Here is a 144,179-nt window from a genome sequence, read left to right as displayed (position 1 = left end):
TATACCTTTACTGCCTGAATTGAGTTTCGATATCTGTTTCGATATTTTATAAATTGGAGTACATAAATATTACATTTTGTCCAATTAGCGTTTATTTTATTAAATTTTATAAAAACACTCACTTTAATTTTAGTAAATAGTTCCTAAGAAATCATTTTGTTAGCTGTATTAATAAAATTCCAGTTAATACCACACACCTATCCGTTTTGACTAACTTGGCGTTAGCTTTTGTTTTGCAAATATTCTAACTAATCCCTTAAACTGTCCGTTACAATCCCTTAAAAGGACCGACCAAAAAATACGCCGTTAGGTCAAGTAAAGTTCTGCCTCTCCCGACTAACCAGAAAAGACCAACTAACTGTAACTTGGTCTATTTGAAAATTATTCTATAAAAAAGCACATCTTCACAATTCTATTATATTTTCTGTTGTGCAGACTTAATCAACGTATCAAAATGTAAGCTACGTGCTACGTGGTATTGAGGAACAATAGATAGTAACAATACAAATTACGTATGTAATAACGTACTGGTGATAGTACGCAACCGTGTCGAACTCCTTTTCCGACTGTGAAGCTGCCAAACAGTTCATTTTCGAACAGGACTTTTGCTTTGTGTTGGAGATATAAGTTTGAAATTAGTGTTATATTCTTACCAGCGAGTCCTGACGGTTTTAGGATAACAATTAGCTTCCCATATGGTACTTTGTCAAATGCCTTCTCGAAATCGATGAAACATGCATACACATTAAAGTTGATATTAGAACTTGCAAACCCTGACTTTCTGTATTAGAACTTGCAAACTGAAAAGTGCATCCCTCGTTCCGAGTCCTGCTCTAAACCCAAATTAAACTTCTCTTAGGTTTTCTTCTATAGTTTGTTGTATATGCGCGATTAAATGATAGTAAGTAGTACTGTAAGTACATGTAATGGCTCATCAAACCAATTATGTATGTTCTTCACAATTTCTATCGTTCACTTCTTTGAGAAGTGGAATGAATATTGATAGTAGCCAGTGTTTTGGTTAGTAACCACTGTGACCAGTCTCATATAATATGTTGATTAGCTTCGTAAGGACTGGGATTTGCTGTACGGCTGAAAGCTTTAAAATTTCACCACCCAATTTATCAGGACCTAATGATCTTCCATCTTTAAGACAGTTAGAGGCTATGGCTACTTCTTCGTTTTGTTATTTCTGGGCCGTAGGGATTGTCTATTTCAATCGGTCTTCTTACTGTATTTAGAATATTTCTTGCATGTATTCTTTTCATCTTAATTTATCGTCATTTGTAGTCAAATTCTGGCCTTCTATCTCTACAACTATGCCTGTATTGTTCTGTACCTCGTTAATCTTTTTGTACAAATGGAAATGCGTTGAAGTGTTTCAATTTCCGTACATTTCTCCATCAGCAATGCTTCGTTTACTCTCTTTATTTTCGGTAGTATATTCATTCGTATGTAATTTTTTGTTTTCATTGACACTTCTTTCTTTGCGTTTGCTTCGATCTTCCATCATCTCCAGTATTTTACGTTTAATCCATTCTTGCTTCTTTTCTTTTTCCGATTTAAGATTTTCTTGCGAAAGTATGGTAATAGATGTCTTCAATTTTATTCCACTTTATTGTCTTGAACTACTAGTTTCGTAAAATTCTTATTAAGCTCTGTTTTTACTTTTTTTCTGGGAGTTGTTTTCTCTCAGTAGTTTTGAAGCGAATTTATACTGACGTTGTATTACTTTTTCTTTATAGTAAAATGCTGAGGCGATCGTCAGAGAAGTAGTGCCACGAAATAGCGGTTCATGGTTCGCAGTCACAGTAAACAGTCGGACGAGGCTATTTACGCGATGAGGGGAGTCCGTTAAATAACTCCAACATCTAAAAATAGCTTACGGCGGTATTATATCCTAGCGACAGGTAGAGGGGATCGGGGAACATTTATAAAAACACAGCTTTAATTATGAAACATTTTAATACATATTTTAACAATATATAACAGTCAGCTCCCCGAAAACAGTGTTATTTCTCTCTCACTTTCTCTCGATCTCACTTTCCTTCTCCGGTACCACCAAATCCACGGAATAGAAATAGTAACAAGAACAACAGCCAGTGATACAAAAACCACTGTTTTTATATTACTTGTTAAATACTGACTAGAAGGGGATAGATCATTTGGAATACAATAAAGATCATTTATGTTACTGGTTTCAACATGCTTAGCATTATAAACAGTTATATTAGAACTCTTAAAGATATTTAACATTCGCATGAGATTGTTGCACAGAAAATTATTATCATCCAGACTGATATATTTGAGTCCTATGCTTTGAAAGCTTGGTACATTAAGATAATCTAAGGAATTGTTTTGTAGATATAAACTGTCTAAATTAAACAAGTTTTGATACATAAGCGGCTTAAAAACTTTTATCTCGTTATTTGATAGATCTAGAGTCTTCAGATATAATTGATTATCAAACAATTGATAAGGAACAATTTTAATATGATTAGAGGATACATTGAGGTACTGAATCTTATTCAAATTGCTAAATAAATCAGAAGAGAGGGATATCAGTTGATTTCCTTGTAGGAACAACGACTGTAGGTTTAAAAGATGCGTAAAATGTATTCTCTTTAGACTTGAAAAATTGTTAAAACTCAAATCTAAAATCTCAAGACTCATACATCCAGAATCGATACATTTACACTCTTGTAAATTTTCTAAATTATTTCTTGCAACTATCAACGTTTTTGTGCTGTTTGGCAAAGTTTCCAAGTCGAAGACAAGCAACTTGTTATGGGACAGATCTAAAGTGTTTAAAGTTGTCAGTTGTTTGATGTTGCAGTTGAAATCACTTAAACTATTGCCAGAAATGTTTAGTGACGATATTTTGGTGCCAGTAAAAGCTTCGCTTGCGATGTAAGTGATTGAATTATAAGATATGTCAAGAGTTTGAAGTTTACGTAAATTTTGTACTACCTTTTTTTCTATAGTAGTTAGATTATTGTGATCCAAGTAAAGATGTTCTAAATTGCTAATGTCTGCAAAAGACCCTGGTGATATTTCTCTAACATGTATGTTGCTGAGTGTGAAGGTGGTAAATGCTCCAAATCTGGTAAACAGGGTGGCATCTATGGTTGATAAAGTTGAATTGAATATTATCAGATGGTTGCAGTTATTGGCTTCAGTCGGAGGAAATAGCTTTGAGATAGAATTGCAGTAATAGGTTTCTGAACTAGGTCTACAGCCAATTTTGAAGCTGCTTACTTGTTGTACTAGATAAAAGAACAAGCTGAAAGAAATATAATATAAATATATAAAAAGTCTTTAATTAAGTGCTTTAAATTTAGTGCTCGAGTGCTTTAAAACGAGGAGAAAACTAAGATGATGGCATCAACACCCAACAATAGAGCCAGAAACATCGGTCACCAATTCACTGTTGATAACTCTACCTTTGAAGTGGTGGACAAATTCACATAGTTAGGCTCCCTGATCATCAATGAGAACGTCATGACGGAAGAAATCAAGCGAAGGATAATCCTAGCGAACAAACGCTATTTTGGACTGAGTAGACATATGAGAAGCAGAAACTTAAGGCTATGGGTACATAATTCGCAAATATTTTACGTGTATCCCTACTTTTTCTGTCTTTACACGGCAAATTACGTGTAGTAAAATTCACACTGGTATGGATATGTAAACATTACTAGAATGTCATTCTACTTGAAAATGTCATCATTAATTTAAAGAGATGGGTTTTGAATGTTCTTGGATAACTGTTATTTTTATAATTGCAAATTATTAATTCAGTTAATAAATGTGATAATTTTTTCACTAACTATGTATTCAGTGATTATAATAATTTATTTGTACAACAAAGACTAATACTCAATCGAGAAAAGAGGAAAAGTGTTAAAGTGATTTTTTAATAATATATTGTTATGGAACGCTTACAATTTTGAACATCTTTAACAACAAAATACTTGGATCACAGAATATATTATCCTGATGTATTCTCTGCTTGGATTTTCCACAAATAATACACAATAAATAACTTTTTATTAAGTTCACATCTTAAATCAAAATTGGAAAGAAATCCTTTGTAAAAGGTATAAATTTTTTTTTTATTAAAAATCCCTTAAAAGGGCTACATCACAACAAAACGTTTTCGATTTTTATAAAAAATCATCATCAGTGTTCGATAAACTGGATGCTAGCTGAGCCACAAAAGAAAATATCTGGGTAAAAACCCTTTACATAAAATATAGATGCCTTAAAAGTGCATACTTCAATAAAAAGGCCTGTGATGGTCACATGGCAAACAGGATAATGCCCTAAGGTAAAGTATACAGGTATAAGGTATACAGGCCCAACACGTGGGATCCAAATTGAGTTGATCACATTTCAATGACTTAATGGCAACAGATCAACTCAATTTGGATCCCACGTGTTGGGAAACCTGTATACTTTACCTTAGGGCATTATCCTGTTTGCCATGTGACCATCACAGGCCTTTTTATTGAAGTATGCACTTTTAAGGCATCTATATTTTATGTAAAGGGTTTTTACCCAGATATTTTCTTTTGTGGCTCAGCTAGCATCCAGTTTATCGAACACTGATGATGATTTTTTATAAAAATCGAAAACGTTTTGTTGTGATGTAGCCCTTTTAAGGGATTTTTTAATAAAAAATTTTTATATCTTTTACAAAGGATTTCTTTCCAATTTTGTGATTGATGGTATACAGCCAACTACAGGAAAACTTTTCTTTTCCTTGTGGATCTTAAATCAATTATTTATCAAATACACTATATATCAATAATATTTAATTAATAACTCAACATATTCCCGATGCAATGTCAAATATTTAAAATTGTCACCGATTGTCAGTGTCTGACTGACAATATATGCTGAGAATATTATATTCGGCTGAGTGCGTTGTAAGACAAAGATAGATTTGGAAAATAGTACCACGGCATTGTGTTCATTTTTTTCGAATCCTGAAAAAACCAATAAATATTTTTGAAAAATTTAAACGCAGAATGAAAGACTAAATTATTACCGAGGGCCGAAAGTCCCTTAGAATAAATAAAAAGTTTATTTTGAATGATATATTTGAAATTAAAAATCACACTAAATTTTCTCTTAGTTTTTCACCCCTGTAACTTATTAAAATAAACATTATAGAAGTTCTCAGGGACTTTCGGTCCTCGCTAATAACGTAATCTTTCATTCTGCGTTTAAATTTTTCAAAAATACAATAAATAAATTTTCAATAAATAGTTTTTTCAGGATTCGAAAAAAAATGAATCCCCATTTGAATAGCATTGCAGCCGAAAATACGTACCGATCCTCTTAAGCCAAAAAACAAAAATAACCATATACAAAACCCTTATACAACCAGTGTTGACATATGGATCGGAGACATGGACCATCTCCAAGGCAGATAAAAACCTTCTGCTTATATTTGAAAGGATCCTGAGAGGAATATTCGATGGCATCAGTGAAAATGGTATTTGGAGAAAGAAGTACAACTACGAGGTATACCACAGATATAAACATATATTTGGTGGTAAAGGCGTAGTTCTCTTATATGAATAGGAAGACTAAGATGGGCAGGACATCTACCAAGATCACAGCATAACAACCCTCCTAGAAGAATCCTTATGTCACAACCTGTGGGAAGTAGAAATAGGGGTAGGCCAAAACTTAGATGGAAGGATGGAAAATAGGCGCAGCAAACTGGCAACGGTTGGCAATGGATAGGACTGACTGACGTAATAGACTTGGGAAGGTCGAGGCTCTTTCATAGGGCTGTAGCACCATCGATGATGATGAAATTTAGTGCCTGTTAGGACTGTTAGTGCCATTTCTTGTGGGAGGAGGCTACAATATGATAAACGCACTTACTGGATATCTGAGGATATCCAGTCCGAAATGCAGACAAAATATCAATAGTAATCCGGATCCACCGGCCACCGGCCACCGGCCACCGGATCCAACTTCAGACTTGGTCGATTTTTGTGTCGCTAAGGGAATTCCTCCCAAACTTCGAATAGTAAAATCTTGTTTTGAATTGTCATCCGACATCTCTTCTATTATGGTTATGAAATCCATAGAAATTCTTGAGAAAGAACATCCACTGGTCATTGGTAATAAATTCACGAATTGGAAAATATTTCTTGATAAAAATTGGTTACAAAAGGAACTCTGAAAAGTAACAGCGATGTAGACGAAGCTGTTAAACAATTTACTAAAATAATACAAGAGGCAGCTTGGCCTACAACACCAAGAAGACCATTAGAAACCAAACAACAACACCTGTCCAATGAAATCAAATAAAACTGAATTGAACCAAGCTATCGACCAATTAAAAATGATTATAAGTAATGGAAATCACCTAGAACACACTTTGGAAAGCAACATGGAAATGAAATCGACCTGAATTAACCAACCCTCCTATTCCAATAGGTATCAACAGATCAAAGAAAGGTTTGCCAGTCAACTGGTGAATGTTTTCCAGCCAAACCCTTCAGACAACAGCCTCGATATAATACATGAGACCCAACAGTTTTAAAATTCCCTCATTAACTTGAACTACCATTGGAAAAATGAACTACCAAGCAAATTCACCAGAATACCAGAATATTCCAAACAAACTTGAACGCTAAAAGGGAACGCAGGAAATTCTACAAAATATATTAAATATATAGACCTATTAGCCTACTGCCTAGTTTTTGAAAAACTACTGTTGGATAGGTTATAACCAAAATTTATTTAATCTTTGGAATGAAAAAAATAAGAAGAAGTGCAAATAAAAAACACATGTGTTATATAATGAAGGAAATAAGACTGCCTGTTAGAATCAACTATCTCAATCAGCGATGCCTTGTCCAGAACCTTGATTTTATTTTACCTATCTACGGTTCACTCTGCCGAGTTTCTTCTTCTTCTTTACTCAACCTGCCCAAACTAAAGTAAAGAAAAAAGGAAGAGTAAGAAAAGATGGGAAGATCTCATAACCATAACTAGCAGAATAAATTAGAAAAAAAGTTAGAAAGTAACAATCAAAAAAACTTTTGAGAGGCTTATATTTAGTAAGAGGGGATGTAAGATGCTGAAAAATGATCATGAAACTCAAAATGGACAACGCTTGCAACTTTTTTATTTATCAATTTTGAGTAGTAGCCTAGATAGGCTTTACAAAATGTATTAATACAACAAAACTTACATGCAGATTCTGTGAATTATGTGTAGATCCATAATAAAGAAACGATGTCATTGACTTTCCAAAATTCTATATTTACTTCTATTTGTTAATTATTAAGGTGGGCTCCTTCATGGATGTATGTTCTGAAAATTATACTTTAACCCGTCTTTATTATATGTCTCAGATTAAATAATATATTTGGTTGATCCCTTGAAACAATACCTATAAAAATACTAATCCTTTTATTACGTCCACAGGTTAATTTTTAAATGTTTAATATTGTTTGTTATTTTGTAGTGAATATGGTATCCATGCGGTATAAAAGGATTACTACAAGCAAAGATACTAACTGTATTCCGAAAGATAAAAATTGATAATATTTTACACCTAATAGGGGAGTGCATATAGATTTTCACTTCGGAAAAAAATCAAATAAGATAGAAGTTTTTGTAGTTTTATTAAGAAATGTTTAATAAACAACATATCAAAAAGTTCTATTCGAGAAGTGGGTGCTTCAGTTTTTATTAAACAAATGAACTACGAAATTAGATGATTTTTTAAATAACTCCGAAAATTTAAATTTTAGAAAAAACTGACTTGACCATTAAAAAATTCAGAAAATTTTACAAACAAAACCTTATATAAAGAATTTTCTAAAATTAAATCTGTACCTTCTATAATTTTTTATTTATAACGCTAAAGTCACCCTTCTCACAAATATTGGCGCACTGTAAACTAACGTACGGCGAAGTGCACGGTTGAGTTATTTTAATGTAATTCTTTAACTAATCGATCAAATGAAATTTTACAAATTGAATAATAAAAAAAGTTATAATAAAAAGAAATAAAATGTATGGGCATAAGTACGGTGTGGGCGGAAAGTGAGCCTTACATGAATTTTGTTTAAATATGATTTAAAAATGTTTAACTAATACAATTTTTCTTATAAAACTCTCAATTTTGCACAACTTAACTTTCAAGTATCTTACTAAAATGATGTTTTATTCAAAAAAAATCTCAAAAATTTAATTCAAATGATATGAAGTCTCACAAAATGTAATTTTTGAAATCTTCGTAGTTTTATAGAATTACCACCACTTTAAGACGGTATTACTCAAGTTTGAACAAATCTATTAGAGATTTATAAGTTCTTTATTAAAGCTTAGGATGTAATCTTTAAAATACACTGAATTATTTTACTTTAGAAATGAAATAAACTATTTCTTTTTGAGAAAATTAAGAAAGATAACAAAAATGTAATACAAAAACCGAAAATTGCCAGCTAAAAAAATGTTTATACAAAGTGATCAAAACTTTTTTCCGTAAAACTTACCTCAAATACATTTAATAATAAGCTTCAACAATAATAAATGTTCAGCAAAAAAATTTTTTTGTAGCTCTTATACAGTATGTCTGCGTAAATTGGAACCTATTGATAACTTTTTTATTATCAAAAAACAATAAATCCTGTATAAAAGGTATATTAAAAAAATGATGATGACTGGTAAACCAATCGAAAACTAGTTATGTGAATTGATGTGGCCCTTTTGATGGTTTTTTAAATATACCTTTTATACAGGATTTATTGTTTTTTGTATCACATGGTATACAGCCAACTACAGGAAAACTTTTTCCTTGTGGTTTTTTTATTATCAGTTTTACAAAAAAAAGTTATTCTTTATAAAATACTCTGCATTGTATATACTCTAAGATGAAATCATCAAATATCAAATTTAATTTATTTTATACGAGGTATGTCATCAAATATGAATTTCACTAAGAGTAAAGTACATTTACATTTCACAATATCGAAAATTGTTATTAAGGAAAGTTGTTTGGAATTAAAAATATTGTTTTACTGTTCAATTGCATCCTTCTAATTAAAATATTGTGAATAATAAAGGCACTTAACACTTAAGAAAAATTCATATTTTTTACCTACCTCGTATAAAATTAAAAAAGTTTGATATCTGATGGATATATCTTAGATTTTAGACCAGGAAAAGCATTTTATGAAGAGTAACTTTTTTTCGTAAAAGTGATAATAAAATAGTTATCATAATTGTAATAAAATGATGAGAATAATTCGTAATCTGAGAAAAAACTAAAAATAAAATTTTTCGATTAGAATGATGTAATTGTATATTTAAACATAGTTTTTAATTTTAAACAACTTTTCATAATAGCATTTTTTAATATTCTGGAATATAAAGGCACTTTACCTATCTTTAACGAAATTCATATTTTTGACATAACTCGTATAAAATTGATAAAATTTGATATCTGATGATTGAGTTTTAGATTTTTGACTATCCAGAGCATTTTATGAGGAATAACTTTTTTTCGTAAAATTGATAATAAAAAAGTTTTCCATGTGGTTCCTAGCTATATGCATACATACTGTATAAGAGCTTCTGTATAAGAGTTTTCAAATTACAATGCCATATTCGGATTCATTATAATCAAAAACAAAATAGAAACATATTTGAACAAAAATGATGAATATAATGATATTTTTAAAATAATTTATACAAAACAATTGTTACTGTTTAAACAATTAATAAACGATTAGCGGCCAAATCTGCGAGTAGAACTTTTTACTTTAACATGTATATAAAGTAATAAAAAAAGTTTTAGAAAAATATAAGCTTGTGTGAATTTTTCCGAAACAATGAATGTTTTCGTTCTAATTGCACTCCCCTATAAATATAATACTCGCCTATCGTCTCATTTAGGTGTATTCGCGGTGTGCAAGTACTTGGAAGGGATACGCGAAACGATCGTTCGCGAATAGTGGAGAAATATTGCAACTTTCTTAAATAGTTTATGTCAATTGAAATTGTCAAATTGACGTACATTTCATAACTACTGTCATTGAAGGACAAAAATTATATATTGCTCCACAATATTGATATGATATGCAATTAATTATAGAATAGAATAGAAATATGCTTTATTGTCATGAAAAATTTAACAATTTTATAGACAAACCTTACAAGAATCATAAATAAAAACAATAACAAATACAATTTACTAAAATTATACAAATCGTCAATATAAATAAAACATAATAAAGTCAAATAAAAATCAGTAACAATCTATTGCAAAATTTAAAAAAAAAATTGCAAATTGCGTAATCTACCTTAAGAAATTTAATAAGTGATTTAATAAGTTAAATAAATTCATAAAGGTAAATTTAATTAATTGTATTTTGCTTGCAGTACTGCATATTAATAACTACAATTTAATTTACTTTAATTTACTACATACAATTGTTTACGTTTTAATAACATAACCTAAATCATATTTTTTTTTCTTATTATTTTTTTTGGACTACGGTCTTGACAATTATCCAGTAACCAGGACCATATGTTTGGCCAATATAATTAAAAGTGCGAATAAAAGTGCAGAGCGTAGAAACCAGGTGTCGCTTTTCCGAACTTGCACGGTCCCAATACAAACTACAAACCCATAACATTTAAAGTTGAAGCGTGTTTTTACCAATGAACTGTCAATACGGATGGAATAGGCACAAAGACAATAATTAATGCAGCCACGATACAAGAGAGAGGTCCTAGAGAGAGACAGACAAGGTGGTGGAAACTTTGACAGGCCGTGTAATTTGAGTTGCCTATTGGGACCGTGCAAGTTCGGCAAAGCGACCTCTATTTCTACGCTCTGTACTTTTATTCGCACTTTTAATTATATTGGCCAATTATATTAGTCCTGGTTGCTGGATAATTGTCAAGGCCATAGTCCAAAAAAATAATAAGAAGAAAAAATAAGATGCAGGTTATGCTATGCAAACGTAAACAATTATATGTAGTAAATAAAATTAGTTATTAAAATGCAGTACTGCAAGCAAAATACAATTAATTAAATTTACCTTTATATAATAATTGCATATCATATCAATATTGTGGAGCAATATATAATTTTTCTGCTTCAATGACAGAAGGTATGAAATATACGTCAATTTGACAATTTCAATTGACAATATGAATTATTTAAGATAGTTGAAATATTCTCCGCGACTCGCGCACGGTCGTTTCTCGTTTTCCTTCCAAGTACTTGCACACCGCAAATATCAACTTAAATCGGGGAAATGGACCTCATATTTTTTTAACTGGGCTGATGGGGCAGTATTTCCAAATTTAAATACTTTTTTGTATTTAAATACGTCAGAACTCTCTTCTTCATTTAAAGAAGTGCTGGTTTTAATCTGTCTTTTTGTCATTGTCATTAAGTGACACACAATAAAATGACATATATATCATGGCGCAGTTCTAAAACCTACAAAATAGAATATGCCAAAAGTGAAGACTAAAACCAGTACTTCTTTTAATGAAAAAGAGAGTTCTGACGTATTTAAATACAAATGAAGGGATTTAATGCGGTCAGAATGAGAGCAATAGCCAGGGAAAGAGGAAGGATAATCGCCACCTTTCGTAAACAAACAAATTCATAGTGGTAGACGGTAGTTGAAGGTTGTAGTATTAAATATTTTACATCAAAAGACATGAGAGACTATTTGTAGAGGATTGAAATCTATATTAAAAACAGCTGTTAAAATTGTTCTACAAACATATTCCAAAATTTTGTAAAAAATGTTATTCAGTTTTTAAATTAACATGCCACAGTTAAGTTAGGCCACACACATTGCAACAACGCTTTTTTCGAATTTAATTCTTTATTATAAAGCTTTTTTAAAGAAGTGGCACACGAAAGTTAAAAATATTGAACACAGAGAAATGGAAAAAGAAAAAGCAGTTGTGTATTACGACAAACATGCTAAAAAGTTCGAGTTAATTAAAATAGGTAGGTACTATAAAGTAACGATTCAAGATAAGAGAAATAAACTATTGAATAGAATAGGTGAAATAGGAGACAACAAAAAATAAGTACATTATAAAAACGCGAAGCTATAGACTTTTAAGAACCAGAAGATTTATTAAAAAGTGTTTCTAATAATAAAACACTAAAGGAGGAGGTATAGGAATATAGTTATAGACGGTTATATATGCCTACTTGGATTTATACTATGTACCTAAGTTAGACTATTTTGTTGACTTGTCATTGTCAAGAGATTTTTAGTTGTATTGTTGGTTTTATTATATCTGTTTAAAATGGTTAAATCTTGTAGTGCAGTGAATTGTTCTAATAGCTACAAGAAAAATGAGAAAATAAAGTTACACAGGTTTTCTCATTTTTCACAAGAAAAATGAGAAAATTATTGAAAAAAAAGTAACAATAACATAATCAAGGACTTCTTCACTTTATATAAAACACTAATTTAGCATTTAAACAGTTTTAAAACTATTTAACTCCCAAATACTTTAGGAAAGTAGGTATTTGTTTTGATAAATACAAATAACAATTCTGAAAGTATTTAAACACGAAGTATGGCACTGTGTACTCTATTTATCCCCTAAATACAAAAAAGTGGTTAAATTTTGAAATATGTACTGCCAATCAGCATTAGGCCTTAGCCAAGTTAAAATATACCTAAGTTAAAATATTCAACGAACTGTAAATACTGATTCAATCGGGTCCATTTATATAGGCAACTCAAATTACACGGCCTGTCAAATTCTCCAACACCTTGTCTGTTTCTCTCTAGGACCTCTCTCTTGTATGTTGGTGTCAATCTTGCTTCATTATAGGGCTTTTCATTCACAGTCATTTGTTTCGAGCTTCTGTCATATTTCGTATAATCCGTGTATATGAATATTATACACGGATTATACAACATTTGACACAAGCTCGAAACAAATGACAATCGATGAAAAGCCCTATTTGAATGGGACATGGCCATTCCATCCGTATTGACAGTTCATTGGTTTTTACAGAAAAAAAAACAATAAACAAAATGTTGTTAAAACAGAATATTTAATTTGGACAGTTGTGTTCGAGAGTTGGATCTGTGCACTATATCTGCTTGAGTTTTCAATGAAGAGGTGCGTTCTTACAAAAAATTAGTAATATAACGTCAGAACAAGCAGCCCAAATTGTAGGTTTAATTGGAGACGGTCGATCGCAGCAATATGTTGCTGATGTTATGGGAGTCCAACCATCCAGCATTTCAAGAGCTTTAAGAAGGTATGGAGAAAGTAGAGGAGACAAGAAGACCAGTTCCAGGACGCCCAGGTGCATGAACCCCCCCAGATGAACGTAATTTAGGCCTGCAGATTTTGCGTACAAATCATGTTATACATAGACAACCGCGAAATGATTTTTCCACAGCCCGTGATGTTCGAATAAGTGTCAAATTGTTTAGAAACAGATTAAGGGAATTTGGAATCAGAGCCAGAATGTCCGCTACTGCTCCACTGTTAACGAGGCATATCTTATGGCACGTTTAAGTTTTGCACCAGGAGATGTCGATTGGGATATTAACGACTGGGCTAATACTTTTTTTATTGATGAGTCAAGATTTTCAATTGTAGATCCGACAGGCAAAATATCTGATTCCCATAACCCATAACATCATCAAGATATTGATGCGATCGTTCATCTTAAATTAAAGCTACAATCTGCTTGTTCTGATGTTCTATTACTCATTTTTTGTAAGAACGTGCCTCATTATTGAAAGCTCAAGCAGACATAGTGCACAGACCAAATTCTCCAACACAACTCTCCAAAATAAATATTCTGTTTTAACAAAATTGTGTTTACTGTTTTATATTGTTTTTTTTTTCTGTAAAACACGCTTCAACTTTAAATTTTATGGGTTTGTATACACCTAAAGAAGACGATAGGCGAGTATTATAACATTCTGCTAAAAATTAAAAATGATTTTGATTATTTCATTCATAGGAGATTCTGACCAATAGAAAGCTACAGAAATAAAAATTAAACTGTTTATTTTTTAATGATTTTAACTTCAAATCGTATACGCTCTGAGCTTCGGTGGTGGCGCTCCTAGCGGATTACTAATTCAACTTTCACCGGTAATTTTTAAATTTATTATTTAATTGTTATCGCTTAATATTTACAACGCTAAAAAGTAATTAAATTGTAATCGATTTTTTTTTTAATTTTGCTAATCATTTTGACGTTCTATTGATAAAATATAAATTTCTTACTTCGGATACTTTCACAATTATCGTGTAGATGGCGCTAATATTATTATATTAATTTATAATTACATATTACGGAACATTAAAAAAACTTAATTTCAGTATTTAAAATGTAAGTATATTTAAGGTAAAAATATATACCACAACTTTGACCAACTAATATTTTTTATAATTAATGTTTTTAATTTTAATTTTAAATTAATCACTTTGACATTTATGTCAAATTTCCAGTAAATGTTTACAGACTTGCCACTACTGGCGCTCGCGAATTTGTAAATATCCCCTCTACGTACGAGCTCACAGCGTATATTAAGATATTTGATCACGTGTTTAATTCTGTTCAATCAGATTAAAACTATACTGAGAATTATCTACTGTAGAAAATTACCGATAGAATTTTTTTAAGTAGATTGTTTCTGTTTAATGGCAACCAGTTCCTAGTTTTGACAACTGTCACATTTAAGAAAATATCCATATTATATGTATTAAAAAATAATCTTACGAATATCACACGACAGTAAGAATAAATAAGAAAATAATGCTTCATTTTTACTCAAATTTATTGTCATTGGGCAATAGCCACTCGAGCACTGCGGGCTCTCGTGTCTATTGCCAGATAACAAATTTTCGAAAAACTGTATCATTATTTTCAATTTATTCTCACTCTCTTGTAATATTATACCCAATTCATAGGAGATTCTTACCAATAGAAAGCTACAGAAATCTGAATTAAATCGATAATTTTTGATAATCTCCCGTCGTTAAGTATATTACGTCAGATGCCCTTCGTTGCTACGAAAAAATACATTCAGTGACATTAATGACAATTAATGTTTTAAAAATTATAAAAGTGATGACTTTCAATCGTCAAATATTTATAAAAACTGTGTGTTTAATGGTACTTACATAAATAAATTACAATAAAATTTTGGTTTTGAACAGTTTTATTCATAAAATAATCGCAACAAATTGCACTCGACCTCTGAAATTAACTAATTACTACTGATAATTTTTGATAATATCCCGTCGTCAAGTGTATTACGTTAGATGCCCATCATTGCTATGAAAAAATACATTCAGTGACATTAATGACAATTAATATTTTAAAAATTATAAAAGTGATGACTTTAAACCGTCAAATATTTATAATAGAGGAAATAAAAAATGTAGTATGTAAGTGTGTAAATCATTTATTTCTTTAGCTGAGCGCTTTCGACATAAATGTCATCATCGGAGCTAATGGTCAATTGTTAAAAAAGTACCGCTACAAAATTGAGGTGTTAACATTTGCATCTTGTGAAAATAAATTTTGGTTGGATATGCTATGTCCTCCGTACAACCCCAAACAGTAAAAACAGAAAAACGGCCACATTACACGTTACACAAACACAAAAAAACTTTTTTCATGGTATAGGTATCAGCCATCCATTGTTGGCCTAGTAGAAAAAAAGTTTTTCCACCTACCTCTACCGAAAGTATACATTTCCGGACCTGATTGTAGGGAGCAAAGTTGTACTTTTCCTCCCTAGGGAGGAAAATATTTTTCCTCCCTAGGGAGGAAAAGTAAAAGTGACGTCATGGTATTTCATTCATGAAATATAACTTATTGACGCTCTCTGTACAATATCTATTTTATATTACGTAAGTATCTATACATTTTAACGTTTATTTAAAAACACTCTGTATTTTGCAGAATGGTAAAAAACAGTAAATTGTTATTCGGATTTAACATTGTTTACATTAATAATTTGACTTATATTTGACAGTTGACAGTTATATTGTACCTACTTGTTAGTTTTAGTTCTAATAAATTTTGTTGGTTAGTTACATAATAGTGTAGGAAACAAAGGTTGAACCTTGCAAAATGGACACAAGTCCGGTTTTATTTTTTTTCTGGTATATCAAGGGGTGCCTATTATAAGACTAACTTTTTCTGAAAAAATTTCGCCCCGGAACCTCCCTTTTCACCCCTTTAAAGGGGACAATTTGTGGTTTTTGTGGAACGTAGCCCTTCCTGTAACTTTTACAAAAAATTTCTTTTATAGAAATATGAAGAGGACTATATTTTCTACGATTTATTTCCAACACTATCTCTCTATCATCTACCGTTTAGCGGGGGTGGTGCCCTAAAGTTGACAAGTTTTTAAAAAAGATGTTTTTAAAAAATATATATTTTTCCCTAACTGTAACGGAAATTAAGAAGAAATCCTACGGCAATTATTCACAAATAATTGACTGATTTTTTGGTATAGGTTTTACTTAAGGGTAATTGCCCTTTTTTTAATTACAGGGTGTTACATTTTAAAAAAACCTCTTTTTATACCATCTGAACCGTTTATGCTAGAGTAAAAAGACTTTCAGAGATTACCCATGTACTGGTGCTATTTACAAATTTGTATAATGCACCCCCATTTTTCCCCGGAACCACCCCAAAATAAAGAAGAATTAATAAATAAATTGATTTTCTTGGAATCCTTCACACACAATGCCCTTTATTAATATGCTTCATACATCATTTTGTGGACGTTATTATTACCCATGCATGGACACCAAAAGCAATTTCCTAGTGCAACCCCTGAAGCAAAAAAAAATAAATAAAATGGGGGGTTGAAATTTTTTTTTGTTTTTTGCTTTTTGATCCATATGGGCATATGCTTCATCAATAGTGCTTTTCAAAAATATATATGGTTATTGCAACATCTCTGCGAAAACCACCCCTATCCTTGAAAATATACTGCAGAAACTACCCCTATCCCTTGGCGAGCATGTTTTTACGATTTTCTCATTACCTATGTATTCTTTTTAAACAAAACTTATACAAGGTTAAAGACCACTATTTACTCTAAAAATTATGTCGTATTCATTTTTTCGTATAAGCAACCGTTACGGCACAGTGGCGCCGTAAACCTCATATATGCTTTGGCGGGCTCCAGTTTTTATTTTTTTTTCGTCATCTGTTCGTTTTATTGATAAAGTACTTATGCAAAATAAAACAACACAGTGTAACCTACAAATTATGACTTATGCACATTTTACATTCTTTGCTCCCCAAAGCCACAGTGGTGGCCCAAAATAAATTTTTGCATATTTTCGCCACCTACATGCATTTTATTGCATTAATGCTACCTTAACAGCACAATATTTACCCTTAGGTGGTCGCTACGCAGTGGCGGATCCAGGGAGGGGTGATGAGGGTGATCACCTCCCCCCCTCTCAAACCAAGTGATATTATATTCAAAGATTATAAAAATATTCATTTATTTTTATAAAAATTTAACCAATTGGCACCCCCCTCTTAACGATGTTGGATCCGCCACTGTCGCTAAAGCGTAAAAAGTCATTCTTATAAAAATAATATTAATATAATATAAGTATTTCTATAAAAATAAATGAATATTTTTATAATCTGCAAATATAATATCACTTGGTTTGAGAGGGGTGGGAGTGATCGCCCCCATCACCCCTCCCTGGATCCGCCACTGCTTAGCGACCACTTAGGGGTAAATATTGTGCTATTAAGGTAGCATTAACGCAATAAAATGCGTGTAGGTGGCGAAAATATGAAAAAATTTATTTTGGGCCACCACTGTAGCGTTGGGGAGCAAAGAATGTAAAATGTGCATAAGTCATGATTTGTAGGTTACACTGTGTTGTTTTATTTTACATAAGTACTTTATCAATAAAACAAACAGATGACGAAAAAATAAACAAAAACTGGAGCCCGTCAAAGCATATATGAGGTTTACGGCGCCACTGTGCCGTAACGGTTGCTTAAACGAAAAAAATGAATAGGACCTAATTTTTAGAGTAAATAGTGATCTTTAACCTTGTATAAGTTTTGTTTAAAAAGAAATGAATAGGTAATGAGAAAATCGTAAAAACATGCTGGATAAGGTATAGGGGTAGTTTCTGCACTATATTTTCAAGTATAGGGGTAGTTTGCGCAGGGATGTTGCAATAACCATATATATTTTTGAAAAGCACTATTAATGAAGCATATGCCCATATGGATCAAAAAGCAAAAAACAAAAAAAATTTTCAACCCCCCATTTTATTTATTGTTTTTGGCTACAGGGGTTGCACTAGGAAATCGCTTTTAGTGTCCATGCATGGGCAATAATAACTTGCATAAAATGATATATGAAGCATATTAATGAAGGGCATTGTGTGTGAAGGATTTCAAGAAAATCACTTTATTTATTAATTCTTCTTTTTTTGGGGGGGTTCCGGGGAAAAAGTGGGGGTGCATTATACAAATTTGTAAATAACACCAGTACATGGGTAATCGCTGAAAGTCTTTTTACTCTAGCATAAACGGTTCAGATGGTATAAAAAGGGGTTTTTTAAAATGTAACACCCTGTAATTAAAAAAAGGGCAATTACCCTTAAGTAAAACCTATACCAAAAAATCAATCATCTATTTGTCAATAATCTCCGCAGCATTTCTTTTTAATTTCCGTTACAGTTAGGGAAAAATATATATTTTTTAAAAACATCTTTTTTAAAAACTTGTCAACTTTGGGGCGCCACCCTTGCTAAACGGTGGATGATAGAGAGATGCTGTTGGAAACAAATCGTAGAAAATATAGTTCTCTTCATGTTTCTATAAAAGAAATTTTTTGTAAAAGGTACAGGAAGGGCTACGTTCTGCAAAAACCATAAATTACCCCCTTTAAAGGGGTGAAAAGGGGGGTTCCGGGGCGAAATTTTTTCAGAAAAAGTTAGTCTTATAATAAGCACCCCTTGATATGCCAGAAAAAAAATAAAACCGGACTTGTGTCCATTTTGCAAGGTTCAACCTCTGTTTCCTACACTATAAATAAATTAAGTAAAAATGAAAAAATGATTTGTTATTTGAGGAAGGTGGAAAAACCATATTGTATGACATGGGAGTAAAGTGCCTTTTCCTCCCTTGAATGATTACTGCCCTCCGCTACGCGTCGGGCAGTAAACTTCATTCTCGGGAGGAAAAGTAGCACTTTCCTACCTTGTTATACAAATAGCTATTTCTACTAGGCCAACTTGACCATGAAAAAAGTTTTTTTGTGTTTGTGTAACGTGTAATGTGGCCGTTTTTCTGTTTTTACTGTTTGGGGTTGTACGGAGGACGTAGCATATCCAACCAAAATTTATTTTCACAAGATGCAAATGTTAACACCTCAATTTTGTAGCGGTACTTTTTTAACAATTGACCATTAGCTCCGATGATGACATTTATGTCGAAAGCGCTCAGCTAAAGAAATAAATGATTTACACACTTTGATATACTACATTTTTTATTTCCTCTATTCATTCAAGTGTGTACAAACTTATCAGTCTTTCAACTATTTTTTAAATATTTATAACAACTGTGTGTTTAATTGTACTAATTTGTAATTTGTACTTACATAAATAAATTACAATAAAATTTTGGTTTTGAACAGTTTTATTCATGAAATAATCGCAACAAATTGCACTCGATCTCTAAAATTAATATAGAATTTTTGCCCTCGTGACACTTTGACATAATTTCACTCGCCTTCGGCTCGTAAAATTCAATAATATTAGAGCTCTTGCGCAATTACTACTGAAACTTTTTTATGTTTCAAAAATTATGCAACACTTTTTGTGATTAGTGTATATCAATTCGTAGTTATTTTTTTTCACGCGGCATGTCCTCATTGAACGTATTGTGTATATATAAAAAAATACATACCTGTATTTGTGTTCTTCTAAACTATTTTATAAGCACAATTTAAGGATTTTTGCAATTTCCAGACGCCCTTTTCTGACTAATACGGTTTCTGAAATCTAGATATGACACCTTTACACTCGCATATTCCATTTAAATTTTGCACAACCTTAAAAGTTTTGTGCGGGTTGCTCAGAAATTTGCATACGTTGACGAAACAGACATATAAGTTCGTCCTCGTTTCGGGGAGTTTCTGGGAGTCTCTGGGAGTTCGTGCGGACTAACCCGTCTACAAATTTCAAATTTTCTTTTTGAATACTTCTGCTAAGTATTGCGAAAGTTTCATGAAACAGAAATGAGCAGGATCCACCGAAAAGTTTTCGTGACAACACGTTGGTTGTTTAACTTTTTTATTGGAACCTCCTTTCAGGTAGGTAGTTAGTTTGTTTTTTCTTTTGAGAGGTCAGATGTCCTTTGTGGAGACAGAGAGATAAATAAGAATGGGCTAAATATATTTCTTTACATTTTAAATAAAAGAACAGAAAAAATCTTGGAAGTCTACTCTTTATACAGGGTGAGTCATGAGGAACTGTACATACTCCTACCTCGTATAGAGGCTCCTATGGGGAATAACAAATGACCATTAAAATGTGCCTGCTCCCAGTGTTTAATAATATACAGGGCGAGTTTCGCATTTTGACAGAAATTTGTATTCGTCATAATTTTTGAACAGTCAGATCGATGTGTCTCTTATTTTGGTCAATCGTTACACTATTACCACCTAATCAAATGATTTATTCAAACTAGAAAAAAATCAGGTCCGGCTTTAAAAAAATTAGTTTGTTTGGGCCTTAGAAAAAATTTCACCCTGTATACGCTTTTTTAAAACTCTAATATGAATTTTACAAATTAGACAAATAGGCAATTAAAATGGCATATTTATTTTTTTCCGCACACGATTGCTTAATTTTTTATAATTTTTTTTAGTTTGAATAAATCAGTTGATTGGATGGTAACATAAATTAAATATTTGTTCAAAACAAATTAATTTTTGTAGTAAAAGTTAATTTTTTTAAATCTATGGTTCACTTTACCAAACTTTTAATTCATAGTCAAATTTTATTTTTTTATAAAAAATTAAGGAATCGTGTGCAGAAAAAAATAAATATGCCATTTTAATTGCCTATTTGTCTAATTTGTAAAATGTATATTAGAGTTTTCAAAAAGCTTATACAGGGTGAAATTTTTTCTAAGACGCAAACGAACTAATTTTTTAGAGCCGGACCTGATTTTTTCTAGTTTGAATAAATCAGTTGATTAGGTGGTAATAGTGTAACGATTGGCCAAAATAAGAGACACATCGATCTGACCGTTCAAAAATTATGACGAATAATACAAATTTATGTCAAAATGCGAAACTCGCCCTGTATATTATTAAACAATGTGAGCAGACACTTTTTAATGGTTATTTGTTATTCCCCATAGGAGCCTCTATACGAGGTAGGAGTATGTACAGTTCCTCATGATTCACCCTGTAGATAAAGTGAAAAAAAGTTAAAAAGTAAATGGAAGAAAATTTAAGAAAAATTAAAGCAAAAATAATTTAAGGGCGATCTCAGATTGGGAAGTGGAAGGGGGTAAGTTTTTGAAAATCTAAAACTGAAAAAAATTGTAGTAGTCAAACTTTTGAAATAAAATGCCCTTTCAATAATTTCTTTCATCATCATCATCATCATCATCATCATCATCATCGTCATCATCATCATCATCATCATCATCATCATCATCATCATCATCATCATCATCATCATCATGCAACTCGGATCTATCCACTGCTAGATATATACTTTTCCATGTGCCATGTTTCCTCTCTTGTGCTGTTTACATCCAATTTTTGTCGATCCAAGTGAGTCCTCTGCGGCTGCTTAGTTCACACGTTTGATTATCTCTCCCTATGCGTATCTCATAACTTAGAAGAGGTGGTTTTTTCAATATGCATTCCATTTACTGAAATGTTTTCGCATAACACAATATTTGTGTTTTTGTGTGGTTGATTTTTATTCCAACTTTTATTGATGCTAGATATAGTTTCTCTCGTTGCGATACTGTATCATCGATGCTGTATAGCAAAAAGAACAATATCGCGAGCGAACCTCAAATGACTAAGTATTTCTCTATTGACATTAATTCCTTTCTCACTCAGATTTGCGTTCTTAAACATATGCTCTAATAATGTTGTAAACAATTTTGGCGAAATTATACCTCCCTGTCGCACTCCCCGTTTTATTTTAAATGGGTTGGTCTTTATATTTGCCAATTTCACGCTTGCTGTTGCATTTTGATAGATGTATGTATTTGTTCATGTTTATATAGCAATGATCTATACGGCACTCTGTTAAGGCTTTTAACATTTTTTGACGACTTACTGTTTCGAAAGCTTTTCCGTAGTCAACAAATATCAGGACTAATGGCTTGTTATATTCAACACTCTTTTTTATTAAATTCTTAATTACTTGTATGTAAATGATCATTCGTGCCATATCCTACTCTAAAACCTGCTTGCTCACTTGGCTGATAGAAATCCAACTTACTTCCTAGCCTATTGGTAATAACTGTTGTGAATCGCTTATTATGTGACAACAAACAAACAAATAATTTCTTTAATATTTAGAAAATCAACTACTTTCGCATATTTTTTTGCAATTTTTATGTTTCATGAATTTTCAATAATGAAAATTTTAGAAATAATCCTTTCAGGGTTTCATTGGTAGGTTGGGAAATGCAAATCAAGAAAGCAAATTGAATATGTATAGGGTACGTATTAAGATTTCAACATGTAAATTTGTTAATGTACTTGCTCAAACCGATTCTATCCGTTTTATCAAAATACGCTCGCAAAGGTAGCGAGCTACTCTTCTCGTAATTTAGTTATGTCGAATAACAGGAGTGATGAGGGTAATATAAAGCTTTTCAGAAATTCCAAATCAGTTAAATTTCCATTGGGTAAATTTTACTTGTTTATACAGGATGTTAGTAAATAGTTGCGACAAACTTCAGGGGGTAATTCTTGATTTTTTGTACACTGTGTATATACATGTATGTATTAGCTAAGTATTTTTTGTATTTTAGCTTTTAGCTTTGTATTTTATTACACAAGATGGTTTTTCTTTTGACTAAAGTATCCGTAGCTACAAAACTTGTAATCTTCTCGAAACATCCCCTTCGCTGTAATAAAGATTTGCCCTTATATAACGCGTAGATCCCTTGGTGATATAAAAGACGGGCTAAAAGAGATAAATAAGGGACACAGATACAAAAGCATAAAGGCATAAAGCAATGTATTTATGTGTTCAATATTTTCTAAAGGCTTTTCTTATTTAAACAAAAACTGGTATGCTTTACTAAAGTATTGTAGGTATAGCTCTCAAGTGCTTCTACTTTTACCGTTTATGCAATACCGATTTTCTTTTCCTAAAAAAAAAAATGTAAGAGAAATTTTTTGTCCCACATTAGACGAGAGATTCAAAAATTATTTTTAATTTGAAATACTTCAGAAGCATACTATTTTTTCCTTTAAAAATATTCAGGCCATTTCCTGTGACCGTGCCAATGATAAATATACAATTTTTAATTGTATCTTAAAAATGCGAAATAACTACCTCTTAAAACCCACCGAATTTCATTTTCATATCTCAACCGGTTTTAGAGGAATAGATAAATCGGCAGTTGGCAAAAAAATTATATCTGTGATTCTTTTTGGATCAAAATCAAAACTTTCTGACATCATTGTAGACCGGGCTGTATCGTCGCCCCCGCTAGCGAAATTATTCCGATTCGATTTTTTTGCACAAACTTACTCAAAAAAAACCTTATAACATATCCACAGGGTGCCGGGCAGTGCCGAGGTCTAAAAATTGTTTAAACAATTTTTTTAAACAAATTTACAAAAATAATTTTTCATTTCGAACAATATTTTTTAGATAATTTGAGTCATTCTGAGCGAAAAAGGTATCTTGTCATTTTTCTCTAAAATGGATTTTTGTCGAGTTATGTGCGTTTAAAAATTTGAAAAATGCGATAATGGCCATTTTCAAGTCTTAACAACTCGATTAAAAATTATTATTATATCATTCAAAAAGTGATTAAATCAAGTTTCAAACCCCTTCTTCAAGGTTCTGAAGAGATTTTTGTCATTATTTTATTACAAAGCTGCTATTTTTAATTATTAACAATTAGCGCTATAGTCCAACTGTATCGTCGCCCCTGTTAGCGAAACTATTTCGATTAGATTTTTTTGCACAAACTTCCTCAAAAGAGGTTCTTATAACACATCCACAGGGTGCCGGGCGGTGCCGGGTCGAAAAATTGTTTAAACGATTATTTAAACAAATTAAAAAACTAATTTTTTCATTGCGAATGATTTTTTTAGATAATTTGGGTTATTCTTAGCAAAAAACGTACAACAATCAATTTTAGAGAAAAATCACAAGAGACCTTTTTTGCCCAGAATAACTCAAATTATTATTAATTTGGGTTTAATTAAATTATTAATAAAAAATTATTTTTGTGAATTTGTTTAACAAAAATTGTTTAAACAATTTTTAGACCACGGCACCGCCCGGAACCCCTCTTTTTTTCCTCAGAATGTCTCAAATTATCTAAAAAAAATTTGTTCGAAGTGAAAAATTTCTTTTTGTGAATTTGTTAAAAAAAATTGTTTAAACAATTTTTCGACCACGGCATGGCACCGCCCGGCACCCTGTGGATATGTTATAAGGACCTCTTTTTTAGTAAGTTTGTGCAAAAAAATCGAATCGGAATAATTTCACTAACGGAGCGACGATACATCCTGGACTATAGCGCTAATTGTTAATAATTAAAAATGACAGCTTTGTAATAAAATAATGACAAAAATTCCTTCAGGACCTTGAAGAAAGGGTTTGAAACTTAATTTGGTCACTTTTTGAATTTCATAATATTTATTTTTAATCGAGTTATAAGCCTTGAAAATGGCTATTTTCGCATTTTTCAAATTTTTAATCGCATATAACTCGACAACAATCAATTTTAGAAAAAATGACAAGAGACCTTTTTTGCTCAGAATGACCCAAGTTATTTAAAAAAATTATTTGAAATGAAAAAATTATAATTTGTGAATTTGTTTTTTAAAAAATTGTTTAAACAATTTTTCGACCACGGCACCGCCCGGCACCCTATGGTTATGTTATAAAGATCTCTTTTTGAGTAAGTTTGTGCAAAAATATCGAATCGGAATAATTTCGCTAGCGGGGGCGACGATACAGTCCGGTCTATTGTCGTTTTATATTAAATAAACAATATTTTCTGTTCGAAAATAGCAGGCCTCTGTTTGTCAAATAAATTTCTGTCATAAATTTCCAGTGAACAGTTTAAATTTGATCGAGAATTCTTCTATTCACACAAAATGGCACCCAGAAGTAAAAGAATTCACAAAAAACGCAAGCACTCTGTCGTTTCAAAAGTTGTAAGACTTCCAAAGAGTGACAAACCGACAAAAATCGACCCCAAAACTAACGAAAACCTTATTCTATACTACCTAGCCAAGCTTAAAAAGCTGTTTCTGCAGCGTCCCCTATCAGAAGCGAGCAAGAAGAATGAATTAATGAATGCCCAAAATGGTGATAAATATATGAACATCAAACCCAAAACATATCCAAGCAGAGATGCAAGTCAAAAAGTAATTAAAGAAAAAATGTACAACGTAGTGAACGAGGCCATAGAATATGGTTTTAGAAATAAAATCCTAGAAAAACGAGGTAACTGCTTTTTGTTTAAAGATAAAAATCAACCATACTCCAGGCCACCAACGCCTATTAGAAGGGGAGATACACCAAGAGTCTGCAATTGTAAAAGATGTCTATCTAAAGCTAATTATAGCTATCCTTGTAAATCCGCCTCTTCTCGCTATTCTACATCTACCTATTCCAGATTCGACCCACAAAGTAGATATTCGAGTAGGATTGATGAGTTGAGAAGAAAATGTAATTGCAGCCAATGCCGCGAAAAACTAGAAAAGATGAATATTAGAAAATAATAGGTCTTATGGTTGTATGTTGTGCCAGAATAAAAGAATTTAAATTAGATTTAATGTAATACATTTTTTTGTTTTTAATATTACGGAATAAAAAACCAGTACATATAGATCTCTCTTTATTTTCTCTGTTAATTCTCCATACTGAGCTTTTTCCGTGTACCCAAGACTCCCATATAGATAGATAGATAGATAGATAGAAATATGCTTTATTGCCACTGAAAATTTTTACAATTTTATGGACAAAGCTTACATACAGTCAAAAGAAAAACATAATATAAATAACAAATAACAACTACAATTTACTAAAATTAGATAAATCGTCAATAATGTACAGTATAAGATATAAAAGCCAAGACAAAAACAATTTATTGCAAAATATATATAAATTGCAAATTGAACATACAACAAATAAAATAAAATAGGTACAACATAAGGAACTGACAAGTTTATGCTACTGCGCATTGAACCCAATTTTCTTAGTTATTCATTAAGAAATTCTTCTATTGAATAATATGGTCTTTTGGATAGATAGGCTTTTGTCATTTTTCGGAACTTAGGGAAAGATGTTGCAGGTTTAAGTTGTAACGGAAGATGATTGTACAGTTTCTTTGCGGAATATAATATAGATTTCTTTACTAACTCAGTGGATGGAATCGGTAAATAAATATCAAAGATTGAATTTCTGGTGGAGTAAAGATGATTGGGCCTTGATGGAAAGACATGAAGGTGTTTACGAATTAAACAAACCGTTTCTAGAATATATAAAGATGGAAGTGTTAAAATTTCGTGATCTCTGAAGTAACTTCTGCAATGTGTAGATCTTCTGAGGCCAATCAGGATTTGGAAGGGAAAATGATTGAGCTGTGTGAGTTTTATTTCGAAGATCGTTTATTATAGACCAAGTCTCCTTTGCAACACTTTTAGAGCTTTCCAGACGATTTTGATAATAGGCTTTTTTAGTTGACCTGACAAGTTTTAGATATGTTGTCCTGTACTTCATGATATATTCAGTGACAGCAACATTGGTAATAAATTTCTTGATGTATAGTAGTGAACGCATATTCTTAGCTGATATGCGAATACCTTTCGTAACCCAAGGTTTCCGATGTTTTGGCTTAATAGGAATTAAAGGAAATGCCTTATTGAAGATGTGGAGAAGCTTATCTAGAAAAACACTGAAATTATAGTCCACGTCTATAGAAGGAAATTGCCACTCAGAAGTTAAGCATAAATTTTGGAATTTACGAAAATTCCGGGCGGAAAAAATCCTACCTAAACGTCGGGTTTTTGAGGAGGGTTTGCTGAAGATGTTAAACTTCGTATACACTGCTTCATGATCAGATAGTCCCGCAATAATAACTGTAGAGCAGACATCAAGGGGTGAGAAATCTGAGACAATATAATCGATTATGGTAGATGTAGTTTTTGTAATCCTTGTAGGAGAATCAACGTGCATTAAGAGACCATACGATTCAAATATGTTTGCCAGGGACACTTGGGTAGCACTAGCAGCAGCATAATTAATGATAAAATCACCGCATAGAATTTTTCTGCTTTTATGAGGCAGGTCATCTAACAAATTTAGCAGGTTCTGAAAAAATAGTTCCACGGTAGAATCAGGTGATCTATAAATGCAAATAATGTAAAGATTAAGATTTTTATTATAAACTAAGGAAAACTCAAAGAAGGATTCACTTAACAAAAAGTCATATTTTGTTACCAGAGAAAAATCATTATTTCTAGAGAGAATCAGGGTGCCTCCATGAGATAAGCACTTTGCTGATTGAGAGCCCCATCAGAGTGCTATCGGGGGCTAAGTGGATGGTCTGGAGCATTGAATCGTGGTGGAGTGATTCCTGATTACGGTAGTTAATCCTCCTCGCCTCAATGAATTGTATCACCCGAATTTCATTCTCTAGGGGTGAGCAAGTCTCTCAGGGTGGGTTAAATCACTATGCTTGCTTGCTACTGAGCTTTTCTATTATTTCTTTGCTTTCTTTTTGATTTTTTTTTATTTTCTTAGTATCATAGGTGAGGTGGCTTATTATTCTTATTAATTGATCAATTTTTGATCAGTCCATAGCAACTTGGACAGTCAATAGCAAGGCAGCTTTCGAATTGAGTAAGGAGCTGCGGAAGATATAAACAAAGAAAAAAACTTGCTATGGAACTTTGAGGCTCTCACCGTCTTGTTTATTATTATTCTTATATTATTGTTATTGTTATTAATTTTTTGTAGATCGTTTTTGACCACACCTATGATGTTGAAAGGAAGCTATAATAGCGTATTTGCACATTTTTTTTATTACATAATAATGTTCAGTTTTGTATAAAAATGAGATTTCCAAAATTTCACGCTTCAAAAACTCATAATAACTTAGAAGTACAAATTTAAAGTCTTCTTTATCTTAAAATAGTTCAAACGACCCGTGACGTCACAGAGTTTAACTATGTGGATCCGTTTATGGTTATATTTACGTATATTCTTCTTCTTCTTTAGTTTATTGGCCTCCACCTACTTAGGTATTTGGCCAGCTCGTCGTCGGGAATAAAGTAAAAATATTTATATTCTAATGACGTTTAGAGTATGTCGTTATAATAATATATACCAGTTTGTTGAGATTGGAGTTTGATACAGTTTTAAAGGAAAGGAAAGAAGGTTTACTATTGAAAATAAAACCATTTTGTAAAAGTACAATTTTTCTATAAATAGTTCAAACGATCAAAAACACTTTTAACATCACATTACTGTATTTTTTACTCACGTTTATAATGCCTAATTTAAAATTATATATACAATTGGTGTAGAATGTAAACATATAACCCCGTGACGTCACGACGCGTTTTGCGGTGGCTGGTATAAGTTGAATTTTTAATCGTCTTTAGGGGCCAAACGAAAGACAAACAAAACTTTTTTTTATCTTTGATACAGGTTCTAAATTATGTTCTGTTGTGATTTATACCATTTTTTTCGAATTTAAAATTTTATGCAAGTTCCCTATTAGCTTCCCTTAACTAAGTACCATCTTTTTATTTCAGTACTTAAATTATATCTCAACAGCTACTGAACTAATTTTTCTTCGTTATTGATATTTTATGGACTTGCGGTCTTTAAATATTTATTCTTCTTGATATAGTAGTCATGTTGTGACTGGCTGATTGACATAAAGTCCATGCCATTAAAAAAAAAGATTAATTTTTGTTTCTTCATTTTTTTCGACTCTCCTTCTGAGTGCATGTCATCACTGTCATAGTCACCGTCACTGTCATGATCAATTATTACATTTAAACATGAAAAATGTTAATTAAAATGGCAAAAATACATGACAAACTACACTAAAATTTTTTTGATAGATTTACCTTTTTTCAGTGTATATATATTCTGTATAAGCACAATTAGAAAAAAAGACCAATTCATCTATCCAGTCGAAATTCGCTGAGTCCACACGGCACGTTTCCTTCAACTTCCGCTCCAGAAACGGAAGTTTACTGTCCTACAGGATAAAATTGACAAGGAGTCTTCCCCCTTTTAGCTGGAAGTCCTGCTGACCGCTACACGAAATCCTACATGTAGACAAAACGTAGAGGATTTTGCTCTTGTTGTGGAAGGATTTAATTCAATTACATTTTAGCCCTAAGGTCTCGTTTTACCTACGTCAGTTTTGAGTTTTATGTCTCCGATAGTTTCGAGAGATAATATGTCGTGTAACTAAATGTGCTAATAAAAATGGGATTTAATTAACTCGTCTCTCATCCACAGGAAGAAAAGTGTCACAACTCAAAATAAAACTTCTTTCCAAAAATGGATTTTTTAAATTTTAATTTACCTGTAAATTTTAGAAAATTTAAAAAACAAAAAAAATTGAGTTATGTCACTTTTCCTTTAAAATACTGGTCAATAATTGATGGATTCGACCGTTACTTGATGGAAGTTCATTTTATCTAACAATAAAACATTGAAAACGTTTGTTTTCTATACTTCCACAAAATTTATTATAACTATGTGACTACAGCTGTTTCGACAGAGTGCCTTTCTCAAGTGATTTAGTTTACTATGTGTTTGCCTTTTTAAAGTCTTTAACTGACGATGTTGAGGAATGGGGAGCTGTTTGTCTCGAGTTGGTCATTCAGAATTATATCTGTATTTTTCAATTTATTAATTTCCATAGATTCCAGGCCTTTATTTTGAATATGAAGATTTTGAAACTGTTCATTAAAAGAATGATTATGGTCTAGAAGGTGAAGTGCGTATGTATAGTCCGTCCCCTATAACTTTTTCTATGCGGTACGATTCATTTTCAATCAAATTAAGTCAAAACATAAATTGAAACGAATATTGTTCTTAATATATTTGCTTAAGTTGTTGTTAGTTCTGAAAACTGGTGTTATTCTTTTCTTTTTTATGTATCTGACTATTTTTGTTGTTATCTTGCCAGTATATGTGATAGAGCAGAAGGTAGATCAACCTTCAACTGTATGGGAGCCTTCTTTAAGAGGCACAACCTCTCTTTTGGTATAAAAGTAAGAATGCTCCGATGTTACGTCTTCTCTGTCCTTTTTTATATGATATATTTTTTTTATATATGATAGTGTTGAATCTGGATCTTAAACCAAGATATGTGCAGGAAATTGGATGCATTTGAGATGTGGCTATATCGGAGAATATTTAAAATCCCGTGGACTGACCTAGTTACAAATGAGGAGGTCCTCAGGATAACGAAGAAGAGCCGAGAGGTACTGACCACCACCAAATCTCGAAATTTGCAATACTTCGGACACATTATGCGGAATGAATCCAGATATGCGCTCCTATAAGCTATACTGCAAGGAAAAATATTGGAAAGCGAGGTCCACGAAGAAGAAGAATATCCTGGTTAAAGAATCTCAGAACCTGGTTCAACACAACATATGTGCAGCTTTTCCGCGCTACTGCAGATAAGATAAAGATTGCCAACATTCATCATGGATAGGCATATCAAGAAGAAGACGAAGGGTACGATTCCAAAAGCCTGAAACAATGCAGTGATAGTTTTGTTACACAAAAAACTGTATTATTAAATTAGAAAATTATAGACCCATCATCTTCTTGATACATATCAATCCCCTTATCCGCAGATAATCTTAATGAAGAGACTAACACCTAAACTTAATTTCTATCAGCCCAAAGAGCAGAGAGGTTTCAGGGCAGGACATGACGTAAATGGCCATTTATATTTCCATTCCGTAAAGATATTATTTGAAAAATGCTTTATGCTAAACATACCATATTCCTTGCATTTGTCAAATACAAGAATCAAATGAAATAATTAAACAGTTATTAAAATAGTTTAATACCAAAACAATATGCAATTTTTATGATGAATTACCACTGTCTGAAGACGTATCACTATAACCTGTTGTATTAGAATTATATCTGAGACAAGATTTGGTTGGAAGGCCCATTGAGCTGTCTGAATGAGACCTTCCTAACGCTAAACACTCTTCAATGCTACATTGGCAATCATCTTCATGTTTCTTTTTAGATTCTCTTTTACCTTCATTATTATTCCTCTTTCTTTTGGCTGAATTTCTGGTTTCTATACGTTCCTTTTCACACATTTTTTTCCTATGTGTGTTCTCACTAAAAGAATGTTGGATCTTTTCTAATTTTGCTTTTACGCATAGTGAGGGTATCAAATGTATATTTGCAGCTGGACATAATAAAGAGTAATTCCTTTTCTTCTTGATCAACTATCTATATTCTTGAGCTATGCTCAGGGAATCCTCTAATTGACTACGAATATCTCCAGATAAGCAGTAGCTAAGAGCCAAAGACAGAAAGGCAACAAGAGAGAAACAGGACATTCTAAAAATAAGACAGAAATTTATAAAGAACACTATACCATCCAAAGACCACCAGTCAATTTCTCGACACGAGTGAGGACTCTCATAAATCTGGAATTCGAAGTACTTTTACCTACTACAGTATCAGAAGTAAGAGCAGCTTTAAACGAAATGAAGAACCACCGATCATCTGGTGATGATGGACTTGTTATTGAGGCAATAAAAGCAGGAGGAGAAATCCTACTAAAATCAATAAGTGAATTGTTTAAATGTAAGTAAACTTACATAAGTGTACGATTTCAAAATCCTGAAACAGTGCAGTGATAGTCTTGTTGCACCAAAAAAAGGTTATATTGATAAATTAGACAATTATAGACCCATCAGCCTCTTGACACAAATGTACAAACTCTTTATTAAAATCTTAACTAGGAGACTAACACCAAAACTTGTATTTTCAACCCAAAGAGCAGGCAGGCTTCAGGCCAGAACATGACATAAATGACCATTTGCATACCATACAGATATTATTGAAAACATACTATTTCAAAAGGGTTTGAGCACAAAACACCATTGATCCTTGCATTTATCAAATACAAGTATCAAATGAAATAGTTAAACAGTTATTAAAATAGTTTAATACCAAAATAATATACAATTTTTATGATGAATCACCACTGTCTGAAGACGTATCATTATAACCTGTTGTATTAGAATTATATCTGAGACAAGATTTGGTTGGAAGGTCCATTGAACTGTCTGAATGAGACCTTCCTAACGCTAAACACTCTTCATTGCTACATTGGCAATCATCTTCATGTTTCTTTTTAGATCTTCTTTTACCTTCATTATTATTCCTCTTTATTTTGGCCGAATTTCTGGTTTCCTTTTCACACATTTTTTTCTATGTGTGTTCTCACTAAAATAATGTTGGACCTTTTCTAATTTTGCTTTCACGCATAGTGAGGGTATCAAATGTATATTTGAAGCATAATAAAGAGTAATACTTTTTCTTCTTGATCAAAAATCTGGATTCTTGTGCTATGCTCAGGGAATGCTCCAATTGACTACGAATATCATTTAAACATAAATAACATAAACGACCTTTATAAGGAATTAAAAGATTTAAAATGTTTTTTCCCAATAAACCTTAATAATTTAATATTTACAAATGATATGGAAATTCTTCATCTCATTTATAAACATGTTAAATTATGTAAATACAAGTTGTAAACGTAATATAATAGGCATCATTTGTTAATGTGGTTTGAAAAAATTTAAAAAATAGTAATATATAAAAAAACACATAATAAAATAATATCAAAAAAATAATAAATAAAAAAAAAGGAAAAAAAATAGAAACAAAAATAAAAAAGAATAAAAAAAAAGAAGTAAAAAAAGTGTTTCGCACAAATTAAAATATATATTAAAAAAACAGTAAAATAATTAAAAAAAAACAAAATAAAAAAAAAGCTACACAATGTACCAATGTATCTATAAAAGTAATATTGTAGAATGTACTTATGTTTATAAGAATTATGACTATGAATCTGCAATCAATCACAAAAAAGTCTGGCTAATTGGCTCTGCCAAAGCCATTTTTCAAAAAAAAAAGACTACGAATATCTCCAGATAGGCAGTAGGTGAGAGCCAAAGACAGAAAGGCAACAAGGGAGAAACAGGACATTCTAAAAATAAGACAGAAATTTATAAAGAACACTATACCATCCAAAGGCCACCAGACAATTTTTCGACACGAGTGAGGATTCTCATAAATCTGGAATTCGAAGTACTTTTACCTACTACAGTGTCAGAAGTAAGAGCAGCTTTAAACGAAATGAAGAACCACCGATCACCTGGTGATAATGGACTCGTTATTGAGGCAATAAAAGTAGGAGGAGAAATCCTACTAAAATCAGTAAGTGAAGTGTTTAAATGTAAGTGGAACTTACATCAGTGTACGATTTTAAAAGCCTGGAAAGTGCAGTGATAGTCTTCTTGGACCAAAAAAAGTTATATTAATAAATTAGACAATTATAGACCCATCAACCTCTTGACACATATATACAAACTCAAACTATTTATGAAAATCTTAACAAGGAGACTAATAATACCTAAACTTGATTTTTTGCAGCTGGACATAATAAAGTTTAATACAATTCCTTCTTGATCAACAATCTAGATTCTTGCGCTATGCTCAGGGAATGCTCTAATTGACTACGGATATCTCCAGATAAGCAGTAGCTGAGAGCCAAAGGCAAAAAGGCAACAAGAGAGAAACAGGACATTCTAAAAATAACAGAGAAATTTATAAAGAACACTATGCCATCCAAAGACCACCAGTCAATTTCTCGACACGAGTGAGGACTCTCATAAATCTGGAATTCGAAGTACTTTTACCTACTACAGTATCAGAAGTAAGAGCAGCTTTAAACGAAATGAAGAACCACCGATCATCTGGTGATGATGGACTTGTTATTGAGGCAATAAAAGCAGGAGGAGAAATCCTACTAAAATCAGTAAGTGAATTGTTTAAATGTAAGTAAACTTACATAAGTGTACGATTTTAAAATCCTGGAACAGTGCAGTGATAGTCTTGTTGCACCAAAAAAAGGTTATATTGATAAATTAGACAATTATAGACCCATCACCCTCTTGACACAAATGTACAAACTCTTTATTAAAATCTTAACTAGGAGACTAACACCAAAACTTGTATTTTCAACCCAAAGAGCAGGCAGGCTTCAGGCCAGAACATGACATAAATGACCATTTGCATACCATACAGATATTATTGAAAACATACTATTTCAAAAGGGTTTGAGCACAAAACACCATTGATCCTTGCATTTATCAAATACAAGTATCAAATGAAATAATTAAACAGTTATTAAAATAGTTTAATACCAAAATAATATACAATTTTTATGATGAATCACCACTGTCTGAAGACGTATCATTATAACCTGTTGTATTAGAATTATATCTGAGACAAGATTTGGTTGGAAGGTCCATTGAACTGTCTGAATGAGACCTTCCTAAAGCTAAACACTCTTCATTGCTACATTGGCAATCATCTTCATGTTTCTTTTTAGATCTTCTTTTACCTTCATTATTATTCCTCTTTCTTTTGGCCGAATTTCTGGTTTCCTTTTCACACATTTTTTTCTATGTGTGTTCTCACTAAAATAATGTTGGACCTTTTCTAATTTTGCTTTCACGCATAGTGAGGGTATCAAATGTATATTTGAAGCATAATAAAGAGTAATACTTTTTCTTCTTGATCAACAATCTGGATTCTTGTGCTATGCTCAGGGAATGCTCCAATTGACTACGAATATCATTTAAACATAAATAACATAAACGACCTTTATAAGGAATTAAAAGATTTAAAATGTTTTTTCCCAATAAACCTTAATAATTTAATATTTACAAATGATATGGAAATTCTTCATCTCATTTATAAACATGTTAAATTATGTAAATACAAGTTGTAAACGTAATATAATAGGCATCATTTGTTAATGTGGTTTGAAAAAATTAAAAAAATAGTAATATATAAAAAAACACATAATAAAATAATAACAAAAAAATAATAAATAAAAAAAAGGAAAAAAAATAGAAACAAAAATAAAAAAAGAATAAAAAAAAAGAAGTAAAAAAAAGTGTTTCGCACAAATTAAAATATATATTAAAAAAACAGTAAAATAATTAAAAAAAAAAACAAAATAAAAAAAAAGCTACACAATGTACCAATGTATCTATAAAAGTAATATTGTAGAATGTACTTATGTTTATAAGAATTATGACTATGAATCTGCAATCAATCACAAACAAGTCTGGCTAATTGGCTCTGCCAAAGCCATTTTTCAAAAAAAAAGACTACGAATATCTCCAGATAGGCAGTAGGTGAGAGCCAAAGACAGAAAGGCAACAAGGGAGAAACAGGACATTCTAAAAATAAGACAGAAATTTATAAAGAACACTATACCATCCAAAGGCCACCAGACAATTTTTCGACACGAGTGAGGACTCTCATAAATCTGGAATTCGAAGTACTTTTACCTACTACAGTGTCAGAAGTAAGAACAGCTTTAAACGAAATGGAGAACCACCGATCACCTGGTGATAATGTGAAATCCTACTAAAATCAGTAAGTAAACTGTTTAAATGTAAGTGAACTTACATCAGTGTACGATTTTAAAAGCCTGGAAAGTGCAGTGATAGTCTTGTTGGACCAAAAAAAGTTATATTAATAAATTAGACAATTATAGACCCATCAACCTCTTGACACATATATACAAACTCAAACTATTTATGAAAATCTTAACAAGGAGACTAATAATACCTAAACTTGATTTTTTCAGCCCAAAGAGCAGGCACTCTTCAGGACAGAACATGACATAAATGAACATTTGCGGACCATGAAGATATTACCAATTTGAAATATACTTTGAGCACAACATACGATTGATCCTTGCATTTATCAAATACAAGTATAAAATGAAAAAATTAAACAGTTATTAAAATAGTTTAATACCAAAATAATATACAATTTTTATGATGAATCACCACTGTCTGAAGACGTATCACTATAACCTGTTCTATTAGAATTATATCTGAGACAAGATTTGGTTGGAAGGGTCGTTGAACTATCTGAATGAGACCTTCCTAACGCTAAACACTCTTCATTGCTACATTGACAATCATCTTCATGTTTCCTTTTGGATCTTCGTTTACCTTCATTATTATTCCTCTTTCTTTTGGTTGAATTTCTGGTTTCCATACGTTCCTTTTCACAGATTTTTTTTCTATGTGTGTTCTCACTAAAAGAATGTTGGATCTTTTCTAATTTTGCTTTTACGCATAGTGAGGGTATCAAATGTATATTTGCAGCTGGACATAATAAAGAGTAATACTTTTTCTTCTTGATCAACAATCTCGATTCTTGTGCTATGCTCAGTGAATGCTCCAATTGACTACGAATATCTCCAGATATGCTGTAGGTCTCCTCCATGTGCTTAGCTAGTTCTTCCAAAGAAACTCCCTCTGGTTTCTTATTTAACGACTGGATCTGTTTGATAGACACTAACATTTTATAAAAGAAACTTGTCCCAGTTTTACATTCTTCAGGACAACATGCTGTCATTTTTTTTAACATTAAACACAAAACTAAACTTCAAAGTGTTGACAAGTAAGTGACATATTTTTTACGTGTTTTGATAGTTTTTGGCCTTATGTATGTATTTAAAAATCCACTTAGTACAAAGTCTTCTTCACGTGTCTTATCATGAAGTCTCTTCTTCATGCCCAAAAACATGGAACAAATTTACTTAATATGGGCCATTCCACGAACATACGCCTGTTTTGGATTACTTCGACAACGAATATTTTACTGTGCAACATAAGAAGTACGAAAGTAAATGGCGCTAATAATTATTCCAATAAACAACAATGTAATTTGCAATTTACTTTCGTTCTTCTTATTTTGCACAGTAAAATATTCGTTGTCGAAGTAATCCAAAACAGGTGTATGTTCGTGGAATGGCCCATACTCTTTTTTCTACATCCGTGTTAAAAATACAATTTTTAGCACTCCATACGAGCGTTAAAAATGCTACTTTAAGGCACTAGTGCTTTAAAATATTTTTAAGGTACTGCAGTTCGTATTGACCGATTTTGATGTAATGTCAAAAAAATATAAAAATGGAATGTCAGTCAAGTTCAAGTAAAAGTTTTTGTTGATATTGTCCTGTAATTACGTTTGTAGAAAAAATATTGTATGATATGTTAAAAAGTACATTTTTAAGGCACTCATGTGAATTGCAGAACTCGATATCGCTCATTCTGCAAACTTTCACATGCGTGCCTTAAACGTGTACTATTAACACTTATATCATAAATAACTATTAATGATGTAGCTTGTAGTTGAGAACAAGCTGAAAATGTCATAACGAAAACTTTGTTTATTTACGTATTGTAATTCATAATATGGAAAATTGCTATTATGAAAAGTAGTTTAGAATTAATAATTATGTTTTAATGTGAAATTATATCATTCTAATTTAAATGTTATGAACTATAAAGGTAGTTTACTCTTGACCGAAATTCATATTTTTTATATACCTCGTATAATATTAATAAAATTTTATATATGATGGTTGCTTCATAAATCTTAGACCATGAAGAGTTTTTTATGAAGAATAACTTTTCTTCGTCAAATTAAAAATAAAAGAGTTATAAATGAAAATGTTGTTGGTATCCATAATTTGAGAAAAATCTTCAAATTTTTTTTTTTCGTTAGAAGGATGTAATTCCACATATCAGACCATAATTTTTTATACCAAACAATATTATTTCATATAATGTCGGTTCAATAAACTTAGACACAACTGGCTAGTGATTTTAGTCAATAATTTTGCCAATTTGGCAAAAAAAAATTACTAATTAGTTAATAATTACTAAGTAATTAGTAATTTTGCCAATTTTGGCAAAATTCGCAAAAAACAAAAAAAATTTCTTATTAAAATCACTAGCCAGTTGTGTCGAGTTTAGCGAAACGACTATATTTTAATTTCATAGCAAATGGAACAGTCCATTTATCATAAAGGGGAGGCCGTATACTCGTATGAACCTTTTTAAGGCTGTTAATAAATGATTGCTTTTAAAATATACTCAAATTGTATTTTTGAACATCTTATTTATTTTATATAATAATTAAATTCATTATCAAATGTCATTGATGTTTTATTAATACTAAATTTAAAATTTAGTTTGACATTTCCGAAGTGTCAAACTCAAATGTAAATAACCTATGCTTTGCTTAACAAATTGAGATTAAAAAACTAGCCTACTTAATAGCAACGATTTCAGCTGGACGTGTAGTGTGTCGGCAGAAAATAAACGATTGTGACGTCACATTTTAGATTTTGAGGTCGATTATCTCGAAAACGGTTAGAAATATCGAAATGCCGTTTTCAGATTTGGATTCAGAAAAAAAAACTACATAAGAAGCCATCGATAAATCTGAGCTGTTTATTGCAGGAGCGGCAACGCGATAACACACACACTTTTGCGAATTTATAAACGAAATGTTTTCGTTGAAAAAACGTGTCTTATCAGAATTGTCCATGTTGGCGATCACCATTGCGAAGGCTTCTCGATCTTCTGAAACACAGAATAAGTGTCCTGCATTTGATATCTGAGTCCATTCACGAATGTCTTTTAGCCAAGAAAACTGTTGTCTTCCTACACCTGTCCGACTTTCTATTTTGCCTTTAAGAATTAGTTGTAGTATTCTATATCAATTTCCCCTTAATGTACCGGGTGTCCCAATAAGAATGGCTCTCGGCCATATCTCAGGAACCGTTTATAGTAGAGCTTTGAAATAAAAAAAATTATAACAAAAGTTGCCTCAGGAAAAGCCTGGAAATTATTTTCATAATTGTGGGACCCCCGCTAGAGGGCGTAATTGAATATCAAAAATTAAAAAATCTAAATTTTACAAAATTTTCCTAATGAAGGGGCACTGGAAATCCGATCGTCGTATTCTTCATAAAATTCTACGCATATTTGATTTGACAAGTTTAGGTCTACCTTTGGAAATAAGAGGTGGGGGTGAGTGGGAACCTTGTTATGAAAAACTGGCTGTGAGTCCGGTTTTGCTTAATCAAATTTTGCAAACTTGGTCTTGTTGAAGACAGATCTTTTTCGTCAATGTAAAAGTTATGATTTCCAACCAACTTACTGAGTAATATGCCAGCTAGAAGGCGTTATTTAATTTTTTTCAGAAATCTTGTGTTCCTTGGAAAATATTAAATACAAACATGCATTTTTAATACCATATTACAAAATTAGACAAAATTAGCAACAGAATTGCGAAAACCACATGTTAATACCTTTTTTCTATCTCGAGATATCTTACAAAACGTGTAAATTTAAAAACATAACTGTTACTGTCACCGGTAAACGAAATTAATTAAAAGTAGTGTGCTATGGAAACAACAAAGAAACATTTTCCAGATGTCAACGTATATTAGGTCTTTTCAACGCTTCTCATTTGTTTCGGGCCTCGTTCATATCTCGTATATTAATATTATACACGGATTATACGGCATATGACAGAGGCTCGAAACAAATAAGAAGCGTTGAAAAGCCCTATTACAAAGAAATAAAAACAACTATTTAGTGATGACATAAACGTTCAAATTTTTGCCCATCATTTTCGTTGCAAACATTTACTCTTTCAAGAGTAGATTGAACAGCAGTCTCAATTTCTGCTTTCGATATGCTTTGAATGGCGTTTAGTATTCTCTGGATAATGTATCCTAGAGTAGTGTATGATGGGCAACAATTTGAATATTTAGGTCGTCACTAAGTAGTTCTTGTTGTTCTGTGTTATATTTAATTTTAATAGTATTGTCTCTCTTTATATTGTTGTTTTAATTAATTATATTTTTATACGTTGACATCTGGAAAATGTTATTTTGTTTTTTCCACAGCACACTACTTTTCATTAACTTAGCTTACCGGTGATTGTAACAGTTAGGTATGTATAAAATTTACCCGTTTCTCGAGATATCTTGAGATAGAAAAAAGGTATCGACATGCGGTTTTCGCTATTCTATTGCTAATTTAATCTAATTTTATAAAGTATGATTAAAAATGCATACTTGTATTTAATATTTTCCAAAGAATACTAGATTTCTGAAAAAATTAAATAACGCCTCCCAGCTGGCTTATTACTTATTAGGATGGTTCAAAATTATCACGCTTATATTGAAGAAAAAGATCTGTCTTCAACAAGATCCAGTTTTCAAAATTTGATTTAGCAGAACCGGACTTACAGCCATTTTTTCATAACAAGGTTCCCACTCACCCCCACCTCTTATTTGCAAAGGTAGAGTTAAACTTGTTAAATTAAATATGCGCAGAATTTGATGAAGAATACAATCATCGGATTTCCAGTGCCCCTTCATTAGGAAAATTTTGTAAAATTTTGATTTTTTTATTTTTGATATTCAATTACGCCCTCTAGCGCTGGACCCACAATTATGAAAATAATTTCCAGGCTTTTCCTGAGGCAACTTTTGTTATAAATTTTTTTATTTCAAAGCTCTACTATAAACGGTTCCTGAGATATGGCCGAGAGCCATTCTTATTGGGACACCCGGTATATCCCAGATAAGACATTTCTTGCATTTAACTTCTTCTTCTAGTTGTTTCTTTTCCTAACGGAGGTTGGCTATCATCACAGCTATCCTTATCTTGTTGACGGCTGCTATGAAAAGATCTACTGAGCTGCAACTATACCACACTCTTAGGTTTCTCAGCCAGGAAATTCTTAGTCTTTCTATGGATCTTTTACTCGTAATTTTACCTTGCAATATGAACCTTAATATCTCATATTTCGCACCTCTGGTAATGTGGCCTAAATATTTCAGCTTTCTTGTTTTATGTACAACCAAGAACGCCAGCTTTTCGAAAACATCAGGAAAAGGAAAACGGCGTATTAATTTGGGTTACATCATGCGAAACGAAAAATACCAGTTCCTTGTTCCCTCAACTAATCCAGGGTAAAATTGAAGGCAAGATAGGAATAGGACGCAAGAAAGTGTCCTGGCTCCGAAACATAAGTCAATGGACAGGGATTAACGACATACTATCTCTGATACATATTGCAAGAAACATGTAGAGAGTTAATGGAAAATGTGATCGCTAACATCCATTAGTGGATTTGCATCTGAAGAAGAAGAAGAAGAAGAAGAAGAAGAAGTTTTATGTTTTTTATGACCTCGCAATCCTCTTCTAGCGTTCTTAATAATTTATTAATCTTAAATGCCCATGTTACTGTCAAAATCAGTCTTTAGTAATTCTCTAATTTTGTTGACCTCCTTAGTACTTTCTCGTTAGTTTTCGTTACCATTTAAGGTGTCTTAAACAACCGTCCTGAATCCACGTTTCTAATGCTCCAATTCGGTTTGGGTTTGCTACTTTTAGGGTCCACACTTCTGTTCCTTTCAAGAGTAAAGATCAAATATTATTTGTCTTACTTCTAAACTGAGATGGTTTAGAAATAAGACAAATACTCAAGGTGAAAATATGCCTGTAATATTTAAGGCCATCGGTACATAATTCGCAAATATTTTACGGCTATCCCTACTTTTCTGTCTTTATACGGCAAATTACTTGTATAGTATTTTTACTACAAAAGCGATATTACGTAGGTCAAAATTTTTGACGTAAGAGAACTGTCAAAACATTAGAATGTGACTCTTCATTATATCCATGTTTATAATAAACATGGCAATAATGAAAATTCACATTCTAATGTTTTGACAGTTCTCTTACGTCAAAAATTTTGACCTACGTAATATCGCTTTTGTAGTAAAAATACTATAGTAAAATTCACACTGGTATGGATATGTAAACATTACTAGAATGTCATTCTACTTGAAAATGTCATCATTAACTTAAAGAGATGGCTTTTGAATGTTCTTGGATAACTGTTATTTGTATACATAATTGAAAATTATTAATTCAGTTAATAAATGTGATAATTTTTTCACTAACTATGTATTCAGTGATTGTAATAATTTATATGTACAACAAAAACTAATACTCAATCGAGAAAAGAGGAAGTGTTAAAGTGTTTTTTTAATAATATATTGTTACTATGGAACGCTTACAATTTTGAACATCTTTATCAACAAAATACTTGGATCACAGAATATATTATCCTGATGTATTCTCTGCTTGGATCTTCCACAAATAATACACAATAAATAACTTTTTATTAAGTTCACGTCTTAAATCAATTATGTATCAAATACACTATACATATATCAATATTATTTAATCAGCAACTCAAAATATTCCCGATGCCATGTCAAATATTTAAAATTGTCACTGATTGTCACTTTCTGGCTGACAATATGCTGACAATAATCTATTCGACTGAGTGCGTTGTAAGACAAAGATAGATTTGGAAAATATTACCACGGACATTGTGTTCATTTTTTTCGAATCCTGAAAAAACCAATAAATATTTTTGAAAAATTTAAACGCAGAATGAAAGACTAAATTATTACCGAGGGCCGAAAATCCCTTATAATAAATAAAAAGTTTATTTTGAATGAGATATTTGAAATTAAAAATCACACTAAATTTTCTCTTAGTTTTTCACCCCTGTAACTTATTAAAATAAACATTATAGAAGTTCTCAGGGACTTTCGGCCCTCGCTAATAATAAACTAATACTCAATCGAGAAAAGAGGAAGTGTTAAAGTGTTTTTTTAATAATATATTGTTACTATGGAACGCTTACAATTTTGAACATCTTTATCAACAAAATACTTGGATCACAGAATATATTATCCTGATGTATTCTCTGCTTGGATCTTCCACAAATAATACACAATAAATAACTTTTTATTAAGTTCACGTCTTAAATCAATTATGTATCAAATACACTATACATATATCAATATTATTTAATCAGCAACTCAAAATATTCCCGATGCCATGTCAAATATTTAAAATTGTCACTGATTGTCACTTTCTGGCTGACAATATGCTGACAATAATCTATTCGACTGAGTGCGTTGTAAGACAAAGATAGATTTGGAAAATATTACCACGGACATTGTGTTCATTTTTTTCGAATCCTGAAAAAACCAATAAATATTTTTGAAAAATTTAAACGCAGAATGAAAGACTAAATTATTACCGAGGGCCGAAAATCCCTTATAATAAATAAAAAGTTTATTTTGAATGAGATATTTGAAATTAAAAATCACACTAAATTTTCTCTTAGTTTTTCACCCCTGTAACTTATTAAAATAAACATTATAGAAGTTCTCAGGGACTTTCGGCCCTCGCTAATAACGTAATCTTTCATTCTGCGTTTAAATTTTTCAAAAATACTTATTAGTTTTCTCAGGATTCGAAAAAAATGAATCCCCATTTGAATAGCAGCCGAAAATACGTACCCATCCCCTTAAGTGGAATCTATGTAAATTTTATATTAAATCGTTTGTCCTTGACGCGCCTTTTCCGTATTTAAATAGTTATGTCCGATTCTTCTGTATTTGGAAAATAAGACATGAAGTTTTGATATGAACTATATATTTTTAAAATCAAACAATGTTTACCAAATCTTAACAAAAATCTCAACATTTCATTAACGTAACTGTTATAACCTATTAACGTAATTTAAAAATGTTTTTACACTCTTCTCATACACCTGGCTATTTTGCTGACCGTGCTCTTCGTTCAGTTGGTGAAAATAGAGAGAACCAGCCTTTGTCCCTATTGCCTAAAAACAAAAAATAACTTTTAATTCATATTTTTTTGGAAAGCTTATATTAGAATTGAAGAATATCTTATCTTATTTAAAGATAATTCACAAATATCGACATGTCGTGTCGGTGTATCTTACCAAATTAAAGCAAGAATACCTTTTAGTATACTAGCCATCAAATTATTTCAGAAAACCGTATCTTACTCCTATTACAAAGTTATTTGTATTTGAAGGAGTCCTTAGTGCGATGCCACATTATGGGTTTTGACCGGATGCGGCGGAAACGCATCTGGTCAAAACGCATAATCTGACATCGGCCTTAAATTTCGAGAGGTAAACATACTGAATAGCAGGAAAGGACAATAGATTAACATATGTATATTACTTTCTACCTGTCATCATCATCATTGCGTAGCGCTACAACCCTGGATGGGTCCTGGCTGACTGTACAACTTTCTTCCAATTTGTTCGGTCTTTCAGCAACCTATGGTCAAATGGGATGTTCATTTTCGGAGATCTTCTTGGATGTTATCTCTCCATCGCATTCTGGGACGTCCGAGTGGTCTTTTGCCTGTAGGAATCTCCTCCCAAACCAGTCTTACAAGTCTCTCGTTATGAAGTCTGTGCACGTGCCCTGCCCATCTTAGTCACTGTGATTTAATTTCTTGGACAATATCGGTGTGATTGTAAAGTGCTTTTAATTCGATGTTGGTTCTGATCCTATATACCCCAGGCTGTGGATGAAAAAACGTGATATAATTCAGGAATTTTTGAAACCTATCAGGTGTTGTAAAGGACGATGCCAGGAATAACTTCTATTAAAATGTAACCAAAAATATTGTGCGCTTTTTTTTTAATTGCGATTTTCATTTGTTAAATTTGCAATTTTTATTAATTTTTAATTTTGTAGCTTAGGATATTGATTTTAGAGAAAAACTTTTTAATAGAAAGTTGTAGTAAATTAAAAAACCTACAAATTGAGGTAAGGTAAGTTTAATTTGGTTAATTGGTTATTGCAAAACAGCCTGCGAAAGGTCCAAAATGGCCGTTTTTTACAATTGCATTATTTATTGTACAAATATTTATTTTTTATTTTTTAAAGCTTTAAATGAAGATCTTTCGATTCCAAACATAAAAAAAATTTTAAAGCCAGATTAACGAATTTGTTGCTTAGATATTATAAATTGTTTATCCCAGGAGGTCAAATGTCGAAGGCTATAACTTTTTGAAAAAAAACGTAGAAAGTTAGTGAAACATCCAATCTCCTTTGAAAGAGTTATATTTTCATATTCTGATGTAAATAAATGCGTAAATCAATTGCAAACCTCCAATTTTTGGATTTGAAAATAAGGGGGCAAATTTCGTTATAAACATTTAGAGCTGAAGCGGCCCTGTACATCCTATGAGTTTTAACTTACATATTATTGTTGCTGAAGATGAAGCGAAGATTTATAAAAAAAAATAAAAAATTTCTACGACCAACTGAAGCCGAGATAATTTTTGGGTTTGAAAATAAGGGGGCAAATTTCGTTATAAACATTTAGAGCTGAGGCGGCCGTGTATATCCTATGAGTTTCTAACTTACAGATTATTGTTGCTAAATACGAAATGAAGATTTATAAAAAAAATTAAAATTTTCTACAACCAACTGAAGCCGAGATAATTGTTTTTTTTTTTCTTAAATCATAGTGCCTTTATTTATAATAATTAAGAATTTATTTTACAGTCATTGACTAAGGAAAGACTTATGTTATCTTAAAATAAAAATTATTATAAAATAGAATTACATTTAATTATTAAAATTATTTTTTAAATCGGTGCTTTTGCAAGCGGCCGAATTTTGCAAATCGCCCGGCTCGCTTCAAATCCGCGCGCTCGGAAAATTTTTACGTAACTTGTATTAAATTTTGACAGAAAACAATTTAATAATATTACCATTATGATATACAGTCTATTTACCACTGTATTTGTTTTTCTTGATAAACTTTTATATGTGAAATCCAAAAAGAATAGTCACTACAAGAAGAAAAAGTTTTATATTGTATATTATAGTAAGAAGTAACATTATTATTATTATATTTATATAACAATGAAAAAATTAAAATATAATTATATGTATATTTCATATATATGTATCATTTTTGTAATATTATTTCTTCAGAAATGAAATTTCACATATACAAGTATATCAAGAAAAACAAATACAGTGGTAAATAGACTGTATATTATAATGGTAATATTATTAAATTGTTTTCTCTCCAAATTTAATACAAGCTACGTAAAAATTTTTCGACCGCGCGGATTTGAAGCGAGCCGGGCGATTTGCAAAATTCGGCCGCTCGCAAAAGCACCGATTTTAAAAATAATTTTTAATAATTAAATGTAATTATATTTTATAATAATTTTTATTTTAAGATAATATAAGTCTTTCTTTAGTCAATGACTGTAAAATAATTTCTTAATTGTTATAAATAAAGGCACTACGACTTAAGAAAAAAAAAAAACAATTATCTCGGCTTCAGTTGTTTGTAGAAATTTTTTATTTTTTTATGAATCTTCGATTTGTCTTCAGCAACAATAATCTGTAAGTTAGAAACTCATAGGATGTACAGGGCCGCTTCAGCTCTAAATGTTTATAACGAAATATGCCCCCTTATTTCCAAACCCAAAAATTATCTCGGCTTCAGTTGGTCGTAGAAATTTTTTATTTTTTTATAAATCTTTGTTTCATCTTTAGCAACAATAATCTGTAAGTTAAAAACTCATAGGATGTACAGGGCCGCTTCAGCTCTAAATGTTTATAACGAAATTTGCCCCCTTATTTTCAAACCCAAAAATTAGAGGTTTAAAAATGTTTTACGCATTTAATTACATCAGAATATGAAAATATAACTCTTTAGAAGGAGATTAGATGTTACACCAACTCTCTACGATTTTTTTTTTCAAAAAGTTATAGCCTTCGACATTTGACCTCTTGGGATAAACAATTTATAATATCTAAGCAACAAATTCGTTAATCTGGCTTTACATTTTTTGTTATGTTTGGAATTAAAAGATCTTTATTTTAAAGCTTTAAAAATAAAAAAAATATTTGTACAATAAATAATGCAATTGTAAAAAACGGTCATTTTGGACTTTTCGCAGGCTGTTTTGCAATAACCAATTAACCAAATTAAACTTACCATAGCTCAAATTGTAGGTTTTTTAATTTCTTACAACTTTCTATTAAAAAATTTTTCTCTAAAATCAATATCCTAAGCTGCAAAATTAAAAATCAATAAAAATTGCAAATTTAACAAATGAAAATCGCAATTAAAAAAAAGCGCACAATATTTTTGGTTACATTTTAGTAGAAGTTATTCCTGGCATCGTCCTTTACAACACCTGATAGGTTTCAAAAATTCCTGAATTATATCCTGAAATCGACCTATTTTTCACCCACAGCCTGGGGTAATACTGATTTTTGTTAATGTCGTGGTGAGGTCCGAAAATTTTTCTAAGTATTTTTCGTTCAAAACGTCTGAGCTTTTCTTCGTTTGATTTGGTCATGGTCCACGTTTCGCATCCATATGTTAGTACTGGTCTGACGATGGATTTATAAATTTTGATCTTGGAACTTCTTGTAAGATTTTTTGATTTTATAAGCTTATCCAGTGACAGCGATTTGCTGATTGGATTCTGTCTTTTATTTCTTCAGTAACATCGTTGTCAGTTGTGATTACGGCCCCCAGATACTTAAAACGTTGTACTCTTTCGAAATTGAAGGTGTTGACCGTCACATTTTGTCCTATCGTGTCTCTTCGGGTCGTTCTATTTATACACATATATTTCGTCTTCTCTTCATTAATCCTCAGCCCTACTTCGCTTGTTGCTCCTTCCACCTTGTTGAAAATGGCTTTTGTGGATAGGATGGAGCCTCCAACGAGATCAATGTCATCTGCGTGTCAACTTTCTACCTGTGCTGGAAATTTATCCACACCACTCAAATACAAATGACTTTGTAATAAGCTTAAGATTAAGGTTTTCTGCAATAATTTGATAGCAAATATACTAGAATAACCGTTGCCCTATCCAAAACGGACGTCTATGACCGGTACTTCTTCTTCTTTAAGTGCCGTCTCCTAATCGGAGGTCGGATATCATCATCACTATCTTTACTCTATCTACCGCTGATCTAAAGAGTTCTATAGAACTGCATTTGAACCACTCCCTTAAATTATTCAACCATGATACTCTCCTTCTTTCTATACTTCTTCCGCCTCTTATTTTTTCCTGTATTATCAGTCTTAGCATTTCATATCGCCGTCCCCTCATTACGTGAAATGACTGGTACCTACTAGTTTAGACTGGTACTGATACGTTTGGTATCTATTTGAATCGATTTATCTTTGCAAGATAAATAGGCAATTTCAGTTTCTCTAAATAGAAATCTTCTGGAGGTATTTAAAAAAAAACTAGTGACAAGATGCTATCTTCAAAGAGCTCTAATAGCTCCCTTAGGAAGCATTGTCGAAGTAGGTGAATTGGGCAAAATTGTCTGAAAATTATACTTTTTACAAAAATCACTAATGCTAATTCTACTTGAAGTACAAAAAACATACCAAATAAGATTTTCCATTTTCTACATCTTCGCACACATGAGACAGCTTCATGCAAGATATTTCTTCCTCGAACGGAATAGAAAAAATCGGAAACATATCACTTTCATTCAAATCCCAAATATTTATTCTATTTTTGGCATCCTTCGTGTAAAACACCACAGGTTTGTTCTTTGACCACTGGATCAAATCGATAGGGCAGTATTGTATGCTGTTGTCTTTATCTGATAAAGTCATCAACGGTTTTTCTGATGATCGTGAATAAATGTTGACGTTGCCATTCTCGTAACCAGCGAGAAAATATTCCGACGAAAAAGGACAGCTTCCTAAACATTTTGCTACTGACTTTGAACCTAGAAAAAGAATTTATAATTACAAAGCACCTAATGCGAATATTTTATAAAAAATAAAGAAATTCAAATCAAGTTGCGGTTTGTTATATGAAATTTGTGTAGTGTAGCCAATAACACTGCACTGTTTTTCATTTTTTAATAATATTTAATTTACTTTTATTTTAATTTCTATTTACATTTTTTAGTTTATGTACAGTCTTATAACACTTATACATTCATAATTAATTTATAATATTTATTTATTACTTGGCAATACAAATTTATACAGGGTGTCCCGGAAAATAGTGCGTTCCTTAAAGGTATAGGTAGAAGGCACCATGTAGAACAAAAAACTCTTATAACATTTTTTTCTAAATGCAACCGTTTGACCAAAAAATTAAAATGTATTTTGGTAGGCAAATTTAAATCTGATAACTATGTGCGGTACGCAAATTTAAGCATAGATAGTCCCATGTAAATAAATAGATAGAAGATAGATAGTAAACAGATAGTTTTAAAGAATCCTGTTTAGTGTCAATGCCGAAAATGTTTTCGAATAGTGAGTGTATTACCTATTATGTTATTACCTATGAATGGTGTTTGTGAAAGGTTACTTGAAACATCTATTCGGAATAATAATTATTTTCAAGTAAGTACAACTTAGTTATTTCAGTTCACAAGTAAACAAATTACTGAGACATTATCTGGTGTATTTAAGTTCCACTGTAAACTATTAAAACTATGTAATTCAGTTAAAGCCCTCAGCAATACTCAGCATTCAACCCATTTAAACCTTACTAAATACATAATACTAGTTCAGTTAAAAGATGTGTTTTTATGTGAAAAGATGTGTAATTCGTTTAAAATTATGCAATAGGTATTTCAATACATTTCAAAAGAAAATAATTTTAGTAAACAAATCGTAAATACATAAGTATTACCTACTATTAGGTTGGATTATTTTAAATACATACTGTTAATCACAATCACAAACGAGTTCTTATTATGTTATTATTCCGTAGTGCGTACGATGTTGCCAGTTTATTAAAATTTCCAAACATTAAAATACAGGTATATGGAAAACAATGTTAACTTTTTTTTTGGAAACGGTTAACTTTAGAAAAAAATGGTATAGGATTTTTTTGTTCCAAATTGTGTATTATATCCATACCTTAAAGGAACGCACTATTTTCCGGGACACCCTGTATTTCAGACTGTCTTTACGATTTAAATTTCGCGTATTTATATTGTTTGTTCCGTTATCTGGAATTACATAGAAGTGTCTCGTTCGACCAGTTCCTAGGCCTCATCGAATAAACTAGAATCTAGATGACACGCGGAGTCTCGCAATTCGAATATTCTACTCGATAAATTCTGTGGTCTCAACGAAGGCCAACAATTTCCTGTTTGTTAGTATTGGGATCTCTTCTAGTTCAGTCCGCAATGAATCCCTGTCTTATATCACTTAGCACATTATAATGGCATAGGATGGAAACTCTGCAAGAGTTTTTGAAGTTATACTTCTTTACGATCGAGAGTGGAATTTTATAATGCCGGGCGCATGCGCACACAGACAGTATGTAGTTCGTTGCTAATCTTTCAAGATATGTATGTATCAGCGCTGTCAGAGCAAATAAGTCATTAAAAGGATATATTAGTGTTTTTAGTAAATGTATTATTTATTATAATTTTTGTGTCTTTGGATTTGACTTCCTCGGGAATAAGATATTTTATAATAATAGTAAGTATATTTAAAGTATTTTTGTATACTTCACTTGGTCTATTGAATTTGTCAGTATGTCGTTGCATTGGAATAACAAAGTTCTATCTGCCTCAGGGGCCATTTTTAATTATGACTGTTTAAAGTTTCTATGTTATGTATTCACAATGTAAATAAAACTGTATGTGTACACAATGTAAATTTAAAAAAAAATTAATATATTTTTATTAACCGTAAAAGGTTACTTCAATAGTTAATACAAAGGAGTTCTGATTTGAGAAATGATTTAAACTAATTTAATAAAGGTTTATCTTCCACATATACACTTGTTTAACAATTATTATACAGGGTGTCCCAAAAGTAGTGGAACGGTCGAATATTTCGCGAACTAAACATCGGATCGAAAAACTGAAAAATACGTGTTTAATCATTTTCAAAAATCTATCCAATGACACCAAACACTATCCCCCACTACACCCCCTGGATGTGGGGTGGGGGATAACTTTAAAATCTCAAATAGAAACCCCCAGCTTTTCTTGCAGATTTTAATTTGTTACATAAAAATAAGCAACTTTTATTCAAGACATTTTTTCGAACTGTGGATAGATGGCGCTATAATTGTGAAAAACGATTTATCCTGATACCATAGGTAAATTATAGAAACGGTCTAATATCTCACGAAATACACTTCCAAATGAGAAACTAAAAAACAGATTTTTAATATTTTTCGAAAACCTATCGAACAACACTAAACATGGCACTCCAACCCACCCCCTGAATCTGGGGTGGGGGGTAACTTTAAAATCATAAATAGCAACCCACACTTTTTATTACAGATTCGGATCCGTCATGAAAAATTAAGTAACATTTATTCGAAACATTTTTTACAATTTTAATAGATGGCGCCTTAATTGGAAAAATTCGATTTATTAGCGCCATCTATCAGAAATTTTAAAAAATGTTTCGAATAAATGTTGCTTAATTTTTTATGACGAATCCGAATCTGCAATAAAAAGTGGGGGTTGCTATTTAAGATTTTAAAGTTACCCCCACGCTACATCCAGGGGGTGGGTTGGAGGGTCATGTTTGGTGTTATTCGATAGGTTTTCAAAAAAGATTAAAAATCTGTTTTTTGGTTTCTCATTTGGAAGTGTATTTCGTGAGATATTAGACCGTTTCTATAATTTACCTATGGTATCAGGATAAATCGTTTTTCCCAATTATAGCGCCATCTATCCACAGTTCGAAAAAACATCTTGAATAAAAGTTGCCTACTTTTACGTAACGAATCCAAATTTGCAAGAAAAACTGGGGATTTCTATTTAAGATTTTAAAGTTACCCCCCACCCCACTTCCAGGGGGTGTAGTGGGGATTGGTGTTTGGTGGCATTGGATAGATTTTTGAAAATGATTGAACACGTATTTTTCAGTTTTTCAATCCGATGTTTAGTTCGCGAAATATTCGACCGTTCCACTACTTTTGGGACACTCTATATAATAAAACAACTTACAAGTTATTTGATAAAGGCTTATTGTTAAGTTATAAACACTTTTAGTTCTTGCAGATAGGACATTGTGTACTTAGTTGACTGTTTTTTATGTCAGTTAGAACTCTGTTACCTTATCAACATTTAAAATTCTCTCAGATAGAACCTTGTAACTTACGTATTTCAGCCACCTGTTAATAGATGTCGGTGCTAGTATCATATTAAGGTGAAGAACATAAAATAAAACCAAGTTACATAAAAATCTCAGTTTAGACAAAAATTGCAGATAGAACCTTGTTATTCTGACGCAACGATATATGAGAAATTTTGTAACCTGTCAAAGCAAAGGGAATATAGCTCAGTGGTAGAGCGTGTGATCGGAGATCGAGAGGTCACGAGTTCAAATCCCGGACGATTCATATTCTTTTTTGTAAGAAAGTTAGTTTAATATTTAAATAAAATACAAATGTCCTGTTAAGTATATTAATTTCGTTGAAATCATAATAATAGAAGTATAACTTCTTACGTGCGTACAAAGTACACACACATTCTTTTTTTGTCAATATTCTTGATTATTTTCTTAGTATGGATTTATCCTTGAGTGATTCTACATTTCTTTTGATGATTCAGATCAGTCATTTCTGGACCTGATTTTTTGTAGGATCTTTAGTGATATCTCAAAATGTGTCTACACCTACAAAGGTTTCTCTTGAGCCTTGTTTTGCCAACAAATCTGCTCGTTCATTCCCATGCACCCCTTCATCACCCGGCACAAATATTAAAGACACTTTGTAACGATGTGATGCCTCGGCGGGCGATGAGCTGCTGTTACCGGAGGGGACTGATGGAGTGTCCGTGTTTGCGCATTCCTTCTTCACGGCACCGCTGGGGGAAACCGAAGGAGAGGGCATCGAGAGCATATTTAAGGCGAGCTAGGAGAATGAGAAAATCAGTCATGGTTCGTGTATTGAACTTACTATGGCTCAACAGCTGATGCCTCGCGTATTGAACGAGCTTCAGCTGGCCTGGCAAAGATGCGCCGTTTGTGAGGCGGAACTATGCCTAGGTAGACGCCACCGTAGTGACGTGGAGTCTTGCCACAATCGTTATCGCAGTAGGCGGTAGTAGCGAGGAACGAGTGACTGCATTGAAGTGAAATGCCGTCTCCAGGCTACGTTGTTTTAACGTAGCGAGATTATTATTGTATATATTGATTATCGTATTATTTCGATGTTGCTATTATGATCGGGTAACTATAATAAAGTTTAATATTGTTTTTCCTTTGCAGAAGATGGAATTATATTTTATTTTATTTGTTTTAAACTGTATATAATTACCTTTAATATATTTGCTTTATTTTTAAATTGTGTTTTACTGAGTCTGTCGTCCTTAAAAGAACTACCCGTTACAAAATGGCGCCCGAGCAGCCAAATTTGTAACGGGTAGTTCTTTCAGGACGACAGACTCAGTAAAACACAGGTTGAAAACAAAGCAAATTTATTAACTCTAAATTATAACAATATAACGCAAAATAATAATTTGATATTTTATCCCGTTCCAGCGAAGTCTTCCTCCGGATGGGCGTCTGTAACAGAAGAACCAAAATTAACAGAGGTATTCAAATATATTATATCTATCGGGGCTCGCTCAATACGCTTGCCTCCGTTGAATTACGAGTCGCACATTACCTCACTTCGGTACACCGTGCGTCTCGTCTCGAGTTGGCCTGCCTGAGTTTACGAATCACCTCACGAACGGTGCACGTCGCGATTCAGGTTGGCCGGCCTCGCTCACTTCGCTTGGCTGGTTATGGAGCCCAGAACGGTCGTTCAGGACTTTTGGTATTACTTTTTGCCAGGTTGTTGAGGAAATCTTTGCAGTTCCTCACCAGTTTTCATTCGGTGAGTGGTTCTTTATAACCAGAATAGCTGCTTGGCTATCTGTATAAATGTTGATTCTCTTTGCTTTGGGGTCTTTATCCATTATGTCATCAATGCAGACCAGCAAAGCAAGAGCTTCAGCCTGGAACACCGTTATATTATATTGACCTAGATTGTAAAAATTATTATAATTACATGTATGTTGAAATATTCCTGACCCGATACAGTGGATAGTTTTTGTTTCAATTTGGTTATCTGGAATACTCTAGATGGTATAATTGTGTTCTCAGTCAAGATTAGTTCTGGTGTCATCATAAAGATGGATTCCTCAAGAAAGTAAAGTCTCAGTAGTATTTCTGTGAATATTCAAAATTTGGCCACCAAATATTGTCCACCTCCATAGCTCACTGTTTTGACACTGTGGCACTGCGCAAATCATTCTCCAAACCCCCGATAGACGTGTCGTCTTCTGTCATTGCTTGACAAGCGCATTCGACTCTCGTCAGAGAATAAAAATCGCTTGTTTTTCTGACGTGCGTTCAAATTGAGCCGTGTATTAACTCGTCTGAGAGTCAAAGTGTCAGCCTTAAGCCTACTCCTAACTATCCACTGAGCGACGGTGACACCTCAAACATATCTCAAGGATTATTGAAGCTCAACTTCTGTCACGTGCCGATTCACGTGCACTCAGGACAATAAATCGATCATCATTCTTTGTCATTACACGTCGGCAACCCGAATCTGGTCATCGATTGTAGCTACCGGTCTCCTGGCGACAGTCCTCTGACTTATATCCCTCTCGTAATTATGCAATTACCTGGACCGCCTTCACTGGTGAAATATCCATTTTGTAAAATATTCACTTACTGCACTTCTAAGTGCACACACAGGTCAAAGTTTGAAAAGCGACTGAAACGACCACTGGCAAATTCATAGAGATCTATATTGCGTGGAACATGCCCATTACAATGTTTGCTGCATTACCTATGCTATACAGAAGAAGCCAAATTTTACAACACGTTGCCAATTTGCAAAAAACGATTATTTTTTGGAAGCTCTATAATAGACAACATCTTTTTGCATTAATTGCATTGTTTTAATTCAAAGAACACAACATGAAATTACTAAGCATGAGCTAAAATTCATCCAGTGAGTCGATTTTTTTGCTCTCAAATGTATGTTATTGTTCCAGCTTATGTATGTGATTCTATATTATCTTCTATTCTTTCTTCTTCTTCTTCTTCTTATGCAATCCACTAATGGATGTTCGCGATCACGTTTGATCATTTTCTCTATCTATTCTATCACTCGATTTTAATTTGACTGTTAGTTATTTTTTAAAAATTACCTGGAAGAAATTTCCTTACACTACTTCTTCCTCCTTTCACAAGATGGTGAATTATAAAACCATAATTAGTAGATATAAAAAGGTAATTGGTGTTCTGGTGACTAGTGATAAAATCAGTACATTGCAAATCCGGTAAATCGGGATGTAAAATCTTCAAAGATATGTTAGTATTCTTTACTAAAACTACTTCGAGATTATTTTCAGCCTTGTTTTCCTCCAATTGTTTCTTTATAACTGTCCATAGTATTATTTCGCCGTCTTCATCCAAGCTACAGAGCTGAAAGCAAAATATTAAATTTATCGACATATTTTGTACATATTTACGAAAACTTTTTATTGAACTGAAGAAAAGAAAAGAAAAGAAAAGAAAAGAAAAGAAAATAAAAGAAAAGAAAAAAAAGAAAAGAAAGGAAAAGAAAAGAAAAGAAAAGAAAAGAAAAGAAAAGAAAAGAAAAGAAAAGAAAAGAAAAGAAAAGAAAAGAAAAGAAAAGAAAAGAAAAGAAAAGAAAAGAAAAGAAAAGAAAAGAAAAGAAAAGAAAAGAAAAGAAAAGAAAAGAAAAGAAAAGAAAAGAAAAGAAAAGAAAAGAAAAGAAAAGAAAAGAAAAGAAAAGAAAAGAAAAGAAAAGAAAAGAAAAGAAAAGAAAAGAAAAAAAAAAGAAAAAAAAAAAGAAAAGAAAGGAAAAAAAATTATAGAAAAGAAAAGAATAGAAAAGAAGAGAAAAGAAAAGAAAATAAAAGAAAAGAAAAGAAAAGAAAAGAAAAAAAAGAAAAGAAAGGAAAAAAATTATAGAAAAGAAAAGAATAGAAAAGAAGAGAAAAGAAAAGAAAAGAAAAGAAAAAAAAAATGAAATGAAAAGAAAAAAAGAAAAAAAGAAAAGAAAGGAAAAGAAAATTAAAGAAAAGAAAAGAATAGAAAAGAAGAGAAAAGAAAAGAAAAGAATAGAAAAGAAAAGAAAAGAAAAGGAAAGAAAAGAAAAGAAAAGAAAAGAAAAGAAAAGAAAAGAAAAGAAAAGAAAAGAAAAGAAAAAAAAAGAAAAGAAAAGAAAAGAAAAGAAAAGAAAAGAAAAGAAAAGAAAAGAAAAGGAAAGAAAAGAAAAGAAAAGAAAAGAAAAGAAAAGAAAAGAAAAGAAAAGAAAAGAAAAGAAAAGAAAAGAAAAGAAAAGAAAAGAAAAGAAAAGAAAAGAAAAGAAAAGAAAAGAAAAGAAAAGAAAAGAAAAGAAAAGAAAAGAAAAGAAAAGAAAAACGTTCTAGATTACAATGGAGCGGACAAATAAAAACAGCAATGGAAAAGAAACAGCATTGAAGAAGATATATACGACAGAAAGAAATGGGGACTGTGATGTGATAAAGAGCGAACAAAATATGCTGTATAAAGCTACGGATAAGTAAGTAAGTAATTACAAAATGTTCTTACCTCATTCGCTTGATTCTTGTAAGTATTTTCCTCGGATGAAACATCCAGATGATGTAAGGCTACAATCTTGGTCAGGTGACCAGAATTGATGTCAGTACAGAAAAGAGGAACAGTTATTTCTACACTGGACTTATTGAATATTCTGCGCCTTACGTCCCATACCGAAATGGTGCTAAAAAATAGAAGTAAGTCAAATTAAATTACTAAAACCTATCGTACAGTATATATTATTTTCTTGTATCATTTGTTTTTAAAGTTATTTATTCAACTTATACAATTATTATAGGAGATTTAGAATCATTAATATTTCTTCTTCTTAAAGCGGCCTCTCCTCAATGTAAGTTAGCTAGTACAATTGAAAACTCTGCTGATGAAAGGGTTGCCAATGCGAGTCCATTATACAATTGGATATGGTAATTGAGTCAATACTCGCAATCTTTAGTTTGTATTTTTATTAGTTGTTACATAATCGTGGGGCAACCGGTTTCGAGTCTTACAATATATGACTCATCATCAGGCCCAGTACAAAAAAGTCTTCTCAATACAAACTACAAGCTAAAAAACACAAAACGAGAGACATGTACACATATATATAAAACTTAAAAACAACTTTGTCTTGGTTTTAATCACACACCATGAAGCCAAGCAACTGTGTAGTATTGAACTCAACCTTCCATAGTATGTAAAAATGAGACCTATTGTCATATAGTCTCATTTATATGGTCTCATATTTACATATACAGATACATACAGATAGGTCTCATTTTTACATACTATGGAAGGTTGAGTTCAATACTACACAGTTGCTTGGCTTCATGGTGTGTGATTAAAACCAAGACAAAGTTATTTTTAAGTTTTATATATATGTGTACATGTCTCTCGTTTTGTGTTTTTTAGCTTGTAGTTTGTATTGAGAAGACTTTTTTGTACTGGGCCTGATGATGAGTCATATATTGTAAGACTCGAAACCGGTTGCCCCACGATTATGTAACAACTAATAAAAATACAAACTAAAGATTGCGAGTATTGACTCAATTACCATATCCAATTGAAAACTCTGCATTGTCTTCAGTTGTTCTTATTAGCTGTTCAAAATTTAGCGCTGTCCATTGTCGGATGTTTCTTAGCCACGATAGCATTTCCCTTCCTTATTATTTCTCAGTATGTCACATAAGTATGATGTTTTCCTAACTTTCATTGTGTTGAAAAGTTCTCGTTCCTTGCCTATTCTATGCAGCACTTCTTCGTTTGAGGTATGCAATGTCCGTATTTACGGTTGATGTTTTAACGCCCTACGTTTCACCTTCATAGAGAAGAGTCAACCAGCCATTTTGATAAACGTATTCGATTTTGATAAACGTAGTCAAGTGAGATAGCAATCTTTAGATTTTTTTTAAAGATTTGCTGGACTTTTTTATTCTCGATCTTATTTCTAGATCAGGATTTAGGCTGTTATCGATCCAACATCCCAGGTATTTAAACTTGTTGAACTGTTCTAAAATTTGCCCGTTTAGAGTGCAAGGTTGATGTATACTTTGGGTTTTCCGGATTGACATTACTTTGGTTTTCTTAATGTTTATTTTCATACCAAATTGCTCACAGGTCACAGGCCAAGTTGGTTCTGTCGATATGTCATTGTAGACCCAAGTCGAAATTCGAAATCGACAGTGTATCATCGATGTACCTAATGTTGTTGATATTCACTCCATTCACCTTGATTCCATCCATGGAATCCTCCAGTGCCTCTTTAAATAGAAACTCAGAATAAATATTAAATAGCAGGGGTGACAAAACACATCCTTGTCAATTTCCCTCATAAGTTCTACTTCTGTTATGGTGACCTTCAACTTCATTATGTTGTGGTAAAGCTCAAGTGCATAATCTGCGGGGATGTTATTTAAACCATGTATTTGTGGCTACCATATTGTATTGTTGGCATGCTTCGACCACTCTCTCTCCCCTGTCGTTCCTTAGCCCCAGCCGAAGTCCCCAATAAATCCAGAAACCTTTTCTCTACCCAACTTAGCGCTAAAGTCACCTAATATAAAATTATAATAATAATTACTCTTACCCATCTTCTATGCCCATAAAAACCAGCTCAGAGTGTCTAACTCCAAAAAAACAACAGCTAACGATACCATAGGGCTTTAATATAACCTCTGCTTCATTACAATTAAAAACATTCCTTATGGCTACCATACTAGTCCGCTTCTTTGTATGGACTGTGACCAACCTATTACTAATATCACAGGAAAAATATACAAAAGATACTTCACTGCCTACAAAAATATCTTCGCTTGTATTAAATTTATAGTAACCATCACTAAATGGTGACGAATTCTTGTCTTTCTGCAAAGAACTGTTAACGTTTGTTACAGACTCTTCTTGGATTCTTAACATCAGTTCCCCAGCTGACAAAATGAACTTATTTAATGAGTTTTCGTTGATAATCGTTTTGTCTGTCTTATGTGAGACCATATCATCACTTCCGACGCCTAAAAGATTCAAAACAAAATTAAGGTACTCACAAAATAAGTAGAAGCAGTTCGTAAAGGTATAGAATGGAATCGTAAGGGTTAGAGAATGGGGAACAAAGAAATTCAAATATTATGCAGACGACGCCGCATTAATCGCCGAGACAGAAGACGATCTCCAAATATTAATACACATCTTCAATACAACAGCCAAGAAATACAATATGACAATATCAGCAGAAAAAACCAAATGTATGACAACATCTAAATATCCACTACGTGTAAAATCGAAATTGATGGGAAATAATAAAGCAGGAAGCAAGGTTTAGATATCTGGGAATAGATATAACCAGCTACGGAGATGTTGAAGAGGAAGTACGACAACAAAGCTTAAAAGCAAGTAAAGTTGCGGGATCTCTTAATGACACAATCTGGAAGAACAAACACCTCCAAACAAGACACAAAAGCAAGAATCAGCAATTAGACCTATATTGACATACACGGCGGAGACAAGACATAACACATCTAAAACGAGATGACTACTAGAAACAACAGAGATGAAAATACTTCGACGAATATCAGAAAAAAATCTGTTGGATAGGGAGAGAAGCGAAAACATAAGAAGATCATGCAATGTAGAAAACATAAATGGATGGGTGACAAAACGGAAACAGGAGTGGAACGAACACATCAGTAGAATGGCAGAGGATAGGATAGTACGAATAGCACGAGATAAGTCACCAAATGGACGAAGAAGTATTGACAGACCAAGAAAAAGATGGTGCGATAATTTAAACAAATTAGGAGGCTAGTATTGAAGAAAAACAGGCTTTTAAACCTACATACAAGAAGGAAGAAGAAGAAGAAGAAGAAGAAGACAAAGTAAACTGATATACAGATATGAAAAAAACTTCTGGTTGGTATTACAAAATGAGCGAGAGATACTAACGGACATAATAGCATTATGTTTCGCCTTATTAGGCAGAGATCTAAATCTGGTAACGCTGCTCTTACAGAAACATAACTACGCAACGAATTGGTTTGGTGGCGCCTATATTATTTTAAATATGTTTCTCTCATTCCCTATTGTTAAAAGCGAGTACCTAACTTTAATTCTTTCCAAAACTGTATATGTAACTAACAAAATAATCCTGAGATACTCACCCAAAAACTCACTTTTATAAGTTTCCCAAAAGTTAGGAATCGACTGATTAAAATTCGTGAACGCAGAAGGCTCTTGAGTCCATTTCGTCCAATAACCAATATCCTCGGTTTGAACTTCTTCATCCACATCATCATCTCCAGTTTGACAGGAAACTTGAATCGTATTTCCCCTTCCATAATTCTTTATGAAGGTCTCATAAGGAACAGGTGCTAACTCAAATAAGGTAAAATTACAAGAATCTAGTCTTATCATGCTAAGAATTTCCTTTCCTCGTTTTCGTCTGGTTTCTACGCTTTTTCTACGCTCGTACTTCTTCTTTGCATGTAAGAAGTTTATAAATTGTAGAGATTTTTGCTCCTCGAAACCTTCATCTGATAAAGAAGCCGGGTTATTGGCTAAGACTAAATTTGTGTTCTCTTTCTCAATAGATTCTTTTATATTATCCAAAATCTGTCGATGTTTAAAGTCATTCATTTCAAAATGGCCAGAATCATGTTTTCGCTCTTCATCGCTACTGGTAGACTGCGCTCTCTTTTGACCAGAACCGGTTTTTCTGGTCTTGAATTCTTCTAAACTGGTCGTCGAAGAGCTACTGCTGGTGTCCTCTACAGAAATGTTGTCTAAGTTGGTCGAACTTGAAGATGAATAGGCTTCAAAGTCTGATTCGTATGATTCAAAATCATCCTCATATTTGTCTAAAAATATTAAATATAAAAATAAGTCAAAATAATGAATTCTGTGATTGATTTGAAAGACAAATCAACCAAAGTAATACAGTAATAACTGTAGATATTAATAGACGTATATATCTAGCAAATAGAGCATACTATGGACAGATGCCTATTTGACAAGTGCACTTTGGAGAAGGGAGTACGCCAAGGATGCACTTTAGCTCCCTTATTATTTAACATCTATACAAATTTCATAATGCGCAGAGATTTGGATGATTGGGTGGGAGGAGTAAACTTAAACGATGTCAAGATAACTTGCGTTTCGCAGACAACATTACACTTTTACCTCTACTCCGAAAAATACTAACTTATAAAAAATTAATACAAGTACCTGGGCGTGAAGATACCTCAAGATGGAATACTCGATGCTGCTATAAAAGACAGAAACATACAGGGTAGAAAAGTCATATCCATGATGAACGGCATTCTGTCGGACCAAACAATATCCAAAGCGAACAAACAGCTCATATACAATGCCATACTTAAAAGTGTTATCACATATGGCAGTAAAGTTTGGCCGATGAAACCAAGAATAGAGAAAATGTTACTAGGAACAGAAATGGATGAGAGAACAGAGAAACGATGTGAGTCACGCATACAGTAATTGATGATATAAAAATAAAACAACTAATATGGTACAGCCATGTACAGAGAATACCACATGACAGGATCCCTAAACAGATTTTGACGGGGACGCCAGGGGACGACAAGGGAGAAGGAAAAGAGGAAGGCTCAAAAGAAGCTGGATGGAGGGAACTGAAAAATAACTAGAGGAAAGAGAAATCCCTCCAGGTCTATGGTTAAATAGAGAAGAATGGTGGTTAGGAGTCGGAAGGCGTCGGAGAACGCTTTAAACCGAGAGTAGTAGTAGTAAAAAATCTCGATGTAGAAAGTACTAAATTTGGATTCATGGTTAACTACAACACAACGAAAATTATGTTATTGATCGACATCAACACTTTCCTGAAACCAGAACTATTGCGGGGTGCGAGGTAGTCTCCTCTATGATATATTTTGGAGCTCTAGTTAACAGCACAGGCAGTTGTGAACCAGAAATTCGAAGACGCATCTAACTAGCAAGAGCAGCAATAATTAAGAGAGATACTCGTTTCAACTCTGGTCTTTTACATATTTTACCATGCATGCGAGGCATGGACAGTCAAAAAATCACATAGACGACCGACGCATAAACGCTTCTGAAATGTGGGCATGAAGAGGACTGCTGAGAATTCCATGGATGGTTTGCCGCACGAATGTCTCTATTCTAGACGAAATTAAACCCAATCAGTACAGTTTACTGTCGAATTTTAAAGTTCTTTGGTCATATATCCATTGGAGCGATCTCAAAATAGTGTGGTTGGTACAGGGAAGGCCTCAGAGTCAACGCGAATACGGCAGATCTCCACAGCGATGAACATACATGAGTGCAGTGCTAGGAGCATCTCGAGTTCACAGCGGTGAACATACATCACGAAGAAGCTTCTAAACAAACAGTATACTGAGGCAGTGAGGCAGTACATGTAACAGATAACCGTGACCAGTGGAGAAATATCATTAGTCAAACTTTCCGAGCAGTTGAAGCTTCATGATAAACCACAACATATCTGGTAAAATGTTAATGACTATCATGATGAAGATGATGTAAATCTATGACTAATTATGCAGTAATTTGTAATCTAAATTAATTTAATGTAATAAATGTAATCTGAATACATACCTTCTTCAGAAGTCTCAGATTTCGGACTGGGTGATTTTATTTTCCTCATCTTTTCTTTAACTGCATCTATCTGCACCCGAGGTACATCAGGACCGACAATATTAGTATTGACAATACTTCCCTTCCGTAACGTGGCAGTCTTTGGTCTTTCAGACATCGTGCTTGAATCTGGTGACGTATATATAGACTTATTTTCTTCCAACGAAGGATATTCTGACGATTTATTATCAGAAACTCTACTCTTAACGATATTGGAATGCGTGGGTTTGACCAATCTTCCACTAGGTTTGTCTTTACTACTTTTTTCTATAGTCTTCGAAGATTTGGAGCTTTCAACGGTTTTGGAAACTTTTTTCACAGTTGGTTCTGTAACTTTCTTTACAATTGGTTCTGTAACTTTTTTAGCGGATTCTTTAGATTTGAGAGCGTTAGAGTACATGTTCTTAGAAGGAAAAAACTGAGAAGTAGATACTCTACTACTAGATGGTGTTTCAGGCACTTCTGGTTTTCGTTTTTTCGGCATTGTTGACTTGGCGTCTGGTTTTGATTTTGATTCGCTAGAATTAAAATATTAATTTTTTATTTAACTTAGTGTATACTTATAATTAACAATACTATTCCTATTTTTACATTGTTTGTTTTGGCAATATTGACGTTTAAGTCATCACTGATTGACTGTAAGTAAACAGTCGCAAGTCGCCAGGAGATATCAAAGCAGAATATATTATTATTATAGCTTATAGCAAGGTTGCCTGGCAAAATTTATTACCCCAGGCTGTGGGTGAAAAAACGTGATATAATTCAGGAATTTTTGAAACCTATCAGGTGTTGTAAAGGACGATGCCAGGAATAACTTCTACTAAAATGTAACCAAAAATATTGTGCGCTTTTTTTTAATTGCGATTTTCATTTGTTAAATTTGCAATTTTTATTGATTTTTAATTTTGTAGCTTAGGATATTGATTTTAGAGAAAACTTTTTAATAGAAAGTTGTAGCAAATTAAAAAACCTACAATTTGAGCTATGGTAAGTTTAATTTCGTTAATTGGTTATTGCAAAACAGCCTGCGAAAATCAAAAATGGCCGTTTTTTCAATTGCGTTATTTATTGTACAAATATTTTTTTTATTTTTTAAAGCTTTAAAATAAAGATCTTTCAATTCCAAACATAAAAAAAAATTGGAAAGCCAGATTAACGAATTTGTTGCTTAGATATTATAAATTGTTTATCCCAAGAGGTAAAATGTCGAAGGCTATAACTTTTTGAAAAAAAATCGTAGAAAGTTGGTGAAACATCCAATCTCCTTCGAAAGATTTATATTTTCATATTCTGATGTAAATAAATGCGTAAAACATTTTTAAACTCCTAATTTTTGGGTTTGAAAATAATGGGGCAAATTTCGTTATAAACATTTAGAGCTGTAGCGGCCCTGTACATCCTATGAGTTTTTAACTTACATATTATTGTTGCTGAAGATGAAATGAAGATTTATAAAAAAATAACAAAATTCTACGACCAACTGAAGCCGAGATAATTTTTGGATTTGAAAATAAGGGGGCAAATTTCGTTATAAACATTTAGAGCTGAAGCGGCCCTGTATATCCTATGAGTTTCTAACTTACAGATTATTATTGCTAAAGACGAAATGAAGATTTATAAAAAATTAAATTTTTCTACAACCAACTGAAGCCGAGATAATTGTTTTTTTTTTTTCTTAAATCATAGTGCCTTTATTTATAACAATTAAGACATTATTTTACAGTCATTGACTAAAAAAAGACTTATATTATCTTAAAATAAAAATTATTATAAACTATAATTACATTTAATTATTAAAAATAATTTTTTAAATCGGTGCTTTTGCAAGCGGCCGAATTTTGCAAATCGCCCGGCTCGCTTCAAATCCGCGCGCTCGGAAAATTTTTACGTAACTTGTATTAAATTTTGATAGAAAACCATTTAATAATATTACCATTATAATATACAGTCTATTTACCACTGTATTTGTTTTTCTTGATAAACTTTTATATGTGAAATCCAAAAAGAATAGTCACTACAAGAAGAAAAAGTTTTATATTGTATATTATAGTAAGAAGTAACATTATTATTATTATATTTATATAACAATGAAAAAATTTAAAATATATATTTCATATATATGTATCATTTTTGTAATATTATTTCTTCAGAAATGAAATTTCACATATAAAAGTTTATCAAGAAAAACAAATACAGTGGTAAATAGATTTTATATTATAACGGTAATATTATTAAATTATTTTCTGTCAAAATTTAGTACAAGTTACGTAAAATTTTTCCGACCGCGCGGATTTGAAGCGAGCCGAAAAGCACCGATTTTAAAAATAATTTTTAATAATTAAATATAATTATGTTTTATAATAATTTTTATTTTAAGATAATATAAGTCTTTCTTTAGTCAATGACTGTAAAATAATTTCTTAATTATTATGAATAAAGGCACTACGATTTAAGAAAAAAAAAACAATTATCTCGGCTTCAGTTGGTTGTAGAAAATTTTTATTTTTTTATAAATCTTCATTTCGTCTTCAACAACTTTAATCTGTAAGTTAGAAACTCATAGGATGTACAGGGCCGCTTCAGTTTTAAATGTTTATAACGAAATTTGTCCCCTTATTTTTAAACCCAAAAATTATCTCAGCTTCAGTTGGATTTGCAAAATTTGCTCGCAAAAGCACCGATTTTAAAAATAATTTTTAATAATTAAATGTAATTATATTTTATAATAATTTTTATTTTAAGATGATATAAGTCTTTCTTTAGTCAACGACTGTAAAATAATTTCTTAATTGTTATAAATAAAGGCACTACGACTTAAGAAGGAAAAAACAATTATCTCGGCTTCAGTTGGTTGTAGATAATTTTTATTTTTTTTATAAATCTTCGTTTTGCCTTCAGCAACAATAATCTGTAAGTTAGAAACTCATAGGATGTACAGGGCCGCTTCACTTCTAAATGTTTATAACGAAATTTGCCCCCTTATTTGCAAACCCAAAAATTATCTCGGCTTCAGTTGGTCGTAGAAATTTTTTATTTTTTTATAAATCTTTGTTTCATCTTTAGCAACAATAATTTGTAAGTTAAAAACTCATAGGATGTACAGGGCCGCTTCAGCTCTAAATGTTTATAACGAAATTTGCCCCATTATTTTCAAACCCAAAAATTAGGAGTTTAAAAATGTTTTACGCATTTATTTACATCAGAATATGAAAATATAAATCTTTCGAAAGAGATCGGATGTTTCACTCACTTTCTACGATTTTTTTTTCAAAAAGTTATAGCCTTCGACATTTTACCTCTTGGCATAAACAATTTATAATATCTAAGCAACAAATTCGTTAATCTGGCTTTACAATTTTTTTTTAAGTTTGGAATTGAAAGATCTTTATTTTAAAGCTTTAAAAAATAAAAAATAAATATTTGTACGATAAATAATGCAATTGTAAAAAACGGCCATTTTGGACCTTTCGCAGGCTGTTTTGCAATAACCAATTAACGAAATTAAACTTACCATAGCTCAAATTGTAGGTTTTTTTATTTACTACAACTTTCTATTAAAATGTTTTTCTCTAAAATCAATATCCTAAGCTACAAAATTAAAAATCAATAAAAATTGCAAATTTAACAAATGAAAATCGCAATTAAAAAAAAAGCGCACAATATTTTTGGTTACATTTTAGTAGAAGTTATTCCTGGCATCGTCCTTTACAACACCTGATAGGTTTCAAAAATTCCTGAATTATATCCTGAAATCGACCTATTTTTCACCCACAGCCTGGGGTATATATGGTAGGGGAGCCCAAGCGGGGATTTTGCGCGTTACTGGAGCGCGTCAGAAAATCACATGGGGAGAAACCTTGTCCCCTGAAATCGAAAATGTCAGATTAAGACAAGATAAGTTCTTCTCCTTCTTTTTGTTATTGGTTTCGCTGCAAGGCGATTACCAGCACGATTTAAAGGCGATCTTGATATAGTCTGGCTCTAAGCCATACCAAAATCGCTGACTATGTTCTTGTAAGAAGCTTTTGATGTGGTGTGAGGTGTAATATAATAAATGAGATTAATTGGGTCAGGTTAAGTATGATTAAAACATAAATTAAAACATAAGTTAAGTACATGAAAAACAGTGTACATTTTTTCAAAAATCTGACGGTTTGAGCGGGGTGTAAAAAAATGGGTGAGTCACAAAATTTCACATAAAAAAGCGAATATTTCGCGATATGACGACTGACGACGACTTAAGCGAAAAACTGAAAAATACAATATGTTCAATATATATTAAAATTCTATCGAATGATACAAAACATAATGCCCCACGGAAGTGGGGTGGGGGTAAAATCAGATCGAAAATCTGAAAAATACGTGTGCAATATTTTTCAAAAATCTATCGAATGACACCAAACACGACCCCCACTGAGGTGGGGTGGGGGTTACTTTAACATCTTAAATAGGGACCCTCATTTTTATTGCAGATTGGGATTCTCTACTTAACAATAAGTAACTTTTCGAGACATTTTTCGAAATGTGGATAGATGGCGCAATAATCGGAAAAAATGAGTTTTAGAAATGCAAAACTAAATTAAAAAATGGAAAATTTCCACTAAAACGGAAAACTTAACTTTTTTGACTTTAGAACCTAATCTTCACAACCCAATAGGTCCCCATGACGCTCGAGTGACTGCAAATTTTCTCACCAGGGTCAGGAATTTTTCCTTTATTATAAATGAATGGATGAAGATAGTTTCTGTCCTTGTGGGATCGATACTCACCAGAGGGACCGCAGACGTTCGGATACAATTAGCATCTCTTTACAAAGACAATGACGTCGACTTTGCAAAGTAACGAGACACTTATTCAACACACACACTACACATGACACTAAGTACCTCATGTTGTGACTGGCTGAATGACATAAAGTAATTACCTAGACTCCCTAGACCTCCCCTACTAATAGACTGTAATAATTATTATATTATGTTTTTAAGAAAATCTTAACATTATTTGAAAGAAATTAATGTAGTTAGCAGAAAAAGAGTTATGGTCTCTATGGTAACTATTGTAATACGTCAGGTAAAGAAGAAGAACGCAATAAATCAAATTAATATCCGATTGGTATATAATTTGACAAATAATGACATTTGTCATGACATGAAGTCAGTTAAATATGATATAATGCCCTAGGGTATTTGAAACAAAATTAGGTATTTGCCCTTTGAAAAATAACGCCCTAGGGCAGCGATTCTCAATCTGTGGTACATGTACCACTGGTGGTACATTTCATTATTTGCGGTGGTACACAAAACACAAACAAAATTAAAATAGTAGTACTTAGTAAGTCTTCATAATACACTACAAAAATACAGGGTGTAACAAAAATACAGGTCATAAATTAAATCACATATTCTGGGACCAAAAATAGTTCGATTGAACCTAACTTACCTTAGTACAAATGGGCACATAAAAAAAAGTTACAGCCTTTTGAAGTTACAGAATAAAAATTGATTTTTTCCAATATATCGAAAACTATAATTAATAACTAATAATATATATAATAACCCCCCCCCCCCAAACTTTTGTGTACGTTCCAATTAAATTATCATTGCGGCACCATTAGTCACAATGTATTTAAAACTTTTTGGCCTCTTAGTAATTTTTCGAAAAGCTAGTTTTTCGAGATATTTTGAAATTTGTCAAATCCACCACATATTTGTATACTGTTAAGTACGATTATTATATAGAGACCCGATAATAATATGAAAATTTATTTATAAATTACAGATTGAGGTATATTTTTAACCATATTAAAAAAGAAGCCACATCTCCATAAAAGGTGCCTTATCGGAAAAATAATAAGGGGCAAAAAAGTTTTAAAAACACTGTGTTCAACTAATGGTACCGCAATAATAGTTTTTAATTGGAACGTACACAAACATTTGGGGGGTTAAAAGGCACAAAACCTCCATAAAATTGTTATGTAAACATATTAAAAAAGAAGCCGCATCTCGATTTAAACTGGTTTATCGAAAAAATATTAAGAGGAAAAAAGTTTCAAAAACATTGTGTTTAACCAACGGTACCACAATAATAATTTATTTGGAACGTACATAAAAGTTTGGGGGGGGGGTTTGAGGGAACAAAACCCCAATAAAATTTTTATGGGTGCACAAATTTCACTATAATTTCCTATAATTGCCACATGTCCATTTTCTCCATTAGTTTTCGATATATCGGAAAAAAATCGATTTTCATTTTGTAACTTCAGAGGGCTGTAACTTTTTTTGTGTGCATATTTGTACTAGGGTAAGTCAGGTTCAATCGAACTATTTTTGGTTCCAGAATATGTGGTATCCTATATATGTGGTACCAAAAATAATAAAAAGAACTGTAGGTGGTACATGACTCAAAAAGTTTGAGAACCGCTGCCCTAGGGTATTAAATTTAAATAATTAGTTAAATAAATAATTATAATAAATAATTACGTTACGACTATTGCTGGTAAGTGTATATATTTAAAAACTAATTAATTCAAAATTCATTCAAATTTTTTGCATATAAAGAATCATTTAGTCGGACATTAAACGTTGAAGGCACCACGGGTATTATAGATAATAAAGGTTTCGGTCAACGTATATTCCTCGGGTCAAAGGCCCTCGGTATATACACCATTAACCTCAAGCGTTATTATCCTTGTAATACCCTTGGTACCTTAATAATTATAATATATGGATAATATATGTACTTATTACCTTGGTTTAACTGCTTTTTCCGAAATTTTCGGTCGGACGCTTGTTTTTAATTTGCTCTTTTCCGATGATTGCAGTTCCATTTTCTTCTTCCTGTCCTTGCTACTTTCTCTAACCTTTGAAGGAGTTGTTGATGTTGTAGAAGGCATCTTCTTGGTTGTTGTGGACGGTTTCGCCACATTCTAAAAAAGTAATATAAATATCTTTTGGAAAATAATACATATTTTAACTAAAAATATATTTTGTCAGTTTTTTCTTTAGACTCATTTGTCTAAAGTGCCAGATGATGACACCCAATTCGACTTTAGAGCTACAAGTTCAGAATGAGACTAAATAACCACTTCAAACGCAAACAGATCTATATTATATAATGTTATAGAAAGCTACTATGACGCACAGCATAGCACGGTTACCAAACTTGAAATACCAAATATTTGATAAAAATGTGTTATGGGGTGCTGGTAGTACCCCACGTGGCAGGTGCCGGGTTAACTGTAATAAGGGCATATGGTTGATAAGCCAGTGCGGACCTGTAAAAAAAACACATTTGAATTCTGATTTTTGCCGAAAAATCGTGTGATAGCTTCAATAATAGATTATTATTAGACTAGGAAGGATCTGATTTTAGGTGGATGTGAGAGGTGGCATTCGGATTTTTGCGGATAAAGTTACGTGACACCTTCAGTAATTATAATTGACTTATGGTCCTTCTCAAATATGCCCGGAACATTAATAAAAAAAATAAAATATTTAAAAATTTCAAAAAATTTCGTTTTTTTCCATTTTCTTTGCTTATAACTTTAAAACGATTCATTTTGGAACAAAGTCGTATAGGAATAAAACAAAGATAATTAAATTTTATATCAGATGCGATTGGTTAAAAATGTCTTAATTTAACACCCTTGCTGCAAAATAGCAATAAATATAAAATAAGGGGGCAAAACAAGCCTGTCTTTATTCAATGTTTTTCCATCACTTAGGTTACACTTGAAACCTTCCTAATTCGCTTAGAAAATTTTTGTAATATGCTAAAATCGTCCAACAAATTTCATTAAAATTGACTCACTAGATTTTGCATAATAATTTTGAAATCTACACTTTTTTTAAAAAATTATTTTTTTTTTAAATCTTGCACAACAAAAACTAGAACATACAAAGATTTGTCAATTTTTTTACATATAAAGAAGCACTCTACCTATCTAATGCACTTTACAGAATTGAAATCGGATTATTTAAGCAGCCTCAGAAATGTTTTAAAATTATAAACAATTTTTTGGCTTATAAAAAAATTAGTGCTGTGTCCAGGAGGGGGTGCTACGGGCTCCTATATTTAGATGGACTTACCCAAGTTTTTTATGTATTTTAACCCGTAGAACACGAATTTTTTGGGTAACAGTTGATCCGGATGTCGATAAAGTTGTTATAAACAAAGAAGTTGAGGAATTACATAACATCGATTTTTCGCAAAATAAAACATTTTTTTGTATTTCTTGGGTAATTCCAAGCAAAAAATGTTCTTACAAGTTTTTTCGTAGGATGCATAGTTTTCGAGATAAACGCGGTGGAACATTCAAAAAATCAAAAAATTGCAATTTTTGAACGTGAATAACTTTTGATTAAAAATAAAATAGCAATTCAGCTGACAGCATTTGAAAGTTTAAGTCAAATTATACCGGTTTTAATTATTTGCATTGCTAAAAATAAATTTTTTTTATTATTAAACAAAGCTATTTTTGTGTAAGCCAAAAAATTGTTTATAATTTTAAAACATTGCTGAGGCCCCTTAAATAATCCGATTTTAATTCTATAAAGTGTATTAGATAGGTAGAGCACCTCTTTATATGTAAAAAAATTAGCCAACTTCTAAATGGTCTACTTTTTGTTCAGAAAGATTTTAAAAAATTTGAACTTTTTTAAAAACATTTATATTGAAAATTTATTATGCAAAATCTATTAGGTCCATTTTAATGAAATTTAGTAGACCATTTAAGTAAGTTATAAGAATTTTCTAAGCGAATTACTAAGGTTCTAAGTGCCACCAAAGTGGTAAAGAAACATTGAATAACAACAGGCGTATTTTGCCTTCTTATTTTGTATTTATTGCTATCTTGCAGAAAAGGTAATACCTTATTACATTTTTGACCAGTCGTATATCATACAAAATTCAATTATCTTTATTTTCTTTTTTTACGACTTTGTTTCAAAACGAACCGTTTTAATATTATAAGCAAAAGGACAGAAAAAAATCGAAGTTTTTCGAAATTTTTAAATATTTTAATTTTTTTATTAATGTTCCGGGCATATTTGAGAAGGGGCATAAGTCAATTATAATTACCTACTGAAGTTGTCACCTAACTTTATCTGCAAAAATCCGAATGCCACCTCTCACATCCTAAAATACACGTTTTTTTACAGATTAGTCCTGGTTTATATTGAAGAATTGAATTTAGAATTAATGAAAAAAGTAGAATATTTAAAAATTAGTAAAAACTTCGTTTTTTTCTATTTTCCTTGCTTCTTCTTCTTTTTCGTGAGCCTCATGCTTTAAGAATATTAGAACATTTTAATCCGTTTTAAATATTTAAATTTTTTTATTGTTCTTGTTGGCCTATTTGAGAGGGAGGGAAAGGCGATTATTATGATTGAAGTTATCACAAAACTTTTTCTGCAAAAATCAGAATGATATCTCTTACATCCACCTCAAAACAGATCCAGCCTGACCTATGATTATCCATCTACATTTTAGGACGGCCATTGATGTTTATTTAAGGCCCTTCCAAGAACTGCATAAATTACTTTTTTGTTTCTTCGATACACAAACATATAATTAAAAATATTGATCTTAAATCGACATATAGAAATACGTATTATGTTAAAATTTACGAATACTCAAACCTTTCTTATTTTTCAAAAAATCTAGTGGGCTTCCACACATCCCCAGTTGAATTAATATCTAAAAACGTTCAAAAAATGCTCACGTACCTTTCTAGTAGACATTAACAGGTTACAATTATTGAGACATTAAAAAAATAGAACACGGGATTGACAGTAAGAATTGTGTCATTCTGATGATACCAACAATATAATAACAAGGCTGTGTAGTGTAGGAATTAATCGATAAAGGGGTGTCCATGGCGCGTTGCCATACAAACAAACACAACAGTGTCGTGGCTTTTTTATGAAGAGTTTAAAAGGTTTAAAGGATCAAATTTATTATAAATGCGTGGTGGTGACAGGATTAGGTAAACATTAGGTTGGCATTAATGCTATAAAAATAATGTTAAAAATGTAAACTTTGCAAATAAAAATAACAACTTAGCTCTGTTAGCTTTGGCTTATTTATCTAAACACCTGTTCCATTTGACTAAATTTTATTCATTTTTTATCGTGTTACCTTTTCAGTTGTATGATAGGTCATAGGGTCTGTCATGCAAGTTGCTAGATCATAAAATATTTCAGCTTGACTTATTAAGTATGCGCGACCAAGCCTAGCCTGAATGAAATAATAAATAGCTGTTTTTAAAGTAGGTAAAGAAAAATCAAACCCCAAAATAAAATATGAAGTATTCACTTCAAAAAAATAGACGAGAGAAAACAATTATAAAAATATTTGGGCTGTGCAATAAATGAAACATGAGAATTACCGAACGAAATTAAAAGCATAATAGAACAAACCATAATTTAGGACCATACAAAATATATTAATCAACATAGCGTCCCGAAATATGACGCTTTTATGTCTTCGGGATTCTATTCTATACATGTATGGACCGTATGGACCCATAGCATGAACTCCCACTAAAACAATGTTTCAAAATGTTTAAGCTTTGGATATGTGGGCTTATCGCAGAATCAGAATGTTAAGAATATCGTGGATGGATAAAGTGAAAAACAAGCAGTTTTGCAATGTCTAATGTCTAAGAAAACGAGCTTTTGAATACCATTAAAAAACTGTAATAGGTACTTTGCTCACATGATGGTAAATCATAAATATGAACTACAATAGGTATGTAATTATTTATGAGAAAATAGAACAAAAACCTTTGTTTTTGGAGGACAAAGCTCTTTAAGATTAAGACTTATAAATAGATGTCAATATCTGTTTACCGATTACTGGGGACTATCCAGTAGTAGGCTTCTTTGTAGGCTTTATGCTGGCAGCTATCCAGCATGCCCCTCTCTTTCCAAATCCCTTGTCCTGAAGAATGAGTTGCAACAAACAATATCTTTGTTCATTTATTATAACATGGGCAAGATATTCTAATTTTCTCTCTTTGATGGTGTTAAGGTCTCGCATTCCTTACCCATTCTACGCACTAGTTTTCGAGCTTTCTTAAAGAATCTTCAGAAAGTGTCCATGCTTTTACTTCTTATAATAATGTAGAAAACACATAGCATCTGTGTCAAATCTGTCGACCACCATTATTTTTGTCTTAGCTTTATTGATTTTCAGACCAACTTCATTGCTTTCGTACTCAACTTTTCGCAGAAGATCAAACATTTCTTGCTCATTTGCTGCTATAAGTGTAGTGTCATCAGCAAATCTTAAATTGGAGATTTTCCTACCAGCTACTGTTACTCCACCGGCCCATCCTTCTAAAATCATCCTCATGACATGTTCACCATAAATGTTAAATAAGTCAGGTGACAACACGCATCCTTGCCTAACACCTCTCTCGGTCTTGAATTGGTTTGAGAACTTCTGATCTAGTCGTACTGTCGCTATATTAGATTGGTACAGATTTTTAATAAGTGTCACCAGGTGCATTGGTGCGCCCATTTCTATTAAAATTGACCACAGATTTATCCAGCTTACACAATCAAATGCTTTTTGGTAGTCAACGAAGCATATAATCATAGGTACTTGAAATTCTCTAGACTTTTCAATGAGTTGTCTCAGATTCAGGATTTGTTCCCTTGTACCTTTACCCTTTACAAGCCCCGCTTGTTCCTGAGGTATTTGTTAATGTAGGTAGGTTTTTAATCTGTTTTTGATGATATGCAACAAGATTTTACTAGCATGTAGTGACAGTGTGCGGTAGTTTTCACATCTGGTAGTAGTTCCTTTTTTGTGTAGTATGATATAGAATAGAATAGAAATATGCTTTATTGTCATGAAAAATTTAACAATTTTATAGACAAAGCTTACAAGAATCATAAATAAGAACAATAACAAATAACAAATACAATTTACTAAAATGATATAAATCGTCTATATAAATAAAAATAATGAAGAGAAACAAAAAAAACAGTAACAATCTATTGCAAAATTTAAAAAAAAAATTTGCAAATTGCATATTCTACCTTAAGAAATTTAATAAGTTAAGTTAAGCTGCTGCATATGACACTCAAATATAGATTAAGATTATACTTATAAATAAGAATACTGTACTTTCTTAGTTATTGGTTAAGAAACTCTGCTGTTGAATAATATGGTCTTTCAGATAAATAGGCTTTAGTCATTTTACGGAACTTGGGGAAAGATGTTGCAGATTTAAGTTGTAGAGGGAGATGGTTGTAAAGTTTTTTTGCAGAATATAATATAGATTTCTTTACTAACTCACTGGACGGGATCGGTAAATAGATGTCAAAGGTAGAATTTCTGGTGGAATAGTCATGTCTAGGTCTTGCTGGAAAGACATGTAAATGTTTACGAATTAAGCAAACAGTTTCTAAAATATATAAAGAAGGTAGTGTTAGAATCCTGTGATCTTTGAAGTAGCTTCTGCAATGTGTTGTTCTTCTGAGGCCAAACAGATATCTTATTGCTCTTTTTTGTAATTTAAAAATAACATCAGTTTGGGCAGCCGTACCAGAACCCCAAAAAGGGAGACCATATCGAAGATGTGACTCGAACAAAGAAAAATATGTTATTTTGGAAGAGGCTAAATTCATTTCCTTCGAAACAGATCTTATTGCAAAGCAAGCTGAGGATAGTTTCTTGCTTAACACATCAATATGAAGGGACCATTTCAGATTGCTATCTAAAAAAATACCAAGAAACTTTACAGAATCAACGATACTGATCTGGCTGTTATGAAGAGGTAAGGGTTGAAGAGCTCCTTTATAGGACAATGCTACTGTTTTATCTACGTTAAAAGAGAGTAAATTTGAATCGGACCAAGATTTTATTGTAAGTAGATCAGAAGTTATAGTAGCATGAAGAGTTGCGATATTTGAGTTGCTCTAAGTGATACTGGTATCATCAGCAAAAAGAAAAACTTTTCCATCGATTTTTAAGCTAGTGATGTCATTAATAAAGATAAGGAAAAGTAGAGGACCCAATACTGAACCTTGTGGTACCCCACATACAACATTTTTGAGACTAGAGTCTGTATCATTTGCTCTAACCAGTTGTTTCCTATTATCCAAGTAAGATTGAAACCAGTTCGAAGAAATACCTCGAATTCCGTAGAAATCTAGTTTTTTTATCAAAATGTCGTGATTCACACAATCAAAAGCTTTGGCATAATCACAAAAAACAGTGGCAGTGTGCAGATTATTGTTTAATGCTTGATAAACCTCATGTAGTACAGAAAACATGGCATCTGTGGTACATTTATTATTTAAAAAGCCGAACTGATTTTGTGATAAAATATTGTTATCAACGAGAAAGGACATAAGTCGGGCTTTTATGAGTCTCTCAATAATTTTGGAGAGTACCGGTAGTAATGCAATAGGTCTATAATTGCAGGCATTTGATTTTTCACCACCCTTATGAAGAGGAATAATGATGGCCGTCTTTAGGCACTCTGGAAATTTACCTTTCTCAAAAGAATCATTAATTAGAGAGATAAGGACTCCCAACACACTGTCTGGGAGATTTGAGAAAATTTTTATGGATAGTCCATCGGTACTACAGGAAGATTTGCTTTTGATATTATTGATTGTCTGAATCAGTTCAGATTTATCAACCGGTCTTATAAAGAATGAATTCGAGACCTTTCCTGAATTAGGGAGATAGGAAATGGGATCTTGTTGTGACACAATAGTCGATGTTATATTTTTACTCACATTAACAAAGTATTCATTTAGATTTTCTGGGTCTGGAAGGGAAAATGTTTGAGCTGTGTGAGTTTTATTACGAAGATCGTTTATTATGGACCAAGTTTCTTTTGCAACACTTTTAGAGCTTCTCAGACGATTTTGATAGTACAATTTTTTAGCTGATTTTATAAGTTTTAAATAGATTGCCCTGTACTTGGTGATATATTCAGTAACAGAGACGTTGGTAGTAAATTTCTTGATGTACAGTAGTGAACGCATATTTTTGGCTGATATGCGGACACCTTTGCTAGTCCAGGGTTTGTGAGGTACACCATATAAAATGAGGTACACCAATCAGATGGCCATTTTCCTGAATTCCAAACAGCGACACAGATAGAATGGATGATATGGAATCCTTTGTCACCTAGTAACTGTAGTATTTCACATGGTATTGAATCAATACCTGGGGATTTATGTCTCTTTAGTGATTTAATTGCATCTTTGACTTTAGCGAGTAAGACAGTAGGTTCTCTAGGGTAGTCAGAAGGCCACTGATTTTCTGCTGATACCTCGTTATTTTTATATAGCTCGCCACAGTAATTTCGCCATGTTTCCAATATTTCATCAGTATCGGTCTTTAAATTACTTTCCTTATCTATTACAGACCACGTTTGAGGTTTAAATTCTCTGGTAAGGAGTTTGATCTTCTGGAATAAGTCCCTCGGTTCATTTCGACAGCCATGTTGCTCTATCTCTTTGCATATTTGAGAGATGTAGTCAGCTTTATATTTGCGGTACTGTTTTCTGATTTCTCTCGATAACGTTCTGTATTCGTCGTTTGTTCCGTATCTAGTTTTATGTTCTTTTCTGCGTTGAATCACAGTCCACGTATTATCGGATATCCATGGCTGACGGCCAGTGGAAACCGCTGCCTCACAGTCTTTTGCAGCCTCGATTATCTTATCTTTGAGATAGATCCAAGTGCTCTCAGGGTCACTATCTACTTAGTCTAAAGAAAGAGCATCTTCTAGGTTTTGTTGGAAGTCATTGATTTTTGATGGACTTAGAGACATGACTTTTCTCTGGGGTCTTCTTTTGGGGACTTTAAAACGAAGTCGAACGTTCAATACCAGAAGTTGATGATCGCTTCCACAGTCTGCTTTACTGTTGATGGACGACGACTTCCATCTTGATCTTATGAGGATGTAGTCTATTTGATTCCTTGTTCGTCCATATGGGCTGCGCCATGTGTATAATCTCCGTGGATGATGTTGATATAACGTGTTTGTAATTGTAAGATGTTGTTCTGCACAGAACTCCACTAGACGGTCGCCATTCTCATTTCTCTTTCCCAGTCCATTTTTGCCCATCCCACATCAGAATTTATAGCGACACCTAGAAAACAGGGGGCAAAAAAGAGAGAAGAATATCGAACAATCAGCCTAATGAGCCATATATTGAAACTGTTTCTTAGAGTCAACCATGGAAGATTTCATAAGAAGTGCTAGGAACAAATATCGGACAGGCAGTTGGGGTTCATTAATGCAGTGGGTACCAGAGAGTCACTTTTTGGAGTACAGGTCCCGATTCAAAGATGCAGGGACGTTAACTGCGACGTATACGCGTGCTTGATCGACTATGAAAAGGCATTTGACAGAGTTCATCACCAAAAGATGATTAACAGTGTAAAAGAAGCAGACTTGGATGACAAATACCTCAGAATAATTTCAGAACTCTACTGGAGTCAGATCGTATAAATGAAAATTAACGGAGAAAAAACAGATCACATAAAAATACTACGTGCAGTTAGACAGGGATGTATCCCGATTCTCAATTAGTAGGAAATTATTGAAAATAAATAGCTAAAAATGTATACTTAAAACACTTTATTTTTACATTCAGATCATATATCACAGTAGTAATCAGTTGAATATAACAACAGCGTCATTGTGCACTAGTAGAAGATTTTGATAAGACTACATTTTGATTCTTTATCTACATACAAAGATGTCGTATTATTTAATCTACATAGGATTAAAGCAAGAAGGTTAGTTTTAAAATAATCCAATGTATTCAAACAGGAATATAAAACAATCGCAAAACGAACAGACGCTCGCCTTTCTTGTAAACTTGTATTATCTATAGTGCCCAATGCGCTGCCATTGTCGACTCACAGTAAAACATTCTTAACGGAATAAACTAAATATAAACAAGTCACAAATAAAAACAATGAAAATGTAAATCTACTATTACTCGAACCAGACATCAAACATTGACGGTCACTATTTAAAGAGGTTTCGTACACAAACGGCATTGGATCGTTTTCTTTAAGGGTCGGTACAGTTCTCAACTTCTCTGTCACATCGTGGAACAGTAAGTCATGTTCGTCGTCATATCTTCCGAACATAGTAAACGCATTCGTCGTAGATTTGTAGTTTTTCCCGAAAAGTTCGTCTAGTTGTAGGAAAACATCTAGGGTGTCTTTCTTCCAGAGTTCTGTAGCGTTGCCCCTTACCATGGCTTGACCAACAGGCGCCCAACTCAGGTGGCACGCTGATGTTTTGTTTATGCAACTCGCTTGTATCTGGACTACTTCGTTTGCATGGTAGGCTGAAACGGAAAGATTTGTTTAAACATAAGCAATAGATGTACCTAGTAATAATAGAACTGGTGAAAAATAAGTGAAGCCGATTTTTTAAAAGTACTCCGCACAAACCTTATGAAAATTAGGTCCCAGTGGATTTTGTTCATAATTTGGGAAAATACTCTTTGAATCATCCTGATAAAAAGTCTCATGGGCACAACTCAATCGTATGAAGGATTTTCAAGATATAGAGGCACAAACTCGGAAAATTATAAGATTTACTGGGTTTTCCAATTCCCTGAGTTACTGGTTATCTGGCAACATGTAGAAGTTTGGATCAAGGAAAAGTACTAGTAGTCTAGGATTTTTCCCTGGCTATCCAATGGCGACCGTTACTTTGACCTTGACCTTCAACGGACGTCATCTTCTAGAGTTTCGAGGATTTTCGGCATCAAATTGATATAAACAGATTACTTATGAGTTTTTGGGATCGCTAAACACGAATATGCCATCAGAATTGACCCCCGGAGGACGTGGTGGCTAGGGCTACTGCAAGGGACGTCATCTGCTAGAGTTTCGATGGTTTTCGGCATTTAATTGATTCAAATGAATTACTGGAGGGTTTTTTGAAGTCGCTAAACACGAATATGCCACCATAACGGACTCCCGGAGCACCTGGTTTCCAAGGTCAATGAAAGGCGCTCCTGGAGTTTCGAGGGTCTTTGGTACTACATTAATGCAAACGGATTAGTTATAGGTTTTTGGGGTTGCTAAACACGAATGCATGATCAGCACAGACACAGGAGCACCTGTTACCTAAGACAGGTTATCTTCTGGAGTTAAAAACCTAAGAGTAATCCATTTGATTCCTCCATTTGATTTCTTCGAAACTCCAGAAGATAACCTGTCTTGGGCACCAGGTGCTCCTGTGTCTGTGCTGATCACGCATTCGTGTTTAGCAACCCCAAAAACCTATAACTAATCCGTTTGCATTAATGTAGTACCAAAGACCCTCGAAACTCCAGGAGCACCTTTCATTGACCTTGGAAACCAGGTGCTCCGGGAGTCGGTTATGGTGGCATATTCGTGTTTAGCGACCTCAAAAAACCCTCCTGTAATTCATTTGCATCAATTAAATGCCGAAAACCATCGAAACTCTAGCAGATGACGTCCCTTGCAGTAGCCCTAGCCACCACGTCCTCCGGAGGTCAATTCTGATAGCATATTCGTGTTTAGCGATCCCAAAAACTCATGAGTAATCTGTTTATATCAATTTAATGCCGAAAATCCTCGAAACTCTAGAAGATGACGTCCGTTGAAGGTCAAGGTCAAAGTAAAGGTCGCCATTGGATAGCCAGGAAAAAATCCTAGACTACTAGTACTTTTCCTTGATCCAAACTTCTACATGTTGCCAGATAACCAGTAACTCAGGGAATTGGAAAACCCAGTAAATCTTATATCTTGAAAATCCTTCATACGATTGAGTTGTGCCCATGAGAACTTTTTATCAGGATGCTTCAAAGAGTATTTTCCCAAAGTCTATGGTATGAACGAAATCCACTGGGATCTAATTTCCATAAGGTTTGTACGGGATACTTTACTACGCGTGTTGTCCGTTAGGTGGACACAAATAAGGGGGCAAAAATTGTAAAGCTGGTTTGACTTTTCACTTGTTTCTTGTTTCCCGTGATAATTATAAATATGGCATTTTGTTTCTCTAGGTTAATAATAATTATTAAGAGGACTATGCGATTAAAAAGTATACAATAAAATAATTGTGTTCTTCAACTTCTTTGGGACATCATACGGGAATATTACAATTTAGATTTTGTATTTATTGACTTTCTATAAACATGTCTAACTTAGTTTGTCTATGGAGTAGAAGATGGCGCAAGATGTCGTTTAATTTTAAGAATAAAATTTTATTTTTTTATAACATCGTTGATTGAATATCACAACAATTTCAAGGCAAAAAGTACAATACAATTTTTTGTGTAATTACTCATCCATAAATAAATTTTAAATCTCTAATCTAGGTTTTTCTAATAATTATTGTAATCTACAAACCTGCCATAAATTTAGAAATAGAATTTTGGGACACGAAAGCCACATCTCCCTTTCCACTAGCCAAGCAATGTAGGGCTCCAAGTTCTCCATCAAAAGTATCACCTTGACATAACTCTTCCAGCTTTTCAAAACCACTTCGCTTAGGAACACCAGGTGTACAACTAGGTCCAAAGAAGTTAGCCATTTCTTTATCCAATGGGCAGTTGTGGATAACAGATTTGTTGAACAAAACGTTCTTTACGGTATTCCAAGCAACACCATCGTAGACAGGGAAGCAAATTTTCTTGCCTCTTACGTCTTCCATACTGGTCATTTTTGTTTTGCTTGTTGTTGCTGCTACGGTGATGTATTTTTCATTGTCCAAGACGGTTTCGTAGAAGAGTGTTGTAAGATTATACTTTCTACAAACAAAAGAAAAAGAACTATATCAAAACCTTCAAAAAATCTCTGAGTGAAGTTTGGTTTGGATGACTCGCTCTACTGTCTTGCTGAGTGCAGTTTCAGTTAAATAATAGTTAAGACAAATAATGATATTAAAATTGCCCAAACAGATCTACAATAGACGCTATTTTCATCATGCGACAATTAGTTGAGAAATCAATAGAATTCGACAAGCCCATGTTCACATGCTTTATAGATCTGAAACAGGCATTCGACAGAATACGATTGAAGGACGTGCTCACTATCCTTGAAAATAAAAACATACGTCAGAAATATAGGTAACAAAACATATATACAAAATGGTACAGGTATGGTACATACAAAATGGTTCAAATGTATACAGATATACAAAATGGGTAACCGAACCATGTGAATACTTTGCTACGCAGATAATGCAATCTTAATAGTCGAAAACAAAGATGACTTACAACGCCTTCCACAAAAATTTAAAATAACCGTCGAAAAGAATACCTGACACTATCCACAGAGGAAACCCAATGGATGGTAACGCAGCTAAGACAAGAGCCGAGACAACAAAGACCAAACAAATAATGACAACAATAGAGATAAAAACCCTAAGATCCACAAGAGGTATCACACTCTATAGAGAATCTATCACACTCTATACAGAAATAGAATACGAAACGAAGAGAGCTAGGTGTTGGAGAGAATACATTAAGAGAGCTAGGTGTTCAAAAACAAGAGCGCGACGGCGCATGTGGAGAGACCACGTAGTTCGGATGGACCCTGAACGTATGGCGAAATGGGCGAAGACACACAAGTCCAACACCAAGCGACCCATAGAAAGACCCAAAAGAGAGCTGGAGCTCCGGATCGCAGTATAGAAAACCGGACTCCGTAACAGAAAAACAGGACATAGCCTTATTAAAAGAAGAAGAAGACGAAGATATTAAAATGACAATACATTATAATATAATAGAACTTACGTTTGTGCTTGATGAACTAGATCCGTCGGTACGATAACGACATCAGCAATGTATTGGTTGTGATTGTTGTTGTTTAAAGCCCACATACAGTGAGTCTTGTTATCTGCTTTAACACACTCCAAATCCGGTTCAATACCATACACTGAGGCCGATTCTCGCATCCAGGAACACTTTGCATGTTCTTTAATGGAAGTTGTGCAGATTGTTATAGTACGTGGGGGATGGCAGCCTGAGAAGCTATTGGCACTAAGATAACCTAAAAGATTAAGAGAGAGCAAGTTAGTAGTTTGCAAGTTGGTAAAAAAATATACAAACGAAGAATGCACCGAGAGAACAATTTCTTTTCTCCTAAAACACCGATTTCTTTGAGCAATATTTCTTATAAGTTAACATATCCTATTCACTTAAACATACCGGTTCACATATAAAGAAACGAGTTTTTTAAACACAACTCAATAATTTCTTACAGATAATTTCTTCAATACTAAGAAATGCATTAATGGTTACATTTAATTTTCTTATCCTAAAGTTTTTATTTCTCAAATTGAAAACTACGAATATTTTGCAGTATAAGAAATATAATGTTAAGTTAATCCATATTTATATTTGTCAACAAGAAATTTTCTTGCAATCAAATAAATATTTTAAACCACAAGAAATAATTCTTCAGAAATACCCTCTGTAGTAACTGTGGTTATAAAATAAAAACTTTGTCATTAATGCCGAAATGTTACTTGCAAATAGATTTTCTTCCACAAAAGAATTGCGCAGATTAACTAATTATGATTTAGTCGTCAGTGTTTGTCAAGATGGCGTGATATGTTCATGTTCATATAGATGGATTTTGGATTTATTGGTGTTCCTTAAAAATTAACGGATATTGTCAAGGTACGTACATATATAGGTATTTAATAAAAGTAAATTGAGTAATTTAAGATGTAATAATAATATTGTTGCGTATCCGAATGGTTAAAAAAGAAACATAATAGTATCTTTATATGCTTTTTAGGTATAATGATGGATGACTCTGAAATAAAGGATCTTATTATTCTAACTGGGAAATATGCCACAATTTAAAGCTGGGACAGAATGATATAATATATAGCTTCAGAACAATATTAAGAAAGGAGTTATTAACCAACTGCGGGGCCTTCCAGAAACGGTAGAACTTCATACATGTAAGTATCTTTTTAAAAATGTGTACACTTATGTATCAACTATAATAGGTTTCTTGAATGTATCGTCTTCTATAAAAATATACAATACAACGCTATATCAAACATGGCGGGTACAACGCTGAAGATGTTTTCTGTTAATTTATTTGAGATAAAGAAATCAGTTAGTTTAAAAGAAATATATGTTTATGGTTAAGAAATGTTATTGCCGAAAACCGTGAATTAGTTAATATTTATTAAATGACTTAGATGTAAACTAATAATACTTTCCCGTAATAAAATTTCTTAATGATTAGGTATGCTGTCTCTTTTAGATTATAAAAATTAAGAAAATTACATATTATGTCTGTTTCAATGTTTTACATTGGTTGTATTTTCCCTCTTGTTTTAGCTAAACAATGTTTATTGTGTGACTTAATATTATACAGATAAATAATTAATATTTCATTAACAAAAAGAAAAAAATAAACAAAAATGTGTAGGTTAAATAATGCCATGTTTGAACTAAATATGATTTATTATTATTAGTATTAATAGTTCTTATGTGGGGCCGTGTATTTGTTTTTTTTTTTTGTATTTCCTAAATTTGTCAAAATAAATATCTAGGTATATCCTTATAAAAAAAATTTATTAAAGTAAGTTTACTCTTTCTACATAACGATTTTGTTTTAGTGAATTGCTGATATACAAAGTGCTATTAACAAAAGAAGGAAAATTTGAGAAAGTTGGATTTGCCTCTTCATTCTTTTATTGTTGTGTAGAAGCCAGTGGTTTAAGAGTGGAGAAAATATTTGTATGTAATAATAACGTTTTATATCTTGTTTTATTAATAAATAATGATTTTACCTTAACACAATGATTTATTTCGCCGTATGTAATATCACTTTATTTTCAAGAAATATTAACTTAACTCTAAATATACGTTTATCTCTGCGAAATATATTTCTTAACATTAAATACATTAATTATTAATAGTAAAATAATAATATTCCTTACTAAGAAATATTATTGCTCAGAAAGAATAGTTTTGTAATGTGTAGAAAATATATTTTTATGACTAATAAAATTAATTAACATCAAGTGTAATTTCTTTCTGATAAATGGGTTTGAAGTTTGCCAGAAAGTAATAGTTTAATCATATTTAAACTATATTTCTTTGGCTATAGTAGAATTTATTTGAAATATTTTAGAAAATTATATCTTACATACAAAGATATATTTCTTAGGCAATATAAGTCAATATTTCTTAAATATTAATAAAGTTTCTTTATGTCAAGAATTGTTTTCTCTCGGTGTGTAGATGGCAAGGCATCGTACTCCTTAGAAGAAATTAAACAAATTAAATAGATGTCGCTACCGCGTTCGATACCCGAATTATTTTTATAATTCGGCTTAAATAGAGAGTTTGGTTTACTTAACACGACAGGAGGAGCAGAGGAGGATATCCAGACACGAATTGACAAAGCACAGACAGCATACTATATGTTAAATAATATATGGAAATCTAAATGAGATAAAACTGGACACCAAAGTAAAAATCTTTAATAGCAATGTAAAGGCAGTACTATTATACGGATCACAAACTTGGAGAATAACAAAACACAACACTGGAAAGATTCAATCCTTCATCAATAACTGCTTACGAATAATTCTAAGAATATTTTGGCCCAACAGAATCACAAACTTGGACTTATGAAAAAAAAAACGAAGCAAGAACCAATACATAAAGAAATAAGAAGGAGAAGATGGAAATGGGTGGGCCATACTCTGCGGAAACCAGACACAGACATAACAAAACAAGCATTGGAATTCCAATCTCCAGAGCCTATTCCGCCTCCAGAGGTGATCATGTAGCCATTCTTATGAGGTCTGGGGAGACTGAAACATACGTAAGGGGATGATTGATCATCTCTGAACCGAAATGAAACATAAGCTGTCTTTGATTTTTCAGTTTACTCAGATTGTGAGTACACGGAACCAACTTTCATTGGAATTTTTTCCTAGACCAGTAGATATAATGTGACTGCAAATTGTAGAGTCCCTTTCATCTTCTTTATTCGTCGTCTCCTTGCCTTATAAACTGTAAAATGCGGAGATTAAGGATGTAACCAGAAATTCGTACCAAGCGGGGTTTCAGATTTACTGATCTGGGACTTCTCATTTCTTTAAACCAATTAAGTATATTTACCTGTTGCGTGGTCCAAATAGGTCTCGATAGGATCGATGTTTGGCAGCTTGTAAAACGTTGTATAAGCCGTTTCAAGAAGCATCAGTAAACTGTATCTCCACGAAATTCTGTCACTGTGTGATAAGGGACTTACTATTTTTTGAATGTCGTCTGCTACCGTCCTAAAATATTTATAAAAAAATTAAAATGATAACCCAAAGAAATAAAGTCAATAAAAACTTCTGCCGTCTTAGCCGTAGGTGAAGACCATGAAGAAGCAGCAAGAAAACTACAAATCTCTATTAACAGACTTAACAAGTGGACTAAACGCTGGCGAATTAAATTAAACGAAATGAAGTCAGTGCATATAAATTTTACAAACAAGAAAAAACAACACATTCCTGTTAACGTAAATAATACTCAGATACCATACGCCAATACCGCAAAATATTTCGGTATTACACTTTGGAGCTAGGCTACGCTGGAGAGCCCATGTTAAAAAGAAACGAGAACAGCTTAACATGAAGTATAAAAAAATGTACTGGCTATTGGGAAAACAATCCACTCTCTCGATCTACAATAAAATACTTTTGTATAAACAGATTATAAAACCTATATGGACATATGGCATCCAGCGATGGGGCTGCGCTAGTAATACTAATTTAAACATCATTCAACGATTCCAAAACAAAGTGCTAAGGAACATTGTCAACGCTCCATGGTACTATAGGAACAGTGACTTCCATAGGGACCTAGACATGGATACTGTTAACAAGACCATAGAAAAATTTGTCAAGAGTCACGAACAACGACTTCTTCAACATGCCAATGTTGAGGCCGCCATCCAGCTCCTCGACAACACGGATCTAGCTAGAGGATTCAAGAGGAAGAAACCCTTCGAGTTAGTTAAGCCAAAGAATACATATCTACCACAAGAACCGACACGAACGGATTATCTATGAACAAAATTTTTATGCGCATGTCCGAGATCGGCCATTTCTCAATTTTCCTCAATAGCAAATAATTTTGGTGACGTTTGTCTTGTACAGGATCGGCGTTTGTTGTTTGTTTGGCTTGGCTTGGCGTTAGTATTTTGTTTTTGTATCAGTTTGTAGCTCGTAATATTTTGTATAGACTTTTTTCTAGGTTTTAAGTTTAGTTTTTATTTTATTTTTGTATAGTGTATTAGTTTATTAGTGTAGTATTTATTCGTGTGTACATAGTTAAGTGGTTTATTTACTGTTGGAATGGCTGCGAAACGACGAGGGTTTTCATGTAGGTACCTATATTTCGTGGCTGCCAGAAAAGAACAGGGGATGGTTTAAGCGTATTTTCAATCCCAAAAAATATACTTGTTCACATTTTTTCAAAATTGGTGAAAACAACAAATTATATTTTGTATCGTTGTATCAATATAAGCCAAAAAGAATATAAGTCCTTCTTTTTCAATTAGTGAATGTCACGCCACTATAATATATTTTATTATTGGTCTTTCAATGCTAAAATCAGGATAAAAAGGTATTTTATCCATGGTTTTAATCAATATAATTCTCACCATTACTTTGTGTTGTGTTTGCAACCTTTTGTAAATCAAAAATAATTCCACCATATTAAGAATGTCAACAAAAGCCGGCCCTGCATGCAACCTTTTTCTCAGTGCAACTAAGATTTTATTGATACACGCCAGAAATGTGTGAGACTTTTCTCAGTGTACTCGTGTGTTCTCTTGGTAACTCGATACTGAAATTAAGTACATGCTAAAAACAAAAGAATCGCCGTCCGTGTCGGTTTTTGAAAATTTGAGAATAAGTAGTGGATAGTCCAAGGATCAAAATATATATGAGGCCGAAAGGCGCTTTTATCATGGGGTGGTTGCCACCCCATCTCGGGGGTGGAAATTTTGTATTTTATTTTGACCTTAAAAGTTGGTAAAAACATTCATTCTAAGCAAAAAACGTTCTATGCATTTTTTTTGATAAAATTAATTGTTTTCGATTTATTCGCTATCGAAAGTGTTAGTTTTATATCGAAAAAATCAATGTTTTTAATCAGTTTTCCGCCAATAACTCAAAAAGTTTTCGTTTTATCAAAACAACTTTACTTAACAAAAATATACCTTTTGAAAAAATAAACAAAACCGTTTTCTTTAAGTTTCTTTAAGACCAATAGTAATCGAGCTAGTCTTTATTATATGTTACCTCTTCTTTTTCAAATGCTAAATATTGTAGTTTCAAAGTCAAAAGACGAGAAAACTATGCATTTTTCGAGGATAACTCCTTTAAACTCATTTAAAGTATTTAAAAATATCTATCTCCAGAAATAAAAAAAATAGTCTCTAGCTCAAAAATTAAGTGACTTATAATAAAAAGAATGTCAGTCCCTATTTTTTTCAGCGAAAAAGTGATCGGAAACTTCCCCCTAATTACTACCCTAATTAAAATTAGTCATTGACCTTATTTAATCTTCTTTATTTATGTATGTATTATTAATAGGTTCTAGAGGTTTGACCGGCTTAGAATGATTCGTTTAAAAAAAATGGAGTTAAAAGCGAATAACGAATTTTTGTAGTTTGGTAAAAAATGCCCTTTTCTTCAGAATAGAGAGATTAGCATCAGAGATACAAAAAGATATTGAAATATAAAATTGTAGTCTGTTTAATTTCCAAGAACTTGGTTTGCAAGAATTTTGTCTACGGCAAAAATTGAGTAAGATATTGACAATTAAAAATTGTAATAACATGCAAAAACCACCTTTACCAATCCTTTTAAAGTCACCTCTTTTTGCGACTGAGGATTTAAAAGGATTTAATTTTAACAGCCTTATAGATCTTGTAAAAAACTATAAAATGCTTTTTTTACCAAACTTTCTAGGATAAAAAATATAAACTTACGGTTAAAAAATCAATATATTTTTTTGAAAAAAAGGATAAATCCAATTGGAAGCATAATAATGTAAGTTAGCGGTGTTTTTAGTGATTGGCCTTATTTACTCTTCTTTATTTATGTATTATTAATAGATTTCAGAAGTTTGACTGGCTTAGAATGATTAGTTTTTAAAAAAACTGCAGTTAAAAGCGAATAACAAATTTTTGTAGTTTGGTAAAAAAAGCCATTTCCTTAAGAATATAAAGATTAGCATCAGAGATACAAAAAAATGTTTAAATATGAAATTGTAGGTTATTTAATTCTAAAGAACTTGGTTTGAAAAAATTTTTCTACGGCAAAAATTTAGTAAATTGTAAATGAGTATAATATCGAAAAACATTGATTTTTTCGATATAAAACTAACACTTTCGATAGCAAATAAATCGAAAACTATTAATTTTATCAAAAGAATGTATAGAACATTTTTTGCTTAAAGCAAATGTTTTTTATCAACTTTTGCGGTCAAAATATAATAAAAATTTCCACCCCCAAGCTGGGTTGGCAACAACTCCCAAGGTAAAAGCGCCTTTCGGCATAATATAGATTTTGATCCTTGGACTATCCTCTACTTATTCACAAATTTTCAAGCAAATCGATCCATTCTTTAAAAATTGCGAGGTGAAAAGCTTCGGTTTCTGGACTAATAGTCTTAAGTTTTTATAGTAATTTAGGTTAGAAATAAGTTAGGTACTCATTGATCATTTTATTTGATCAGATTGTAATGTTCATAAGCACCTTATTGGTATTTAATAAATAAAAAAAAAATAAAAAATTTATGCAATTGTAAGCCTGATACGTATAGCATGATAGTCATCAGTAAAATGTTTAATATTTGATAAGTCAAATTTCTAGATTACTATGAATTATTCTTTGTCAACCATTTCCCATTTACTCCTTGATATAGGTGTCTTTCAATTGCTTTCATCCTTATCTGTCTTGCCATATGTTTTATCTATATTGCCATCAATCCAATCCACTATTTGCTTGCCACTACTCTTATGTCATCTACCCATTTCTTTTGAGGTCTTCCCATGCTTCTTGTAGTCCTCCTTGGTCTCCGTTCTAGGAGTCTCCATGTTCACCTGTTGTCATCATATCTGGCAGACTGGAAGATCTAGATTACGCTGATGATATATGCCTCTTAGCACATATAAAACAAGACATGCAACTCCAAGCAAAGAACTGATAATAGATGGTCCACTAGAATGACACTGTGGTATCCAACAGGCATCAAGAGACCAAGACGACGTTCAAAGTTAATAAGGAAACTTATTTGTTAAAAACTAACCTTCTAGTTGCTACAACTGGCCATGGTTTAACAACCCAAACGCAAGGATTTGTACTGTTTAGAGGCATTATAGAATCGTTGGGACATAAGAAATAGTATCCGTCTGCTGATGCTTCTGGAGATCCAGGAACCAATCCGAAATGAGGTCTGACATCGTCCAAACGAGCCCAACTGATATCTCCGGCTCCATCTGTGAGACAGTATAGGGATCCTCTTCGTCCCCAATATTTATCATCCATTGAACATTTTTCGGGATCGCCACAAAGATCGCAAAGATTTGTATATTTTCTCTCTAAAAACAAATGAAGTATAATCAAATAATACACAAAAAAATAATGGTTAGTCAAAAGAGGCAGGAAATAATATTCAATTTGTTATCGTTTGGTGCTTTTAAGATGTAAATATAAAGCAAAACAGGGTAGTGAATTAGTCGACGAGGGGATCTATAATTGCATCCACGACCTGTTTTTCACCGTGATAACAATCTTCCTTTGTGGGTATAAAGGGACTATAGTCCGTCCCACCTTGACTTTACAGTATAGGGAACATAGGCAATGCAGTCCTTATCAGAGTTTTTAGCGCGGTGATGTCGATTTTATCAAAATTAATTTGTAATCGAACATTAGAGAGATTAAATTAAAACTATTTTAGAAAGGCAATCTACAATTCGACACCCCCATCGAACAAGGTTGTAACTCAAGTTAGACTTTTTTTCAGATTTTAACACAGGCGAGTTCAGCAAAAAATTGCGCACACGTCAATATAAATGACGTAGTTTAATTCTCAATAGTTTGGCTAATAGTCCATTGAAAAAAGTTGTATTTTAACTTACGTGTGCCATTTTAGCGTGAAAAAGGCAGTAACACTGGATACTCCCTATGTTAAATATTTACTTTTTTTATACTTGACGATTAACAAGGTTGTTAAATGAGTTACAACTTTGTTGCACGTATGTTTAATTTATTAAGTATTTAAACATATGGTGTATCTCATAAGTCAATTTATCGAAATGAAAATAAAAAAAGGATTTAAAGACTTTTTTCCATTCTTATAGTTGCGGTGGACAAAATAAACATAGAATAGTTGTTGCTACATACTTCTATATAGTGAAACAGTGGAATATTAACATTACATATGTATTTTTCGAAATAGCACATTCACAAAACGAGCGTGATTCAATGCATGCCCTTATAAAAAAAACGGAAAAAACATTAAGTCGTATATGCTCCAGACCAATGGATAACCTTGATATGATATGCCAAAGCATCATACAAGCCTAAATCCGTAACTGAATTAAATCAGAACGAAATTCTAAATTTTAACCTATTTAAGGATACACATGTTAATTTTGAAGTAGATATTAATAGTAAAAGACTAAAGTAATCAAGTAAAATGGTCTAGAATTAAATATTTACAGATACGCAATAAAAATGCGAAAAATTTGAGATATTTTATACCATGATTTTTTCATAGTGATAGAATATTATTGTTATTGTAAAATTTATAATTTCCAATTAAAATTGTGAAAACTGTTAGTTGATATTTTGTTTAAATATCCCTTAAAAACTCATTTTCTCCTAGCTATACTGCAAATAACTCCAAACATACAACCTTTTAATAGTTAAACGGGAAAAATAATTAACACAGAGAGTGTAAAATGGTTGTTAGGCGACTTACAACCTTTTTCTACGAATACTCATGTTTAATCTCAAGGTTGTATCTCAATCAAACTCAAGATTTTCAATAGTTATTAAAATTACAAAACATACATCTCACAGTAATCCCTTATTATGATATAAATATCATATCACATTAGTGTAAAAGAGTCTAATCATTTCGCTACAAATTTTTAAAAAGTCATGTTTTCGTTTTTTGCCTCACCTGTAAAATCGCTAAAACTGAGTTACAACCTTGTTAGATGGGGGTGTCGAATTTTAGGATTCACATGCATGCGTAATAACTATAGTATATCAAATAAACATAAACGCATAAGAATCCTAAAATTGTAGATTGTCTTTCTAAAACAGTTTTAATTTAATCTCTTTAATGTTCGATTACAATTTTTTTTTTTTGATAAAATCGGCATCACTGCGCTAAAAACTCTCATAAGGACTGCATTGCCTATGTTCCCTATACTGTAAAGTCAAGGTGGGACGGACTATAGTTCGCTAAAGATTGTTATCACGGTGAACGACACGTCGTGGATGCAATTATAGATCCCTCGTCTAGTAATTCATCACTCTGTATTCAACCTGAATCATCTTTATTTACAAAAAATAATGATAATTTAATAATTTTAATAAATTGTTATTTTCATACATTTGTAAAAACACTTCATAGTTAATAATGCTTACTTAATTGTATATCAAGGATGGGATCATGTACCCAAGGTCCAGCCTTACAAGCTGCTCCAAAAAAGTCAGATGTGGCTTTAACTCTGTTCTCAGATAACGATAGTAATGGATCGCATGATGGAGTGGTCACAGATGCTTCAAAGAACTACAAAAGCAGAAAAATGTACCTTAGTTTAAATTAGTCCCACAAAATGTGTGGTTAAGCTATTTGTCATTACAGTCGTTTCAGTCGTTCGTCTTTTATTTTATTATCTTCTGATATAATTTGGGTATGCTATAAGATTTATTTCGGAGAATACGATAGGTACTTACGTTTGCCAGAATCTTTGTCCAGTCGGTTTCATAACCATGACCAGGATGGCAGTAATTCTTTCCTTTAAGATCATGTCGGCTTTTTATCCCAGATTTCTTATCAACTACAGCAACGACTTCATAATCGAAAGGTGCTAAAACACGAAATATTATCTTTAGATTAAATTGGGTTATTACGTTTGAGGGTGGTATACCTAATTCATTTGTAGCTTAAACAAGCTACTCAGTAGAGGGTATTTTATTATTTACCTTCTTTAATAGGGTATATTTTAATTATAGCCTCCTTAGGAGAAGCTAGAGCTATGCTATACAAAACCTAGAGCAAATAACACAGCAGAGGCGGTTTAAAAGGAAAACAAAAATGATGATGAATTTCGTCCCCGATGAGCTAATAGAAATCGTTCTTAGAAGTTATGGAAAGATATGTGTGTTTGGCGAAGAAATAAGATTAACGCAGACAACCAAACATGTGAGCTATTCAAATGAGTGTTTGTGTTGGGCTGTTTTAGGAAAAAGGAGAGACGTGTTTAAACAAATATACCAATCTATTTAAATAGGAAAGCTTTCAACCAGTGCAATTTATTACAGTATTACAAGGCAACAATGAAATTGGATGAAACATGTTACAAGAATGACAGACGACAGGTACACAAAAATGGACCTATGACCTCAGAAGAATTGTGATCAATCGGATAGCAAAGCCGCAGCACAAAAATAAATGTAAATAACTAGAAGAGGCCCCTGTCCAACAGCGACTCCACAGCCATATGATTGTTGAGACAATCCAATTCCTTGGCAATACTGGGTTAACTAGAAGACATACTTTTATTGTGTTATGTAAAATAAATTTTATGCAAATTTAAAGGTCGCATTCATGTTTTATTCCTCAATTATTGTGGATATTTCCAAAATCCTTTACATTCCCAATTATATAACTAATCTTACAATTCTAGCAGCGTTCTATAGGTTGCCTTGTTATCTTCTTTTATTACTATTTGGAAATTAAATTTTTAATTTTATTTAAATACCATTTACATCTTGTTTTTCGTTTTTTAAAGGTTAAATTCTATATTCCCTGAATTAATGAATAAATTAATAAAACAAACAACACCTTGATAATGTTGAAATTGAGATTTCATCTCGTGTATTATGAAACCATAAGAGGCCAATCATTTTTATTAATTTATACTCGGATTTGATATGAATAGATTAACTAGACTTAAACGCATAAAGAACTAGTAGTCCAGGGCGCATCTGTTTTGAGATGGACGTTGAGAGGTGACTTAAATTACAGAAATTGCTTGGAAATAACTCAAATAATAACATTTGAGTTATCCTCCCTCTCAAAATGGTCCGTCTCTCAACATTGTCTAAATAATCAAAATGTCAAAATATGAAGGAAAAATTCGATTTTTTTATTGGTTTTTTGATTATAACTTTAAAACTATTTATTTCTGAGAAAAGTTGTACTGACATAAAAGTTGCGTAATTAAATTTCCTACAATAGAGAATTGGTTAAAAATTTAAAAAATAGTCACCCTTGTTGCAAAATAGCAATAATTGCGAAAAGAACCATACAAAAACCAGTATTGGCATTTTAACGTTTTTCAACCATTTATGCTACACTTAGGACCTTCATATTTTACCCAGAAAAACTTTATGATATAGTAAAGCAACACTGTAAATTTCATTAAGATCGGCTTAACAAATTTTGTAAAATAAATTTTGCAATCCAGCTTCATCAAAATCAAAATTCATTTTTTTTTTAATGTTGCAGGACTGAAAATAAAGCAGATAGCAAGTTGAATTTTTTTGCTTATAGAAGTGTACTGTATCTTTCATTTGCAATTTGCAAAATTAAAATCGATTAATTACCACGGCGTCAGGAAATTTTTTAAATAAACATTAATTTTTGGTGCTGCGCGCAGGACAGCGGTGTTCGATTCACACAAGTTGATTTCCACCAGAATGTTTTTCAAATTTTATCTAATATATTATTTTCTTAATCTATATTTTGTTGTATTTTAATATTTTAATTCCACAAAAATCAAACTAATGTTATTATTGTTTGTGAGATATTGTTTAAACAATTGCATATGTTTAAAAATAATAAACTTTTATTCTCCAAGTTAAAATATATGAACAAAGAAAGTTTTTGCTAAAAAAGTGTTATTTTAAGGATAGAGTATGTGTTTTTATTTTGCAATAAACAAATTTATTTATTTATATCGAAATGTAATAAAAATTAAAATGTATCAATCTTTATCAAAGGTCATTGGAATGCCCAATCAGAGCAAACTATCCGCTGTCCTGCGCGTAGCACCAATAATTAATGTTTATTTAAAGAAATCCTGACGCCGTGGTAGTCAATCGATTTTAATTTTGCAAATTGCAAATGAAAGGTACATAACAGTACACTTCTATAAGTTAAAAAAAAATCAACTTGCTATCTGCTTTATTTTCAGTCCTGTAACATTTTGAAAAAATGAATTTTTTTGCGAAAGCCGGATTGCAAAATTTATTTTGCAAAATCTATTTAACCGATCTTAATGGAATTTACAGTATTGTTGTACTGTATCATAAAGTTTTTCTGGGTGAAATATGAAGGTCCTATGTGTAGCATAAATGGTTTAAAAACGTAAAATGCTTTTTTTGCAATTATTGCCATTTTGCAACAAGGGTGACTATTTTTTAAATTTTTTACCAACTCTGTATTGTAGGAAATTTAATTATACAACTTTTATGTCAATACAACTTTTCTCGAAAATGATCACTTTTAAAGTTATAATCAAAAAACGAAGAGAAAAATCGAATGTTTCCTTCATTTTTTGAAATTTTTTTTTATTTAAACAATGTTCCGGACCTTTTTGAGAGGGAGGATAACTCAAATATTATTATTTGAGTTATTTTCAAGCAATTTCTGCAAAAAAATTTGAGTCACCTCTCAACGTCCAAATGTATTAATATTTTTACACATGCGCCCTGGTCTATAGTCAGTACTAATCTAATGAGCTCCTTCTTGAAATAGAAAGTTGTTATTATGTACGTGTGCAAGCGTATACAGTAAAACCTCGATATAACGGACTTATTAGAGGGATGGGGTATTAGTTAAAGCCGAAAGTCCGTTATATAAAAATAGGTATAAAATAAATAACTTTTTTTTGAAAACATGTACACTGTATTTAGATATTAATAAAAAAGACAGAACACAAACAAAATTTTATTTAATTTGTCTTTGTCGTGAAGTAACGTTACTGTTTGATATCGACGCGTTTACTTTCGGTAATCCTGCTTTGAAAAAGGAATCAAGTTTTGTTTTACACTTTTGAATTTTGCTGTTTTTTATAATCAACTGTCTAAAATTACGAAAATGATCAATTAATGAGATCGTTGAGATGCGGTATTACCTCTGGTAACTTCATTTTTGGCAGTGTTGTTTTGTGTTTTTTGCTATCTTCAGTTCCATTCATCTTAATTTTTTAGGTTCATAACTTCATCTGCTATTTCACTTTCAGTTATGATGTTATACCCAGGGTCACCATCATCTACTTCTAGCCATTGTAAAACATCTTCCTTAGCTACTTCTTCTCTGGTATTATTGTCCTACATAAATCATGAACTTCCAACCCTTCTAAATCTATGTCTGGCCATATCTTGGCCATCAAAGAAATTCTTCCAACTTTCCAACCATTTTTTTAATGTTTGCTCTTACACCTCCTTCCATGCTGCAGCAAAATTAAACAGTTGTTGATTTTAAATCATCGCACTTTTAAGTTTTTCAAGGTATGCTGTCCTCTTGTATCTTCTGCATTATCTTCATCATGCAATACAACCATTAAAACTTTCTGTGATATATTCGTTTGCTTGCCAAAATTATCCACTGATCAATGGGTTGAATAAGCGATTTTTTTGGCAAAAACTCAAGTTGCCTTATTCTGAATGTATAATATTTTCAGAGGGATGAGCAGGTGCGTTGTCAATCAATCAATTTTTGAAAATATCTGACGTGAACTTTGCTTTATTAGAGCTATAATGAAACAGGCAGATGATGCATTATGGCTTTTAAAACTATAGGTCTACGAGATTTGCTAACAATTGCAGGAGTCAATCTATACGATCCATCGGTGTTAGCACAAAGCAGTACCGAAATCCTGTCCTTGCTGATTTTTCTTCCAGAATTTTGATTTTTTTATTTTCATTTTTTTTTTACAGTTGACCGGATTTTTTTGAGTTATATCCGAAATTCCTTAAATAGAGGTCCATTATATGGTAGGGGAGCAAAGTATGCTAAATGTGCAGTCACTCGAGCGCTTTGGGGACCTATTGGGTTGTAAAGAGTAGGTCCTAAAACCAAAAAAAGTTAAGTAAAGTTTTCCATTTTAGTGGGCGCTTGCCATTTTTTAATTTAATTTTCCATTTCCAACAATCGTTTTTTCCGATTATTGCGACATCTATCCATAATTCGAAAAAATGTTTCGAATAAAAGTTACTTATTTTTACGTAAGGAATCCAAATCTGCAATAAAAAATTAGGGTTCCTATTTAAGATTTTAAAGTAACCCCCCACCCCACATCCATGGGGGGTCGTGTTTGGTGCCTTTCGACATATTTTTCAAAAATATTGAATAAGTGTATTTTACAGTTTTTCGATCTGATGTTCATTTCGCGAAATATCGCGGGATTCGTATTTAAAATATTCAATTTACCCCCCACCCCTCTCCGTGAGAAGTCGAGTTTGGTATCGTTGGATAGATTTTTAAAAAATATTGAGCATACATTTTTTAGTTTTTCGATCTGCCATTCATTTCGCGAAATATTCGCTTTTTTCTTGTGAAAATTTGGGACTCACCCATTTCCTTACGCCCGGCTCAAATCGTCAGATTTTTGAAATATACACTCTTTTGCATGTACTTAACCTACCTTATCTTAATCTGACAATTTCGAGTTTTTTTAAGGGTAGATTTTTTTTTCGGGCCCCCCTTAACGAACTCCCCTGTGTTAAGAGCCAATATATAGTAGAGGTGCATCTGCAGAGTACCAGGTTTCTCACCATATGCTAATCTGACGCGCTCGAGTGACTGCAAAAATCCCCGCTTGGGCTCCCCTACCATATTGACGTTTTACTCTATTTGACATGAAAATAAATATTATTCATCTTTTTTTATTTAGAACGGTATACTATTTGCTTCTATTTTCATATTTTTTTTATCTAATATATGTTAGATATTTTATATAGCTATAGCTTAGATGGTGTGCAAAAAAAATGTCGCGCATATCAGATATAAAAGTAAAGAACATGGACTTGATCTCAATACGAAAAAAACAAAGAACATAGTAGTAGTCAGTAAGCGCGAAATTATTAAATACACGGTTTTTGGTTAAACAAAAATCAATTGCCAGGGTAAGTAGCTACACATACATTGGTACCAATATAAACAGCCAATGGAACTAACAGCCACTAACAGAAAAAGATGGCGGGTGAAGCAGTTGACACTTCACCTGCTCCCAATGAAAATGTAAATTATACATGTAAACATTGCTCCAAAAAAGTTAAAAGTAAAGTGACGTGCATAAAGTGCAGTGAAATATTCCACCCAGCATGTTTAAAACAAGCTAGTGAACTAAAAAAAAAACAGACTGTAAACATGAACCATCTCAACAAGTTGCTGAGATTGACATAAATGAAGACTCCTACCTTAGAGAAGAAATCAAACTCTTGAAACAAATAATAACAGACAAAGACACTATAATATCCGATAAATGCCAGGTAATCCTTTTACTCAACGAGAAAATAACGTCATTAGAAAATAAAATTTCATCATTTAATAAAAATCTACTAATATTATGGTATAGTTAGACCCAAATCCAGACATCCAAAGTGAAAGTTATCCTCCAACACCAATTTGTTCTGTATGGTCCACGTAATGTTCAGAAAAAAGTCACACCATTTTGAACGTCGGGTTTGGGGGGGAGAGGAGGGAGAAATCTGCAAATTCGTAGTTTTTTAGGTTTTTCGTCAATATTTCTAAAACTAAGCGGTTTAGCATGAACAACACTCTACACAAAATTGTTCTACATTAAATTTGAAATAAAAAATGTCCGATGCATAACCCTTCTAAAATGAACGGTTCCAAAGTTACGGAGGTAGTATAGTATAATTGGTCCAAAAAAAGGCCTAACCCAGACATCCAAAGTAAAAGTTTATGGTCCACATATTGTTCAATAAAAAGTTACACCATTTTGAGCGTCCGGTTTGGGGGGGGGGTTAGAGATGGGAGAGAAGTCGGTAAATTAGTAGTTTTTTACGTTTTTCGTCAATATTTCTAAAACTATGCTTTAGCGTAAGGAATGTTCTATAGAAAATTGTTTTACATAAAATTTAAAACAAAAAAGGTTCTATACATAATTGTTATAAAAGCAACGGTTCCAGAGTTACGGAGGGTGAAAAGTGGAGGTTTTCGATACTTTTTATATTTACCGATTTCTCCCCCCTCTCCCCCCCAAACCCGACGCTCAAAATAGTGTGACTTTTTTCTGAACATTATGTGGACCATATAGAACAATTTGGTGTTGGAGGATAACTTTCACTTTGGATGTCTGGGTTTTTGGTATAGTTATATCATAAATATTGCCCAAAAAATATAAAAAGTATCGAAAACCTCGACTTTTCACCCTCCGTAACTCTGGAACCGTTGATTTTATAACAATGATGTATAGAACATTTTTTGTTTTAGATTTCATGTAGAACAGTTTTGTATAAAACATTGTTTACCGGCTTCTCTCCCATCTCCCTCCCAAACCGGACGCTCAAAATGGTGTAACTTTTACTGAACAATATGTGGACCATATAGAACATTTTGGTGTTGGAGAAAAACTTTTACTTTGGATGTTTGGGTTAGGCCTTTTTTTGGACCAGTTATACTATACTACTTCCGTAACTTTGGAACCATTCATTTTAGAATGATTATTATGCAAAGGGCCTTTTTTATTTCAAATTTAATGTAGAATAATTTTGTATAGAGGGTTGTTCATGCTAAACCGCATAGTTTTAGAAATATTGGCGAAAAACTTAAAAAACTACGAATTTACCGATTTCTCCCCCCTCTCCCCCTCAAACCCGACGCTCAAAATGGTGTGACTTTTTTCTGGACATTGTGTGGACCATATAGAACAATTTGGTGTTGAAGGATAACTTTCACTTTGGATGTCTGGGTTAGGCCATTTTTTGGATCAACTATACTATACTACAAGACCATATCAAAATAGCAACCAACCAAAAAACTTGCTTCCAATAGATAAGGTAAGTGATACAAAAACCTTATCTGTAACAAAAAACCAAATCAACAAAAATAAACATCAAGGCAATTTGTCATCACCAACACATATGGGAACTCTTAATTTACAGGGTGATCCAATAATAAAGGTTAACCAGATAGCAGCTGAAATCATGAGAGTACAAAGTGAACAAAAATTAAATGAAGTAATCAACTTAACCAATGACAATCTGGCAGGAATGAAACCTTCAACATCAAAAATAAATGAAGCTAATCATCACCCGTCGGAAGCAGAAGGTCTTACCTTAGTAGAAAGGAAAACTAGGAAAACCCGTAACCATAATATAGGCAGTGGAGATGTGGATGAAAATTTCCAGGGTATAGATAAAACTGGGAAGAAAATCTGGCTTTTCTTGTCACGAGTCCCTGATACTGTAACAGAAGACAATATAAAGGCCTATATTACGAAACAATCAGGCGAACAAAATACTTATGTAAAGAAACTTCCAACATACTTTGTCCGATCCAATAACCAAGCCTTCATGATAGGAGTCGATCCCTCTCTACAAGAAAAAGTTTACGAAAAAAATTTCTGGCCGAAAAACGTATATTTTAGTCGATTCAACTTCAGGCAAGGTCAACGGTTCCTGGAACATCCTCAAGGGGAAACGAATTCATTGGCTGGAACAATAGCTAGCCACTGATTCCGATATTTTTATACTTTTAACGATATTTTATCAGTCTCGTAATCTTGTTCTCTACTAAATGTTTGTTACCATTAATGTTTTTAATAAGATAACGTTAGTTTACTTTAGTGTAGTATTTTTTAATAACCTACTTATTGTACTATAAGTATACCACGTTTGTGACTTGTCTTATGTCATGTAAATGATACAAAAAGATCAATAAATTTATCTATCTATCTATCTAACTAGTCTATTAAAATAAAACAACGCATTGGAAAAGCAAGATCAGCATTCGTAGAAGTCTCTTTTGTAGAAGATCAGAATTCGAGAAGTATCTTTTCAGGAGTAACGATTTACCAATTGATACTAAAATCTATATCATCACATGCTATGTATTTTCTACGTGATTATACGGAGAAGTCTGGACACTTTCTAAAGCTTCTTTAAGAAAACTCGAGATCTTCGAGATGTGATGTTACAGAGGCATTTTAAGAATTCCGTGGATGGATCGTGTGACTGATGTTAAGGTCCTAGGTAGAATGAACAAGGAGTGCGAGATTGTTAATACAATCAAATCTTGCAGAAAAAACAAGTAGTTCAATTAAAACTTAGTTTTGATTAACAATAATGTTTAGTGGAAAAGGTATACTTACTATTTACATATCTCAGTTCATTTGTGACTAGAATTTGTACTCCTTCATTGTTTGCCGCTACCAGATCTTCTGGAGAGAATACCGAAAAGTCTGCTTTACCTTTAAGTATTTGTCTGAGACAGTCAGTTCTGAAAAATTAAAATTAAGAGAATCATTAAGTGTATATCACAATGAAACATCGCAAGGAAAAAAGAAGCAAAAACAGAAAAGATAAAACTACAGAGGGGTTAGACAAGGAGATTAAATTTCACCAAAGCTATTTATTTTAACTCTACAAGATATATTTCGATCTCTAAAATGGGCAAATAAAGGAGTGACGATAGACGCGAAAACCTGAACCATCCGATATTTGCCGATGATGTTGCGTTAATATCAAAAGACAGAGAAGAACTGCAGGAAATACTATTAGACCTAAATAGAAAATAAAAAAACTATAATTAAAAATAAATCTAGCAAAAGCTGAATATCTCACAAACGAATCTCTAGATATAACTGAGAATGTACTCTGGACAATAACAATATAGAAAAGGTTGAGTATATATACATGTGGGATACAGTTTTAATTAATAAAATAGATAACTAAATTATAGATACTATTAAATTGAGGAAATGTAAAAGTGTTTGTGTAATTGCGACCAAAATTTTACGTGTTCTTATTCTTACAAAAAGAAATGTATTTATAGATATTAATTTGCGTCTAATCAATATCATAACCGTCTTGTCATAATACCCGTCTTTATTCGTTTTTTTTTTCTATTTATTATCCCAAAGAACACGTCTGTCGCGTTTATGATGTTAAAATCGACTGAATATACAACCCCCACGCTAAAACAAATTCTCTTAAATACATCTAATCTCCCTTTTCCGTTTTCCCATGAGAACCAACCTATTAAAATTGGTTCAAAGTTGCGAATGTTATTCTTACTTAATAAGGCCTTAAAGATTCAACGTTAGCAGTATTTCGGACCGGCTAACGTAGTAATCCCAATTCGTTTCACCAATCTGGGCCAACGTAGGTCTATATGTGTGAGACTCTGATTTCGTTTTCGTAATAATAATTAAGAAAAATTATATACAGGAGAATTTAAAAATACAAGGTAAAATATTTACAATTCTACATACATATACATACTTCCGCCAAAAAATCGAACTACCAAAGCTTAACCTAAATAGTAGCAAACCTATTACATACTATGAAGAGCTTAGTAGTTCTTTAAAGGACACTACATGAAATATGTAGGTACCTACGTTAAAAAACACCCGTCATGTAAACATGTAAGTGAGCATGTTCTCTGTTGGTGAGATAGGTAAATTAATATGTTATTTCTGAGGTTTTCCCAGGTTTCCTCGATGTTACTTTTTTCTAATATTTTATTCTCACCTGTCTTCTTTTTTTTTAATTTGGACTGGTTAGTTTTTAAAAATATTATTGTGTTTTGCTTAAACATTTTTGGTATTTTCCTCTCATATTTTTTTTTTTTTTTGTTAATTAAGCTTGTTTATTTACTCTGCTAGTATTAATAATGTTAAACAACTTTTAGACAGAATACCACTAAAAGAACGAAAATAAATATTTGAAGATCTCTTGTGTTACTGGACTACAATGGTTCATAAAAGGTCATTAATATTTCAAGATGTATAATATTAACTCAAGGTGAACCAAAACGGGATTATTATACGAGTTTTTATCTGAATTGATTTTTAAATAAGAGTTAATGTACAGGATATAGTCCAAGTAATGAAGCTTAAAATAGGACAAAACTTCGCAATTTTTACAGAATGGATCGATTTGCTTGAATATTTGAGAGTAAGTAGTGGATAGTGCAAGGATCAAAATCTATATGATGCCGAAAGACGTTTTTACCATGGGGGTGGTAGCCACCCCATCTCGGGGTTGGAAATTTTTTATTATATTTTAATCGCAAGAATTGGCAAAAACGTATATTTTAAGCAAAAAACGTTCTATACATTTTTTTGATAAAATTGATAGTTTTCGATTTATTCGCTATCGAAAATGTTATAGTTTTATATCGAAAAAATCAATGTTTTTAATAAGTTTTCTGCTAATAACTCCAAAAGTTTTCGTTTTATCAAAACAACTTTACTTAACAAAAAGTACCTTTAGAAAAAATAAACAAAACCGTTTTTTTTTTAATTTTCTTTAAGACCAATAGTAATCGAGCTATACTTTATTATATGTTAGCTCTTCTTCGTCAAATGCTAAATATTGTAGTTTCAAAGTCAAAAGACGGGAAAACTATGCCTTTTTCGAGGACAACTTGTTCAAACTAATTTAAAGTACTTAAAAATATCTATCACCAGAAATAAAGAAAGTCTCTAGCTCAAACATTAAGTGACTTCTAATGAAAAGAATGTCAGTCCCCATTTTTTTCAGCGAATAAGTGATCGCAAGCAACGCCTTAATCACCACCCTAATTAAAATTAGTCATTATCTTATTTGGTCTTTTTTATTAATGTATTATTAATAGGTCCTAGAAGTTTGACCAGCTTAAAATAATTAGTTTTTAAAAAATGGAGTCAAAAGCGAATAATGAATTTTTGTAGTTTGGAAAAAATGGCTTTTTCTTCAGAATAGCAAGATTAGCATCAAAGATACGAAAAAATGTTTAAAAATGAAATTGTAGCTTATTTATTACTTCCCAAGAAAATGGTTTGCAAAATTTTTTTTACGGTGAAAAGAGAGTGAGCTATTGATAGGGTTACCATAAGTCCGGATTTCGTCCGGACAGTCCAGATTTGAAAGACATGTCCGGATTGGCGTCCAGAGATGAGAAATGACCGGATTTTTTTCTTTAAAAAAAATTGGAAAACGCTTAGCCCAACGGTGGGAAATTTCATTCTGCGCAGCACCTTGTCATGTTAAAACATAGGTGTATATGTATTTTAATCTGGCAGAGATTTTCGAAGTTAGTTGCACATTGTAGCGAAACAGCTGTACTTTTAATTGTGCCGTATGCATTTCGCACATATGTACAATATAGAGGTAGTAACACAGTCAAATTCATATGTATGTATCGAAAAAACAAAGCTAAGGAATCTAAGCTATAAAACTATATATAAAATAAGGCCCACAGTGATGTATGGTAGCGAAGTACAGACAGTAAAAAAAACAAATACGAAGAAATTGGAAAGATGGGAAAGAAAAATGCTAAGAGCTATATGCTGAGGTAAAAACACGGTAAAAGGTTGGGTGCAACAGAGAGCTGGAGGAACCGTATAATGAACCATGCATCAGTCGCTTCATAAAGGCAACTAGTGTAAGATGGATGGTGCTCGTGATGAAAATGGAAAGGAACAGGATGCCAAAGATGATCCTAAAATGGGGGCCAACTTCGAAAAGAAGGAAAGGACGCCCAGAAAAAGATGTTTAAATAGCGTAAAGTGTAAAGGAAGATCTAAGAACACAAGGAATTGGTGGTTGGGAAAAAATAGCAATAAATAGGGATGAATAGAGGAGAATAGTCAGTCAATTTAGTAGACATTTCTAAATAGACTAAATATATAAAGACTATATCTCAATGTATCATTAAGAGTAACATAGAAGGGAAACGAACAATTTGAAGAAAAAAGTATCCTGACTGGATAATATCAGAATCTGGATAGGACTAAGCTTTCAAGAATTCACGCTTTCAGCTGAAGACAGAGAAGTGTTTGCCACCGTAATCTCTAACCTCCAATGATGGAGGTTAGAGATTAAGGTGGCCATAAAGAAAAAGATATCAATAAATATTAATTTCGTTGTAAAACCAAGAGCCCTCTTATATTTCAGTTCGTTCAGAGAGTGCCATAAACACCTTAACCGGTTTCGAACCTTGTTAGGTTCTCATTAGAAATGCATATACAGTGCACTGGAATAAGTGTTACCCCCCTCTTATTAACTTAATTATTTTTAGCACATTAGCAAAACGCTCGGACAGCTCGATTTTTAAAATAACCATAGTATATTATAGCACCAATGTTTCGAACTTTACGCGGTACCTCTTCAGGTGACAGGCATAACTTTGATTTTTTTAAATGAGAAAGTACATCGTGTGACACCTCATTTAAAAGCTTTTGGAATACTGATTACAAAAATGTATAATACTTTAATCCTCTTTTAGAGAGTAGGTGCCAAATTTCGGTCGAAATTTTGTTAAATGTATTCATTTTTTTCAAATCCTGAGAAATCTAATAAATATTTTTAAAAAAATTAAAAACGCAGAATGAAATATTATAGTATTATTGAGGGTCTAAAGTCCCTGAGAACTTCGATATTGTTTATTTTAATAAGTCACAGGGTTGAAAAAAAGAGAAAAAATAGTCTGATTTTTAATTTCAAATATATACAGAAACTAGAAACTTTTTGTTTATTCTAAATGACTTCGGCCCTCGGTAATAATGTAATCTTTTTTCTGCGTTTAAATTTTTCAAAAATGCCTATTAGTTTTCTTGGGATTCGAAAAAAATCAATGCCTTTAAAAAGAATTCGACAGAAATTTTGCGAGTACGCTCTCAAATAGGATAAAGTATTATACATTTTTGTAATCAGTATTTCAAAAGCTTTTAAATCAGGTATCACACGACGTACTTTCCCATTTATTTAAAAAAATCAAAGTTATGCCTGTCGCCTGAAAAGGGAATGCGTAAAGTTCGAAACGTTGATGCTATAGTATGCTATGATTATTTTAAAAATCGACCTCTCCGAGCGTTTTGCTTATGTGCTAAAAATAATTAAGTTAATAAGGGGGCTAACACTTATTCCAGCGCACTGTATGACTAACTTTGAACAAACTGAAACAAATCGGGCTGCTAGTATCGATTCACAAAGAAACAAGATGATACGGATGCCGTGGCGACTTCTGCTTAAAACAAGCAAAAGTTAAACTTTATTAAAAATGAAACTTTATTGGAACCAAGTTATTTGGTAACACCTTCGTTGTTTCTAAAATTTGCAAACCTACGAATGCTGGAGCTAAGAAGTCTGACGGAGATCTAAAAGTTGTATTTCACTTCTCGCCTATCCAGCGCGGTAAAATTCCAACCAAAAATTATCCCGCATACTCAGTTAGGAGTAAAACTAATAGAAATAAATAATAATTTCGTTGTAAAACGAAACAAGAGCCTTCTTATATTTCAGTTTGTTCAGAGAACGCCATAATCACCTTAACCGGTTTCGAACCTTAGTAGGTTCTCATCAGAAAATGCATATATGACTAACTCTGAACAAACTAAAACAAATCGGGCTACTAATATCGATTCACAAAAAAGATATTACAGCATCCATTCCTAGTTCGTTTGATAGCTAAGAGATTGATCTTTTGTATGGTAGAATAGAGTTTTATCTGATTTAACTTACCTATCTGGTGCCACAACACATTCCACCTTACTATCAGCTACATCGAGATCTGGACAATATCGTTGAGATTTTTTTAAACTTCCCTTGCCATCAACAATGCATAATTTATCTGGAAACAAAGTATAAACGTAATTATTGAATAATCTTGATATGATCTTTTTTAATTATTCATATTTATGCACAATCTACTCTATATGTAAAAAGGAATATCAATTAAATCTGGAATGTTTTTATCCAGTGCCGGTGTAACGTTAAATGTTTATTTTTTTTATTTCCTAGACCAGCGGTTCTCAATCTGTGGTACATGTACCACTGGTGGTACATTTCATTTTTTGAGGTGGTACACAAAACGCAAAAACAGCCAAAATCAGCACCACTATTATAGTTAATTAGATCACTTAGTTAGATATGTATTTCAGTTAGGTGGTACCAAAAATAATAAAAAGTATTTGGTGGTACATGACACAAAAAGATTGAGAACCGCTGTCCTAGACGAATAGACGGAATGTGGCCGCATATGGTAGAGTCCCTTTCCACTTCTTTATTCGTCGTCTCCTTGCCTTATATATTGTAAGGCGCAGATATTAAGGATGTTAGCAGAAAGTTGTTCCACGAGAATTTTCAGATTTATTGTTTACATTTGGGACTTCTCATTCCTTTAGTAGATGTCGCCACAACGTCCGAATCGCGAATTATTTTGCGAGTTTCATTTTATAAATGAAACATAAGATGTCTTAGTTAATTTTACTTAGTCAAATTTTACTCTCGAGTAAAATTATAATAACTAGATAAATATAATTTTACTCTTTTACTTTACTAACACTATCTTTATTTTATTTTTATTATCTTTTTATTTTTATTGTCAAAACGTATTTGAATATTGGATGTTTTAAATCTATTCAACTTTTTTTATTATTGAAGTTATATTTCTTTAGGCGCGATTGAGAGTAAAATTTCATAATACTGCGCGCATGCGCACACAAACAGTATGGCGTTTAGTTGCTAAATCTTCCTATTTACCTATGTATAAATATATCAGTGCAAGAAAAGGTGTGAAAAGAATATATTAGTGTTTTTAGTAAATAAATTTATTATAATTTGTGTGTCTTTTTGAAGTTATACTTCTTTACCGGCGATAGAGGGTAAATTTTTATATGGGAAAACCTAGCGACCGGGCGCATGCGCATTATAACTTTGTTCTGATTGGATGTTCAAATGACATGTCCAAAATTATTCAATATGGCGGCTGTGGCACAGCTGTAGTTAGATTATTTATGGTTGTTGCGTTTTAAAATTTGTGTGAAAAGAAACAACAAACAAAAGTTAGTTAATAGTTATACTGCCTTTTTAAATAGTTTTCATATACCTATATTTTTGGACTTTTGGACTATTTTGGACAAGGAAAACTCATTCTAATTTGGTAAGTAGTTTTTATTATAATCATATTGTAATTATACATTTGGATTAGGTTGAAATACATACATTTATTTTCTCAAGAATGCGGATTTTAGAGAGAAATCCCAAATTAGGTTCGATTTTATTTTTAAATTATGATTTTTTTGCGCAGATTTATTTATCTAGTAGGTTATGTAATGCTTTGATTTACATACTTAATTTGATTACCAACAAAAGTTCTACCAATCTTCATCTAATATATTGTTTTCTTACTGTTTTGTTATATTTTTATATTTTCTTCCACAAAATTTAAACTACATAATTTAATTTTCAAAACAACTGTCAAACAGTAAAACGTTCAGTTACCGTATTTTTCCACATGATAAATAATGTGGGATTGGACGAGTGAGTCTACGCTTCGATTACGAGTCAAAGCGGCACGAAATTCAAGGGTTCGATTCCCGATGCAAGTTTTATTTTTTCATTTTTTTATGCATGTTATGATTGTAAGTATATTTGTTATATAATTTTTTTTTTCAGAAAATGCGTATTTAAAATTTTTGCCAACAATTATTATCGTTCAGAAATCATTTTTTCTTTGTGGCATTTTTCAATGTGTTTGTGTGCGTTTTATTCTTTTATTTTTTAAAATTTTTGGTATTGTCTTAAAAATCACATAATTTGTAGTAGAAGTATAACTTCTTACGTGCGTACAAAGTACACACACATTCTTGTTATTTGTCTTCCTCAGGAGTAAGATGAGTATTATTAAAACATTTTATTGTATATTTATTCACCTTGTCTGTTTGTTACCGTGAATTGTCATTAGGTACGTCTGAACCAATACAGACACAGTCCTCGTAGCGTATTTGGTATAGCATTCGGCTAGAGATCGAGAGGTCTTGAGCTCGAATCCGGAGCAATCCTATACTTTTTTTTTATTTTTTTGAAAGCGGTAAGCACAAAATTAATTTGGTGTTTAAAAAAATTAAAACAAACTGTTTAAAGTATATTTATTTTTAAGAAATCATATAATAGAAGTATAACTTCTTACGTGCGTACAAAGTACACACACATTATTTTATTATTATTAATCGCCTACGCTGTGTTTATATCACTGAAATCTAGGCACAGTTGACCAATTATCAATTCTTCTATGTTGTCCTCTTATTTTTGTGGCGACACGCTTCAATTACTATTTTGCTAATTTTAATTTTTAATTCTTAATCATTTTTCTCTCAAAACGAAATAATACGTCCCATTTAAAATTCACATTTTTTTGGCTCATAATATCTATACGGAACCAGATGTTAATGGCCTGTTCAGTTTGTGTATGGGAAACAAAAATTCCACATTTAATAAATTACCGTATCAGACCAGCTTAGCCTCTCTATGTCAATAAATCACTTTTTAAGTTCGTTCGAACCGTCAACATAAATGTTTTTAGTCAGTCACAGCTTGCAGTCCGGTCGGTCACATACCCTCTTCTCTTCGATAAACAAAGCACGCCTTTTTACCGAAATAAACAAATATATTGTTGACAGTTTGCGTTTTATTTAATATTATTTTATTTGTTTCCGTGGACAATAAGGTTATTACACGTAACTCAACCACCCCACGGAACATTTTATCTAACAAGTATGCACTATTATAGCTAACACGCAACATAGTGCTACGCTCTGTTTGTACACCAGTTAACACTTTACACTAACTCAAATGGTTTTCCTCATTTGACTATTGTTTCTAACCCAGTATTATCGAGGAGCTGGATGGCCTCGATATTTACATTGCAATCCAGTTTTTTCCATTAGCCAATAAATTTTTTTAACCTACCTAGTTCTTCCCTGTTATTTTTAATATGGATTTTCCAGTGAAGTCTTGCATGAAGTATGATACCTAAGTATTTTGACGAATAAGGAAGAAGCTCTTGGATTTTTTTATTCGTAAAATTATCGTGAAAATATTGGATTGATTTAGTTTGATTTTCGATTTTTTAGTCCAATTAATTATGGATTTTATTTATTGGCGACTTTTTAATGGTTTTTAATGCAAATGAAAACGGAAAAATATTTTGTTAACTAGAAAAATCCAAATGCAGTAAAAGGACATTTTACAAAGATGTCACTGCATTTTATTAAGAAGATTCGAATTATTCATAATTACATAGTTTACAAGTAGATATTCGTAAGCGACGATGATGTATAATAACAATTATTTTATATTGCTACTCGAATTACCTGATACTCTGAAAAACAAACAATTATGATTTTTTTTATCCGCTCACTTGGAAGGATAACCTTGATGTACCATTAGCATAGCCGTGGAATGACGGTCGCTGAGAATTTAGATTGCTGCCAAATAACGTATGAAAATTTTCTCTGTATAAGGTAAATCCCCAAGAACTCAAAGCTACCTGACGTGGGAATGTTGCTTCTTTGAAGAGAATGTGTAAATTAGACTATAATCAGTTTTAAGGAAATATGTAAATACAGACACTTATTAAAAAATTGAATCCGTATTCTCCTCTCGTAAAAATTACGTAGTAACTAATAGGCCTGGATCCCGCGTACCAAAAAAAAGTTTATTAATAGCAAGCTGAATATTTATCAATAGCTTACCGGTGTCTAGTCGGACAAACTTTGATGTACGGGAACACTGGAACAGCAGAAATTTTAATTGTGGAACAGGTTAAAAGTTTCGAACGTCAGACTACGAAAACGGCCCATGTATTTTGTAGGACAGAACTTCCAATTTATTTGTTACCCTTTCATTAAACTCTCATGAAAAAATCAGGCTGCTATTTGTCTCCACATAATTTCTGTCATTTGACATGTTCTACGTATCGGACTTATTAAAGTGCTCAATATTTGTCAGACAAACATTTTTTCATATTATTATATAAAGTTTGCAATTGAATAAACATAAAAAAACCTGCTAGTTTTCACAATCATAAACTTACTAGGATGCCACTTTCCACAATTATTAAAATCACGTTCCACAATTAAAACTTCGCCTCTTCCAGTGTTACTATACATCAAAGTTTGTCCGACTAGACACCGTTAAGCTATTAACAAATTTTCAGCTTGTTATTAATAAACTTTTTTTGATACGCAGGATCCAGGCCTATAAGATACTCAAGAAAAATAATTATTAAATAAATGTTGAATGGGTGGCATAATATGTGAGTTCGTGATGAATGAAATAAGTAAAAGACGACCGGATTCGCTGTCTCTAATATGCACAGCATCATCAGGTCCCGGTAACAATAAACTAAATGATGCTGATAGCTGGTTGTATCTGAGAGTCAATCCAAGCAAAAACCGTTCCATTCTTCTTTGGGCCACTCTAAGTTTGGTTGCTGTCGCCTGGGTTAACGATACTGCTTCGGACCCGTAAGTCATGACTTGGCACACATTTGTCGAACGTCTTGTTTTTCAGATAATGTGGCATGTTGCTCTTGAAGATGCCTGATAAAGCTTCATATGCGGCCCATACTAAGGTCATTCTTCTTTGCAATTCGTCAGTTTTATTGTCCCTGGCAATTTGGATTTCATGCCCTAAATATTTATATTTATGGACTAATCCTATTTCGTTGAAGTCGACTTTTGGATTTTCGCTTGGTACCAGGTTTGTCAGGTATTGTATGTCTTTCCAAAATTTATGTTTACGTCAACTTTCTTACAGGCGGCATCTAACTCATCAGTAAGCATAGTTCTAATCTCTTTTAAGTTGTCGGTTATAAGAACTATGTCGTCTGCAAATCGTAGGTGGCGTTTCGCCGTCGACATTTATTCCTTTGGTTTCCCACTCCAACTGTTTGACAGCATGTTCCTTTTGTACTGTCGTAAAGGGTTTGAAAGATAACGTGTCCCTCTATCTGTTTTCTCTTTTGATTTTTATGGTTGAATTGGTTGAATTTTTGTATATATTCGCTATCAGTCTGGAGTACCGATAATCTAGACGACTTTCCTCCAACGATCTCATTGTGTTGTTAATTTCTATCGTATCAAATGCTTTCCGAAAGTCTACGAAAGCACGGCCAATGGTCGGCTGTGTTCGATGGATTTTTCTATAATTCCTTTTATACAGTGAAGGTGGTCGTTAGTGCCAAAGTTTTTCCTAAAGCCTGCCTGTTCTCTAGGTTGGTAAAAATCTAATTTTGTTTCCAGTCTATTTGATATTATTCTTGTGAATAACTTGTAGAGGTGGTTTAATAGGCTTATGGGTCGGTAATTATCGAGGTCTGTTGGATCGCCCTTTTTGTGTAATAAGATGGTAAGTGCACTGTGCCATCTTGTAGATGTTTACTTTGACGCAGACATAAGTTGAACAGTTCCTTTATGTTCTTTGAAAGTCTGTATCCTCCAATCTTTACGGCTTCCATAATGATATTGCCTTCTCCCGGCGCTTAATTTCTTTTCATTTTCCTTAACCCTTATCCGGGCAAGGTGGGTCCAACGGGCCCGAGACGTCAATTCTTTTATCATAAACTGATAAAAAAATTTTATTGAATTTTATGCATCACTGAATTTATTTATAAGTATGTTTACTGCAACGTAGTCATGAGCTATTCAAAATATTCATTATCGTTTTTGAAATTATTGCGTCGAAAAAATTTTGTCACGTAAAGGGGCAACACAGGCCCATCGGACCCTATTTGTATTTATACATAAAATCTAAATCTTTGTTACAGAAGTTAATCTGGCAGTCAGGTAATGTTTTTGTGGATTATCTAAACGACTTTTGTGATTCCTGAAATCCAATAATAAAGTCTAAACGTGTAACAAAAAATGTAATCATCTCTTTGATTTGAACATCAAAGAGATGCCTACAATAGGTGTTATATCTATTCTAAATGAATTTTAAAAACTGATAATCATTGTTGAAATGCAATAATATTGTTAGGTAGGTACCTATACATATTCTGAAATAAATAATGCATCTGCTATCAGTCGTTTGATATCGATGTTAGTGTCTACAACTAAGCTCTTATAATTAGATTGAATTACAGTGAAAGTACATAGTGCGAATAAAATGTCCCGAAATCCATTATCAGCTGCAGAACTGCAAGATATTGCTAATAATTTATGGGACTCCGATGATGAAGAATCTCCTGAAGTAGGCAAGGGCGGATCCAGGACCGATTTTCGGGAGGGGCCATAAACTTTTTTTGGGTAGGAGTACCAGAAGTACGGGAGGTAATTTTTAAAAATTAGGGTTACAATGGTGAGTTTTAAGTCACTTTTCACACACTTTGAGAAGTGCCTTAAAACACACCATTCCTGCCATAGTACCGACTCATACACATTTCTTCGGATCCAAGTGCAGTTCTTTCAACAAGTTTAATACTATTTTTTCCAATGCTTCTCCTGCCAGGCCTTGTTTTTTCCCTCTTTCTTGATTTTCACTAATTATTTTTAAGTTCTCATAAGCGTCAATGAATTTGACAAAGTCTTCACGAATGTTGTTATTGTGTATGTATCCCAAATTTAGAGAAAGTTGTTCCACGTGGGATACGTCAGTCGTTTCGTCAAATATTATTTGTTCAATTATTTCTTCACCACAACAATTGTTATTAATTGATTTTGACTGCTGCTACTAATGATGTTGCTCAGGAAGATGCCGTGGATAGGTGTTATTTAAGACTCTTATCTCCTGATGCGATTTTAAACCTTAACACTGTGGTGCTAAGGCAAAACCCGATATGTCAAAAAACGTGATTTTGCAGCAGATGAGTTCAAAAGTTCGCGGTGTTGTTGTAATAGTGTACATATCGGAAACAATTTTATTATCTACTGGTTACATGGATGCGTTTAGCCATGTAGGGTTTTGTCATCACATTCTTCATCGCTCAATGTACATATTGGCATTAAAAACGAAAAATCGATAATTTTTGACATATCGGGTTTTGCCTTCGTACCACAGCAATTCCTCTCTTTCCTAGGTCCAGCATCTTCGTCCAGAAGCATAAGGCCATCATCACGATGGTCTCTCAGAGGAATATTTTGTAGACATAAGAACACTATAGACCCTACTATTGGTCGTAGTCTTTCTTTATTTTTTGTTTCTGTTTAGACCTCTGCGAGTCCAACTGGGTAATGATTGACTTTTGAGAGTTGCGATAACTTTTTAGAAAATCCAGCTCAACCTAAACTCACTCCTTGTGGTATGATGTTTTTTCATCGGTTTATATGACTCCGTCTTGGCACATGAGTTTGACGAAAGATGTTAAAGGTTTCGTGACAAGGCTTTGGGCTGTCATCCCATTATTGTGACCATATTTTTCATTAGAAAAATGAAACGCAATATTTGTAAAACAATTCCTTTTGACTGTGCGAAAATACCAACCAACTCCTTTGTTCTAAGTGCTAGTGACCCAAGTAACGCTTCACTTCTTTTTTATTCTTTGTGTGTATAGAATATGGAAATTTATACGATTTTGATGGCTGTCAAGATCGTTCTAACAATTGGCACTCTGTAAAATTATCAACATTTTGATTTATAAAAAACCCAAAAGTCATTCCTGAAGCTTCTCCGTTACTTCTTTTTTTCAATTCTAGTCCAGAAAACGTATTTATCCCCTGTTTTGTACATATATTTATGTGTTTGAAATTAAAAACATTTGAACTGCAAATATTTAAATTTATATTATTCTAAATTCTCGGAGGGGGCCATCGCCCCCATGGCCCCCTCCCTGGATCCGCCCTTGGAAGTAGGTGGCATTGAAAGTGACTCTGAGATTGAAGATTATCTTTCGGAAGCAAGTGAAGAGGATGATCAGCAAGTAGTATTGAGTGATAATGAAGAAGAATGTGTAGCTATAAGTTCCCCGATGATCCTGTTGATTCCTTTTATTTGTTTGTGGACGAAAAAATTGTGAACAAAATAGTGAAGTGTACAAATAAAGAAACCGAAAAGGTCCTGGGGATAGGGAACTGGAAATATTGCGACTCTACAGAGTTATATGCCTTTATTTGACTACTAATAACAGCAGGGCACCTGAGTGCCAACATCTTTAATGTAGATATACTTTGGAGTAAGTTTTATGGACCTACTATATTTAAAGCTGGCATGGGGTTAAAAGGATTCAAAAATTTGCTAAGATTAGTTCGATTTGACGATAAGAACACGAGGTCTGAAGGAAGAAGGAATGACAAATTAGCAGCAATACGCGATGTGTGGAATCAAGTTAACCAAAACTTTGAGAAATACACTATTTACCAGGAAAAAATATAACGGTAGATGAGCAACTGGTTCCGTATCGAGGAGGGTGTCCTTTCAAGGCAGTATATTCAAAGCCAGTTAAGTTTAAGCACCCTCGAGGTAGACCGCATACTATAATAGCACCTTTTTTTAATCTAGGCAATTTAAATTCAACTTTAATAAAAAATCAAAAAAGAATATTAGAAAAATATATGTTGGTACATTCAAGAACAGTGGTGGGCCCAACGGACCCGGGTTGCCCGGTTATGTAAATAAAATATGTTGCCCGGATAAGGGTTAATGCGTTCCTTACTTGGACTGTACTTTTCATATAAATAAACTGATTGGCAAGACTTTAAGAATTTATGTATTAAAATGTCAGTAATGGTAAACTTTTATTCATAGCAACAAAAACAGTTTTAGAAATGTTTAAAAATATTATAAGAATTGACGATAATAAAAAGAAATGATTTTAGCTAGAAACTGTATAAGATAATAAATCGTCATTTTGTTGCTATATTTATCGTCTCACCAATTTTACCAATAAACATTTATTAGTTAACAAACCTTGAAACTAAATATATAATAAATGCTTCTATTTCCTCTTAAGCGTTGCATTAGAGGTTTGTAATAATCTGGGCATTAATTTCAATACACTTAACATTTACAAATATGGTTAATTTGTACCTACTTTGTATCATTATTTGATTTATTAACTATATATGATTAAAAAACACATGGCATGGGAGTGTGTTATTGAAATATAAGATAATACAAATGTAAGAGGAAACTCCATGTATACAATCATTGAAATAAATATTGTACGTGCTCGTTCAAGCAAAGAAAAATTTACCTTCGACCTTCACAAGTGTGGGTTTTTATGTGTGGTTCTTCCAAGTGGAGCACCAAATTTCCTCATTGATGATAGTATTCCTCATTGACTACATTCTTAAGCTTTTTAAAGATAATTTATTTAAACTTTAACTATTATATAGAAACTCGGCATCCACCATTAAAACTGGAAATGAAATATAAAAAAGTTTCCTGGTCACTAAAGGACTAAGGCAAGAATGCTGTGTATCGCCAGTATTATTTAACATATAATATATTATATTGATGAAGCCCTGGCCCCTGTGACAGTGGAAGAAGAAGTGGAATGAAATGGGACTACCGATAGGAGATACGATACTCTGCTGTATGACCAAATTTTAATTGCACAGGACAAGGAAGGTCTTGAATATATGATAAGGAGACTATATGGTTCATTCCACGAATATACGACTGTTTTGGATTATCGTGACAACGGATATTTTAGTGTACAACATACGAAGTACGAAAGTAAATGGCTCTAATAATTATTCCAATAAACAACAATGTAATTTGCAATTTACTTTCGTTCTTCATATTTTGCACAATAAAATATTAGTTGTCGAGATAATCCTATACAGTCGTATGTTCGTGGAATAGGGTATATTACAGGAATATAGAAAATGGAGTCTGGGGGTAAATATCAAAAAACACAATATCTATGCGTAGGAAAGGAAGAAACGGAGAACCTGAGCCTAGAACAGGAGACAATGCAAGCTGTAATGGATATGTATATCTGGAAATAAAATTAGCGAGTACAGGACAAAACGAAGAAAATATTAAAGAAAGGATGCTAAAGGGAAGACACGTGACAGGAGCGATTAATTCGGTACTGTGGCCAAAGAAATATAAGAACAGGAAATAAAAAACGAATTTAAACACTGTATTAAAACCGGTATTAACTTATGGAGCTGAAGTTGGGGAATTAACCAAAAAGTACAACGATAAATAACTAGCCGCTGATTTGAATTTTTGGAGGAGGTCAGCAAGAAGATAGGAATACAAAGAACAATCATCGAAACGACATCGAAAAATGATTGCTAGTATGGTAAGGACACGTAAAACGAACGGAGGAGAGACAAATCCCAAAAAAAGCGTTTTAATGTCCCACATTAAAACGAAAACGAGAAAGACCAGCAACCACATGGAAAAAGGTCGGAAAATGCACCAAATTCGTGAATATTTCATGTAGATTCTAATAATTATCCCAAAATCTATTTGTATATAAATAATTATCATCATCCAGCCTCAAAAGTCCACTGCTGAACATAGGCCTCCTCCCCTCGTTTCCAACCCCATCTATCCTGCGCCGCTCTCATCCAGTTTTTATTTACCTTTCTTAAGTCGTAAGTCCATCTTGTAGGCGGTCGACCGACGCTTCTCTTGTCTTCTGTTGGCCTCCATTCCAATAACCTCTTCGTCCATCGCCCATCTGTCATTCTGGCTATGTGTCCTGCCCATCTCCACTTCAACCTGGCTATCCTCTCGATGACGTCAGTCACCTTTGTTCTTCTCCTGATTTCTTCGTTTCTGATTTTGTCTCGCAGAGTTATTCCTAACATTGACCGCTCCATTCTTCTCTGCGTGACTCTTAGTTTGGTAGCCGAGGCTTTTGTTAAGGTGAGTGTTTCTGATCCGTACGTCAAGACTGGGAGGACGCACTGATCAAATACCTTTCTCTTTAGGCATGTGGGCAACTAACTTTTAAAAGTTTCTCTCAGTTTTCCAAATGCTGCCCACCCAAGACCTATTCTTCTCTTCAGCTCATGAGTCTGGTTATCCCTGCCAATCGTAATTTCATGTCCCAGGTATTTATATCTATCTACGAGTTCTATTTCCTTCCCGACAATACTGATGTTCTGGTTGGGTACCAAATTTGTCATTATTTTTGTTTTCGAGATGTTTATATTTAAACCTACATTTTCTGTAGCCACAACGAGTTCTTGTACGATCTCTCTTGCCATACCTAGATCCTCAGCTACTATGACTATATCATCGGCGAAGCGTAAGTTGTTTAGGTATTCTCCATCTATTTTTATTCCCTTTGTCATCCAATCCAAACTCTTAAAACATGTTCTAAGACCGTACTAAAAAGTTTAGGTGACATTGGGTCTCCTTGTCTAACCCCCCGTTCTATTTTTATGCGATTACTGTTAGTATGTAATTTGACAGTGGTTGTTGCCTGTAAGTATATTTTGTGTAATAATTTTGTATACCTCTAATCTAGCCTGCACTCTTTAAGCGCCTGTAATATTTTGCTAAGCTCAACTGTGTCAAAGGCTTTATGAAAATCGATAAAAACTAGAACTAGAGGTTTATTGTATTCCACTATTTTCTCTATTAGGGTTTTTATACTTTGTAGATGGTCATTTGTTCCGTAACTTTTTCGGAATCCTGCCTGTTCTCTTGGTTGATAAGTCTCTAACTTTCTTTGCATTCTCTTAACTATTATTCGTGTAAATAACTTATATAAATGGCTGAGGAGGCTAATCGGTCTGTAATTCTCTAAATTGGCTTTGTCTCCTGCTTTGTGTAATAGAATCATAGTATCATTGTTCCAGTCTGTTGGAATATTGGCGTTGTGAAGGCAGGTATTTAAAGGATAATAATATATTTTAGAAATTAACATTGTTTTGTTTTCATTAATTATCAAGGAAATTCTTAAAATGGTAACAAACAACAGTTTATCACCGAACCAACTGATACACCAACAACTATTTACCGATAAACAAAGATAGCCTTTGCAAATCAACAAAGAGACATTAAATTTAAATTAAATTGTCAACACTACTGTCTATATTTAGAATAATAATTGTATTCAAATTGCTCTTACATTACAATAACAAAAATTTATTGCAGTTTTAATTAGTTTAACTTTTTAAATGAATACAGAAAAATCTAATATATTTTCACTCTTTTATTTCTCTTCTTCTTCATGTGCCGTGCTCGATTATCGAGCGTTGTCTATCAAATTGTCTATAGTAATTTTGTTGACGGTAGCTCCGCCGATAGCAGAGGATCTGTTAAACCATTCTGTCAGATTTCTAAGCCATGACGTTCTTCTTCGGTTAGGCCCTCTTCTTCCGTCTACCTTGCCTTATATTATTAAATGGAGTAGGTATATTACATCCCTCTGGGTCTCGCATAACTTGGTCAAAATATTCAAGCTTGCGATTTTTAACTCTTCTGGGCCTCGATTTTTGACCCTTCGCTTCGTTATCGAACGTATTCGCTTCGTATACTAAACAGATACAAAACGAATAGGTTCGATAACGAAGCGAAGGATCAAAAATCGAGGCCATGAGCACTTCCGTAACCAGGGCCCCCGTAAGGGTTGATGGCGCCTGTGTGCAAAAAAGGATTTTGGCGCCCCTTAGGCATTTCAGTTCATGTTTATTTATTTACTGTTTAGAAGGTAGGTCACCTAGAATACACCATTTTTTTCGTTTTTTTATAAGCTACATTTTTGATAACAATAGAATATTTTTCGATAAAATGCTTAGTTTTTGAGTTATTTACGAAAAGCCGTCTAAAATATTTTTTTTGTTATAAATAAACATTTTTACTCGAAAATAACTCACCAAATAACTTTTAAACCTATATTTTTTCACCACCGAGAAGGGGTTTTATTCACCTCCCAAGCAAAAGCAACCAATGACAAAGTCCAACTTTGAAGTGGAGGTTAAGAGTAGAACCTACATCCAAATTTTCGTGCAATTTGTTGGTCACCCTGAAAATTAGACGGTATCGCCGTATTTTACATCCATTTACTGGGCTATAGCTACAATAGAAAAATAAAAAATAGCTATTGTAGTAGCGATATTTTCTGAGACATTGCTGTTGCAAATTCATCAATTACATCTCTTAACATTTATACCATTAAAAATTTCTTGTTCAATTGCTAATGTTGCTAGACCTCAGGCAATCGGTCTTGAAGCATTGTCCAAATGATTTTTAACTTTGAAAAATATCTCTCGTCAGCAGCTAAAGATACAGGTAATGTCAAAAGAATTCTTAGTGAAATGTTTACGTTTGGAAGGTTGAAGATTAAATTGTTTTCAAATATATATTGTAAAATACTTAAGGGCTCAGTATCATCAGGTAATGAAAATAACTTTTTAATTGCATTAAACAAATATTTGGAGTCTATACCTATCCTTATTATCCTGCTTCAAGAACAAAACAACGTTTTAAAAGATCGCTGTCACTTAATTTAAATATGTTTCGTGTGTATTTATACCTAATCCTATTTAATTTCTCAACTTTTGTTTTAAAATTAACTTTTATTTTTTTTGCAAATTACTTTTCAATTTTTGACCCTGGGTTTTGGCGCCCCTAAAGGATGACGCCCGTGTGCATTGCACACTTTGCACATATGGTAGCGGGGGCCCTGTCCGTAACTATTATTGCCAGTGCCAATACAACTCATGTCATCGGTCCAATTCAGCCTGATCTATGAGCCTCTTCTTCTTAAGGTGCCGTGCATTTCTGTCTAGGTGTACACCTAGACCAAGAGGCAGCGCTGAAAAATTTATTTGAATTTACTAAAGCTAGATTTTTCACAGATGATTACTGTGAGTGTGTAGAGAAACATACTGCGGTCGGTATTTCAAGTGAAATGTAGAACAGGGGTTACTGAGAGGGTATCAAAGTTGCTTTCCTACGAAGGTAATTATTTCCATTTACTAAGGCTGAAAATCAGTACACACGTTCTAAATTAAATACAAATAAAAGTTATTATAGTCGGTCAGCTGTATGACGGGACAGATCCGGTCGGTCGGCCGCAACAGTGGATTGAGGAAACGAAGCATTTTGGCTCGCAATTTATTCGTTCAGCATGGATTTACTTGAAATTTTTACAGAAGGTAGGGAATAGTCCAAAGATCATTTTATATATCATGCCGCTATCATACGCTAAAACCTAGGGCTGGTTGCCACCCCATCTCGGGGGCGGGAATTTTTCATTACATTTTAACCATGTTATTCTATGGAAAAAGGAATTTTAAGAAAAAAATGTTTTTTACATTTTTTTCGTAAAACTAATATTTTTCGAGTTATTCGCGCTTGAAAATAACAGTTTTTCGAGGAAAAAATCGACTTTTTAGACGGTTTTTTGAGAATACCTCGAAAAATATGCATTTAATCAAAAAACTGTAGATATCGAAATTGTATATTTTAGTAACAAAAATCAAATTCTTTTACTATAATATATTTAAGGCCAATACAAACCGAGATACGGCATGTTAAATGTTAGCTCTTTTCTTCAAATGCATAATTTGAAATATTCAAAGCCAAATAATGGGAAATATTTGCATTTTTCGAGGAAAACTTAAATAATCTTTTTTCAAGTATACAATTAGACCTTTCAAAAAAATAATATAAAAAATTTCTAGCATAAAAATTAAGCGACTTATAATCAAAAAAATATCGGTACCTGCCTTTCTCTACGAAAAAATCAGTGAAAACAACCCCCTAAGTACCTTCCTAATTCAAAATTGGTTTTCACCTTTCTGTAGTTCCTTTTATATTTATATTATAAATACACTCAAGGAGTTTGACCTATTTAAAATGCCTAATTTTGGAAGAATTGGAGTTTAAAGAAAAATTGATTTTTTGCAATTTGGTATTTTTTACTTTTTACTTCAAAATATCTCCGAAAATACTAAAGATACGAAAAAAATTAAAAATTACTAAATTGTAGCTTTTTTAATGATTAAAATTACTCTTTGCATAGATTTTCATTACAGTAAACAGTTAGCCAGTTATAGCTGTTTAAACCTCTATTTACCAACAAACACCCCCTTATTCGAGCCCTTTAAACCCGCCCCAATTAAAAACTAAGGAATCTTACGGAATTTAATTTACACAGTCTTATAGCTCTTTCAAAATCCTACAAAATCATTTTTGAAGAAACTTTTTGTCGCCAAAAATGTATAAAATATTTTTCGAGGTATTCTCAAAAAACCCTCTTCGTAGAAAAACTGTTATTTTCAAGCGCGAATAGCTCGAAAAATATTAGTTTTACGAAGAAAATGTAAAAAACATTTTTTTCTTAGAATCACATTTTCTATCGAATTACATGATTAAAATGTAATAAAAAATTCCCACCCTCCAGATGGGGTGGCAACCACCCCCCAAGGTTTTAGCGTACGATATCGGCATGATATAGAAAATTATCCTTGGACTATTTCCTACCTTCTGTGAAAATTTCAAGTAAATCCGTGCTGGACGAAAAAATTGCGAGTCAAAATGCTTCATTTCCTCAATCGACTATTGCGGCCGGCCGACCGGCTCTGTCCCGTCATACAGCTGACCGACTATAATAACTTTTATTTATATTTAATTTAGAATGTGTGTACTGATTTTAAGCCTTAGTAAATGGAAATAATTACCTTCGTAGGAAAGCAACTTTGATACCCTCTCAGTAACCCCTGTTCTACGTCTCGCTTGACCGACCGCAGTATGTTTCTCTACACAATCACCGTAATCAACTGTGAAAAATCTAGCTTTAGTAAATTCAAATAGATTTTTCAACACTGCCTCTCCGTCTAACCGTACATTGTCTTGTCAGGTGAGATATTAGATAGTCAGGATTAAATTATTCTGATTTTAGCAGCATTGCGAAGCATTTCATAGCTGTATATTCCTATTCAATGGCAATATTACGCAGCCATGACATCTTTTTCCGTCCTAAACCCCTGTTACCCTCTATCTTTTCTTCGAATACCAGTTGCTGAAAAGTGTATCGTTCTTCCTGTAATATGTGCCCTAAGTATGCAGTCTTCTTATCCTGAAGGTGGCTCTTCTTAATACTTCCTCATTTCTGACTCTGTCCTTTCCTAATATTCTAAGCATTCGTCGCATGCACCACATTTCAAAGACTTCAAGTTTGTTAATGGAGCTGTCCATGCTTCCGTTCCATACAAGACAACAAGCCAAACGTAACACTTCAGCATCTTGTATCTCAGGTTGAAATTCAACTTACGATCAATCATAATATTACGAAGCCTCAATCTATGAGACACAGTCATAGAAAACTGGACATTTTGGTTGCGCGCCACCCAGTAAAGCCGCTGCGGACAGTAGAACCATATTATATTCCCAATGACATCGAAAGGATTTTCAAGCAAATACAAAAATTCGATATGTCACAAATACTTAGTTTTATTTTTTAAAGATAGCCCACCTTAGTTAAAAATCCCTGAGATAGAAAATAATATTAGAGTTTAGTTTTTTTTTTAATATATTTAAACATAATATAGTAGTAGTTTCGTAAGATTTTTCCAAAGAAAATTCTAAAACTTGAATTAATTGATCTGGTTATTCTTATATGGGTTTTGCTAAATGTCTATTTGATGACTTAATGACATATAATTCTAGGAAACAGTGGTTTTAACAGCATTGATTTAAGTGTGATTTACATGTCAATTTGTAGAAATATAAAATAAAATAGACGCTTATTATTTAATTTACATAAATTCTGTTTAAGGTGGAACAGTAGCGATCAACAGGTAGCGAAAACGCGTTCCAAGATTGCGGCTGCAATTTTGAATATTTTTACGAGATATTTGGCACACGTATTCGTAATATATTAAAGAATGGCGGTACAGAGCCCAATTTAAAAAATATATTAATATGTGGAAATTACTCTGTAATTAAATACAATATTAAAAAAACGAGCCTGTACCGCCATTAAGAAGAACAAAAAAATACACATTCTTCAAATAAACTTTTTTATCCGATGCCTAGATATTGTGTCATTTTGGAACTACTAAAATTTATTATTTCATTAGTAGTTCCAAAATGACACAAAATCTAGGCATCGGATAAAAAAGTTTATTTGAAGAAAGTGTATTTTTTTGTTCTGCTTAATGGCGGTACAGGCTCGTTTTTTTAATATTGTATTTAATTACAGAGTAATTTCCACATATTAATATATTTTTCAAATTGGGCTCTGTACCGCCATTCTTTATTATATTACGAATATGTGTGCCAAATATCTCGAAAAAATATTCAAAATTACAGCCGCAATCTTGGAACGCGTTTTTGCTACCTGTTGATCGCTACTGTTTCCTCTTAAGAGAGAAAATTATTTTTATTAAAAAAAGAATGTGTGTGTACTTTGTACGTACGTAAGAAGTTATACTTCTATTATATGATTTCAACGAAGTTAATATACTTTAAACAGTTTATTTATATTTTATTTAAATATTAAACTAATTTATACCTACTACTTCTCAAAAAATTTTATTAAAACAGTGCCAAAAATTAAAATAATAAAAGAATAAAACACACACAAAACACATTGAAAAATGCCACAAATGATTTCTGAACAATAATTGTCGGAGATAATTTTAACTAAATACGTATTTTCTGAAAATAAAATTATATAATAAATATACTTACAATCATAAAATGTATAAAAAAAAATAAAAAAATAAATGTTTCTATTGGGGTTCGAACCCGCTTATCAGCGCAGTTAGTATTGAAATTAATTCACCTTAAAAGTTTACCCACGGAGACCATGCGTCATCATGTGCGAAGATCAACTAACTAAACGGATTAAACTTTTGACAGTTCTGAATTAAATCAAATTATTTAGAATTGAAATATTAAAATATGTACAACAAAACATAGAGTAAGAAAACAATATATTAGGTGAATATTGATAGAAATTTTGATGGTAATCAAATTATGTAAATCAAAGCATTACATACTGTGTATTTTGGTAAATAGGTTCTTTTTAAATTTTCCAATTAGGTAGGTACCTATGAAATTTTTTATTAGGATACTGAAACATTTAAAATTATTACGTACCTGTCGCTTTAAAAAACTATTTAAAAAGTCACTACAATTATAAACTTTTTTCTCTGCCATCACAACAATAAAAACTAATGTGAATATACAAAACATTAATTTGTTTATCCAAAATCTCCATATTAAACAATTATTGACAGATGATTTTAACACCCAATCAGATCCCGTATACCGTTTATACCATACTGTCGGTGTGCGCATGCGCCCAGTAAAATCAAAATTGTTACACTCGTGCCTAAAGAAGTATAACTTCAAAAATTACGTAAAAATTACTTTTAGCTCACAAGTCGAGCTATCAAAGATTGTCTAAAACGGAACTAGGATAGTACAATTACGAAAAATACAAATCCCATTCCTATTAAGAGAGGAGTTCCACAAGGCGGCTAAATATCGCCAAAAACTGTTTAATCTAGTCCTAAAATGTCTTCAAAACTACAAATCGGCCAATAACATGGCATCAACGTTAATGGAGACAGGTTAAACCACTTCAGATTCGCTGACGACAAAGACACTACAAACTCTGATGGGGGAACTCACAGACAGCTCCCAAAACGTTAGTCTAAGAATGAAAATGACAAAACAAAAACAGTGACAAACACAGACGAACCCAGATGTTTAACTGGCAATGAGATAGAACAAGTCCAAGAAATTCTGATACTTCTGAGATGACGGTAAGATCAAAAACAAAAGTCAAGGATATTACAACAAACATTACCAAACACAAATGAAGCTTCGTAGGTCACACTGCTAGACAAAAAGACCAACTTTAACTATTTATAATGGGAAATAAGCCACAATATTATTAAAAAATGATTTTTATTAACGTTTCGACGCCCAAATCGGGTGCCGTTGTCAAAATACAAAATACTACTAACATACAACATTTTTGTTTATGTTAGTAGTATAAACGTTAATAAAAATCATTTTTTAATAATATTGTGGCTTATTTCCCATTATAAATAGTTAAAATTGTAAAAATGCCACAAGAAAATAGCTTCAGAACAACATTAAAAAGACCAACGTTGCAACATAATACAACAGAGGAGACCTTACGAAAGAGATCTATGGAGGTAGTTGGGAGAAACATATGCCCAAAAATGGACCAGAAAAGGATCAGATGAATAAGAAAAAGAACACCTTTAGCTATGCACTTTTTTTTCGTATTCTTTTTCTACTGCACTAACAAATAGAATATATTAAGAGGCTATGCTTTGTGATAAGATTTGTGTCTGTATGCCAAAAGAGCCAAAAAGTTACGAACCAGAATCCTAATCAGACGCCTAAAGAGAGCAAAAGGATATGGGAAGAAAAGGAAGTCAACAAAATTTAAAATAATTTACAATTAAATGTAAACAAATCTAAAAATACAATAACCTGCGGTTGATGGATAATGAATGTAATTGAATATTAAAAAGTACTCATTATATTTAAAAACAAACATTTCATTATTTATTTTTAGTGCTCTTCTGAATACAAATTTTTTTCTCATATTAATTTTTTTTAAATGTGTGACATTTATTTTTTTGCATAACTCAACTTTCATAGATATTACAAAAAACTAATAAAAGGGGCGTACAACCATTCTAATACTCACATTTCTCACAGCTAACCACTGCCAAAACACCTACAAACACTATACAGCACGTGCTGAAGTACGCCAAACGGGTCATTTCGCTCTTATTCTCCAACGCTTCAGTACCACAATAACAAACCGACTAACTAGTACCTAGTAGCATGTATACTTCATCTTCGTGGTCAACCAAAATCACCTCTCCAGCTACTTTATGTTGAAGGACAACACTAATGTAGACCAGTCGGACTTCCCTTGTCTGTTGGGTTTTTCTTCAACAAATTTATCAGAGGTCAAACATAAAGTGGTACTGCTGGATGATATTATAAACAATTTGCATTGAATTATTGTTTATTCGAGCCTGAGGCGGCTGGTTCTCATGGGATTTTGATGATAAACGGAATGATACTACGAGGGGATTGAGAGAAATGGATATAATCCGTTTATAAATAATTTCTGTATAATGGTGTAGATTTGGTACTTTTTAAAGTATGATTTCTTTAAATAAATAAAAAGTAATAATATTCATCGCTGTACACGTCTTCCTCTTCTTCTTCCTCTAGTGCCGACTCTACTCATGAAGGTTGGCTATAACCATTGCAAATTCGTCTCAATCTTCTGCTTTTCTTAACCTTCGGATGACCAAGGGGGGTAAATTTGGACCCCAGCGTATATTTTCTTTAATAAATTCAAAAGTATTTTCAATTTTTAACTCATTATTTTTTTATTTGACTTTAATATCATTCTAGATACCCTTATATTTTGAAATAAAAAGAATGTGTGTGTACTTTGTACGCACGTAAGAAGTTATACTTCTACTACATATTATGTGATTTTTAAGGCAATACAAAAAATTTTAAAAAATAAAAGAATAAAACGAACACAAACACATTGAAAAATGCCACAAAGAAAAATGATTTCTGAACGATAATAATTGTTGGCAAAAATTTTAAATACGCATTTTCTGAAAAAAAAATTATATAACAAATATACTTACAATCATAAAGCATAAAAAAATAAAAAAATAAAAACTTGCATCGGGAATCGAACCCGTGACTTTCGGGGCGCTTTGATTCGTAATCGAAGCCTAGACTCACTCGTCCAATTCCACATTATTTGTCATGTGGAAAAATAGGGTAACTGAACGTTTTACTGTTTGACAGTTGTTTTGAATATAATTAAATTATGTAGTTTAAATTTTGTGGAAGAAAATATTAAAATATAACAAAACAGTAAGAAAACAATATATTAGATGAAGATTGGTAGAACTTTTGTTGGTAATCAAATTAAGTATGTAAATCAAAGCATTACATACCTACTAGATAAATAAATCTACGCCAAAAATCATAATTTAAAAATAAAAATCGGACCTAATTTGGGATTTCTCTCTAAAATCCCCATTCTTGAGAAAATAAATTACTGCACTTTTTTGTTTAGTTGCTAGTTGTCATTATCGAGATATAAATAAATATGTAGGTATATAAATATGGCTTTTATTCGCTTGTGGATAAATATGTATGACTATAAATGTGTATCAATATATTGTAGTTCGATTATCCGAACAAATCGGTTTTCCGAACACCTATGTCCCCCAATTAGTTCGGATAATCGACGCTTTACTGTATTTCAACCTAATCCAAATGTATAATTACAATATGATTATAATAAAAACTACTTACCAAATTAGAATGAGTTTTCCTTGTCCAAAATAGTCCAAAAGTCCAAAAATATAGGTATATGAAAACTATTTAAAAAGGCATTATAACTATTAACTAACTTTTGTTTGTTGTTTCTTTTCACACATATTTTAAAACGCAACAACCATAAATAATCAAACTACAGCTGTACCACAGCCGTCATATTGAATAATTTTTGACATGTCATTTGAACATCCAATCAGAACAAAGTTATAATGCGCATGCGCCGGGATCATAGGTTTTATGTAACATATAAAAATTCACCCTCATATCGCCGGTAAAGAAGTATAACTTCAAAAATTCCCTATATTTTACGAATAAAAAATATATTCTGAAGTTCTTCTTCTTCTTTGAGTGCCTCTCCTATCGGAGATCGGATATCATTAGGGCGATTCTAATTTTATTTACTGCTGTTTTGAACAATTCGTTAGTGGTACAGCCAAACCACTCTCTCAAATTTCTCATCCAGGACATTCTTCTACGGCCTGGATTTCTTCGTCCTTGGATTTTTCCTTGCATTATATTTTGTAGGAATGTGTACTTTTGTCCCCTCATCAGGTGGCCTAAGTATTCAAGTTTTCTCTTTTTTATATTCAGTAGAACTTCTGGCTCGTTATTTATTCTGCGTATTACTTCTTCATTTGTAATTTTATCCACCCAACTTATTCTTAGTATACGGCGGTAGCACCATTCTGAAGTTGATGTTTAGTAAAATACCGTCTATTAAGTGGAATTCCAAGTAGTTTTACACTGCGCGTTATCAAAATCTATTTTTAGACTGTGGTGCCTGTTATGTACGAATCATGACATTCCTGCCTGCTACAGTTAGTCATTATTATTATTTCCTGGCGTATATTATTATAGTTTCTTAGTATTTTGTGTACATATAAGATATGGCCCGCAAATATCTTACTGAGGCTGAGTTACAGGAAATTGTTACTGCTAGCGATTTTTATGATGATAATATAGAAGATGAAATAGTATCAAAAAACGAGGATGTATTGTTAAATGAAGATTTAAATGCTGAAAACATTCATTCCAGGTCATTTTAGACCTCGAGTCATTTTTTACCCCTGTTGGTCATCCGCGTAACAAAAAAAGGTTGGTCATCGGAAGGTTAAAAGCGTCTGAGTGTTTAACCCGGTCCAGTCGCGAATGGTTTTTAGCCAGGATATTTGTCGTCTACCAAGACCCTTTTCCTTCGATTTTACCCTTCATAATCAGCTGCAACAACTCGTACTTATCATTTCCAAGTATGTGCTCCAAATATGCTTTCTTTCTCCTTTTAATGGTGATCAAAAGTTCTCTGTCTCTTCCCATTTTGTACGTAATATGATCGATCAGATCAGACAAAGGAAACGACAGAGGACAATAAATATGGGTACCTCAAGGGTACTAAGACTATATCGTCCAGAAGCCCTACCTATGCTAGTCAAAAAACTTGAATCCAGAAATATGTACATAAGTGACTCACAAGAGATAAAATGGACTGGAGAAGGCATTAAATAGATCTGTAATATTTTTCAAAGGAAATAAACAGGAGCACCAATTTGGCACTCGCTCCATAGCCAAGAAAAGTCTGTTATGTCAGACTAAAAGTACAATTGCATAAATATTCCATAATTGTGGCCCACGTATCGACAGAAAAAAAAGGAAGAACAAGTAAAAGACAACTTCTTTGAGAAACTAGAGGAACTAACAAATAATCAACCCAAACAGGACATGCATATTATCTTAGGAGATTTTAATGCAAAGATTGGGAAGGAAGCAGTATACAGACCAACAATAGGTAGCTACAGTATCCATGATGTCAGTATTAATAATGGAACAAGGTTAATAGACTTTGCAGCATCCCACCACCTACTACTAAAATAAACAATGTTCGAATACAAAAAAATTGCACAAAGAAACGTGGGTCTCCAACGACGGCGTCACCAGAAACTAGATCGATCATGTTCTGGTAGATGCTAGATGTATAGTAACTGCCTAGATGTAAGAAGCGTACACCGAGAGAACAATTTCTTTTCTCCTAAAACACCGATTTCCTTGAGCAATATTTCTTAAAAGTTAACATATCCTATTAACTTAAACATACCGGTTAACATATAAAGAAACGAGTTTTTTAAACACAACTCAATAATTTATTACAGATAATTTCTTCAATACTAAGAAATGCATTAATGGTTACATTTCATTTTCTTATCCTAAAGTTTTTATTTCTTAAATTGAAAACTACAAATATTTTGCACTATAAGAAATATAATGTTAAGTTAATCCATATTTATATTTGTGAACAAGAAATTTTCTTGTAATCAAATAAATATTTTAAACCACAAGAAATAATTCTTCAGAAATACCCTCTGTAGTAACTGTGGTCATAAAATAAAAACTTTGTCATTAATGCCGAAATGTTACTTGCAAAGAGATTTTCTTCCACAAAAGAATTGCGCAGATTAACTATTTATGATTTAGTCGTCAGTGTTTGTCAAGATGGCGTGATATGTTCATGTTCATATAGATGAATTTTGGATTTATTGGTGTTCTATAAAAATTAACGGATATTTTGAAGGTACGTACATATATAGGTATTAAATAAAAGTAAAGTAAGTAATTTAAGATGTAATAATAATATTATTGCGTATCCGAATGGTTAAAAAAGAAACATAATAGTATCTTTATATGCTTTTTAGGTATAATGATGGATGACTCTGAAATAAAGGAGCTTATTATTCTAACTGGGAAGTATGCCACAATTTAAAACTGGGACAGAATGATATAATATATAGCTTCAGAACAATATTAAGAAAGGAGTTATTAACCAACTGCGGGGCCTTCCAGAAATGGTAAAACTTCATACATGTAAGTACCTTTTTAAAAATGTGTACACTTATGTATCAACTATAATAGGTTTCTTGAATGTATCGTCTTCTATAAAAATATACAATACAACGCTATATCAAACATGGCTGGTGCAACGCTGAGGATGTTTTCTGTTAATTTATTTGAGATAAAGAAATCAGTTAGTCTAAAAGAAATATATGTTTATGGTTAAGAAATGTTATTGCCGAAAACCGTGAATTAGTTAATACGTATTAAATAACTTAGATATAAACTAATAATACTTTCCCGTAATAAAATTTCTTAATGATTAGGTATGTTATCTCTTTTAGATTATAAAAATTAAGAAAATTACATATTATTATGTCTGCTTCAATGTTTTAGCTAAACAATGTTTATTGTGTGACTTAATATTATACAGATAAATAATTAATATTTCATTAACAAAAAGAAAAAAATAAACAAAGATGTATAGGTTAAATAATGCTGTGTTTGAACTAAATATGATTGATTATTATTAGTATTAATAGTTCTTATGTGGGGCCGTGTATTTGTTTTTTTTTATTTCCTAAATTTGTCAAAATAAATATTATTATCTTTATAAAATAATATTATTAAAGTAAGTTTACTCTTTCTACATAACGATTTTGTTTTAATGAATTGCTGATATAAAAAGTGCTATTAACAAAAGAAGGAAAATTTGAGGAAGTTGGATTTGCCTCTCCATCCTTTTATTGTTGTGTAGAAGCCAGTGGTTTAAAAGTGGAGAAAATATTTTTATGTAATAATAACGTTTTATATCTTGTTTTATTAATAAATAATGATTTTACCTTAACACAATGATTTATTTCGCCGTATGTAATATCACTTTATTTTCAAGAAATATTAACTTAACTCTAAATATACGTTTATCTCTGCGAAATATATTTCTTAACATTAAATACATTAATTATTAATAGTAAAATAATAATATTCCTTACTAAGAAATATTATTGCTCAGAAAGAATAGTTTTGTAATCTGTAGAAAATATATTTTTATGACTAATAAAATTAATTAACATCAAGTGTAATTTCTTTCTGATAAATGGGTTTGAAGTTTGCCAGAAAGTGATAGTTCAATCATGTTTAAGATATATTTCTTTGCCTATAGTAGAATTTATTTGAAATATTTAAAAAAATTATATCTTACATACAAAGATATACTTCTTAGGCAATATGCCAAGTCGATCTTTCTTAAATATCAATAAAGTTTCTTTTTGTCAAGAATTTTTTTCTCTCTGTGTAGGAGGGATGGATGGAGACACTAAACATTTTCTGGTAAAAACGAAGGTAAGAACAAGAATGGCGTCTCCCGAAAAAATCCACAAGAATAAGCCAACAACGTTATGGAATACCGGAGTTCTGCGAGACAATGAGACTGCAGAAATTTCAAAAGGCTATACAAATAGTGCTAACATAAAACATAGACAGAATATTATAACAACATTTACTCTGCTTGGAAAAATAATAAATTAACTTTTATTAGCGTATAAGATGAAATACTAGGATACAAAACGAGAGAAACAAAAAAATGGTTCGATGGTGATTTCCTGAAATATGTAAAAGAAAGAAACAAAGCTAGAAGGGACATATTACAAAATCCATCGGATATATAATGCTCCTAAATACCACGAACAAAGTCCCTGCAAACATCCTGTTAGAAAGAACCGAAACATAGGTACACAGAAGAAAACTTTGGGGATCATCAATAACGATTCAGACCAGGCTGATCTAGTATTGAGCAGATATTAATAATAAAATAAGTAATGGAAAAAGTTTTATCGTGAGCTTGATAGAGCTTGATAGAGTATGCGAACAATCTAACAAGACTGTGCTGTGTGTTACAATAAAGTAAATATACAGTACATAGTTTTCACGTCCTAAAAGAAAATTCAATAAATATAAATAATCTTCATTTACAATTTAGTTCATAATTTATTACCACCTGGTAAAGTATTTTTATATTATGAACCATCCTATTATGTTCACTTGATATTTTGTTATTTCAGACTATGGAGTGCCATCTACTGAATTATACTTGTAGTAAACATGTAATATGATACAGAAATCTGTTAGAAAAGAGGATCAATAAAATGTTTTTAAAAAATGAGAAATGAAAATAATTGAACTAAAAACTAATTGTATAATGACTAATAATTTCATTTAATTAATATTACACGATAATTATCTAATTATTTTCATTAATTTTGTTTTAGTTGTCAGTTGGCATATTTTCTCCATTAATGTTTTTATTATAATAATAAAATATTTTATGGAAATTATCGGCGGCATAATTTAAAGATCATAGTCACTTCTAACAATCTAAACCTGTGCAAATGCAAATGATCTTATTCTCTCTCCTATGTCCAAGTCGGGTAATGACCTCCACCAGCATCCGCTCCATGTATCTTATCTCTATCCCTGGCTGCTCTCCTCCAGTTATCCTGTCTTACGTATTATGCTCTCTTTAGTACCTACCTATCGGTTTTCACTTCGTCTATCCACTTCTTCCTTGGTCGTCCTACTAGCCGACCCAGAGCCGTGCGGTACATCTTTTCAATATGATGCAAGTCTTCTAAATGCCGCTCCATAAATATTATTGAAACTTAATACTAGTTGTTCTGAAGCTATTTTCTTGTGTCATTTTTGTAATTAACTAGTTTTGATGGGAAATAAGCCACAATTTTACTAAAAAGAATGATTTTATTAACGTTTCGACGTCAAAATCCGATTCGGACGTCAAAACGTTAATAAAATCATTTTTTTAGTAAAATTGTGGCTTATTTTCCATCAAAACTAGTTAATTAATAAATACTATTAGTATTTATTTTTATTAAATGAAATTACACAAAATGAACGAAAACTTTTATTTTAAAAACAAAACATACTTTAAATTAAATAAAATATGTATTAACGTTAAATAACATTTATGAAAATTACAATTTTATCCTTTTGATTTTAATTTTGGCAAGCTCGTCAATCAGATTGGTGTAGCCTAAAGTAGCAGCTAGTGAGGACTCTATTGAAATAAGCGCTAATTTGTTTAGTTTTGTTTGTCTTATGGAGCTTCGTAAATAGTTTTTAATCATTTTTAATTTTGAAAAACTTCTTTCCCCAAGCTACCGAGCAAGGGCGGATCCAGGACCGATTTTAGGGAGGGGCCATGAACTTTTTTGGGGAGGGGTGAAAGGGCCTGGGGTAATTTTTAAAAATTAGGCTTACAATGGTGAGTTTTAAGATACTTTTCACACACTTTTGAGTGCCATAAAGACATTCAAAACTTATCGTTAGTAGTAAAGTTATCGTAAAGTAAGTACCGATTCCTACACATTCCTTCGGATCCAAGGGCAGCTCTTTCAACACGTTTAATACTATTTTCCCAATGCTTCTCTTGTCAGGCATTGTTTCCCTCTTTCTTGATTTTCATTAATTATTTTTATGTTCTCATAAGCGTCAATGAACTTGACAAACTCTTCATGAATGTTGTTATTGGGTATGTATCTCAAATTTAGAGAAAGCTGTTCTATGTGGGATATGTCGGTCGTTTCATTAAATATGGCAGAGTAAGAATGTACACTTTGACTCTAATTCATTATTTGTTCAATTATTTCTTCATCACAACATGTTATCAATTGATTTTGACTGGTGCTACTAATGTTTGTTGCTCGGGAAGATGTTGTGGATAGGTGTTGTTTGGGAGTCTTATCCAGCCTTGGGGCGGGAGAAAATCCAGCCCAACCTGAACGCACTCTTTGTGGTATGATGTTTTTTCATGGGTTTGTGCGAAAAATGTTAAAGGTTTTGTGACAAGGCTTTGGGCTGTCATCCCTTTATTGTGACTATATTTTTCATTAAAAAAATAAAACGCAATAGGTACTTGCAAAGCAATCCGTTTTGAATGTGCGAAAGTACCAACCAACTTTATTCTAAGTGCTGGTGGCCCAAGTATAACTCGTCATTCCTTTTTTATTTTTTTGTGTACAGAATATGCAAATTCATACGATTTTGATTTACAAAACATAACATTTCATAACATTTTGATTTACAAAACATCCTATGTCATTCTTGAAGCTTCCGTTACTGCTTTTGTTGAATTCTAGTTCAGAAGACATATTTATCCCCTGTTTTTTTAAACACATATATGTGTTTGAAATTAAAAACATTTGAACTGTAAATATTAAAAAAAAGGGAACATTTTCGAGCAGGGAACCATGTTGCCCTTTGAGCATGTGTTATTATATCTAATAACATCGACTTGTAGTCAACATGTTTTGTAAAAATAACATATTTAAACCATATATTATTAGTCCTGTCGCCAGGGGGGGTACAACGGCCTTCTTAATTCAGATGGACTTACCCAAGTTTTTTTTATGTATTTTGGCCCGTAGAATACGAATTTTTTGGGTAACAGTTGATCCGGATGTCGATAAGATTGTTATAAACAAAGAAGTTGAGGAATTACATGACAGCGATTTCTCGCAAAACAAAACATTTTTTTGTATTTTTTGGGTCATTCTAACCAAAAAATGTTCCTACAAGTTTTTTCGTAGGATGCATAGTTTTCGAGATAAACGCGGCTGAACTTTCAAAAAATCGAAAAATTACAATTTTTGAACCCGAATAACCTTTGAATAAAAAATAAAATAGCAATTCTGCTTACCAGCTTTAAAAGTTTGAGTCAAATTATATCTGTTTTGAATATTTGCATTGCTACAAATTTATTTTTTGATTGTTAAAAAAAGCTATAAACACATAGTGTTTCCCGTGCCTAATACATGCGTTTTAATGCATGCTACGTAGAAATAGCCCCGCTTGCACTCTTATCTCCTCTACCTACTCGTTTGATTTTAAATGAGAAATCATTGAAAACATCACTCAAGCACTAGGTGTTTATAGCTTTGTTTTAACAATAAAATAATAAATTTTTAGCAATACAAATAATTAAAACCGATATAATTTGACTTGAACTTTCAAATGCGGTAAGCAGAATTGCTATTTTATTTTTTAATCAAAAGTTATTCGGGTTCAAAAATTGCAATTTTTCGATTTTTTGAAAGTTCAACCCCGTTTATCTCGAAAACTATGCATCCTACGAAAAAAATTGTAGGAACATTTTTTGGTTAGAATGGCCCAAAAAATACAAAAAAATGTTTTGTTTTGCGAGAAATCGCTGTTATGTGATTCCTCAACTTCTTGGTTTATAACAATCTTATCGACATCCGGATCAACTGTTACCCAAAAAATTCGTGTTCTACAAGTCAAAATACATAAAAAAACTTGGGTAAGTCCATCTGAATACAGGAGGCCGTTGTACCCCCCCTGGCGACATGACTATATGGGGTTACCACTTTAAATGGTGTGCTAGTTTCTAACTACTTTGCAGAATGCACTGAAGATGTTCTGAATTAGAACGAAAACATTTTGCAATCCATTTGGATGACTTTTTAGATAGTTTTTAAATAAACTATTTTATACCAGAATACAAGTTGCAGTTTTTTACTTCTGTATGAGTTTTTGCAAATATTTAAATTTCTATTTTTTTTATTCTCGGAGGGGGCCATGGCCCCCATGGCCCCCTCCCTGGATCCGCCCTTGCTACCGAGACAGAGAGTGTTAATAAAATTCTTAGGGCCGGTACTTTCTACAGCTCGCATGACAAAATTCCTCTAACCGGGGTTTAATCGGGACAGATAATACCGTCCCTAAAGCCGATGCCGCACTGCAGGATGCTAGATGGTGGCTTGGAGGGTGGATTTTAAAGGTGGATGGTGGAGGGTCGCTGCATCCTGGACGCAGTGAAAGAGTGAAATGAAGTCAGAAGTCAGTATCCAACTGACTGCTGAGGAATCGTTTGTTTCATTTGTTACGTTACATTTGGTTTGTTTTTTAGCTTATCGTCATATTAGAGGTAAAACTCACTCACTAAACTTTTCAGAAAGTGAAGAAAAATCGACTTAAAGTCAAAAATTGTTTTTTAAATTCACCTGACTTGAATATTGGATTTTTTTTTTAATGCAACTGCAAAGAATAAATAAAACAGATATTTTAAGCTATGTTTCGTCACAAAATGGGTCTGCTGGCTCCCAAATTGCCCTCCTTTTATACACAGCACTTATTACGCTTTCATCCATAGCGAGGCTACCCGGATGGATTATCAAACACGACTGATATGGGTGGATAGTGGATAGACGCCTGGCGGACCACCGGGTGGGCAGATGGTAGTGGGAGGCCACTGCGGCTACCGTCGTTATTCGTGGTATAAGTAGCTGGATGGTCGCCAGGTGGGTATCTACCATCCACCATCCTAGCAAACTTCCTGCACTGCGGCATCGGCCTTAGTGATACAACTATATTTGGGTATAAAGAAATTAAGTTATTTTGGTACAAATAGCTTAAAAGTTTTCATGGAGTATGGTATCATTTGGGATAAATCATGCAATAATTCTTCTAGAAAATAATTTTCCTCTATATCCGATTCTTTTTCCATGAAAAGTTGAATGAAGATTTTCTAGTATTTTTCTAGTATTTTATCATCTTTCCCTTTTCTTATATTTCCCTCAATTTAAAAATATCATATAAAAATTTAGAATTTTTATTATGAGTTTCTAAATGCGAAAACCGATCAATCAAAGCATTAAAGGCAATGTCTTAAATATAGATGAAAAAATTTACTTTAAATTTATCTTCCTCTATTGAGAGCTGATCTACTTATCAAATTGACGTATTTTTTTCTTGCCTCAATATTCATTTTCAGCAGGAAATTCGGAACTTATTTACAAAATTTTCTGCAATTTCATGTAATTTCTGTAATTTTCATTTGGTCATAGCCAAATTGTCAGCAAATTTTCATTTTTTCCATAGTTCCTAATAACATTTTTACACAATCTGACAAATTTATAGTTGCATGTTAAAACATCTTCGAGACTAAATTTATATGAAATAAAATATCATGACAAAGAAGTACACCGCATATAAATTTATAATTTTTAATATTTTTTACTAATACTCGTGCTTTGAGTTTAGTTTCTGAATCATTGTTGACGTCGTCTATTATTTCGAATAAAGCATATTATATTTCACAAAATTGAAATCTTAGAGGTTTCGATGAATCTATTCGACTTAACCATCTGGAGTACTCAACGGTTTTAGTGTTGTTGTGAAACATGTTTTTTTTTCAAAACTTCTCAACGCTTTGTAAAACCAGAAAAAAGTGCACAGTTCTTGTTTAATACAAAAAAGGGTTGTTGTTTCTGTAGAAGAAATATTCTGTTTTGTACACCCTACATTCCTTTCATATTAACCCCGTTATTACAGTCGAACCCGCTTATTGGAATAGCCTTCGTGCCAAGCAAAAGTATTCCTATAACCGGGATATTCTAATAACCGATCATTTGTTGCTAGTATAAACGTTTCGGGACCTCAAATTTCTATTCTTTAAGCCGGGATATTCTTTTAACCGGTATTCTAATAAGCGGGTTCGACTGTATAGCCTTGTCCTCGGAGCCGTTTTAAATCAAGAACTAATTTTTCCAAATTTGTCAAAATAAGTTCTGTTAAACCTTCACCAGTTAAATATTTTCGGCTGACACTTGGCCCTATATATATTTTTATTTATTGAATGGCTCAATTTATATTTTGATTTTACTGATTATGCCGCCCCCCTTGTGATGCCGCCTGATGCAGCTGCCTCACCGCATCATAGCACCGCACGGCCCTGAGCCGACCTGACGTCCCACCATAGTTCCGCTAAGCGTTCTACTAGGTGTTCAGATGACCCGCTCAGCACAATCTTTGTATTTTTGCATAGTTTGCTATTATGCAAAAAATTACCTTATTAGCAGTACAAAATTAGCACGGATATGCGCTAATAGCTCTATTGGCACATGTTCGTCCAATATGCATTTTGCCATGTGTTTACCGGATAGTCTGGGCAGATTATCGGAGAATAGGCCATTTTTGGGAAAAGTTATGTACCAGCAATTTTATTGCTGGAATCAAATCTTATGATTCTATATATTAATAATATAGGTATGCAAAGTAAACAGATAGTGTGCTACTTTTTTTAACAAAATGGCGCCCGAAAGTCGTGTTTTTTTCAATTTTTGCTCCATAATTATAAAGATTTTAACTTAACACCAAAAACACTCAAATAAAAATTCATCGTAATTAAGTTTTGCATAAAACGTGTTTTTCCCGATTTTGTCGAAAAATGCGGCTTTTTCCAACAAAATCTTTAATTTTCAACTAAAATTTTAGATAAGTAATTGTTTATCAATAATTAAATAACTTGATAATATAAAGGATCTTTTCGTATAGATTCTAATTCCAGAAGCCGATGGATATTGAATGAAAAGTTTAGCAACAATTGAATTGTTAATTAAAAATTTACGGTCGCTATAATAACCACAATAATTATGATACATAATAATAACTATGATTCTTATATAAAAAGACACTATGCCTATCTAATGTACTTCTTCTTCTTCTTAAGGTGCCTATCCGTTCCGGATGTTGGCGACCAGCATGGCTATCCTAACTTTGCTTGCTGCTATTCTGAATAGTCCGGTTGTCGATGTATTAAACCACTTTCTCAGGTTTTGAAGCCAAGATATTCTTCTTCTCCCTGGTCCTCTCTTTCCAAATACCTTGCCTTGAAGAATGAGTTGCAACAAGCCATATCTCTGTTCATTCCTCATAACATGGCCAAGATATTCTAGTTTGCGCTCTTTGATTATGTCAATAATCTCGCATTCCTTGCCTATTCTACGTAGAACCTCAATATTAGTCACACGATCCACCCACGAAATTCTCAAAATGCGCCTGTAACACCACATCTCAAATGCCTCGAGTTTTCTCAAAGAAGCCTCGGAAAGTGTCCAGGCCTCTACTCCGTATAATAACGTAGAAAATACATAGCATCTGATGATAGAGATTTTGGTAGCAAGAGGTAAATCGTGGCTTCTGAAAAGAGACTTCATCATTATGAACGCTGATCTCGCTTTTCCTATGCGTTGTTTTATTTCACTTGAGTGGTCCCACTGGCTGTTTATGTTGGTACCAAGGTATGCGTAGCTGTCGACCCTGTCAATTAGTTGTTGGTTAACCAAAAGCTGTGTATTTAATATTTCGCGCTTACTGACTACCATATACTTTGTTTTTTTCGTATTGAGATCAAGTCCGTATTCTCTACTTATATCTGATATGCGCGACATTATTCTTTGCAAACCATCTAGACTGTCTGCAAAAACTACAGCGTCGTCGGCATATCTAATGTTGTTCAGACGCACTCCGTTGACTAATACGCCTTCCTGTAGTTCTCCCAGCGCTTGCTCGAAGATACATTCAGAGTATATATTAAACAGCACCGGGGACAGGATGCATCCTTGCCTCACTCCTCTATCTATGGAGACTGCCTCTGTTAATTGGTCTTCCACTTTAATATTGGCAGTTTGGTTGTAATACAAATTATATATGATTCTCAAGTCTCTATCATCTACTCCCGCTTCTTTCAAGATGTTTATGAGTTTATCATGTTTTACTCTATCAAACGCCTTTTTGTAGTCGATAAAACAAATATACACTTCACAGTCAACATCCCTGCATCTTTGCATAAGCACTTGGACAGCGAATAGAGCCTCTCGGGTGCCTAAGGCATCGCGGAATCCAAACTGCGTCCATGATATCTGTTGTTCGCATTTTTTATATATTCTGCCATGTATCACCTTCAGAAACGTTTTGAGTAAGTGGCTCATTAGGCTAATTGTTCTGTAGTCTTCACATGTTTTGGCATTTACTTTTTTGGGTAAAGTTACGAAGGTCGACTTTAACCAGCTTTGGGGTATTTTTCCAGTTACGTATATTTTGTTGAATACGGTTGTTATCCATTTTATTCCTTGTTCATCCATAAGTTTTAGGAATTCTACATAAAACTGGTCAGGCCCTACAGCTTTACCATCTTTAGTTGTTTTAATAGCTGACGTGACTTCTTCAATGGTAATCGGGGGTCCTGTTTGGCATTCAATGTCTTCAATGGTATTCTGCCTTTCATCTGCAAAAGTTACTTCCACATATTTCTTCCACGTGTCTAGTTTTTCTTCCACACTTAACAGTGGTTTGCCTTGGTTATCTGCCAAACACCCAACTCTTCTAGGTTTGTATAAGCCTGCAGCTTCTTTAACTTTTTTGTGCATATTGAATGAATCGTGTTTATGTTGCAATTGCTGGATTTCCGCACACTGTTCTCTTAGTCGTGTATCCTTAGCTATTCTAATTGCTTTTTTGATATCTTTATCTATTCTTTTGTATAATGACATGTCCTGATCTTTGGACTTTCGCCTCTCTTCCATCATATCTAAAATCTCGTTTGTCATCCACGATTTCTTCTTTATTTTTGGTGGTTTGAGGAATTTCTCACGTATGTCTTGTGAAACTGTATGCAACTTTTCTATCTCCTGGTCCATTACATCCGATTGAATAACGGTATTCAAGTTGTTCTGTATATACCGTTTTACACTCTGTTCTGTGTTTTGGTCTTTTAATAGCCTTATGTCGAATTTTGGATTGACACTACGTCTAACCTTCTTTAGCCTGAGCTTAATTTTGCCAATCAGTGGGTTATGGTCTGACTTGATATCAGCTCCTGGGTATGTCTTGACTGATGTTATGCTGTTACGGAATCTTTTATTAATCATGATGTAATCTATTTGATTTCTCACTATGCGGCCTGGAGTGTCTTGAGGTGATTTCCATGTATATAATCTTCTGTAAGGGAGTTTGAAGTAAGTGTTAGTAATCACAAACTCTTCTTCTGCCACAAATTCACCCAGTCGGTCTCCTCGCTCATTTCTTTCTCCAAGTCCAAATTGCCCTATGAATTCTCCCGATTGTCCCCTACCAATCTTAGCATTTAGATCACCCATAATCAAAGTTAAATCCTTTTTGGGGAGGCATTTTAAGGTGTTGGATAGTTCATTATAAAATGCTTCAATTATCTCGTCCGGTTTGTCAGCTGTAGGGGCATATACCTGGATAATGTTAGTTGTAATTGGGTAGGTATTAAGTTGAAGGAGGAGTATTCTTTCCGATATAGGTACAAAATTTTTAACATGTCTGGCAGTTTCTTGATTTAAGATTATACCTACCCCATTTTCGTGTCTTCCATTAGGGTTACCTGAATAATATATGTGATGATCATTAATTTTACATTGCCCAGAGTTCGTCCATCTCATTTCACTTATTCCCATTATGTCTACTGATAGTCTATCCATCTCCTTGATTGCATTATGAGTCTTACCTGCCTCGTATAATGTTTTAACGTTCCATGTGCAGATCGTGAGGTTTATCTTTACACTATATTGGCAAGGATTTCTTCTGCTGGCGACCGAGAAGGCCTTGCCGTCTTGTGATTGTCCTTCTCTGCCGGATCTTGGTATCCGAGTTCCATGATCAGTAATATCGTTTCTATGATTTGTCGTAGTCATGCTAATTGTACTAGGGGTACTCTCCGAGTCTTTAATGCAGTGGTTCCCCGTTGCCTTCTGCATCTTTATGCCGTTGACCGTTACGTTGTTATTAGGTTCATCCGCCTTCGAGACCGATTTATCAATCTCAGGACAAAAAGGTGCCCTTCCACTTATCAGCTCATCCGCCCGAAGCCGTTGGCCAGTAAGTGGGGGGATTGCTTATACCGGCAATCGCTCGGACGTCAGAGCCTCGTTTGTTATTATGTTAATGTACTTCACAGAATTGAAATTAGACTGTATACGCGGCCTCAGAAATATTTTAAAATTATAAACAATTTTTTGGCTTACGGACTAATAGAATATATCGGGAAATATTAAATTAAATTAAATCATGAAAACCGTATTGGAAAAAAAGCAGGAGGACGCTTCTTTTAAAAGAAAAAACGTTTAATTGCAATGAGTGGTTCCTGAGATACAACCGGTCAAAGTTGACCGGCATTTATGGCAAAGATATAAAAAAAAGGATAATAATTTTCAAACCATCACTTTTTTATTTTGGTCCTCTTTCTCCACACCAATTTTCATATCTTTAAGGTACTCATAACATATATTATTATAATAAAAACTATCGATATTACGAGTGAAATTGCCAAAAATAGCAAAATTCCAATCAAAAATTAGGTTGGAGAAAATGTAGTCTCAAAGTTCAAAATCGGTATACGTTAAAAAATGCATTTTCTCGGCTTCCCATGCAGCAATTTCCTTCATTCTTTTTTTGTTCCCAAGTAACTCGAGTAGAGCCATCGAACTAACGCATTCTTAAGTATCAAGCTTGCTTTTGTTTTGTTATAATAAATTAATTTATTTATTATAACACAAAATTTTAATTTGTTTAAATAAAAATTGTTTAAATAATTATACAGCTTTTAAATGAGAATATTTATGCTTTTAACTTTAAAACATACACTTGTAGTAAGTTTATCTAAAAAAAGCATGCAACTGGAAAAAATATGTTGTTTTCGTTTCTTATAAATAAATTAATCTACTATAACAAAACAGAAGCAAGTTTGACATTTAATAATGCGTTAGTTTGATGGCTCTACTCGAGTTATTAGGGAACAAAAAAAGAATGAAGGAAATTGCTCCATAGGAAGCCGAGAAAATGCATTTTTTTAACGCATACCGATTTTGAACTTTGAAGGTTACATTTTCTCCAACCTAATTTTTGATTGGAATTTTGCTATTTTTGGCAATTTTCACACGTATTATGGATAGTTTTTATTA

General features: G+C 32.6%; 3 protein-coding genes across 3 annotated transcripts; all 3 read right to left on the bottom strand.

The window, feature by feature from the left end:
- Positions 1-1,946: 1,946 nt before the first annotated feature.
- On the bottom strand, positions 1,947-7,394 carry LOC114326118 (chaoptin-like). The gene is made up of 2 exons (XM_028274352.2): positions 7,223-7,394; positions 1,947-3,283 (listed from the first exon to the last, which is right to left on the bottom strand). Exons 1-2 carry the CDS (start codon positions 7,252-7,254, stop codon positions 1,993-1,995), a joined length of 1,323 nt encoding a protein of 440 aa, XP_028130153.2. The 5' UTR covers positions 7,255-7,394; the 3' UTR covers positions 1,947-1,992.
- Positions 7,395-43,959: 36,565 nt separating this feature from the next.
- LOC114326116 (cytoplasmic dynein 2 intermediate chain 1) lies at positions 43,960-72,861 on the bottom strand. Its single transcript, XM_028274350.2, has 9 exons — positions 72,776-72,861; positions 69,797-69,975; positions 63,012-63,568; positions 60,563-61,258; positions 58,996-59,419; positions 56,925-57,096; positions 55,511-55,787; positions 48,747-49,096; positions 43,960-44,160 (listed from the first exon to the last, which is right to left on the bottom strand). The coding sequence occupies exons 1-9, from the start codon at positions 72,788-72,790 to the stop codon at positions 44,038-44,040; spliced, it is 2,793 nt and encodes a 930-aa protein (XP_028130151.2). The 5' UTR covers positions 72,791-72,861; the 3' UTR covers positions 43,960-44,037.
- A 5,790-nt stretch (positions 72,862-78,651) lies between these two features.
- Positions 78,652-127,181, bottom strand: LOC114326117 (transferrin). Its single transcript, XM_050651139.1, has 10 exons — positions 126,884-127,181; positions 107,008-107,116; positions 101,652-101,779; positions 93,040-93,173; positions 92,728-92,872; positions 90,374-90,665; positions 86,183-86,343; positions 82,820-83,075; positions 81,432-81,832; positions 78,652-79,390 (listed from the first exon to the last, which is right to left on the bottom strand). The coding sequence occupies exons 1-10, from the start codon at positions 126,957-126,959 to the stop codon at positions 78,951-78,953; spliced, it is 2,142 nt and encodes a 713-aa protein (XP_050507096.1). The 5' UTR covers positions 126,960-127,181; the 3' UTR covers positions 78,652-78,950.
- Positions 127,182-144,179: the final 16,998 nt, after the last annotated feature.

The sequence above is a fragment of the Diabrotica virgifera genome, chromosome 5 (assembly GCF_917563875.1).
Source record: "Diabrotica virgifera virgifera chromosome 5, PGI_DIABVI_V3a".
Taxonomy (NCBI): Eukaryota; Metazoa; Arthropoda; class Insecta; order Coleoptera; family Chrysomelidae; genus Diabrotica; species Diabrotica virgifera.
Note: the sequence above shows the minus strand (reverse complement) of the source record. Positions and strands in the feature narration are given on the sequence as shown.

What these genes read in the sequence shown, in the direction of transcription:
- LOC114326118 (XM_028274352.2), bottom strand. Translation starts at nt 7,254, where the DNA reads ATGGATCTACACATAATTCACAGAATCTGCAT. An exon ending in ATAATTCACAGAATCTGCAT is followed by an intron (nt 3,284 to 7,222) that starts GTAAGTTTTGTT and finishes TATTTCTTTCAG; the next exon opens with CTTGTTCTTTTATCTAGTAC.
- LOC114326116 (XM_028274350.2), bottom strand. An exon ending in GAAAAAGCAGTTAAACCAAG is followed by an intron (nt 63,569 to 69,796) that starts GTAATAAGTACA and finishes TTTTAATTCTAG; the next exon opens with CGAATCAAAATCAAAACCAG. An exon ending in ATCTGAGACTTCTGAAGAAG is followed by an intron (nt 61,259 to 63,011) that starts GTATGTATTCAG and finishes TAATATTTTTAG; the next exon opens with ACAAATATGAGGATGATTTT.
- LOC114326117 (XM_050651139.1), bottom strand. Translation starts at nt 126,959, where the DNA reads ATGACCCGTTTGGCGTACTTCAGCACGTGCTGTATAGTGTTTGTAGGT. An exon ending in AGTGGTTAGCTGTGAGAAAT is followed by an intron (nt 107,117 to 126,883) that starts GTGAGTATTAGA and finishes CTTTGTTTCCAG; the next exon opens with ATAAATTATGCATTGTTGAT. An exon ending in CCAGTTGTAGCAACTAGAAG is followed by an intron (nt 86,344 to 90,373) that starts GTTAGTTTTTAA and finishes TAAATATTTTAG; the next exon opens with GACGGTAGCAGACGACATTC.